The sequence below is a fragment of the Anguilla rostrata genome, chromosome 2, assembly GCF_018555375.3.
Source record: "Anguilla rostrata isolate EN2019 chromosome 2, ASM1855537v3, whole genome shotgun sequence".
NCBI lineage: Eukaryota > Metazoa > Chordata > Actinopteri > Anguilliformes > Anguillidae > Anguilla > Anguilla rostrata.
Genome location: NC_057934.1, coordinates 39,317,709 through 39,439,365, shown reverse-complemented (window position 1 = coordinate 39,439,365; position 121,657 = coordinate 39,317,709). Strand labels below are relative to the sequence as shown.

The window sequence follows — 121,657 nt, the reverse complement described above, 5'->3', positions numbered from 1 at the left end:
CTGGGCATTAGGTTCCACTCATACAAAGGTGTAGTGTAATTCCTAGTGGAAAATGGTTCAAAAGAACAGAAAAAGAAAATGGGTAAAATAAGGGGGAACCCCCTAATCATGATTAAAACCACATCACTTTAATGCTATGTTCAGACAGCAGCTAGAAGTGGCCCAGTTCCATTTTGTTCCGAATATTTGCCTCAGCTTCATTGGTTAAGAGCAGTGTGAACAGCCAAAAAAACATGGAGTCACATTTTTGCTGTTCCAGTTTGTGCTACATTTGTATGTGGGAATAAATCAGAGACATAGCCATGCAACTTCCATGTGACTGGTGTTTACACTAAAATCTGAATTGAAATCTAAATAAGCCTGTGCATGCTTTTAGTATACTGGTACATACCAGTTGACTGGGGTATGCCTTTGATCAGAGACACAACTTAGGCTACAGAAAGGCATTCCCCACCCAACTAGAGGTATTTTGGCAAACATAGTCTGAACATTGCCTACATGATGTCCAACTGTATTAAATGACTTTCAGCATTTGAACAGTATTTGGGTACATCAAGTTTTTCTCTGCAGAAAAAGAGAGACAAAAGGCTAGTCAAGCTTTAGTAGGCTCTGGTTTGGATCAACCCCCCTTCCTCACATCTCTTTACTATTTCTTTTTATGTTTCATTTATACAAAGATCTAGTTAAATGAAAAATGCTGTACCACTGTGACTAAGCTACATCAGTACTGTTGTACCACTGTAGACAAACATGGTATTTGTGTGCATGGCTTTCAATAGGGAATTATGTACACACTATGTGTGCTGGTCTGATTCCAGAGTGTTTGACCTCCCCTCTGTCTGCCCCACTCCTTCTCAATCTCCATGTTCTGGTCACTTGACAGATATGCATTCCATCTTCCACTGATGAAAGGCCCAATTCTGGCTCAGAAGGAAAAGAAAGGAAATAAGAGAGTGCATTCAAAAGGGCAGAGTGTGAACAGCAAATAACAAACAGAAAAGCAATCCAGAGTGTTTATTTAATTTGTTTAATTTTGAGAACTGTGACTCTTTCATTTTGTTCTAATTGAAAGGCAAAACACAAAGGAAGAGTATGCATTGTTGAAAGAAGGGGTAGAGAGCAGTTAGTTCAGTTCTTTCTGTAGGCATATACTGACTAGCCACTACGGCACATAAACACTCATCAAGAAAAACTTTGTTTGTGAATTCACTACAGAGGATATACTATGGATAAAAATGGTTTCAAATGATTATAGCAGTTTTTATTGTTTTCAAGTCGCTCACCAATGAATAAAGAGCATTTGGGTTGTAAATACTTTATAGTTCAAACTACAATTACTTTGCCTAGTTACTATTTAACCATTTAAACCAAATCAGTGAGGCATTATCATTCATGTGTGGAGAGTGACAGAACATGAACAAAGCAGGGAAAGGTGTGAGCACCTCCCCCCTCCCCCACATAGTTTAGTCTAAATAATTTATATTCAAACTGGAGTATGATCAAGCGCTTGTTATAATACAATGCTGAATATAGCCCTGGCAGACAGAAATATTTAGAATGGTCAAAATGAACGTTCATTCAATATTCACAGTCTGTGTCCCCATGCTTCTTGCTGTGTAATAAAGAGATAACGTGGAGTACAAACAGAGTGAGATGGTCTGTTTGTAGGCTGTACATATTGCTTGGAACCTGTTCTCTCTTTTTGTTGTTTCCGGTGTTTGTTAATGACTGTGAGTCTATGGGTCTTAACCCCTCCCTCTCTCCCATACCCCATATATACCGGTGCAAGACTAAGGGAAGATAAGAGCTTAGTCCTGAACAAATCAGTTGCCATGAAGTTTAAAGTCCCTTTCTGTTTTGGCCTCCTGATTGTAATAAAACTTGGTGAGTATTATGTTATTGTTCTTTTAGCAATGATCACAAACCAAACTTCATTGAGAAGCAGCAAAGAACTGACAGGGTTTGTCATGTATGGGACATTATTTGATTGCAAAATGGCAGAACCCCATGAACTAATTGAATTAATTTTTAATTGTAGTTTGCGGGCTTAACTTATTTAATGTGGAAATGTTTGGCATATGGCATAATAATGAGGTATGTATTGTAAGTGTCTGAGTTATGATTTAATTATTAACTTATTGAATTATGGTCATAATATTAAAGAAAACATCTATTCTGCTGACACAAAAGTTATACTGTGCCGTTTATTAAATAGTCAGAGGTACATTAGGTACATTATTCAGGTACATTATTATGAAATATACAGAACAATATAACTTTACTGTACAACTTCAGTTGCTATATTAGAAGCGTGTGAGTGCAGTACGACAAAATGATAATGACAGATTATTGTAATTATTTAAATGTTCATCATTTTCTAGTTTTGTATGTGTATGAGATATTAGTTGATTATCTGTTATAATATATGATGTCATTTTTTTCCAGCTTTGTGTTTTACATATGACCAGAAAAAAACATATGTGGCCTGTGCATATGGGGCATATACCATATATAGTAAAAATGAAATGGTAATTATTCCATGTGAAAAATATGGAGATTATCTGTAGGGGGCTTGAGTCGAATGTCTGGATTTGGTATTGGAGGACATCATTGAGTATTTACAGGATTTTTTTTAGGTTTGGAGGTATATAACTGGGTCAGGATTCCAGGGTAGTTGTGTTTTTGGGTGATTCCAGTGTCCTGGGAAGAGTACAGTGAGGGGCCTTTGACTCTGTGACTCACGCATTGCACAATGTCGGGTTATTTCCTATATAGACAGTATTTTCTCTCTCTCTCTCTCTCTCTCTCTCTCTCTCTCTCTCTCTCTCTCTCTCTAAGTCTGTCTCCAGATGAACTGTTAAGCTTCTATTGTTTCACTGGTTCTTTAGTGACCTCTTTCTCACCCATTCCTCTCTCATTACTTCTCTCCCTCATCTATCACTGTGATTAATAGCAGCAATATAAACACTTCACTCTGTAATCAGTGCCTTTATACAAAGCAGCAAATATTTATTGTACTAGTTATTGATTAAGCCAGCCAAATAAGATCTAAAGTTTCCTTTATAGTTTTACATTCTCTTCAGATCCAAATATTTACACAGTAAAATGTTGCAACTGACATGTGCAAGACTGATTTCCTGTCAGTCGTGAAGGTGTGAGGACACTTTGTATCATGAAAAGGTGTGAACTTTCTCCTCCTTTATCTTACTAAATGTATTCATTTTCTTGTTCAGCTTCCTCTCTGTGACAGTTGTACCATATACTCTTGTTCAGTAAGAAATTTTCTTAGAAGCAGTAAAAATCTTTCAGTAAGGGTGCATGTAATGGACTTCAGGTGACTGGTTCTGGGTATAGCAGATGAGTTTGGTTGTTCAGGATATGGTTGCCAGCTATAGAATTTTATATAGAAGGCTTTTTGGTGACATTCTGGGAATTTCACCACTTTCTGCATCTTGTTTTTGATTACAATGTACAAAACCAGCAGATGATTGTGAAAGTTAAAGCACATAAAAGGACTATTGTCGATACCAAAGCAATTTAGCTTCCTCCAAAAGAAAAGTATTTTCTGCACCTTTTTCGCTACCTTTCTCCCATTGTAGTTATTCATCTCTGCTCTCTCACTGTCAGTCTCCCCAACAGTTTGGACCAAGCTCCACTCCTCAAGACTTCTGCCCTGCTCTGCCTCTCTTCCTCTGGAAGGGAATGAAGGAGAGCAGAAAATAAACGCTTCCTTGCTGGAGGTCAGCTGGCTCCACAATGGATTACTTATAGCCATTATAGCTGGGACCAATGTCACCCACATCGAGCAAGGTTTCAGTTTGGATCAGAGTGCATTTGCCAATGGGAACTTCTCACTGACCATTCATAATGCTTCACTCAGCCACCAGGGGAAGTATGAGTGCAGCATTGCCTACAACAACAGTGAGGTCTACTCCAACAACATAACAATCAACATTACAGGTAGGTACTGATAGGGTGGAGAGAGATGGTTGTTGTCCAGTTTTAGACTGGAACACTGGAGGATAGATGAAATACCCATAGCTGAGGTGCCTTTTCTGTGTGGGGAGTATGGGGGTGTTGTATCATATATTGGAACTGAGTGTGCTTTGGATTTGAAAATGAGATAAAGGTATCTGATCTCATTATTCACAAAGATGTTCTTTTACAGTTACCATGTCACAGAATTCTCAAGCAGTGGAAACCCTCCGATCTTGACCCAGAGAGCAGTGTTTGAATAAGATAAACACTGATGGATAAAGACTAAGAGCTTTGTGAATGATGACTCAGAAGTTATCAGAATGTTGACCTATTTATGACAACGCTGTTAAAATACTATACAGAAACCATTTATCATTCACTGATTATGTAATTTCAGCTGAAAACTCAATGTTTACTTCCTACAGTTATACTGTTGTAATAATAACAATGACAATAATGATTATTGTTGCTATAATAAAAAATAAAATAATAATAATAATTATTATTATTATTATTATTATTATTATTATTATTAATAACAATAGTTAATCTCTCTCTTTCTCTGTCTCTGCCAGCCCCACCCTCCCTTACAATCCTGTCCACAAGGGTGGTTCTCCAAAGGGAAAGTGTGATCAAATGTTTGGCTCAGGGCTTCGCTCCCCCCCTGATCCACTTCTCCTGGATGAAAGGTGGAGAAGTGGTGCAGCCTCCCAGTCCGTTCACAGCAGTTAACCTCACCAGCGAGGGCTACTTCTGGGCTGTGAGCAGTCTGACTCTCACTCCCACTGCCAAGGATAAATATGTGAACTTCAGCTGTGCGGTGAGCCATGCAGCCCTGCAGAAGCCTCTGGCCATGGAGTTTCCACTCAACATCACCCGTGAGAGCCTTTAAGCACTCATCATCCTTCTCTTCCTGTTCTTTCTCTCTTATCTTTCTCGCCTTTTTACGATTTTCCCTATCTTCCTTATTGCCTGCCTTGCTGTAATGAAAGTACATCAGCTGCTGAAACTATTGCTGTAAAATAGAAAAGAACGTGCACACCATCATGAAAATCTTTGTCATTTTAAGATGCCAGAATTTCTGCTACTATTACATTTTTGCTGTTTGTCTGTGAGGACAATCAATACTTTTTTTAACTTTGGGGAATTCACACTTGTCTGTAATGAGAATGCAATAGGAAATGTTTCTCTAGCTTATATTAGTTGCAGTCAACCTACTGGTGAAAAATGTATTGATTGGTTTTATTGACTTCAAATAACAAGTTAAGGCAACTTAACAAGTTTGTGGGAAAAGAAATTCTAAGTTCATCGAAATTAAAGTTCAAACATTCTTCATGGTGTTTCTATTGTCTAACAGAACGGATATTGGAGACAGCCAATGTTTTTTACTTACATTTCTTTAAAATAACTCAATGCAATTTTATTTTGACTTAAGTTAAATTGACTTAATTAACTGCTGAGGCTTAATCAAGTTCTTAATCAAGTTACGGTCAAGTTGCAGTTATCAAAATGCATTTTACTTATGTTAATTCAACATCTGTGAATTGTCTTTTGTTTAAGGGCCACACAATGCTGTGGATGGTGCATGATTGAGATTTGATCTTATCTCTGATTTAGGCCTGGACTCAAGTCCCACTGGCTTAAAAGAAGTGTTCAAAATTTGGTTTTGACATTTGAGGGCCTCACTCTGAAATATCAGACTTCAAATAAATTCAAATGATAAAGTTGACATAACTTAATGTTTTATCAATACCTCGTAACTAAATTCCAGATATATTTTGAGTTGAATCAGATTTATACTAAGACTGAATAACCTATAAAACTTTGTGTAGGTTTAAGGCCATTAAACTTACATCTGTGTGTTGAAACAGTTTCACAGTTTTGGATGTTTTTTGATGTTTCAAAATGCTGTAAATAATTCTCACCTTTGTATGTGTGCCAACAGCGTTTTAAAAGGTGTATCGTTTTCCTCCCAAGAAACATGCAAGATGAGATTCATATGTTGACTCTCTTTTTGTCTCTCTCCCTCTCAGAACTCCCCATTGTCACTCTCTCCACAATCCCCGCAGACTCACCCTCCTCCCCTCTCACTCTCTCCTGTGACATTGAAGAATTTTACCCAGAGGACATCACTGTCCAATGGCTCCAGAATGGCTCCGTTTTGCCTGACCCTCCTTTAGTCCTGCCCAGCCCAGGAGGCACCTTCAGAACCAGACATTTTCGCACGCTGAACAAAGAGGAGAGGGAGAGGGCTGGGGAGGTCCAGTGTGTGGTATGGCAGCCTTTTGTTCCTGAACCAGTCTCCGCAACTGTGGATCTCTTCCTTACCAATGGTATGAGCTGTCTGAAGGCTAAGATATACTTAGTTCAGATTTTTGATTGCTTACTTTTTTTTTGTTTCGTACCACATTATGTGTGTTTGTATGAAATTCCCCATGCTCCCAATAGAAGAGCATAATGACCAGAAAAGATACTAACACCTCTCCTCCATCACTCCCCGCCTGTTTCAGACGAGGCCACAGTACTGACAAAGTCAGCCAAGGCCTCCGTTGCCCTCATGATCATCTCTCTGGTTTTGGTTTTCTTGCTGTGTTTTGGGTTTTCCTGGAGGAAGAGGGATGGTGAGTGTTGCCCCCCTCAACACACAGAAGTACATAGCATAGAGAATTGTTTCTTTTGTTGTGCCATCTGTTTATATGGATTTTTGCTTTTTGGTACTTCCATAAAACTTACTTTAGTAATCATTCCTGAAACAAAGCTGCCATAATGCCTATTCAATAAAATCCAGATATTTGGCTAAAACCTCATGTATTTACTCCCTGTATATTCAACAGGCTGTAACCAGGAGTTTATCAATGTATTCTCTCAGTGTTAATAGAGCCCATTAACGCTCTCTCTCTCTCCCCCCCCCACCCCCTTCTCCTTCTCCTTGTCCAGAAAAGCAAAAGTCCCTCAGTGTGTCTGGAATAATACTGCCCCCTCGGGTAATTGTTGGTCAGAAGGGCAGGGTCACTGTGAGTGTGGAGGGCAGGAGGGTAGACAGAGTGCAAACTACCTGGTTCCTCAATGACAAGCTCATTTTAGACACCTCCCAAACAGGTATAGTGCCATAACAACATTCATATGTACATTATAGCATGCATTATCTTTAGTTACTACCATATTCTTGCAAACTCAATGATTGTCAGTATAATTGCTGATAGTACCATTCTGTTGTTGTAATTTCATTATTACATTATGGATCTTTTTCTGGTCCATATTCACATGTAAACTCTTCTCTCATTTTCTTGCATTAGTTACAGAGAAAGGTCCTCTGCTACCCCAAGGTGGAGAAGTTGGATATTACAAGCTTCACACACAACGCCCTCTACTCTCAGGAAATGGCAGCACTCAACAGCTACTTTCCTCCCTATCGTTCATCCCTCACATTTCTATCCACAAGGGGGCAGTGTTCAAATGCCAGGTCTCCTATATGGGCAAAGACAAAGTGGTGGTGGAGAGAGTGTCAGACAGGTTCACACTGTTGGGTAAAGGAAAGCTACATTAATCTTTTATTTTACTTTTTCACATTTTATCTTGATAATTTTCACATATTGAATCTTGTCTTTATAAAATCTCTCTTTTATCCAAGTTGGTTATGATGAGATAATATTTTATTAATCCCCACAAGGAAATTGATTTCATGTGGAGATAAATAAAACAGCATACAATCAAAACAGCATATGTCTTTCTATCATGGGTTAGTTCAATTTCATTTTCTTGTGCCTCGGTTTACTATCAGCCTTTCCATATGAACACAATCTCTCCTTTTCCAGCTGCTCCTGAAGTATCTGAGATTCAACTCACAGAGCCAGCTAATAGTGCAGGTATTATTGCGCATTCTCTTCTTTTCCTCAACATTTAACAACAGATGATTAGTTGCATTGCAGAGCCGAGCTTCAGAGACATTTAGCAGTGAAATATAAATTCAGCTCTGCAAATTTTTATTCTGACTGGGATGTTTATATAGCAAAGGCCACTGTGTGAGCCTAACACGGTTACACTCTACTCTAGTGCACTGCGTCTGCATGTGTATGACCTCCAACCTCCCTGCCATCTCCAGGCATCGTCACTCTCACAGTCCAAGCTTCCGGGTTTCACCCTGACATCATCACCTTCCGCTGGTTTTGTCAGGGTGGAGAACTCAGCCCTGTGGCGCCCCCAGCACCCCTCGCTGCCCCTCGACCTGACGCCCAGGGGTTCTTCTCAGCCATCAGCCAGTGCAAGCTGCCCCGCGCTGAGCTCGAGAGAGGGGAGACCAAAGTGTGGGTGACAGTGCATCACATGGCCCTCAAACAGCCAATCACACGAGAAACCAGAGGTAAGGAAAATAGAGAGAGACCATAAATGGCACATGAAGAATGTGAGGAAGAAAGATGCGTCATTGTCATGTGTTCACATTTGTTCTCCGTAGGATTCATAAAGAGGCCTCATGTGTCAGACATCATATCGTGCCCTGCTGCGTCCACCCACTCCCCTAAAAATCCCCTGATCCTTGGCTGTGAAGTGACAGGATTCTACCCACCTGACATCTCAGTTTCTTGGTGGAGAATAACAGAGGAACAGAATGAGGAGCTTGTAGAATGTGGAGACATTTGGGGCCCGCTGCTGACTAGTTCCAGCACATATCGTGCAACTGCTACTCTGAGGGAGGAAAGGAGTGAGAAAAGGGGAAGTGAAAAGACGAGGATTGTCTGCAGAGTGATGCACTGTTCCCTGCAAGAACCAATTGAGAGACAGTGGCAAAGCAACCAATCAGGTACACTTTCTCTGACTTTGGTAAAGTGCTATAAGGACCCATTAGTTAGTGCTGAACTCAGAGAATGCTTAAAATTCAGAAACCAACCTCTTGTCCTGAATGAATTCAAGCTATAGGTCAAACGGATGGATAAAATGTATGCCAATAAAAAGAAACATTAAACTGAATGTTAGTCAATAATCACTGCAATATATATCATGAGTGTTCTTGATTATCTTATTTAACCAGTAGCCACCTCCCATTCTGCCTCTCCATCTGTCTACTTCCTTAGATGCCCCCTCCATCCCCTCATCTCTGTCTGTACAGTGGAAGAAGGGGGGGATTGGAGTGTTTTCTCTCATTTTATTGGGGGGCCATCCCAAAGCCAAACTGTTGTGGGCAGCAGGAGGGGCCACTCTTTCCCCTCTTGTCTCCACGGAGATTGAGGTTGAAGGGGAAGATGGGACCCCGGAGCTGAAGAGCGTGTGCACCATACAGAGATCCACAGGAAGAGGGGGACAGACTGACAGACACATCCACAGCCAGCGGAATGGGCATACACACAGTGAGTGCCCCTTTCTGTTGAGCATGCTGATGTCTGCCATGTTTGTCCTACTGCTACTTATGTTCAAGCACAGATAAATGTACTGTGACCTTTGGGTTTTTTATTTACTCACTCAAAGTATGGGCAGGAGCATGCTTGCCTGCGTGTGTGTTTCTGCTGATCAACTGCATGCTTAAAATAGACAAGTAGCACAAGTCAGACATTATACATCTGGCTGGTGGTGGAAATTAGGATTAGCTCTCACATAATATGCAATAATCCCCACACCCTTTGAGTTACAAACTGAGTTCTCCATCCATTATATCACAATCCCAAACTGAGTTATCCATCAATTGTATTACAATCCCAAACTGAGTTCTCCATCCATTGTATCACACTCCCAAACTGAGTTCTCCATCCATTATATCACAATCCCAAATTGAGTTCTCCACGCATTGTATCACATGCCCAAACTGAGTTCTCCATCCATTGTATCACACTCCCAAACTGAGTTCTTCATCCATTATATCACACTCCCACTCCCACATTGTTCTAAAAAATATTTGTTTTTGGTAGTGACGGAGGAAAATTGTGGGGTAGATGCCATAGACATCATTGATGAAAAAGGCGATGGAGAGATTAAGGTGGAGCCAAAACGCCCTGGAACACCAGCAGTAAAAAGAGCAAGGAGGAGAGACGGAGCGGATGAAGAGAGGGAGGAAGAAAAAGACAAAGGAAAAGGGAGTGACCTTCCCTGGACAAACACAGTAAATATCAGAAGGGAGGATAAAGGAGTGGAAGGTGAACGTCTAAGAGTGACTGTGGAAATCACTCACCCAGCCTTTACTCTGCCTATATATCGAACGTGGATAGGTAATGCATTCCTCAACATCATACAGAAAATTGCATTCTTGCACTGTTGCACAAGTATAAGTGAATTGTGTATGTATCCCTGTTTTGTGTCCATATATGCACATCTCTAACCTAGAGGTATTTTCTTTCAGAACCTCAGGAAGAATCATGATTTTACACCAGCAAGTACTTTTTGAAAATTGAAAATCTCTTCACCGTCACTGCATCCCCTGCTGTTCACCTGGACGTGATCAAATCAAATTTTCCACTTGAAGTTGGCTAGGCATTTGTAGACATGTATTTATTTATTTATCGACATTCTTATTTTCCAGAAATAAACTAAAATCTTAAGGTGAAGATATAATAAAGCTGTGATATATAAGTGTGATTCTGGAATAATATATTTTTCTTTTTTTACACACACACATATACATATATATATATATATATATATATATATATATATATATATATCATACTCAGCTCATATCTATTTTTCGAAACTTTTTCCACATTAAAGATATTACATTTTCCATACAGCGTGGTTTTGGTATTTTTGTTGTTGTTGACTGGAAAAATAAGTGTTTGATTAGAGTGGTATCTCTTTTATACTCTTGCGCACGTGTAAAAAACACGTGTAAAAAAAGCAAGTCCTTCAAAGTGAGCCGCTTTAACATAGGTGATGAATATGGCCTTCTTTATAATGTCCTTAAAGTTCCTCAACTCTGGGGTTCGGAAACAATGGATCTTTGTATCATCGTCTTCCAGCACCCCCCTTGCCTTAGCTGTATCTCCAGAGCCCCTCTGAAGTTGCCAGGCAGAGCTGATCTGACCACCTCAACTACTCTATTATGAGACAGCCGAGACGCCCGAATGCCTGTCACCCCTTGAAGGGCTTCTGCTGATCTCCACCCCTCCCTGTCTCTTAGGTGGGCCAGTTTTATGCAACTTTTTTTCACCATACAGGCTTGCACACTTGCTAAGTGTATTATGATGGCTTGGATCAGTCGATTATAGAACAGTGGTTCTTCCAAGATCCATTCCCCTGGCTGTGAGATGTTCCATTTCACACTGAAGACCCGTTGCCAAGCTCGCAGCATGGAATGGTAATGAGAAGTGAGGCCTGTTAGCTCAATCCCCAGAAGGTCCAGTACAAAAAGCTGCTGGTTGTACTGCAGGTTCTCTACCTTCCGCAGGAGAGCGCATGCAATCATGGTCCAAGTCAGGTTCACTCAGTAGAGAAATCTCGGTGCTGGGTGCTCGAAAAGCAGAAATCCGGCTCCTCACATCCCCCAAGCCCTGCCCTCTTTCCTGAACCGGCAAATACAAGACCGGCACATGCATCCAATGCTGCCCTGTCCAGAAAAATCTACCAGCCTCTTCTGAATTTGATAAATTAGATCATCAGGTGGCTCCAAGACTGTGAGTCTATGCCACAACATTGAGGCAGCCACGTTGTTTGTAACCAAGACCCTTCCCCTGCAGGAGAGCTGTGGTAACAACCATTTCCATTTAGACAACTTGTCAACCACCTTCTCCAGCACACCCTTCCTTTTCCTCTGTTTAAAATTCTCTTTGCTTAAAAAGATGCCCAGAAAGAGAGAGTGAGAAAGAAAGAAAGAATGAGAGAGAATACTGTCAATGCAGTGAGTGACTGTATGTGTGTTTGTAAGTGTAAGGTTTGTTGGTGACATTGTCTGTAGCTCTATGCAGTGTGTCTAAAATAATTATTTTCTCATGCAAATGATCTCTTCCCTCTTACTGAGGTATGTAGGAAGCAGAAATGTGCTTGTATTTTCTCACAAAACACAGCACACATTTTCACTGCATAGCCTGTAGCTATACATGCTTACTTTAAGCCTAGGATGAGTTTGCTCTGCCCACTGAAGTCTCATTTTGTTTGCAGCCACAGTCACTCATGTACCCGTGTCAGGATGTTCTGGTCAACACTTGTCTCTACTAAGAAATACAAACAAAAACGGCATATATATATATATATTATATATATATATATATATATATTATATATATATATATATATATATATATTATATATATATATAAAAATAAGTGCTGATTGTTGGTTTCTCAGTTGGTTAATGGTTGTGAGTCAGTACTAGCATCCTGTGTTAAACTCTCAAGAGAGGGAGCAATCACTAAGGTTAAAGAGACAGAAAGATCTCTACCGGTTTTTATGGAGCTTCAACTATATACAGTGGGCTTCTGAAAAAGAGGGGAGGGGGCACTTAATTCGGTATGGCTTTGATCACGAAACAAACATTTTGCTAATTGATTTTACAGTAGAGTAAACTACATTTAAATATTTTCCACATCAATTTCACTTTAAGCTTGTTGGTAATGTTTAGTTTTTAGATAGCTAGTTGCAGAAGTAATTATGAGGAAGTTGAGACAGTGAAATTTCCGGTAAATGGAAGTTGGAACGTGATGAAACTCTCATACGAGGCATCTAGACATAACATGCACGCACAATGCCGTAAGCACATACCCTACAACAACAAAAGAGTCGGTTTTAAAATTGCTACTTTTGTAAACGTATAGATTGATTTCAGATGTTTTACACATATTCATCCTTCAGTCGTAGACTACTACCGTTGAATTAACAAGTGTAGCCTCTCTGCAATATCGACCCTCCTACCGAGCACTGTCCGCCTCTTCCTTATATAATTAAAACCGGACACTTCGAAACCAGGAAATGAGTACTTCATGGTTTGATTAAGGATGCATCGAGGTTTAAATAATGTTCTGACATACAGGCGCACAGGAAAATGTTAACTGTTTTGAGATTCAAACGCGCAGATGCTCGCGTGGTCCTATAATTTAACCATAGGGCTGGCTGACGAATGAACAACATTTAGTTGTTTCAGTAACCAATATTTGTCTTTCTTGCCATTGTCGGTGTTCTCTCAATGTCTAAAGACAGTTCCTTATATCGTTCCGTTCTGTATCCTGGATATTGTTGTAGAAGTTTTGTGCCTGTGGATGTTTGTAACGGTAGCTACTAATCGTGACACAAACACTGCTCAAGCTTGTCATGGACCCACCGCCCAGTCCTCTAGCCCGCGTTCGGCAGGTGTTTTGGGCAGTTCTGGTGAGTGTTTTTTTTTTGTTCATCTTGAATTTTTGAAGTATTTTAATTTAATCGTAAGTAGCTGTGTACTGTTTTCTGTATTGTTTTTAGAAACCCAGACAAGCTATGAATTCCCATCCAATTGTTTTAGACTGTTCAGTCCACTTTAAATGGTTTAGTCTGAGCACCTTATACTGTAAGTCTGTAGGCTACTGTACTTGCTGTTCCCTGGAATCCGCTTGAGTGCCTGCAGTATAATCTTTCCATGTTCTCATGTGTTGATCTTTCTTTAGTTCAAAAGAGCATTAGTGACGGTACGTAGTAGCTAAAAGCAAGCTGTTGGCATTGTGGAGAACTCGCGTTATTACTGCTTGTATCCTCGTTTGACATCCATGTCAGTGGCGTTATATTGATTGGCAGACTGCTGGATATTATTTTCAGTATCGTGCTTTTGAAAAATCCACAGTCCCGGAATTTTCCCCACTTAGTAAGTCCGTTGGATCATTCTTCCACCAATTAAATAAGTCATTTTTTATTGAATAATTATTCTAAAATAGTTCTGGGAAATTTTAGCGCAAGAAGAAACCATTGTAAATCATTTTGTGAGAGCTATGAACAATGTGCAGTGAGCAATGAACAATAGCCTATACTATTATTTCATGTTCGGTCAACTTATACTAATTTGAAAAGTGATAAATGTACTATACATTTTTTACTGTAGCACAAATGCAGCTAGCCCCATATCACACTGTGACATGTAAATGTGGCTTATATATGTATCGTTTTAAAGCATAACAGTAAATTGCATGAAGATATTTCTAACCATCCTGAGAATTTTCCAATACATTTTAAATAGAAAAACATTGGCATCAACAATCACTCTCACAAAAAAAGTTACCTGAACAAGTCTAAAAAACTATTACCAAATATCAAATAGTGTTTTTAACTCAGATGTTTTATAATGTTGTTCTTGAAGATTTCATGCTCACTAGCTGTTCCATGTAACTTCCTTCATTTGTCAGTTTGTTTTTTATGTAGATGGTGTGGCCCCTGGTGTTGAAAATGTATAATACAGCAAAGCTGAGGTGTGTGGGTACCAAAGGGACACAAAAAACTGTCTGGACCAATCACAAACATACACTATAACTGAAAAATATATTTCAAAATACAGAATGTGAACTATCACTTTAAACAGTGCTGTGTCAAAAGAGAATTAAATGGCGTTGATTCAGGAGAAATAAATGATTTTAACTGTGATGCACAAATACTATTGCTGAAAACAAAATAATTTACTTTCAGTAGTTTGCACCATGAATAGGTACTTGCAGATTTAAAAACATTTTTCTCTAAGTGGCTTGTCTCTTCCTCCTCCCTCCCCCCTCCTCACCATTACTACCACCATCACCACCATCACCAAACAGAACTATGTGACAGCAGCTGTGCAACAATACCTAACACCAGAGCCTGTAACAGGAAATGGTGATACGCTCACGGGACAGGAAGCCACAGTCTCTGTGACCACTGAGACACAGAAATGGACAGAGGATGACAAACATGAAAGAGCAAATAATGAAGCAAAGAAAAAGATGAGAGAAGACAGAAAGAATGTAGCAGATGCTTGTGACAGTGGGTGTGAACATGCAACAACTCAGGAACAGTGCATGATTTCCATTGCCACAGAGACCAACAGGAAAACTGATCAGTATGTAGTTAAGGACATAAAGGTTAGAGTGACAGAGAATGTAATTGAGAGACGAGAAATTGTAGGAAATGAACCAACAACCCATATAGAAAAGGAAGCCAAAGATTCTCAGTTTACTGATGAGAGAGAGATGGAAAGATATGGCACTATTTCAAAACATGTTGTGCAGACTGTACATATGTCTGGACCAAGTTATTTTGAAGAAAGAGGAAGAAGGGGGCAGGGAAACACAAATGAGGACTATTATCAGGACAAGAGTGACGGGGAACAAAAGCCAACACGACGAGAAGAAAAAACAAAGGACAAAGAGAGTGGGAAGCTGTTTAGTGATGGAGAGGAGCAGACTGAAACCAACAATAGAGATAGAGGAAGAGAGGAACATCGTGCAGGCCTCGTAAAGACAGGTGAAATGAAGATCATTAGAGGAGCAGAAGAGGAAAATGAAGATCTGAGAGAACTAATGGAAGAAGTCGTGCAAATAATGGTGGAGGATGATGAAATGGACATAAAAACAAAGGATCTAAGAAGCAAGGAAGGAACCAAGCAGAAAATGCAGCCTAAGGGTGATGGTGAGGATAGAGGAAAAGAATTCAAATTGCAACTTGTGAGTGGAGCAATTGGAGTTGGAGATGAGAATATAAAAACTGTGGAGATAGGAAGACAAGGAGGTGTAAAAGAAGCACATGCCATAAAAGAGAAACCAAAGGAAAAAACTGAAATGGTAACAAGTTTAACTGTCTCTGGAAAAGGAGAATTGGACAACAAAGATATAGGAAGTGACAGAGACATCATGAACTCAGGAGGGGGAAAAGACAAAGAAAGATATGAAGAAAAAGAAGGCACACGAAAGTTATTAATTGAAGAACAGTATGGAGCAGTTTCAGGGACAGAGGAAGGAAAGAAGGATGATGTAGAAGAGTTGGCATCAGCCGTGGAGAGTGGTGGAACAGAGATAACACATGTAGAAAGGGGAGAAGAGAAAACACATGCATGTGATATAAAAGGAGATAAGAGCACAGGGTCTCAGAAAGCAGGGCAAATAGCGAAGGCTTTCAATACAAGAGGTGAAGAGTCCGGCACAGAGAGGGAAAGGGGAGCGGAAAATTTAAAAGTTAAAAAAACAAGAACAGAGTTTGAAGGGATGGAAAGAGAAGGATCTCAACAGAAAACAGATGATGACATAAAGAATGAATCTGAATGCAAAGGGAGAAAATTGGAAACAAACTGGGATGAAGTGGGAACTATTTTGATTGAGGTGGCAGAAACAGGGGACGAAGTAAACAAAGCACCAGTACAGGAAGAGAGAATGGAACTGACAGGTGCACCTACAGGAGGTGAAGAAAGTGAGAAGTATGAAAGTGAAACAGAAATTGATACAGGAGTAAAGACTGAAAACTATGTAGATGGATGGAAAGATGTACCCACAAAAGAACAGAAAATGCACAAATCAGAAAGAGGACAAAATGGGAATGGTGCAGTGGGGAGACAAATAGAGATGACCAATGTGGATGGAGACTTCAAAAAAAATGAGCTGTGCCAGACAGAGGTCGCAGTGGGAAACAAAGAAAATGAAATGGAAAGCATCGGACTGAGAAACATAGAGACTGAAAACAGAGAACTCAAGGAAATAGCAGAAGAATGTGGGGTGGTTGCAGAAGAAGAAGAAAGCAAAAATTCAATGGCCAAAGGACAGGAAGAAGAAACCAAAACAATGATAGAAGAAAAGCAAGAGCATGAAAGACATCTCATTAAAGAAAATAAAGAAGAACCATTAGTGGGCCAGAGAGACATAGGACATCATTTAGACCCAGCAGTAGAGATAGAGGCTGGTGCAGTGGATGAAGAGGGAGATGATGAGGGAAAAAATGATGCAGAAGAAGAGAGCCTGATTATAAAAGAAAAAATAGAATGGGAGCATACAAAAGAAGTTGGAAAGTCTGGATATACTGAGGAAATGGAAGCCAATAAGTGGGGTATCGAGGAAAAAGGAGAGGGCATACCTGTTGGAAGAAATGACAAAGAAGTGAGACCAGAACCTATGGTGCCAGTACCTGTAGAAAGAAATGACAAAGGTGTGCTGAGTGAAGAATCCCATTCAGGTGTGGAAAGAGACATTTTTACAAAGGAAACTGAGACAGATACTGATGCAGATGAGAAAGACGTAGGGATACTCAGTACAGGTGAAGATGAGAGAATCACAGATATGGGAAGAAATGAGAACAACTTCAGAGATACAATAGTGGAGAACAAAGAAGAACAAAGAGAAGGTGAAGCGTGCAGTGAGGACAAAGACATGGAAAGTGTTGAGATGAGGAAAACTGAGACTGAAGAAAAAGACATAAACAAAGAAAAAGATATAAAAGATGATGAAGGGATAAGTGTGGAGGAACAAAGACAAGAGGGACAGTTTTCTGAAATAATGACAGAAGGAAAACAGAGAGACATGGGAAATGATTTTGACTCAACAGGAGAGACAGAGACTGGAGCAGTGGATGAAGAGGTAGATGATGAGGTGGGGAAAGAGGGAGAAGAGTGCATGATTTTAAAAGAAGGAACAGGAGGGAAGAATACAAAAGAATTTGGAGAGTCTGAATATAGTGGGGAAATAGAAGCTGATGTGTGGGGTACTGAGGAGAAAAGAGATGAAAAAGAAGTGAGACCAGAACCTATGGTGCCAGTACCTGTAGAAAGAAATGACAAAGGTGTGCTGAGTGAAGAATCCCATTCAGGTGTGGAAAGAGACATTTTTACAAAGGAAACTGAGACAGATACTGATGCAGATGAGAAAGACGTAGGGATACTCAGTACAGGTGAAGATGAGAGAATCACAGATATGGGAAGAAATGAGAACAACTTAAGAGAAATGATAGTGGAGAACAAAGAAGAAGAGCAAAGAGAAGGTGAAGTATGCGGTGAGGACAAAGACATGGAAAGTGTTGAGATGAGGAAAACTGAGACTGAAGAGAAAGACATAAACAAAGAAAAAGATATAAAAGATGATGAAGGGATAAGTGTGGAGGAACAAAGACAAGAGGGACAGTTTTCTGAAATAATGACAGAAGGAAAACAGAGAGACATGGGAAATGATTTTGACTCAACAGGAGAGACAGAGACTGGAGAAGTGGATGAAGAGGTAGATGATGAGGTGGGGAAAGAGGGAGAAGAAGAGTGCATGATTTTAAAAGAAGGAACAGGACGGAAGAATACAAAAGAATTTGGAGAGTCTGAATATAGTGGGGAAATAGAAGCTGATGTGTGGGGTACTGAGGAGAAAAGAGATGAAAAAGAAGTGAGACCAGAACCTATGGTGCCAGTACCTGTAGAAAGAAATGACAAAGGTGTGCTGAGTGAAGAATCCCATTCAGGTGTGGAAAGAGACATTTTTACAAAGGAAACTGAGACAGATACTGATGCAGATGAGAAAGACGTAGGGATACTCAGTACAGGTGAAGATGAGAGAATCACAGATATGGGAAGAAATGATAGCAACTTAAGAGAAATGATAGTGGAGAACAAAGAAGAAGAGCAAAGAGAAGGTGAAGTATGCGGTGAGGACAAAGACATGAACAGTGTTGAAGAGAAAGACATATACAAAAGTGCAGGAGAGATAGAGAGGGAAAAATCAGTAGCTGAAACAGGGAATATAGAAACAGTTTGGCAGGAAGTAGAAATTAGAGAAGAAATGGAAGACGAAAAGGACATAAAAGCACCAGTTGAAGAAGTATGTCACAAAGGATCTCTGGAACAACTTGTATTGGAAGAGGGGGATGAACTTATAAGAGAAGAGTGGAAAGAAGACATTCAAAGAGAGAAAAGAGGGGGGAGTAGCAATGGAGTACAAATAAATGTAATACTTGATGGAGACAAACAAGAAAGAAAAGATGATGAAGAGATGCGTGTGGAGGCACAGGGACAATTTTCAGAATTAATAACAGAAAGAAAACAGGAAATCAGGAAAGATTTAGACCCAACAGTAGAGATAGAGGGTGGAGCAGTGGATGAAGAGGAAGATGCTAAAGAAGAAAAAGAGAAAGAAGAAGAGGGCATGATTTTAAAAGAAGAAACAGGGGAGAAGAAAACAAAAGAATTTGGAGAGTCTGCATATAGTGGGGAAATGGAAGCCAGTGTGTGGGGTACTGAGGAGAAAGGAGATGAAATAGAAGGGAGACCAGATGAGGTGAGAAAGGTTCTCATAGGCAATAGAGAAATCCATGATACTTTTGGTATTGAAGTAGCTGGAGATAGCGAAAAGGCAGAACTGACGGGACAGGAAGTAGAGTCGAAGGAACCTGAAAGGAACAGTGAGGTAGTGAAATCCACTGAAATACAGTGGGAGAAATTTGATGACAGAGAAACAGAGGAAAAAACAACAACAAGGCTGGATAACAAAGAGACTGAGGGACTAAATGTTGAAGAAGAAAATGATGAAATGAAGAAAACTATTGATAACTGGACAGAGGTTAGTACAAATTCATTTTTATATGACTATTAAAATAAGAACATTGAATTAGCATGTGTCTTAAAGTTTATTAAATGATTACTTAATGAAAGTCATTCCTTACTAATTTGTAACGATTTAAAAAATTTTGAAAAGTCCCATCAGGTAGCTATATCTTTTTCACAGCGTCATACACCTTCGCTGGATTTTACTGCCCAAAAGTCCCGAATTGCTCTGAAGAACGCCCACTCTCGCCCACCCAGGAACCCTCGCTCACTACTCAACACCCCATCCCTGCTTCCCACCCCATCAGAACTGCAGCAGCCTGAGAAACTTAACGTAGTTCCAATGGTGGTAAAGCAAGGAGGTCCCGTAATATCAGGATTCAAACTGCCAGGTGTGTAATGCTGGTTCATATTAATTACACCAATTCGGAAGTCAGAAGAGCTTTGTGTTTTTGCTGCCTTTCACAATCTTGCAGTTACTCTTTGATGTAACTGGGCTCAAAACAAGAGTGACTTTTGTACTCATTTAAATCATACATACCATTCTTCTTGAAAGTCATCAACAGCTATGTTTAACCAGCAGATCTACAGCCATGTTTAACCAGAAGTTAGGTGACACAACGCTGGCTTGTGAAGTACTGCATCTTGCTTCATTTTTACTGGGGCTAGGAGGCAGGAGGCAGGAGGACTGTGACTGAAAACAAATTTTAATTCTCCACCTGCTCTTAGCTCTAAAAAAATGCATTGCTTCTTGGGATTCATTTCTCTTGAGAGTTTGTCTTGACTGACCTGCATCATATGAGCAAATTTTGTCCAGGATTGAAGATGGATGTCTCAACACATTTTAAGTTGTAAATATTTGTTTAAAAAAAACAAAAAAAAAACCTTTTTACCGTATTGTCAATAGAGAGACTAATTTAGCATAAAAAAGATTTTAAAGGACAAGTTTTGGCAGCATATGCCCTTCAGACAGACACCATATAACTTGTTAGATGTTCTCCTGCTCTTATTGAACAGGTATGGGTGGGGGATTTCCTGCACTGAAGAGGACACACAGAGGAGTAAGGGAGGGAGAAGGAGTCACTGCAGAGGTAGACTGACCTCATCAATTTATACTATGGATTAACACAGAGCTCTTACTACTGATACTGTAATCACTTGTTTGATAAAGCTGTTTTTGAAGCTAATTTCGTAATTGGATTTTCTGAATTATCTGGAAAAAGTGGCTTTGACATGATCATTACAATACCTTCATTTTACGACAAGGCTAATATGAGAAACCAACATAGTCACAGTCTGTGGAGTGGACCTGTTCTAGTGTGTGTATCCAAAGAACTCACAGGCCCCTGATGCCACCAAGACGCTGAAGAGTGACAGAGAAGAGGTGGTTGGAGGCAAAGTAGTGGGAATGGGAGTTATTGGAGTGAAATTGCCTGGTAGGTATCAACTGGAAGATTCCTTTATCATTGCAACTTTGTTGGACTGTTAATTAAGGCTCTTATTTTTATTGTGCAGGTTTTACGGGAGAGTTTCCTGGACTGAGAAAGACGGAAAGAGGAGCGAAAGTGAGAGAGGTAAGAGAAATCAAACAGGCCTCTGATCACAGATTTCAGGCTGAAAAAAAGGCTGCATTAGGTCATTAAAATATTGAACTGGCTTTAATTGTGCAGCAGACACCAGAGAAGAATCCACCCTCTCAAAATAACAGCACAGAGAGAAGTGACAGGACAGGAACAGACAGCATCACAGGTGTTAAACAAATGGGTAAGAGATATTAATGATAATCTTCCGTGCTTTATTTAGTTTTTTGACCTCATTGTTGTCATAGCCAGGAAGTTATAATCTATTCTAAATAAAACTGTCTGGAATCCTTTTGTAAGCTATAATAAGTGAGCTGTGTGGTTATGGATAGAGTGGTCATATACCAATGTTGCTGTGCAGGTTTTGGCTCTGGATTTACTTTACTGAGAAAAACAGAGAGGGGAGTGAGGATAAGAGAAGGAGAAGATACACAGCACAGTACACAGGTACTGGTACAAATACACACTGCACTTGTGTTCATTTTTATCAGCATTCTGCATATGAGTCATTGTGGCTATGAGCTCATGATAATTATGGACTGTTTATTTTGTTCAACAGAATTCAGAAGTAGAAGTGAATATACCTGGAGTTGATCATCAGGAAACACTTCCCAAAGCCAAACCCAAATGGACACCACCAGGGAAACCTGGGTAAAAACACGTGCAAACTGGCTGAAATATGGAGATACTATTTATATTGAAGTTTTTCCCAAATTCAGCCACGACATAAGCACATATTAGTATTGCATAAGAAAACATGTATAAACGGCAGAAATAAAATGTCATTATAGAGACCGTGAAAATTCAGATTAAACATATACATTCTGAAACTAAGGTGGCATAGCTCAACATACAAAAACCACTGCTTTCTTTTATTCTTTTAAATGTTGTCCTGCACTTAAATTTTCAGGATTGAATCCTACATAAATATTGACTTTTTCTCTTTGCAGGATTGGAATAGATAACCCTTCAATGATATCAGAACTCAAGAACAAGCTGAGGAAGACAGAATAAGGCTGAAGAGTAAAATAATCTGAGGATGGTTTTTCTTTTAACGTTTCTTACTTGTACGTACACCCCCTGATACCTGAGAGTGTTTACTATTTTTTCAGATCCCTGAATGATAAACAGTGTAAAACGGAAGACTTCAAACAATCAATTTAGCTTTAGTCCTTTTGAATGCTACTATTCCAACTGTCCATTTTACGTTTGAACCCACAATGCTTTCTTTTTTCTCATAACTTTTTTAACAATTATTTTTTAAACACTGAATTTTTGCCTTGTGTTTCTGTACGTCATTTTTTAAACTGAGACATATTTTATTTCATGTTTATTTCAGTCCTTATTTTAATTTTATTTATGTTGAACCCACAATGTTTTCTTTTTTCTCATAAATTTTAAAATATTTTTTAAACACTGAATTTTTGCCTTGTGTTTCTGTACTTTTTGAGGCATATTTTATTTAATGTTTATTTCAATCCTTATTTTTATTTCAACATAAATATGAATGTAAAAACATTAGCATTTAACGTGTTTTTTACAATATACCTGTATGCATGTTTTCATAATCTGCGACTTAATTTTGAATAAATTTCTTCTGTGCACTCTATATCAGTCTGCATAAAACACAAACACCATTGTGACATTACTAAGATAACTCTGCACAGTGGTGACCTCATATTTACAACGTATATCTTGCTTATGTAGCCTGATTTGGAAGTACAGTGCAGTTGGTTGCATTGTAGCCAATATAAAATAAAATTTGTTTGTACGATCCCAAGAATGTAATCACTTTTTTACAAAGTAACTGACAAAATAATTCATCTGTTTTGGTTTTGATGTAGGGCTGGCAGTTGCACTCTGCAGAATACACATTCAGGTCCTAGGTGCAATATATTATTTATTTGCATAAATTTATTTGGTGTGCACACAATTATACTTTGAGTAGAGAACTACTCTTATTGTACAATCTAAGAAAATAGTTCACTGTCTCTACTAAACAATAAGGTTACAATTTGCATTGAGGTTTTTGAGTGATTTCTACTTTGGGTATTAGGTAAATTCTACAAGCCTATCATTGTCAGACTAACACAGCTAGATGAAGTATGGGAGAGCCAACATAAATGTAATGCTTGATAAATGTAATGCAGCCAATAACTTAATGTACAGTGTAGCTACCATAGCCATTCCAGGTCTGTATATGGGCAATTAAGTCCCCTACCACCTCCCAAAGGAACAGAGAAATGTGATTACCTTTGCAGGGAATATTTCCAAAAATTGTTTTTGAGCAAGCTAAGTAAAAAACTGTTCCAGAAGTAATTTTCGAGTATATACCTTTATTTTTATTTACAATTAATCAAATCAAACATCGTTTAAAAAACCTATCTGTCTTTGAAAAGTTAATATGGTTCTTGAAGTGTATTCCAGCAGGCATTGGATGTAACATGACAAAAAATATGTGATGTCACATCTGAGTGTAGACACTGCTAGCATAACTAGTTAGCTAGCTTGTCAATTAAATTGTTAATCTTAATTTATAATGCATAATGTCATGAGAATCCTCAGACAGTATGAAGAGGAATGAAGAGAGTGAACAAACATCCACGTTTAGCTAACTTTACTAGATTTATTAGCTCCTCGCCTCCTGCCCAAAACAAGAACTTGTTTCTTGCTGCAATATTATCACGTGGGTCTGTCCAGTCTTTCAACAGAGGACATACAACATAAACAATATCATTATCTTTACCACTTGTGCCATTGTCTTGTATCAATTTGATCTTGAGCCACCTATGTTGTTAATCATTGCATTTTTAGTAATTGCAATTACCGTTAGTGCTAAACAGATTAGTGTAGTGGAACAAACTGTTTGTTCTATTTGAAGTCTTTGTGGTTTTGTTTCTATGCATGTCTTCACACTTCTCCACACAGTTAGGACCCAAACGATTTCACCTGTTAGCCTATAATTGAGTTAGTTAAAAAAATATACATATAACCTAACCTCTTTCTAATTTTGCACATTTACTGAGAATAAAAGCATTGACCTGGACTGATTAAATGCCCAGGGATGTGAAAATTGAACATTTAGCCTTTATAGTGCATACAGTTTAGTCTTTGACATAATGGCCTTAAGATGGCAAATCTTCCCTCAATAAATATTAGAAGTGTCTCAAAAAGTAGCAGCGTGTTACAACTCAGAGGTCGCAATAATGGTTGGAATGAAAAACAACAGGGTCTCCAGGAGCGAATTGGGAACATCTGTTCTAGTGTTTACAAAGAACAACTGGCAACTGACGCAGCACAAACCGTAAATTAGAACATAACATCAACAAACATGGCCTCGTTTCTGCTTTAAATAATAATAGTAATAATAAATAAATAAATAAAATAAAATAAAAAGGCAGATAGTATGACGTAGCCTATCGTCTTTAGACGTTTTAAGACCTTTGTCCTCGTTGGCCTTCCCTGGGGGCTCAGAGGTCTGACGTAACGCAGAGCAAAACATGCACACATAACCATCCCTGTCACAGTCTGTTATTCAAACTGACGTTAAAAACGTTTTAAACGTTTCTATCCGGACACATTACTCTCTTAAACGGTACTGGATCCACTGAATTCCGATACCGCTTTCCAACCGATAATTTTGCTAACAAAAAGCTCTGCTGAAAATGTTATTTACGTCACAGCTGGCCTGTCGGTTTTTCAAAGCTACCGTTTGCCGGCAAATAAATTTAAACAAGTAGTCTAGCTACTAGAATAACTTAAGAAATTACAAATGAGAACAGCAACAATAACAGCAAAGATATTTACAGCGATATATACAAGTAGTGTACAAAACAAAAAACGTGTAACAGCAAACCGCTTAGCTACTCGTGTGAAAGGTCGCTGTAAATACCACCCTGTGTGTGACGCATCGCTAAACACTTAGCCGTTAGCAATTTGCTCTCTAAAATAATGATAATGATGATAAAAAAAATCATTATTTTCATATACAAACAAATGTCAAAAACATATGTTGAAGGAATCAGGAGAGTGTCATTCATTTATCCCATAGGCAGTTTATTTTTTCCGGAAGTCGCGAAAATTGTAACGAAATCGAAGTGTCGGAGTGACGACACGACTTCTGAGATCCATTATGCACAGAGTACCGGAAACTGTAGTTTTAGTGTGGTCTGGTATGTGAGATGAAACCTGGATGAAACGAGGGGGCGCTACAGTTCGTTGGCTAGTCGATTCAGCGGAACAGTGAACAGGACGCAAGAAACGTCGCTATCTGGTTACAGTCACCTCATTTTATTACAATTTGATTTGGATTACTGCGACCTTTGGGTAATTATGACTATCGGTATTTCAAAATTGTTGAACAGCGCATCCAGTGAATTTTACCTTTTAGCAACGTAGTGATCGCTAGGAACTAACTTGGGTAGCTAGCTAGCCATGGGCCTTTCCACATAATTTAGCTAGCCAGCTAACATCTACCTCCATTGGGTAGACTAATGTTAGTTTGTGTCACTATGTGTAGTTAATCTAACTAGCTAATAGAAGATAATACGTGATAATACGCTTCCCTGATTACGTGATATTTTATCTATACCTTTGTGATATAGTTACGAACAGCTGACAGAAGGTACTATTAAAGATGTTTTGCCTTGTCGACGAAAGTCGGTTTCTGACTGTCTTTGAACAGTTTTTACAAACGCAATTCCTCACATCTGCTTGCTAGCGTGAGCATTTTATTGGAGCACCCGGCCCTTTTCGATTGGGTAATAGTATTTGGTGTGTCTGGTGGTTATATGACGAAGTAAGGCTACGGTTTATTTCGTTCAGTGTTCTAGCCTAGTGGATTTCATATGGTTCGTTACATTGTCTACATCTACGCAAAAAGCCGGGTTGGACGCGCGGAGCTAACGATGCTAGCTTGCTGTTAGTGCTACGTCGAAAATTCTAACGTTAGCTCGTTAATATAATTACTGGTCAGACACATTACCCCGTTGCATTTTATGGAGTTATATTACCTATCATAGCTAACTTGGCAGCTTTGTTCTTGACATGGAACGTTTATTTTCCTAGGTAACTGGTTAAAGGGTACCCTTGGATTATGCGTCCCGCAATTGAGGCGGATTGCCGTCGGACTAGCCAAGGCTGGGCCTAAATGGCTACCCTGTGAATTGCTGCGCAGCAGTACTTAGTGTTTAGTTTTGCGCTCGCAAGTTTGACAACGTTAACGTTAGTGAGTTAGCACAGTCGTTAGTCGTCAACAGTTTGGTTGTGTTCCGTAGATGCTTTAGTTCGCTAGGTAGCGTTGTACAAACTGCCCATTATCAGGATGACTGCTAACTGTAGTGTTTCTTGATCCAATGGATTAACGGTGGTTTTAATGGAATTAAAAACATTAATTCTTGATAGAATAGTCTATTGTCTATCGAAAGATTATACTGGGTAGTGTGAGTGTTGGCTCCTACTTGGTTACGTTCCTGCATTCCATAATTGCCACTTGCTAACAAAACTATTGAACCATTCTTTTTATGATGCTGAATTATTTCCATCATTACTTAATCTAAATACATGACACTCAATTGTAAGACGCACGAACAGTTAATTTATGTTTTAACTGATGATATAGTCTAACAATAAACAATGGTAAATGTGTATTAAATTATGTCTTTAAAATGTCTTCTCTCTGTACAGGTTAGCCCTGCCACAGTGAGCCATCAATCGTCTTCTCCCGTTGTCTGTTCAGAATACCCATTTCTTGGTGGAAGTGAGAGCGTGTTGGTGTGTGTTTGTATATATATGTGTGTGTGAGTGTGTACACGCGTGCATATGCATTTGCTGGTGAGAAGGTGCTTGTCCGTGTGAATTGTTGAAACGGAAGTGTGTGAGGTACTGTCTGTCTGTCAGTGACTATGGGTGACATAAGTGACCTGGACAGACAGATCGACCAGTTGAGGAGGTGTGAACTTATTAAGGAGAATGAGGTCAAAGCTCTGTGTGCCAAAGCCAGGTAATGCAAAAAAAAAAAAAAAAAAAAATTTCATTGTGACATTAAGACTTAACTCTTTAAGACAGTAACATGTAATGGAAGTAGACTATAATTATGTAATCTGGTGCGTCCGTGAAGTTTGATCACAAACTTTGTGCCTGTAGATTTTTATTTAAATTGTATTTGTCTTCATATGTATACATGTTAGGAAATCTCCAGTTATCGAATTGCACCAAAATGAACTTGGGGTCGTACATGAACATGCAACGATTCCATTGTTCATATTGTATTCCTCTTTGATCTATTACTATGATGCATTGTATGTGCATGTTTAATACTATCAATTGATTAGTTTCTTTCCATTTGTAATAAATGAATGCGTTATATATATTTTTGTAGCATCTTACCAACTTCATGCTGTCTTGTATTGAGTTATGTGATGAGCAATCTGATGTTTGTTTTTTCTAGGGAGATTTTGGTAGAAGAGAGCAATGTTCAGAGGGTGGATTCCCCAGTCACTGTGAGTAACAACTGAATTAATCTTTGCTGAATTTCTGTTTCCCAAATAAAAAGCAACATGACTTTTTGCCTCTTGTATTTCAGGTGTGTGGTGATATCCATGGGCAGTTTTATGACCTCAAGGAATTGTTCAGAGTAAGCCTTAGTGTCCATCTCCCAATTAAGTTTACTTGTAATCATTGTCTTTTGCCCGATGAGTTAAAACAAGTGATTCCCACACATGTTAGAGCTGAAGTGTGTTCTAAGATAAGTGTGCTATAACTTAGAATATAGCAACATGTAGACAATAAAATAAGCTTTGCATACATTGAAAAATACCTTCTTGGTTGTGCAGCTCTGAATTAATTTGTGGAATCAACAAAGCTGTTCATTCAGTGACAAACATTGTCAAGAAGACAGACCAAATGTGGCTGCCTTAATAATCACTTTTTGCTGAACAGTTTTTCATGAAAGCATTTCAAGCTTTCATACAGATTTTATACATACATTTATTCATTTATTTTAGTGTCAGTCTTTAAATAGTGTACATTATTAATGTTTCAACATGAAATATACACATAACTGTGTTAGCTCCTGCATCAGTTACAGGCTGTTGAATATAGCAGGGTAAGTTCTCTCTAAATTACAATTGCACCTAAGATTGGCTTCTGTTTTACCCTATTGTAGTTCTGTTTCAAATCACACTTACAAAGCAGCCTTGTTATCAAGAACACTCACATTCCTGTCTTGAGTGAACGCACAATTCAAATGTGCCAATGATACTTGCAGGTAGGTGGTGATGTTCCTGAGACAAATTACCTCTTCATGGGCGACTTTGTGGATAGAGGATTCTACAGTGTGGAGACCTTCCTGTTGCTGCTTGCACTCAAGGTACCTTTACAAAGGCATCCGCTTAGTGCTGTGTGTGTATACAATAGGTCTGAAAATGCCAACATGAATTCACAGCTGTCGACTCTGTAAAATAATTACCCAAAAAATGTATGTTGTGCCAAAAGCTTAAACTGTTTCTCTTGCGGGTTACCATGTAGTATAATGGTTAGGGAACTGGACTTGGTGTAGGGAGAGAGGTGTAATTCCCAGGTTGGACACCGCCAGTGTATCCTTGAATAAGTAGTTACCCTAAATGTCTTTAGTATATATCCAGCTGTGTAAATGCATACTATGCAAAAATTCAAAAGCTGTGCAAGTTGCTCTGGAAAAGAGTATCTGCTGAATGTCTGTAATGTTATGTGATGTCTCAGCATGAGGTTTTTTAGAGCTTCTGTCGAATGCTTTTCTGGAGGTGTTTTGTGCGAACATGTCAGGCATGTTCTATGGAATAATTGCTGTCTGCTTCTTAGTGGGAGATGACCAAAATATGATTCACTGGGTATATATTGTACATTTCAGTACAACACATCCAGAAGAGAATAGTTGAAAATGTATTTGCTTCTCCTTATTGTTTTTGGCCTTGTGACTTCTGTGTAAAAGCTGATCTTGGACTAGTACTTTCCTCCGAACCATGTGTTAATTCAACTTTCAGAAAGATGACGCCACCATCTACTGCGGGTGACTAATCGCAAACTCCCTTAAATGTGAACAAACTTTTTGATACTCTAGTTTGTTGCTCCATGAGTACAGGCTGTCAGGGGCTAGTATACTCGAAGTGCCATAACATAACAGGCACCTTCAGGTTTGTTTTTTGTCATAAAATATCTCTTTCAATTTGCAGGTGCGTTATCCTGACAGAATCACACTGATCAGAGGGAACCATGAGTCTCGGCAAATCACACAGGTTTACGGCTTTTATGATGAGTGCCTGAGGAAGTATGGCTCTGTGACTGTGTGGAGATACTGCACCGAGATCTTTGATTACCTGTCCCTCTCAGCTATCATTGATGGGAAGGTTTGTGTCTCTGGCTCTTTCTTCATTTTCTCTCACACACACACACACATACACTCTGCCCCCCCCCCCATCATTATAGTTTATGGTGAAAATGAGATCCTTTTTCCACAGATATTCTGTGTGCATGGCGGACTATCTCCCTCAATCCAAACTCTGGACCAGATCAGAACTATCGACAGGAAGCAGGAGGTTCCACATGACGGCCCCATGTGTGATCTACTGTGGTCTGATCCAGAGGGTGAGTCCCAACTCCTGTGTAGCAAAAACACGTTTAATTGTTTGCGTGTGCCGATCTTTGTCCTTCTATGGCTGATGCAGCTTCTTTTCATTTGTGTCAGCCTGTACCTTTCTCTCTCTCTCTTTCAGACACAACAGGATGGGGTGTGAGTCCCAGGGGTGCAGGGTACCTATTTGGCAGTGACGTTGTGGCCCAATTCAATGCAGCTAATGACATTGACATGATCTGTAGAGCCCATCAGCTTGTCATGGAAGGCTACAAGTGGCATTTCAATGAAACTGTACTGACTGTGTGGTCAGCACCAAACTACTGCTATAGGTACTACTGCCCACTCTGTGCTGCTTCAACCTTTTATTTGTACTTGTTGCTTTTTTTCCTCTGCGTATGTTTTAATAACTTAACCTCTTTCTCAGGTGTGGAAATGTGGCAGCAATATTGGAGCTGGATGAACACCTGCAGAAAGAGTTCATCATATTTGAAGCAGCCCCACAAGAAACCAGAGGAATCCCCTCCAAAAAGCCAGTGGCTGATTACTTCCTGTGATGACTGCTCGGAGGGAAAACGATCACGACACCCATAACCTTGGTCACATTCTCTCCCATCTTCATTTCTCAAACTTTTTTTCCAGCTTCTCCTGTGCCATCCTAGTCTATATTCTCTTTTCTATTTCCCTTGAAAACATGTAGTGTCCCTTCTGGTCTCTCTCTCTCATTCACATGCCTTGTATTGTCCTCCGACTTGTGCACAGCATTGCTCTCAGCTGCTGTTGCAATGCCATCCACACTGGCAGTATGAGCCTTGGTATACACTCCTCCAATACCCTGCAGCCTCAGTCTTTTTAAAGGAGTGCCCTCTTTATTAAGGAGTGGTGTGTGTTGTGAAGAAGGCGAACATGAGATTTAAGACTCCCACAGTTAAGTGACAGCTGAGGGCCTTGTGAGGTAGGAGGCCATTTTACACTTGCATTATGATTTTATTAGACTTTTTTCTAACACTGTTTCTTTTATATCTTTCATTTTTATTTGTGGCAAAGAAAATGAGTCTCAGTTTGGTCAAGCTTTCATTTCTGTCTTTGCCATTTGACAGAAACTGGTATTAGTGAATCAGTCAGAGTAGTAGTTACCAGATGAACGCTACAGAGGACAGAACCACAATACTGATAATTACCTCTGGCCTTTGTTAGTGAATTTTAGGTAAGAAAACTAGTTGAAATGGGAACAGTGCACCAAACTGAAACATTTTTTGTTGATTTTCTCCTCTGACCAATCTGTAGGATTTGTTGTTGCCTTTTGTTATTGATCTGTGAAAATAAAACTACTTTTTTGTATTTTTGTAGTGATTTACTGTACAAACCAATTATTTTGCATGTACTGTATAAACACAGATGAGAATTAGGGATGTCATATTGGCCAAGTGTATATATACTATTCAACTAACTCTTAAGTCATGTTGGAACTTGATTTTTATTTGGAATTGTAAACTATTTCTAATGTTGATTAAATTATAGCAGTTAAGTGATAACTGGTAAGTTTAATGCAAAGTTTTAGTGGCCATTTAAATGTATTCATATTGGCATCCTCAAATGCTAATTTGGTAGAAATTGTATTTCCAAGTTCCATGTGCTTTCTTTTTACATTGCCCATTTAAAGCGGTGTAGCAGAATGCCATTTTCTCCCCACATACTCTATGTATGTCCTGCATTATTTTGTATCGTGTTATTCCCTGGTGAATTCGAAGCTATTTTGGAACTCCTTTCAAGGTGAGCTAGATGGAAGCATATACTTGACTCTCAAATGAAAGGAACATCTGCTAGATGAAGAAAAGCAACTGCATTAACTAATGTCGGAAAACATGCATGAACTTGCTTAACAAATGTCTTGACACGAGACTAGCAATGGTGATATGAGGAACAAAAAGACTGCCATGCAGGCGTGTATCCAAATTGAATGACAATGCAGTAATGGGACTTCTGAAAGGGCCTCAATATGGGATTTAAAAAATCCCCCTTTTTAAATTCTTTGCTCATTTATGTGAAAGAAAACTGATGCAGTTATAGAGGTGACTGTAGACAGAAATCTGATACTTTTCATGATGCAGTTGTTTATTTTCCATTAAACATTCTCAATGGCAAACCCATCCATTGTAAACCAAGGTATTAAACAGCTTAATTCAGCCAGTGATTAAAATTTTCACTTTTTGTTAAAAATGTTCAAAGGATGAATTCTGTTCAAGGACAATAATAAAGATCAGAATTTAGTAATGTGAACGCAATAGCATTTGTGTACAGGTATTCATAAAGCAAAAGACCAATAAATGGTCATCCTGTATCTGAACTTCATTTTGAAAGTGATGCCTTCTGTGTTCCGTATAAATGAATACTAACATGATGGATAAATTAAAGCTTTTCAATCGAAGGGTTTGGTTGAGGGAACCACAGACACTTCATAGTACAGTAATAATTGATAGTGTCAACATGACCAAAAATTATAACGGCAATAGTTATCAAAATAAGAAAAACTATTGGAATGACACTGGTTAAAATTCCAATAATTTGGCAGCGAAGTGATTGGTTAAAAACACAGACTGAAAAACCAAGGTACGCATTCACACACAAGTACATCCATACACAGACACATTCGTGTACAAGGATAGTAACTTCCTGTCTTGGGTATGACAACTTCCTCTTTGGAAGGGTTTGGTGGTGTTCCAACACTTTGATAAGATGCAGAATGAAATGTTGTCGGTGCATATGGGAGGTAAAATTAATTGTTGATCAAACTTATTGTTCCACTCTGTCCATTTAGTCTTCTCCTGCTTTCATCCCTCTGACAGAACCCTCATTGCGCATCTAACGGGGGAAAGAGAAGTGTTAGATCCACTTTTGTACTGACAAAACAAAGAAATGCATCTAAACCCTTAAACAGTACAACATACTGCCAACAAAGAATAATGCAACGACAGCAGGTTGCCTGAACAACATACAAATGCCAAGACTAATTGGATTACACACCTTGTCCAGCTCCCTCTGTGTCTCTTCTTCCATTCTCCGAATGTCATCCATGGACAGATCAACCCAGCTGTCCAGCCAACAAAACAGCTGCCTGTGGAAGTTCGTGAATAGCCTCTTCTCCTGCTACTCAAACGGGAGGGGGGTAAGCACAGGGACAACACAATAAGGAGAGACAGGTGGGGAGTTAACTAGAGCCTGAAACTAACACCACACAGGGATAGATGAGAATTCAGAAATTTCATTAATATTAAGAAATCAGCCCCCCTCCCCCTTCTTAAAAAAACAAACCTGGTAACAGTCAGAAAATAGCAACATTTTGGGATATGCTTAGTAACCTTGAGCCTAGATAAAGTAATTGTTTTTTAAAAAACACAAAAACCTTTCAGTCCAAAAAACAAAATTGTGGATTTGACGAACTACTAAACCTCAGCAACTGGGTCCAAACCAGCCTATTCCAACAGTTCAACCTATATGACCAAATACAAGCTTGACATTTTTTTTTTCCTAAAATAGTTTTCTTTACTTGGATAAACAAATTACTCTCTAAAACAGCTGTTGCTGTAAGGAACATTTTTAAAAAATAAGAATGGGATAAAATTTTTTGTCTTGACATGCACTATGTATATGCAGAATTTTACTAGAATATGCAGTTTCCCTCTTCCGTATTTATTTTAATTGGACATGTGAACTTTACTTCCAATTAAAGCAATGCATATTTAACCTTAACCTACATAGATAGTTCAATGCTTGGGTGGACTGTCTTCTAAAACCAGAAAAATGGTGTCACGTTCTTTTGAGTAATACATGCATTTCATTCATATGCCCTCAATAAAGACATGTAAGGTTTCAGTGAATTTTCCCAGAACATTTGTATGTGCAATTTCAAAAATCAAAGGACTTGAAAGTGCTCAACTCAAGAATATTCACTAATAATTGGGTGCTCGATCCCACAAACTATAAATGAAAGAGAAAAACGGACAGCACTCACGAGAATACTATAATCTGTTATTTATTGCATCCATGTATGAGGGCACGACGTGCACGACGTACGCAAACGCAAATGGCGATGCCAGGCCCAGGCACTGCAAACAAGAGGAGTTCTTATGTCCCTGTGGAGCTAATAAACCCGACACCTCAAGGAGGTGATCCAGGACAGTTGTAACAGTCTGAGGGGAACAAATACAATCTTAGGCTGAAACATTTGTGCATATTGTCCCATCATACATGGATGCAATAAAACAATAGTTTACATATATATATATATATATATATATATATATATATATATATATATATATATATATACAATTTTCAGAGGATTGCTTAATTTTACCAAACCTTCTACTGTTGGAACACAAAGTAATTCTCTACCCACGTGTGCAATTTTTTTGTTGTAAAGAGAAAAATAAAGCTATAAGTTCAGCCAACTAGTGCCCCAATAGCTTAATGTTCACAAAACCGCTTCATGATTTTCCACTGTAATTTTATGAACTTCAAGAAAACAATCAAGATTATGAAAGAACCAGAACGTTTCGGCTACATTAGTAGGTTTTTCATAGAAAGAATATTGGATGCAATTCCACCATGACTAATTGCATCCAATACCCTTTCTATGAAAGAAAAGCATTTTAATTGCATGTTTGAATCAACTTTTTAATATGCGAATTGTAATGTGATACCACCTGCGTGTCAATCTTTGTTCAAGCATTAAAAAAGAATATATATTTTGTATTGCTCACGACACTTTAACAAGACAATGATTTTACATTTTTCTAAAAACATGCAACATTTTAAATGAGTCTGTGCTGAGCAATGACAGACTTTCTGAATACAACCCCATCAAATGCATTTCATATACACACGGACACATGTTTACCATTTATTACCTTGTGAATGAACTTTTCCACTCTCCCCTGCAGACCCCACCAGCGGAAATGAACAGTGACCAGTTTATAGGCTGTCATGTAGGGGCATTTACTGTTATGGAGCTTCTTCTAGAGTGAGAAAATTAGAGGGTAGTAGTGAAGAAGGAACAGGTCACTACTAGGTCAAAACAGGGAGAGAAGGTTCCTTGACAATATCATTGACCGCAAACGTACACAAGTACACATTACACTGGCACAGGGAGAGACCTACCTTCCAGCCGGGTCCCAGTGGTCCTCTACCCGTTTTCTCAGAGTGGAACACTGCAGGATCTTCCTCTACCTTGTAGTCCTGTGAGTGATTGGGAAAGTATACAAATTCCATACAAACACCACTGAAATTCACATTCCTGTCTGAACTGCATCATACCACTGGCATATCCGATCACTGGATTTTCAGAAAGTCAGCACATATTATTTTAGGTTTTTTTTATAGCGCAAGGAAGCCCCCCCACCCTAAAAAGTAAATAATCAGGAAATATTAAGAATGAACACCATATTCCCAAAAACACCAAAAGATGTTTTATTAAAGCTGTGCTTTATCGTCTGAACCTTACATATCACAGGGTCTCCACTAATCAATGAACTCACAGCATCATCGACTTGAGACCGGTCTGCAATGTCTATTGGCACGACCTCCGTCTCCTCCCACTCTTCTGGGGGCAAACCATGTGGCTGTAATTAACAGAAACAGAGTTAAGTACTGCATCTGCTGTGTTCAGCACCATTGTGACTGTAGCCCTGTAGAGAGAAGTGAACTGCTGCACAGAGAAGCGGAGAGCACTTGTCGTGCTGGCACTCACATTGTCAGAGGTTCCCAAGTCAGGTTTGTGCCAGGTTTCAATCTTAATGAAAAAGTCATCCTTCATGTATTCATTCTGTAAAAAAAAAAGAGAAGACCATCCACTATGTTGCCTGAAGTATTCATAAGAATTACACAGAAATACAAATGCATAAGCAAGTCCTCACAACCTTGAGTGTGTGACCATCCGGCACACTTGAGTTCAGCAATAAATTGATAATAAGCAAATGGCAAATACAATTAGAAACTAATTATGAGGTGTTCATTAGTGCAAAACAATGAAAGAATGCTGTCTCAGTTAAGTGCGGAGGAAGCGAAACATAGGCACACAAACATCATCAAAATGCATTTCCATCGATGACAGAGAAAACAACCCTACTGGTTAATTGAATTCCAATTTATGTTGCACATTTTGCAACTTCACATAAACCGCACGACAAATATTACAACAGATCCGCATTTAGTGAAACAAAACACAAAATACGAGTCTGAGTCTAATCATGAGCAAGAGAATTCAACTGCACCATTGGTCCATGCAAATCTTCCTCTAGAAAAAAAAAAACAGATCACCCAAAATTCTGTCTAATTTTTAGCAAAAGTGACAAACAAGAAAATAACTTAAGCCGCTTTTCCACCGCATGATACCGGATCAACTCGACTCGACTCTACTCGACTTGGTACCTGGCACTTTTTTGGTATCACCTCCGTCAAGGTTCCAAGCGAGCTGAGGAAATACCAAAAGGTGACGTGAAAACCCTGCAGACCACTGATTGGTCAGAGCAACGCGTTTCATGCGGCGTTGCTAACAACGATCAGCTACATTGACAGAGGTACTATCTGCAGTGGAAAACGAAGTAGCCTACCTGGTACCAAAAGAGCAGAAAGAGTCGAATCAAGTTGAGCCGGTACCATGCGGTGGAAAAGCAGCTTTACACAGAACAAATCATCATGGCTGTTCTCTACTGATTAGACTGTCTCCAAAGCCATGCAATTATGAAGAAAAACTTGGTATTCTGCTGCAGAGTATCATTTGAAATACATTTGACTGTCTCTGCTACAACTATTTGAATGACTGTTCGTGACATGTGGTTTGAAATAGAGGCTTTAGACCCCTTAGGAGCACAAGACTGAAACACATGCTAGAGAACAACCCAAGATTTTCTCTGTGCCCAATTAAGGCATTGCAGCACAAACACACTCACCGTCACAACTGTGTAGTCCTCAATCAGAGTGCAACCACGGGGAAGGGCAGTTAAAAAAATGAGAGAAGTTACTATGATGCAATATGTTCAGACAGCATGTTTAAAAGAGGCTACTGGTAGATCAACTTTTAAAAGCGTGAAAGCTGCAATCACATTTTACATTTCCCATAGCAAAGACCCAGTTAACAGACATACAATTGTTCCCTCTTCAACCTTCCAATTTTACAAACTTCCAATTTGATAAACTAATGATAATTCAAGAGCAGCTAATTATTCTGCGAAACAAGCTGATTTAGCTAGAAAAGTAAGAAGTGGGTCCAAACAAATGCCTTTGCATGGGAAGACAAAGATGCATATTACCTGAAATTAACACGTTGTTGCATGTTGTGGAGTACAGTAAACAAAAACTGAGAAAGGACAAAAATAGTCTGTCAAAGTATGACAGTACTGGAATCTATATTAGGTGGGTTTTGTTCAAATTGTATGTAAAACAATGTTAAAATACTGTTAATATTTAAGTTAGAATGAACGGTTGATTTAAGGGCACAGTGTGGAAGTGGTATGGTGTTGTTTACATGACAAATAATGGAACACTTAAAATAGAAGCACAAGCATTTGTGCCACTGGGAACAGGCAGACTCAGAGACACAAAGAGCACACTGTGATGCATCACTATACTGACTTGTGCGACAGTAAGGATAGGCATTCCAAGCCTTCTCGTGGAAAACCAAGGCACCTTCTGGGGCAAACATCTGGATAAAACTGGGGACTTTACTGTAACAGAGTGAGATGAAAGGGGCAAATGTCATTAACAATGTGCTTCAGTTAATTAATAGCTGGAGACTAAACTCTCGCTTCCTTAGTCTCCAGCGATTAGAAGTAATAACAGCTATAAATAATTATTTATAATATTATAAATATTATTTGTAATTTTGGGAGACTAAACTCTTGCTCCATGGAGATGGGAGCTCTTCTATGATGCAAACAATTCACAGTAAGATCAGTAGTGAGCCATTTCACAAATTGTAGGTCTAAAACTATATTACTCCAAATGTCCATCAGATAATTGGCCCTTTCTGCAAAAGTACTACCACCCCCTGGCCATTCCTGTTAAAAAAAGACACATCCAAAATTAAATCTAGACCACAATATTTCAAATACCATGAATATATCTGACTCACAGAACAACAAAAAAATTCAGCTTGGCTTTACTGGGTGCATGGGTATTCAACCTTATACTCCTCCTTACATGAGAAACAGCACCTCACCTAGTAAACTTTGACCTTTAAACCCTCAGACTGCTGTCCTAACACAGCTCGCACCTCACAAATGTGCCATATGGCATTTCTGAAGAAGTTCAGCCATATGAGAGTGCATGTGTGTGTGCGTGCACATCCAAGACCAGTCTGACCTGTGTATGTGGTAGATTTTGTGGGTGTACTGGCCCTTCTCCCCTTCCTTCTCGTACGGCTCATTTCGGAGCACCTCGATCCCCTCTCCACCTCCAGTATTGTTCTTACTGGCCTCAGCCACAGAAAACAACTGGCCGACCTGGTACTTGGGGACAGAGAGGTGGCAATCTGGTCATTTTGGTACAACAAAATAAATCAATTTGTATACATGGTTACAAAATGAGAATAAGTAACGCCCTTTTTCCATTGCCTGAGATAAAAAGTTTCATCATGGTAGCTAACTTAGCTGACTACTGAAGATAACGGAGTTCAAGAATCTGTTTCTAGCACTGATTTGACACAAACAGACATTGAACACTGAGATAAGTTACCGTACTATCTGATTGTACATATCTAGTTAAATTTACTTACCTCTTCTACAGAACATGGCAACACCACTTGGCTATTGGGGAGAAAGAAAAATTATTTTTGTGTAAACGAACCAGTGAGCTTTACATAAACTTAAAACAAGTCCAAACGGGCAGTACCTAGCCGACAGTGAATGAGATTAATGGCGAAAAAACATAATCACTACTAGCTTTCGCTAGCCGCCCGGTATTCGTCTAAAACTTTAGTTAGCTAGCGAACTAGCCAGTTAATGCAATTGGCTAGCGACACGTTAAAATCTGGGAAAGCGCAACCAACTAGCTAGCATCAAAGCTCAGCTCTAATTCAACAGTAGTATGTCTTATATACAGAAGCTACTAGCTAGCTACCCAGCATTAGTCTAATGTTATTCACAACCGCCCCAAATGGACAGCATAGATACTGTAGCTAAGGTAGCCAGGTAGCTAGCTAGCTAGCTAGCTTATTAACACGCCTTGCAGACGAAATGACAGGCTTAAATTTGCAATATCATTTTTCTGAATCTTAATTGTATTTGACATATCTCTATTTTCATTAATACTAAAAAATCCACAGAAAATGCATTTAAATTATTACTCACTATTCCTTAATAAGTACCATTCCGTCCAACACTCCGAACAGGACGCGAGCACGACATACACAGCGGAATCACTTCTCCGGAAATGTGAGCAAGCGTTGCTAAATAGAAAGCCAGCCTTTTGGTTACAAAAAGCGGCCATGTTGTGAAGGTGAAACCTGTCAGTCATCGTGGTACAAGTTCAACGAACCAATAGAAAGCTTTCTTTAATTTTACCGACTAATCACAGAGAAGTATAGCGCGAAGCCCTTCCTATGAAGGAAAACACGTTGTGTGGCGTCTTCACGGAGCTGACTCAGTAGAAGATTGTTTGCATTTAGGCGAGGCAGTAAGTGTTTTCTTTCAGCCACAGTCGAATGCGTTTTGTTTTCCTGAAGTTGCGAGTGACTTATTGAAACCTTATGTTCTAGGGGCAATAACACACTTGCATCGTAGCGAATTGCAATGAGGTTAATAACCAGTCCGTATCCGCATGTCGGATAGTCTGGTTTCATTTTTGTTATGGGCAGCAGCAGTAGCTTGCTACGAATATCTACTTGTAGCGGTGGCTTGAATGTGGTGTCAGTTCTGGCTGACTTATATAATGGTTTAGTCTGTTATGAGTCAGTTCTCCATGTCTTTAGATAATTCTCCGTCTGTAAGTCTAGAGTGTATTGATATTACAGAATTACTGGGCTTTTTGAAAAAACTTTCCTCCTTTTGTAGGAACCCAAACATGACCAGCTGAAATGAAATTTATTTTCATGTCCCTGCAGGTATATCTAAACCAATGCTTCCTGGATGGGTGAAAGCATCTCTGAGACCATTTACACTGCCCTTTAAATTGGCTTGCTTTAGCACTTGCTCATTCTCTTTCTATAAACATCATCTGACATTATCTCACTCCGTTTTGTCCCCTCAGAAGACCCTTGGATCTTACATTTCTTCCCCATCAGTTTATGCTAATTTTTACACTTCATTCCACATTCTTGCAACATCATCCACTAGTTTTATCTTTTCCCAGTCATTTTGCAAAAAATTGTTTTTTCCCACTCCTCTTTCTTATTCTCTCTCCCAGTCACCTTCTCTGTTCCAGTCCAGTCACTCCTGTAAACCCATGGATTTATCAGAAGTCTTAGAGGTGCTTGAGAATTTGGCTCCCCTGCCATTGGCAGAGCCATGGGACAATGTAGGACTCTTGGTGGAGCCAAGCAAAGTCCATCCTGTTAAAACGGTCTTACTGACTAATGATTTGACAGTACCTGTTATGGACGAAGCTGAGGCCATGAATTGTGACCTCATTGTCTCCTATCACCCACCATTGTTTCGGCCAATCAAGCGATTAGTTCAAAGGGACTGGAAGCAGCAGTTGGCTATCAGGGCAGTCAAAGCAGGAATTGCAATTTACTCTCCCCATACTGCCCTAGACTGTGTGAGAGGTGGGGTCAATGACTGGCTGATTGGCGGAGTAGGTAAGTAGATAAAATTCATGTTTTTAAGAAAAGAGGGGAGGGTGTTTGGTAAGCTGTGTGGTAGGGTTAGAGTTGGGGTTAGGCTGAAGAAGTATGTAAAAGGATGGACATTAAAAGTTTTACTAGCTAGGAAACAACTAAATTGTGCACAGTTGAAAATGGGGGGACTCAACACAAAAAAAACTGTTTCAGTAAAATGGTAAAACATAGCCTATATGCATGAAAACATCATGAAATAAAAACTGATTCTGTGCTTTTGTCTCATATTCATCTTTTTATCTGAAATCCATTTAGCATAAATAAAAAATTCCATTCTACTGTTAAAATACTTTTCGAGGACAACTACAATATAGCTGATTACCTGTATTGTTTATACAGCCTTTTTTGCTCAACTTTATTAGAGTTATGATGTGGATGATTTTGAAAAGCATGTCTGCATCTGACCATGTAACTGCAGCCTCCTTGGAGAACACATGCTTGTTATCAATGTCCCAAACTGAGAGGAGTGATTAGCACGAACACAATTTAGAATTCCAAATTTGCAGGAAAAAATGGGGGGGAAAATCAGGAACAAAAATATGGAAATCTGAAGGTGTGTTATATTTATGTATTAATTTTGCCATGCTTAATTGACTTGTCTCTTTCAGGCAGTGGCAGTGTGTCAGTGTTAAGTCAGGCTGCCAGTAGCACTCCCCTAACTCACAAACTGGAATTCACTGTGAGGAATCATGAGGAATTGAAAATGATTTTGGCTGAACTAATGGATACAACAGGGAAGTTAGAGTACACTACCACAAGGTACTGTACCATATTGCTGTATGTATGTATTCTGAGTGTCTGTTGGTTCTGTGTTAACCCTTTGTGTTTGGCTTGGCTTGGTCTGTTTTAGTGTCTGTCCTGCAACTAACCTCTCTGCCACCCCTCTCCAACTTTCTGACCATTACATTGTTTCCTTCTCCAAGCCCCTCTATGCTGACCACTCTAACCTGGTCTCACCCAACTTTATGTTCAGTCTCTCTCCTCTTCCTTCCTCTTTTCCTCTGTTCTCTCCTCACTCCATCCTCCTGACTCTCCTTTCTCTTTCCACCAACTCTGTCACTTCCATATTTCTATCTTGCATCTCATCTTCCTTTGATCTTTATGTCTTTCGTCCTCTAGACCTGCCCGTCTGTCCCCACCTGCTCCTTGGCTGTCAGAATCCTGATGAAATGAGCATTCAAGGCTTTGGACTGCTGAGAGAGGGTGGCACAAAAGTTGCTTGTTAGCTCACCTCTCCCACTTTCAGTCTCTCCTCTACATCCATCTCTGCTGCTAAATCAACCTTTTACCTCTCCCAAATTCACTGTTTTGCTTATAACCTCCTGAAACTCCTTGTCATCTTCTTGTCTCTCCTTAGTCCCTGTCTACCTACTCCTGTCTCTTCTCTTTGTTTCCTACTTTTAGAAGGTTGATGACATCCAAGGCTCCTTTCCCAAGCCTGTTCACAAACCATCCGTGTTCGAACCTCTCTGACTGGCTTAATGTCTTTCTCCTGTTTCCCCCTAAAACTTGCCTCCACAAGTTAGCCTACCACTTGCCCTCTCGGCCCAATCCTATCCTGCCTCCTCCAGGCTATTGCTGCAGACCTGCTCCCTTTCCTCACAACCATCAACTCCTTCCTGACATCTGGCTGCATACCAACTGCCTTCAAATCAGCTAGTTATTCTTCTTCTCAAGAAACCTTCCCTCTACCTGTGGACTTTCAAAAACTACAGACCTTCTTTTTCTTTTTAAGTACTTGAATGCGTTGTTTCTAAACAACTTTTACAGTTTCTCTCTCTGAAGAGCCTGTTGGCCCCCAACTAGTCAGGCTTCAAGCCTGTCCACTCTTCTGAGATTGTGCTCCTTGCTGTCACTACAGCCCTTCTTACCACTAGAGCTGCCACTCTCGCCTTGATCCTCATCCTCCAAGACCTGTCTGTCTTTGCCACGAACCCTCTCTCCTGGGGTTCCACAGGGCTTTGTCCTCTCCTGGGCTCTGTGCTCTTCTTCCTCTCTTCTTTCTCTACACCGGATTGTTTGGCTCAGTCCAACCTCCCCAAAATTTCCCTTGTCACCCGCCACCTGCGTACCCTCCACTGGCTTCTGGTGGCTGCCCATGTCAAATTCATTACTCTTGTGTTGGCGTACAAGCAGGGGCAGTTTTAGTGGTTTGGAGGCCCCAGGTAAAGACCAGTGTGAGGCCCTTCTCCATTTTGCTTAACGCAATCATAGCTAGTGAACAAAAACTATTTGGAGGCAGCTCTTTTCAGTTAACAAAGCCACAGAAGTAAAGGACAGACCCAAATGAGAATTCTAACTGAAGAACTTCAAATAACCTTCAGTCAGTTAGAAGAAGACAATATGGCAAGAAAAAGATTATAAGTATATAATCTTTAATTCTTTCAAGACAAAAGTATAGTACATGCTTTTTGATAAAGCATTTGAACATCCACTATTCTCTTGGGGTAAAAGTCCTGGTCCGAGCGGGTGTCTGGTTTGTGGTGGGCTGCTGCTGTCTGTCGGTGTCACCTCTGACACTTTCCTCCCACACTGTAGCTGGTTCACCGCAACCAGCAGAGGCAGTAACGCTAGAAGTTGTAGTAGGTGCGGTGGGTGCACAACAGGCTGAGGCAGCAGTAAGGCTGCTAATGTTAGCTAGCTCAGCTTCTTCAACTAACGTTACACCTGTTGTAACGTCAGCTAGAGTGAGAGCACCTATTATCAAACAACTTCGTTCGACAGACAGGAAAACGTAAACTGATTTGCAACTATATATGAAAAAATAGGCGAAATATCGGTAACAACCTGCACCTAGTTACGTAAGAAAAATGTCCTCGTTATCCTCCAGTGGTTTTTTTTTTTTTTTTTAAAAAGTACTTTCGCAATTTTTTTAATGTGCCGGCAAATAACTCAGAGGTGGTCCAGCGCTAGCTTTTGGTTGCTCAAGTTACTGCTAGCCAAGCAGCGAAGTGTGCCCTCCAGATGCGAACCATGCACCATAAATGAGTCCATAGTCTTCCTGGTCTTTTTGTGGAATTGAAGAATGGCAGAGTAAAATTACGGCAGTCTGAAAAAGCTAAAGGGACGATTACTAGAATTAACCTGTTATTTTACCCTGACAAAAAGTGCGGAAGGTGATTTCCAGTTTGCTTTTACTGTATCACCAATGTGAATTACGCAGAACTACCGCATACCTCACATAACTGTATCAAACGTATTGAGTCGATTACAACGGGCTAACAAAGAAAATCCGGAAGAAAATATTCAGCAACCGAATTAATCCGTTTGAATGTTTTGGTACATAATATGCTGTCCCAGCACGAATGCTTAGCATTTCATAAAACGAATACTAAAGCAAAGAAAGAACAGAAGAGCACACGTTATAATTCCAAGACGTTGGCAGGCTATAACCAAAACTAGCCTACTGCGCCGCATAACATACAAGTTTGATTTGAAGTTATGAAAATAAATCGGTTTGCGGCTGCAGATTTTTAAACATGGCGGTTGACATAAAACACTGCAAGTAGTCAACCAATCAGAAATTTTCAGCGCTTGCGCCCCACCCCAAAGGTTCCGGTACTTTTGGAAAGTACTACCCCCTGAGCAGGAACTTTTTTGGGGGTAAAATAAAGCCCCCGGAACTAAATCTAGACCCTAGTTCCTGCGGCCGAAACGCACGGAGTTCCTGAAAAGGTTCCTAGTTCCGGGGTAAAGTTCCTGCGGTGAAAACGCGGCTTAAGGGGACGTGTATCGACCACCCCATATAAATGAATGGAACTTAAATTTGCTAGCATACTGTATGTGTCCTGTCTTGCGTATTTGAGGTTAATATGAGAAAGGGTGGTCGCTATCAGCATGTCTAGGAATCCGTACATATTCACTGTTGTAACTCAAATCGCAGGACACAAAATAGCTGTTAGGAAAGCAGTTTGAAATTATGAAGCAACGTCTGCGCCATTGGATTTAATGGGTCGCGATGAGATAATTACGTTGCTTGTCTTAAAGTTGATATATTAAATAAGGCTGTATTAATATAACTAAATGTATATGTATGAAGATGGTTTTTTTACATTTAGACAATTTATTATGTGTATTTTTACAGGTCTTACATTTAAATAGGTAACAATGTCCAGTTCTCTCTAAATACAAAGTAAATACACTAGCGTTTAGGGTGGTCGATAATAGGTCCTCTCACTCACTTGTTGCTCCTCCGTCGTGGAGTCTCTGGTTGTTTTATTAAAGAATTTAGTCAGTTTAGGAAAACTTTCCTTAAACTGGGCATCTTCCTCTTCCTCTTCTCAAATCCACTTTGAAAACGCTTCATGGTAACAAAAGCCGCGTTTCCACCGCAGGAACTATACCCCGGAACTAGGAACCTTTTGAGGAACTCAGTGCGTTTCCACCGCAGGAACTAGGGTCTAAATTTAGTTCTGGGGGCTTTGTTTTACCCCCCAAAACGTTCCTGCTCGGGGGGTAGTACTTTCCGAAAGTACAGGAACCTTTTGGGTGGAGCTTGCAGCGCTGAACATTTCTGATTGGTCGAGTACTCGTAGCGTTTGTGTTGTATTTATTTTCCGCCATTACCCGCCATGTTTGAAAATATGCAGCGCAAACCAATTTATTTTCATAATAACTTCAAATCAAACTTGTATGTTATGCGGCGCAGTAGCCTACTTTTGGTTATAACCTGTCAACGTCTTGGAATTATAACGTGTGCTCTTCTGTTCTTTTCTTGCTTTAGTATTCGTTTTATAAAATGCTAAGCATTCGTGCTGGGACAGCATATTACGTAGGCTACCAAAACATTCAAACGAATTAATTCGGTTGCTGAATATTTTCTTCCGGATTTTCTTTGTTCGCCCGTTGTAATTGACTCAAAACGTTTGATACAGTTATGTGAGGTATGCGGTAGTTCTGCACGATTAACATTGGTGATACAGTACAAGCAAACTGGAAATCACCTTCCGCACTTTTTATCCGGGTAAAATAACAGGTTAATTCTAGTAATCTTCCCTTTAGCTTTTTCAGACTGCCGTAATTTTACTCAATTTTACTGCCATTTTTCAATTCCACGAAAAGACCAGGAAGACTATGGACTCATTTATGGTGCATGGTTCGCATCTGGAGGGCACACGTCGCTGCTCGGCTAGCAGTAACTTCGAAGGAAAGCAAACGGTGGCTGTACCACTACTATTTACATTTTCACGCAAGTCCGAGTTTTCGTTCTATTCTTGTCATTTTGCGATTAGCCTATATGGAATTGACGACGAGAAAGTAATAAAACAGCTAATTGTTTACAACGTGTGCATGTTTTCTGCTGTTAATGAATGTGTTTGAGAGGATATATGAAAATCAATAAATACAAAAGTAACCATATATAGTCATTGTTGGTAACCCGTTGTATATAAGTGGAATAAACCCCTCCGGGCTGTCCCGGTTAATAAATAATGTAGGCTACTTCGGTGGTAGTATGGGGTTACAGAAGAACTCATATGACAGATGGACCGACGACAACGTCAGTGGGCTAATTTACCTAATCTTCGCGGTACTTTAGACCCCGGTGGAAACGCAGACAACCATTGGCTGAAGGAACCTTTTAGTTCCTGGTAAAGTAGTTCCTTCGGTGGTAATTTCGGTGGAAAACGCGGCTAAAGTGACTCTGCCTCTGATGGTAGCTCGATTTTCTGCGTCATTGATTAGGCGCAAATGCGGGAAGGTCAAGGTGGAATAGTCCATTAAATGTGAAATGTGGGTGATAATAAATATTGGCAAATAGATATTTAATTGGATAGGCCCACATTTACATGTAGATATATTTATTTTTATTTTTATTACAGATTATCATTTGTTTGGAGTGACAAGAAAGGAAAAATGTTTTATAAATTAAAAAAAAAAAAAAAAAGGAAACACAAATTCACGAGGCTCCAAGCAATTGCCTACCTATGACCTATGGTAAAACCGCCTGTGGGTACAAGGCTGTTATAGGAACTGCACCTCCATTCCTTCAGGCCATGCTCTAGCCCTAAACCTCCAAGCCATGCTCTGTTGTCACTGGGCACTTAGCTCTCCCCTCCCTGCGAAAGCCTGGTCATCGCCCATCTTGACCTCAACCTTTTTGCCCTATTGGTGGAACAATCTGCCTTCCTCAGTCAGGACAGCAGAGTCCCTCCCTACCTTCCGGCATTACCTGAACACGCGCCTGTTCAGAAAATACCTCCCCCTTCTCTATCCTGATTCCCATTCCTCTCTTCCACATCTTCTATCTATCCTATATTTAATTAGAATAAACCTAAACCTCTCTACCTTTCCTTTCATGTTAACATATACATACATAATTCTATTGACACAGTATTACCTATAGCCGGTGTGTTTTGGCCTGACCAGTACACTCTCATTAACTGCTACATGGAATGTTGGTAAATCTATGCCTTTTTGTGCACTAATTGTACGTCGCTGTGGATAAGAGTGTCAGCTAAATGCCTAAAATATAAATGTGCGTTCCATCCTGTCCGCAGATCTGATGGCGATGGGTACAATGTAAGCCTCATCTGTCCAGACTCCATCCTGACTGCTGCTGTCCAAACTCTGTCACAACATGCTACTTCTAAGGAATCTCTCCGCATTCTGCAACTTACCAAGGTAGCTTACCAAGTTGAAGCCTAGCACCTTTAAAATTAATCTTAATGTTTGCTTGTGTTTTTGAGGCAGGTGTGTTTTTTCCGTACATCCCCATGTCCGTGCCCTATAACTGCTTTACTTCTCTATCAGCCTTTATGTTTTCTCTTTTCTGGTTTAGCTGCCTCTCCCTGGTTGTGGTCAGGGGCGAAGGAGCATTTTGGATGAACCCATCTCTATAGCTACAGCCGTGCAACGAATCAAGTCACACTTGGGCCTGAGCCACGTGAGACTGGCTCTTGGTGCCCAGCATACACTTGGTAAGAGAGATTCCAGAAGTAGCCAAACACTGTTTGACTGGCCCATATGTAGTCCACACAAGGAATATTGATTTGTCCCAAAAGCTCCATGTGTCATTAACCCTTTTTACACATGCAGCTTTACCCTGAACTGGTAAGGAACTTTAACATTTGAGGTAATGTGTGAATGAGAGCCAGCATTTTGAAAAAGTAGCCCTGGCAATTTTCTGGCTCCAGAATTAACAGTAACATTAACAGAAATTTTCCTGTTTAGCTTCAGGGGCACAAATCCACAATGATGATGAAGATGAAGCACACAAAACTAAACTTGTTTCATTAAGACATTCATCCACCTATGTTGTTTCATACAATACTAGTTACACAGTACAGTAGTCTCAATCATACATCCAAGCCATATAGTTATACAAAAGTTTCTAAAGTTTCTGTGGGTGTATGTGTATATTAAACTGTCGCAGGATGTTATTAGCTGTTATTATTCACATTTTTCTTCACTAGCAAGCTAGTTATCTTATCTGGCTTATAAGCCAACGCTAACAAACTTGTTTGAATAGGTCTTGGTCATGCGCTTATCATACTTCCACTGTTAGCTCTTTTCAAATATGTGCCAGCAGTTGGTATGGGGTTAAAAACACATGCATGCATAAATATGTATGTTAATGCGTCTAACAGTACTGGTACTGTGATTTATTTAGAGTCTGCAGTCAACACAGTGGCAGTGTGTGCTGGATCTGGAGGGTCAGTTCTGAATGCGGTGAAAGCTGATCTCTACATCACAGGTAGTGTGAGTCAGCAGTTTTGCGTGTGCAAATAAAATTTGGCCGTAAACATTTTTTCCCTCAAACTAAATTGTTTTCATTCTCAAAGTTGTGATTTTATTACATTGTGTTAATTTCAATGGGTTTTTATTGTGTTTTGTTTTCTCAGGGGAAATGTCACATCATGAGGTCCTGGATGCTGTGGCTGCTGGTACTAGTGTTATCCTGAGCGACCATAGCAACAGTGAGCGAGGTTTCCTCTCTGTGCTGAAAGAAAGGTTGTCAGTGCGTCTCTCTGACTCCATCTCCATCAAGCTGTCCCAAAGAGACAGGGACCCTCTGGAGATACTCTGAATCCATAAGGAATGTCACTGTTGATTAGACGGTCTGACGGTTACATTCTCACACAAATTTATCTTAAACCTGTTGGGACGAAGCAGTAAAACGTATTTTCAGTTGTGTAAATCAACATAGACCAGTTAAGTAGAAATATCTTTGCTATTAAGTATATAGATATGGACCTGTATTCCCAGCTGTTAAATAAAATGTTCCTTGCTCCCTCCTCCACACACATACCTATTTTTTTTGAGAAATAGGACTTGAACGCAACTCTGAAGTACTTGACATCAAGGAGTTTAATCACTATAAATAAATATCAATTTTCCCCCCCAATCTGTGATAACTGATGTTCAGGAAAAAATTTATATATAAAATAATTTGCATGGGATGGTTATAACGAGTGCAGGAAATACTGGAATATCTCCCTACTATCACACTGTTACCTGATGGCTGAGCTAGTAGTTGTGTTGCACTTGGCAGTTGCTGCTGGAAGTGGTGTTGGTGAACCAGTAGGTGGCAGTGTCTACAAGGCTCTGTCTGGATTAAGATGCCTCGTGCTTTGATGTAAACCGCAGGTTTTCAAACTTCGTCCTGCAGACCCACTATGTATGCCGGTTTTCCTTCATATCCTAATTGCAACCAAAGAGTAGTGAGCTGTCAGTTCTTAATTAAACACTTCATTTCTTCAGAAGGCTGAATCACTCTCTTAAGGTAATTTGCTGTCAAAAACTGTTATATATACCATGGAGAATAAATATTACATACTCACTTCCCAGGACTTTTAATCCACGAGTACATGTACTGCAGTCCTTTCATTTCTAATTTTTTGTATGAAAACCAAATTCTTTAAATAAGATTGATTTATTACAAACTGACAGGTGAAGCCATTGGGGTTTCAATTGCTGAGTTTGGTCACCTGGTCACTGAAACTAATTGTAAAAAACAGTTTACTGACAGAGCAAATAGCTGAGACAAACCTGCATTATATTGGAATAAGTGAAAGTGTAGAACTGTTAGAACTTAAAACATATTTTCAGCCAATTGAATTGTTCAAGATATTGGCTGTGACAAAAACTAGTTTATACAGTGGATCCCCAGGTCTTGTGAGATATTAAACCTCTGCCCTAACTCATCCTCTTAGTTAAGATCTTATGGCAGTTGTCACAAAGAATAGGGGTTCCTCGGTGTCCTGTAAAGATTCTTAAGTTCTCTCAAACCCACCACCTAATCATCTCCCAGTTTAACTGGCTTTTACAAACCATCCCACTCCACTTCAGCTGGTATGCAGTGAGTGTTTCTGCACAAATGTCTTCTCCACATTGGTGGAGGTTGAGGGCTGCTTGCCCCCCTTTCACTGTAAAGTGCTTTGAGATTCTATGGGAAGAAAGATGCCTTACGTGAAGTGGCTTATATGCATTTTATAACATCAGCCTTGAGGACCAGATTGTCACACAGCTCCTGGATTAAAATTTTTTAATTACTGTTATTGAATCTGTGCTGTTAGTAAAGAGGTACAGGCAGAGGGTGTTGGTATCAAGTTCACCAAGCAGTGAACTGACCGCTACAGTGTAATCAGAACTTACTTTCAGATCATTAAAATCAAGAATTCAGAATAAAAATGTAAAAACCTGACATTAATTGCCAATGCAATACTTACATATTGTTAAAGATTGTCAAATGTACAGCATATTAAAGTACACAAACATCAGCACATTTTCAACAAGGCTTTATTTACCAAATTGACTTTTCCCCACAAATATAAAGCACTTAAAATTATTAACCACATTTAATTGTTTTTGGCAATATACCTTACACAAGGTGAAGCAGAAGTTATTTGCACACAAAAAAGAACACACAACAAAAGAAGCAGCAAACTACACACGAGCCAAACCCAGTATCCTTCAACTTAAGTGATAAAAAATTGTTTGACAAGAGTACAGAAATTTCATATGGTATAAACAATGTGACATAATGAAATCACCCTGACAAGCCACATTTTGTGACATTTGGGCAAACTGCCAACCAGTGAGTTTCAACGGCATAAGCAATGAAAAACAATTGGCGTAATAATACCAATACATATTATACAGTGTGAAGACACACAAACCATTCATACATACACCTGGAAGGGGGGAGCTCCATAAGAGGGGTCTTAAAATGCTTGAAAGCACTGATAAATTGCCATTCAAGCCAAATAAACCTGGCTACTGGGGCAATTTAAGAAACAGCATTTCACAAGGACTGAACCATCTTCCATTGCCCAACCTAATGTGATCAGTCACAAATATTGCACTTAATACCCAAACAAACATTCCACCTGAAACTTTTCTACATTCTCTTACATTGCACATATGGTAATAAAATATAATTCATAGTGGTCATAGCAACACGTCATCACAACACAAAAAATTTAAATCAGTCACCATCAACCACTCAAATCCCCTCCACCCCCACACGTTAATCAAAATTTAAAATAATACAAAATCAATCATGGAGTACTACATAATTAAAATATTCAACAACAAAAAAACATGAAAATTTAATATTTTTACTAAAAACATGGAATTAAACAACCTGGATGCGACAATTAAAAAAAAATGTTTTCTTTCATATTTCTAGGAATTCGAAATTCATGAAAACTACGAAGATCAAATGTGAACTCACTGAAATGTTGGTATGGGAGTTTATATTTTAAAATAATCTTATGAAAACATTCAAAACATACTGTGCTCATTCCACACATAATGCTAGGATGTCTTCGTAAATAATTAAATGCATGCCACTGTTTTAACTATTCAGCAGGCCATTCAGAAACTATTAACATGAGATGAGTCGGTGTGAGACACAGCACTCGGTAAACACTGACAATGGCAGTGGTGCAAGCATCAGTCATGAAAGACCAGCCATAACAAAGTTTCTAAAGCAAAAGTTACAATTCTGGACAGAATCGGTGAGAATGAAAGTGACTTGGTGACAGAGAGGCTGTGTTCTTAATTGGACACAGAATAAATGGACAGAAACATAGACTCTGCTCAGTCCCATCCATTATCCTTGATCATGTGAGAGAGCTCGATGATGAACTTCCCCTCCTTGTACTTCTGACTGGACTCAAATGCTTGCTCCTGAACAGCAGAACAGGGTTTCACACAGTAAACACATATAAACTGAACTAAGACCTCATGGCAAGTGCGTACTACTTAACCCCTAGTAAACCATACCAGTAACATACAATGATTATAATCTATTTAATACTATAATATATTCAAGCAGTCTTACATATTTCCAGCCCAGTGTGGTGTGACAGCTCTCACAGTAGATATCTGCCACAGCATGCAGGCCTGTCAGAAGCAATCTTTCCTCAGCTGGACCACACCCCACATTCACCCTGTGAAGGCCACATATATGGAGATTAATCACAGCCAAAAGAAAACTGGAATAATGCAAGACCGATTTACAGAACATTTCATTATATCGAACTAACACGCAGCACAACACGGTCAGTTTGCGTGTGCTGATAAATTAGAATGAATACTCACACAGAGTTGAAAAGGTAGGCCCGTCCCTGGCTTCCCTGGAAAGACTGAAACACATTACCATCAGCATCATCATCAACAAACTTTATATTACACACGGAGAAGCCTCCAAACAATGATGGGACATGGGAAATAAAGTAACTGAAAGAATTTCAAAACCATAGAACAAGTTCACATTAGTACAAAACTTTCCCATCTGAAAAACTTTCACCTCATGGGCCTCAAAAGAGACTGACTGAATCACACTGTATATGCTTTACTTTGTACAACTACACTGCTATTTGAGCAGGAAATAACATTACTAACGTGAACAGTGCAAAGGTATCTTGCCGAACGGAACACACTATAAACCCCAATGCTGCCAGCAGTGTTCACCTTGGAGATGAGGTCATCGTGGTTGGCCAGGTGAGCGCGGCAGTGTACACAGCTGTACCTGCGATGACAGAAGTCCAGGTATGCCTGAAAAGTCTTGGCCTTGGTCAGTTTCACCATGTCTGAAAGCTGAAGAGCACAAAATATATGAAGAGCATACACACACAATAAAAGTTTAAATACGCTATTTAATACCAACACTGTACAGTATTCTAATTGCCAAAGGGTTAATAAAATATCGAATACGGAAACTATTGTAACATGAGCTACAGAACAAAAACGTAGTATTAAGGTAACTGTGTCGAAGTGGGAAGGGCAGCAGTAAACCTGAGAAGGCGGAGACTACCTTCTTGGATCGTGCAACGTTAGGCCCGGGGTGCACCACTCCATCTTGGAGGGTAGGGCTGCATGCTGGTTTTTGATCCGACCAATTAGACTACCTTAGTTTCAGTTTTGACAACAACAAAAACTACGCAAGCAGCACAGTAAAAGCTTTAGGGTACACTTAATGTCTGTGGTTGTATCTGCTGCTGATACAAATGTCAGATCAATATATGATTGAGCTAGACTCTAATTAAATAAAGCAGAAGTTGGCACAAGATCCTGAAACGGATCGGCCCTTGTTGTGCACCCCTGCGTTAATAACAAAAGCTAGCTAGCTAACTTGAGATGCAGTGTACACACGGAAACGTCGCACAAAATAGCATGACAGTTCACAGCCTCCACCACACAGGGAGAGAAAAAACAAAGAGTTAGCACGGTTATGAACACAAAAGTTAGCTATTTTTTGTACAAAATAAAAAAACCTGCGCAAAATAGCAACGAATATTAGCTAGACTAGTAGGGGACTATTAGCGCGAACTTGTATCACTTCGGCTGAAGATATCGATACCATAGCTCAGTTAGTCTACAGATACACAAATAAAGCTGGCGTAGCTATCAATAGTAAAAATAATAAAAAAAACACATGCGTGTTATCTTTATCGTACGTTGCAGCCGTTTCCTTATAAAACTTACCTTGAATCCGCCTTGGCTTGCTTCCTTTAGCTAGTCTAGCCGGTGAGTTGTATGCCTCCGTTAACACCTAGCTAGTATGGAAGTTAACGTTAACTCGCTAATGCAAATAATACTTGCTAATCACACGAGTTTAGTTAACTTAGCAAGCTAATGCAATGACTGTTTAATAAAAACTTCAATTTAGAAATCTAATCCAACGTCGCAGAATAAAATCAGACCACAGATAGTCTATTATAGCCGAATAATAGCTATAAACTTGCGAACCTTGGTAGGTATACTAATCTAAGTTAGCTGGTGCAAAGTTACGGAAATAGCTAAATGTTTTCCCAATGAAGTCGGCTAATTACTTCAGGTAAGAAAAGCAAAATGAGGACAAGGGAAGTTTGGCCCTTTTAAAATACATGAAATAAAGTTACAAATCGAACAGTTAGCTACTCTGGAACTTCAGATGAAAGTATTTCAGGAGGTTTGTTTACACCACGAACTCAGCCAAAAGCCTACGTCACTACTGCAATAACAAACCCTGTGCTGACCAATCAGGATTTAGAGAGACCAGCTGGAGAAAATGTAGGTCAGTCAATCAATCAGATCCAGAGCTCTCAGTTTGATTCGGCTAACTGTCTGATTAGTTTCCTGGGTCCGTGCTACCCAAAGGGCGTCCACGGGGTATTGATACACATTGTTTAGGATTAGCTGATCTTAGGATTTTCGTATCTAAAAACGTCGTGAGGAAGGTTGCCTACTAAATAAACGATAGAATGTTAACATGTTCATTTAAGTGGCATTAAGTATGCACGTGTCAGCTCAACACGAGGGATGCTATGACGATGTCATATCAAGAGATCAGTGGCACACTTCTCTGTGTGTTCTGTATACTTTCGTGTTATTTTCAGAGTAAAAAATAACCAGGTTTTGAGTTTAACAGCAGTAGAAAACTGCGTAAATTGAATTCTTTCAGCCTGAAATTTGATGACTTAAAAAGTTAAACATTTCCCTTGTGTACTGCATGATACAATTAAGCAATTAGCATCCTATCATGCACTGTGGCATGTATAAAAATGCTACGCAGGCCCAGTTGACCTTGACTTTTGGGTCAAGATGGCAAAAGGAAAAGATCCAAGTGACTTTGAAAGAGGGTTCATTATTGGGGCATGGATTGCATAAGCATCCATCAAAAAGATTGCTCATCTGGCTAGTGTTTCAATAGTAACAGTGACTGAAGTGACATTGCATTTATATCAATAGGAAAGTAAATAGGGTCGGAAATTGTGCGAAAGTTGAAAGTGCACACTGAACTGTGATGCTCATGTGTTAGTGTGATATGTAAGGAAAAACAGAAGAGCAACTCTTCCTCAGGTGACTGGGGATGTCAATGCAGGACATGATCAGACTGTCAGCAAGATCAGTGTTGAAAATTACGTGGAGGTATATTATAGTAGGGTTGCAGTACACAAAGCCCTCATTACAATGACAAATTAACATTTGAGAGTTCAGTTGTGCCATAGGCACTGGTCTACAGAGATGGGGAAAAAAGTGATATGGTCAAATGAGTCATCCTTCACCATATTCTCAACAAGTGGGCGAGTGCATGCGTGGCGTACACCAAGAGAACGGTACAGGCCTGAATGCTCGACCCCTACAGTGAAGTAGGCCGGTGGCTCTGTTATGCTGTGGGGGCATTTTCCTGGCATGGGTTTGGTCCACTTGTTCCCTTCGAGGGAAGGCTCACTGCAAATCAGTACAAAGTTATTCCAAGTAATCACCTTTATCCTATGATGAAACATTTCTATACTGATGGGAGTGGTCTCTTCCAGGATGACACCCCTATCTACAGGGCACAAGGGGTCACTGAATAGTTTGATGAGTATGAAAATGATGTGAATCATATGCTGTGGCCTTTGCAATCCCCAAATCTCAACCCAGTTGAACATCTATGGGAGATTTTGGACCAACATGTTAGATGGTGCTCTCCACCATCATCATCAAATCACCAAATGAGAGAATATCTTTTGGAAGAATGGTGTTCCATCCCTCCAGTACAAGAGTTCCAGGGACTTGTACAATCTATGCCAAGGCAACTTGAAGCTAGTGGCTCGTGGTGGCCCAACACCTTACTAAGACACTTTATGTTGGTTTATTATTATGTCACCCATCTGTGTATGTGTGTATGTATCTTTTTTTTTTTTAAGAAAAAAGAGTGCTACACCATCAGGGTACAAAGATCATCTTTTCTCTTTTTTAACCCTGCAGTTATGGAATCAGAAGTCATAATCAAAGTTAAGTGTCACATCTATTACAGCAAAACAAAACATATTATGTGTTTTATCATAAAAAAAACATGATTTATGGTTATAATTCAATAAAGTTATCATGGGGGTCTGGAGGGGGTGGGTCATTTCTAAGACAACATAAAGTTAAAGGAAATAATGAAATCTGTTGTATGTCTGCAAAAATTACCCATCATTTGTAAATACCATCCTTTAAATAATTATACACTGGAAACTCACTTACCCACTTTATTTTATTTATTTCACCTTTATTTCATCAGGCAAGCCATTAAGAACAAATTCTTATTTACAATGGCAGCCTGACAAGCGACATGTCATGCCACATTGCATGTTACCTTAGGTTCATATGCTGAATAGCTAAAGTAAAATATTTCTTAATAGTCATTTTAAAGAGTATTGTGTATCTAAGCTCCAAGCTTTTTGGTTGGTTCAGATAGGATTCTATACATCTGTCATATAACAACTATACTGTAATGATGTTTTACCAGATAACAACTGAGGTTTAATCAAAGGGTCAAAGGTCAGTAATCACTAACTATGACATATTTAATAAAAGCCTTTATTTGTATATTCTTTTCACACATTTGATTTGCAGCCAAAAATATTTCCCATTGTCATTAAACAAGCATTTCTACAAGGCAATAGACATAATAAATTATCACATACAAAAATAGCAGTGTGTTCGATATAATTTTAAGAATATGTGCATTAAATAAGAATTACAGAGTAAATTGTGTGGTGAACAGAGCTGGAAAGTCCAGGGGTTAGAAAGTAAAAATAAAATAAAAATAAAAGAAAAAAAAAGAAAACAAAGAAAGTAAATGTTCTCCCTAGAATTTTGTTTCAATCACCTGGATTTGCTAATTACTGCAATTCTTCAGCCAGGAGATTACTGCAATTCTTCAGCCAGGTACTAATTAGTGAAATCAGCTGGCTGAGTTCACAGGTAGAAGAAACACATGACAGGAGTTTTCATTTCTGAACCTGGATTTTCCACCTCCGGTGGTGAAAATGAGAAACTAGGTAAATAGAGGTCCCCACTCTGCTGTCTTGTTTCTGTGGTTGCAAACATACATAACATTTCTCAATATTGGTCTGTTTCTGGCTCGAAGAAATGTCTTTCTACTAGCTACTAAGATGAGCAGTTTGTGGGTGTGTGCGAAGGTAGTTTGACAAAAGGCTAGGATAGTCAGTCATAACTCCTGTAGCTCCCACTGCAAATGCTGCCTCTATATCCTTTTCCTCATTGCAGACAAAGAGTTGCACCTGAGGGAGGAGACAAGAGAGATCTTATTAAATTGCTCATTCCAATGAAGGAGGCTGCATAATGTTTTTATCCCCATTTTTTTGTTTTTGTTCCAATTTTAAATTCTAAATTGAATTCAAAGCCCTGTCCATCACTGCAGCATCCACATGCACAGTTGACAGATCGCAGGCTAGTGAACCAGAAGAAGACTACTAGTGGAACATGATGGGTATATCCCCACTAGCTGAAACCCTAGGTGATGCTGTGGCCAATCATGTGGTTTCTTATGGGGATGTCATACAAAGTCAGCACTGGCATAGTCAGAGTTCAGCATTAGAATATTAGGTGGATCACTACACTGAAAACAGTGTTTCACAGGATAAACACCCGATAGACAATTTTTGTAAAACGTTTAAGACAGTAGATTTTTAGCTATTTGTTTTTCCATATACAATAGATGCAATCTGAGTGGTCATTACAGCATTTTGACAGCTGGTGTCGTGCTCAGTCTGTCTGTTGTCAATATTTGCAGATACTAGCAATCCTTTACTTACAGAGTTAATGCATTATGTCTATCAGTGGCTACTTAATATGAATTATGTATCCAATAGGGGCATGATGAACATGTATTTTGGCCAGGGGCAATCACACTGGTCAAATCCTCACCTGTGTCTGTGTGCATCTCTACAATTACAATAATTCTCAGGAGAAGCCAAAACTTACACAAACAAAAAAACTTATACTAGATTGATTTTTATGCAGTATAAAATAACATTACATTCACCATGGTCACTGAATACTGAATAATGAAACAAAAGTTATGGGAAAGAACATGAGTTTTACCTGAATTCCTCTCATAGCTAAGTGTTTGATCAGTGCTTTCCGCATTATTAGTCTGAAACAAGAAAATTATTATTGTCAAGCTAACAATTTAACAGTAATATTTGTTATTATTAAGGATTACGATTGAAATTGTAATTATGCTCACTTTTCAATTAGAGAGATGACCATTCTGTTCTTTAGAATAGGAGACTCAGGAATATACCTCCTAAAAGAGATTAATATGGGTGGTTGTGGGTATAAGGACAATGACAAATTCAAAACTTAGTCTTTTGACAGCAGATGATAGCGCATACAAGCAGAAACATTGTATAAGCAGAATGTGGGTGAACACTGCCAAGGCAAGTCTCAGCTGGTCATCTGAATGTCTAAGAGGCAATCTGCAGTCAGACAGGTAGCAGGTGCATGTGCCTCAGTGAAGCACCGTGTAGCATTGTGCTCACCTGTTCATGATCTGGGGTAGGTACGACTGCAGGAGGCACTCTCCCAGAGGTACAAAAGGCAATAGGCCACTGTAGTACAGCAGGAGCAACTGCAGGCCTCTACTTACAGTGAACATGTAAGGCATGGATGGGTTCTATCCAGAGAGTGACACAGAGAGAAGCTTTTCAATATAATCATGCAATGTTATATAGGTAATCAGAGTTCAGACTCACAGCATGAAACAGAAAGAGACATGTCCAATAATATCTTCCAAGTCTGCATCACACAGTACATTGTCTCCAGAAGCACACCAGGTTAGGTACCATACTCAAGATACTCAGGATTTCAACCTCCATGAACTGATTGTAAGATCATTTTTATAACCATTTTTTTTTCATAATCATTTTTAAGCTACACTGGCACCCCACAGCATAGACAAACAAACAGAGCAATACTATGGACTAACAGTCAACCATACATTCCAGTGCAAACTCACAGTACAAATAAGATGTTCAGTAGCATACTCACCAAAACTAGCAGCAATGCAAAGTACATACATTTTTTCATTGTTTATTTCAAACAAGACCAGACATACAAGACACAGATACAAGTCATTACAGCAGATCGACATAAGAAGCGTGACATACAGAGAACAGCACAAAGCCATATGAAGCCACACACCTCTCTCCGACATTTCTTCATGATGTGAGATTTTTCACTTGCCCACACAGTGATATCTTCTCTGTCATACTGTTTTACAAGTGAGGATACCTATGGATGAGATAAACAGAGTTATTGCAGTGCAAAGACCAACCGAGAGGACTCTGCTGAGCACTGCTCACTACAATACTGAAAAAATATTGCACATTAATTCGAGAATACTGTAATAACATTTGAAAATGAACCAATACAATGTTCTTAGTAATCCCGCATTACAAAAGAAAAAGATTATATTTTCTTCAATATTTTTTTTTGGCTTGTCAAAATCATTTAAAAACTGAACAGCAATTTATGAAATTCACTGAATGTATTTCTTTGACAGGATTCAGTGCTGATCTCTCTGTACCTTCTTTATAAGCAAAGTGTTGTCCTCTTTGATCTCAATGTTGACAGGCATTTTTGCAAATTTCTTGAAGAGGTCCTCAAGTAAAATAAATTTTCTGTCTTCTCCCGTGCTATACTTGCCTATGGGACAAAGGTGATGACATTTTAGAACAGGATATGCAGCCTGACAGTCCACTTTGAATAGTGCAGTATGTTCAACATTGTACAAAGGAATGACATGTTAACAGAGCACTAGCTGGCCATTTGCATATCTAGAGTTCACTTGGAACCTGTGTTACCACAAAAAGAAAAAAAGCTCACCGGCATAAAATGTGACCTCCAGCCGTTCTTTATAAAGAGGCAAGTCCTGAAACATACAGTAATATTACATGTTTTTGCCAAACTATTAGAAATGAATGTTGCAACCATTTCATGAAAAACAATAACACTTATAAACACAGGAGACATGAACACAAAGAATGACTAAGAAACCTATCAATGAATAACGTTTACAACAAAATGCACAACCTTAACATGGTCAGACAGCTCATATAACCTCAGCCACTCCTCTTTTGTTGGCGGAACTGATTTTAAATTACTAATAATACAAATGGATAATGCCACTACTCAAAATGATATTATTAATGATAAATTGAGTTCATAAATTGAGTGAATGTCACTTTATTGACACAAATTAAATGAACTTGTACTTGTACTGACCGCTAGATTCAAAGATGAAATTGTGACATCATGTCCAGTTTGTCGAAGCAAGTTCTCATCGTGCGATACAACCACATGGCCATCACGAGTCAAGTGACAGTCCAGCTCCAACATATCTGTACCTTCATTCACTGCACTACAATTAAGGAGAGAGATCAGGTTAATCCTCTTGTCCTTCACAACTGGAAGAAAAGAGTCAATACATTTTACTCACTGTGTGAATGCTTCCATTGTGCTTTCGATCCTCTCTCCGGCTCCTTGATATAAAACAATTACAAAGTTACTTAACCTGTAGATAGTTGGACAATGTTGGAAAATATGTCATGACCCAGCTGGGACGGAGGACAAACAGAAAATACATAATGCGGGAACATCATGGATTCCGTGCTTCAAATAAGCAAGTCATACATTTTTTTGATTTCTACATTTTTCTGTCAGTGATCACAAATCACCTGTTACCTCAATATTTCTTACCCCCTCTATGTGAGATGTGGGTGGAGTGGAAAGCTGATCTTTTCTTCTTATGTAGGATATGAGGGTTCTTCAACAGGTAGAGGGAGAAGAGGGCATAGCCTCCCAATGCTGGGATGATATAGTACAAGTAACTGGCCATTGTGCCACCCCAAAAAAGAGCTAAATCCATCTTCTCACCAGAAAAAATATGTACTAAAAATACTTTTCAGTTACTATTTAAAACAATTTTTAAAAAATTAATAATATATACTAGTAAAGTTTAAAAAAAGCTGCACAATTGTTTTTCTACAATATAAGGTCCCCTTTGTTCAGATTTCAAATGAATCAATATTGACTTGAATTTCCCATGCCTTTAGTAAACATACTCTTTCAGTTATTGCTTCTAAAGTAGTTCTTGTCGCACAAGAAACGTTATCTCTGCCTCTCCTCTCCTCCGTCTTTTCAGTACAGACTGAAAAAAAATGCTGAACAAATTTTCAAGTTGAAGAGAAAAAAACGTGCTCCACAGGTATGCAAACTCCCCAGGTATTGTTCTTCCTCGGTCAGTCTCAGGTTTCTTCCAAGCACCAGATGTTATCAGCCCTGACCTCTGCTCTTTTAGCTCTGTACAGTGATACTGCTGTTGTACTGAAGTATGTGTACTATACCGTATCAACACAATTCCTCATAAAGTGTCCTGTCATCTGTTTAGTGTCCAGCAAGGTTATGCCCTATATACTCTAATGCTGCTGTATCGGTTTGAGTATCCCTCCTCCTTCTGACGTAGACTTCCCCTCCGAGTCATTTTCTTGTCTTCTGCTGTTGTGAAACAGAATAAGCATGACTGCATGTGGTCAGATATTACCATAAAAGTTAAAAAGCAAAGTCCCTACTATAACAACAATTACTCCACTTCTAATTCTGCATTTTACCTTTACAGCTGTAAGATTGTATATCGTATTCTTCCATTTGTCTTGTTAGAGTGAACAATTATGAATGAAACGCATCTCTAAACAAACACATCTTTAAAAAAAATTTTTACGTGAGACTGAGCATGAGAATGTGGATATTAGAGCCAGATCCAGTTCCCTGTGATGAGGTTAGAACAAGTGACTGTCACAGTGTCACAGGAATGCATAAACAAAACACTGCACTTCCTTGTGTGTAGTTAAATATTCCCTGTAATTATGCTGTGGCGCAAGGAGTGCCTGTAAGATTAATGATTAAATAAATATTTTCAGGCAGGTTTTGAAAAATGTTAGTGGAATGTATATATGAGTGGTGTCAGACTTCTCAGTGTTTAACAAAGGTTTGTCGATGATGGGTGAGGTCAGTCTGCAGTGCAGCTAAACACTGATATGCACTGTGTAATGGTAGAGAGAGGGTTGAGTAAACAGAAGAGAAGGGAAATGGCAATAATTGTGCATAAAAATATGCACTAACATGTTCATGAAAACTGAAGAGACCATAGAGGACGACAATAATACTCACTGAGTTAATGGGTTGAGGTACCCACACCCACAGCAAGGTGACACACAGGGAAGGGCTATTCAGATAGCAACCCAGGACCCACATGCATGCAAGTCTGCCATGGCCAAATAGGTGGTCCATTGACCACTGAGAAAACTAAATATTTCAATATGCATGAACATGTATGTTCAGATTAGTGTCATAAATCACACTGGTGCCATGGATAAATGTAATCACCTGAACTTTCTCCTGTTATCATGGACTCACATTCCTGATATTATCTTTTTAATTGATTTATTTAAATTAGTTGATTTATTGATTGCAGATTTAAAACATAATTTATTTCTGTATTGTTTTACAAGCAAAAAGGTAGTGATGATTCTTAATTGTGAGCTCTTGTTTGTTATGCAAATTCATATTCAGGTGAAAACTTTTAAAACAATACAAAAATAAATTATAATTTAAGTCTGCTATCAATAGAAATTAAGGGCGGGGCGCTCCTGTTTGAGCGACTCGCGGTTTGAGGCTCAGTGTTATCGTGTTTTTATCGTGCATCGTGTTTTAATCATGTTTTTATTTATCTGTTATTTGTTTTATCTGTTTTGAATTGTTAATATTTTTAATGTAATGTTATGTGAGCCTTTCATGGGTGTATGTTTTTATGTTGTTTGTGAGCCCCTAACCTAAGACAATTTTCTAACACTATGTGATAATAAAGTTTTTTTAATCTTGAATATTGAATCTTGAAAACTTAATATCAGGAACATCAGTCCAGGTCAACAGAAGAAAGTTCAGGAGGTCCAAATAGTTTAAAATTGATGGAGGCAGAGAAATGGATTCCTATTTACAGAACAATATATGCAACCTTTTATCCGCCAGCATCAATTTTAAACAATTTGGACCTCATAAAATGTAAGCAGAATAGCACTGACATACAGAATAATGGTATTATTGACTCTGAGGAAACAGCATTGGGAATAGAATGCATTTCATTACATCATGCATTACATGCTGTCTAGGATGGAAAGACCCCACAGATTTCCAAGAAGTCACTCCAAGGCAGTGTGATGTTTAGCCAGACCACTAAACCTCAGTCTTCCTCTATATATGTTAATGCCCTGTGGTGTCCACTCAGTGTGTGTGATCTGTGTGAACTTCCACTTATGTTTCCTCTTGAAATTTCACAAGCACAAAAATGTCTTGAATGAGAAAAATCTCAATCAACCTGTGACTTGTGGGAACAAACAGTGACCTAACCAGACACACAACTTATGACACAGACTAACTGGGACCCGCAAAGACGTTTTGTCCATCATGTTACAGAGGATTGATGATGTTGTCATGAGTTTGGACACACTCTGGACACGCAGGTACAGACAGAATTACACGTTGTCTTCAATATGTTCAAAATGGTAGTTTGATTTTTGTTGAATTATCAAAAGTAGACCTGAAACCTGCAGGCATTCCACCAATATTGAGAGGTCAGCTGCTCCTCACTCAGCTCCTAAATGGGAACTCTCAGTACAATGAGACAGAGCATCAATTAATTCTTATTTTTACCAACAGTGCAGGCATTGCTGGTCCTGCCAATGAGACCAGTAAAATCCTACAAATGAAAACCATCCCTCCCCTGGGCAACAGCCATTTGATGTGCCACCTTAGGGCACCACCAGTCACAGAAGAGGCTGGCACAGTCAGAATTCAATACAAAATTTGTAAGGATTTGTAAAGCTACTCCTGTTTTGAGAAATGTGTGTTCATACAGCAAGGATGATCAATTAAACTTTAATATTGCCTAGTATATTGTGAGTAAAAATGTAAGCTGCATTTAAAAGAAAAAACAGTTGCAGCTCAACACTGTTTACACAACTCTCGCTCAAACATTACAGAGTGATAAACAGTGTTTAGCCTCACTGCGGACTGTGATCACACCCATGTTTATAATATTTTATAGGTAGAATTGTAACATAACAGCAGATTACTTTCAATGACTGTAATAAAGACAAACTAATTTCACAATAACAGGAATTTTTATTAATATTTCTATAATTATTTGTTGCATTGTTTTAATTCATAATACCCATTTTCAGTTTAGACCTTTATAATATCAATCTTTGAGCATATGATATGCCTTACAGTTACTCTTAAATAATTCATTTTAATATTAAAAAACAAAATACAGATTATCCTGAAACAGGACTTAGTTTTACACCCAAATGAAAAAAGAAAGATATGAGAAATAATACCAGACAAATTAAATAACAAAATGTATAACTTCAGCTCCATTTCTGTTTTAAAAAAAGCATTCAAAATCTTACCAATATAACAACAATAATATGAATCATATTAACAACAGCAATAAATACAATAAGATTTCTTATAAATTTGTTGATTTATGGGTCCTGTATACGATGTTTAAATGCAATTCAAATTAGTCCTGTTCATTCATAATGATTTTACACCTGTCAAAGAAACCTCAGTAGTAGTAGTTATATATTTAGCTATAATTTACCTGTCCATGGAACATGCATTTATCCAGCCGCTATATGAAAGAGATGACAGTGCAGAATCTGGTTCTGTCAGGTGAACCTGTGTGGCCAACGCTCACCATCAGGAGTGCTTTAAGCATATCAAGTGCCACAACCTTCCAATAACAGTCCATTTTGTTACAATAAATACAGGATCTTAAATTCCTGCTTTGGATAAAATAAAAGCTTGTATCTAAAAGGGAACAGGATTTCCTCTAAAAGGCATTTTCACTTCAACAGAGCTGCAGTGGCATTGAGCTACTGAGAAGTTAACAGTGACACTGCTGTTGCTGGTTCTTTAGATTAAAGAGTTGTTCATTCAGTGATTTAATCTAGAAACTAACAAGGATAAAAAATACAATTCATTTTTATAGGCAGGTGTCACACCAAGATATCCGTCTAAAGTAGGCAATCCTAATTATAAGGCATAGGCCTTATGTGAGCCCTTTCAGAATCAAGACGGAGACAATAAAATGCAGTGATGGACAACGTATCTACAAATGGAGGATTGCAATCGTGTGTATATAGGCAGCTGCATATGAAACTGAAAAGTCAGGGAAACATAGTGTAGCGCCCCACAGGGCTGAAGATGGACAGACAGCGCACTGTAGATGCTTCAACAGGAGATGGAAGAAATGGATGGGTGGAGGTGTACAAAGGAATGACTGGTAGATAAGGGAAAGCACAGCTCAAAGCAAAGAGGTGATGCCATGCAGCGTATAGGAAACAGGTCAGGGGTAATTTAGCACGCAGGTCCCCAATTAAAGTCATAGGAAGAGCCAACTTGCCATATTTTCCCCATTAAGTATACCGTCCAAAACAATCTCACAAACGGAGCAAGACACTGAAGAAAGGACAATAGTGAACTGTGGAAATTCACTTAACCACTGGCGTCAACCACTGTTATCATAATCAAAAGCCATACATCTTCATTACCAGGAATCATAAATCTCAACTTCTGAACAAAGCCCTAGAGATCACAAAATATATTTACAGCAAAAGGCTGAACACAATTACAAGTGCTGAAGAGAGCAAGGGAGAGAGGGAATGTGGAGATACCAAAAGCCAAAAGAGGATGGTGAATCCAATATGCACAAACATTACATTTGATTTCTCTGAAAAGTAAAGTACTCAATACTCTGAACAGAAATGCCATGATCCACAGAAGCCACTTCACTGGTAATTGTTCATAATATACAAAATTGCCACAAGCAAAATGAATGACGCCATATACAGAAATCCATACCCATCCCTCGCACTCCCTCTCTCCTGAACTATAAAAGGAGACTGAGGGGTGACATAGCAAGATGAGAAATATAGTGAGCTATGGGGTACAGCATTAATAATGTCAAATTTAGTGGAAAGGAGAAGTGAAAAGCAAGGAAATGGAGGTTTGTGAATGAGGGATGGAATGCGTAACGAGTCCCCTCAATTAAAATACAGATAAGTAAACTGTTGTGTATTTAAAGCTGACAAATACGAGCCCCAAAATTAAGACATGGCTTCCATCATCCATGTATAAATGTGTTTTTTTGTACATCTCAGTGTTTTTGTATACAGTACACTTCGCTTTCTTAAGGTTGCTTCTAACCTGCGTGTTACTTTGTCAACTCTTCACATCTGAAATATAAAAGAAACAAAAAGTTACATCAAATAATCATCATACAACATTTCACATTTAAGACGAGTCCAAGAATAATGAATAAAATATTTTTTTAATGGTTATATGATATGTATAAAAAGTGCTGTTATATCTATGTGGTAAAGTGTTATTTCTACAAACCAAAATGTATTAAAACACCCTTTAATAAAAGCTGAGATTCTGAACTTTAATCATATAAAAATTGTTTGATTACAAACCTAAAATTATGAAGTACGGAGTTAAATCAAGAAAAAATACGTGTTTGTCCCAAATATTATGGTGTCCACTGTACTTACAGAGCCATAATAATACATGTAAGGTGAGCTCCATAATATCTGGAACAATTTTAGATTCATAATCTGTCTATTTGTTTCTGTTTTATGCTGATATGTTGCTTTATTTCAGTTTATTTTTTGGTTTGTTTTGTTAAACTGCTATTTCGGGCAGAATAAGGGTAATGTTTGTATTAAGTGTAGGTACAATAAGCTCAGGCTTCAGCCTATACCTTTTTATCTGGCAGAGAATATTTTTTGATTTTGATTACTGATACAATGACTTGGTATTATTTATCAACTTTCTCATAAATGCATGGTAAAATTGTTAAGACCAAAAAAAAATAAAACTAAACTAATCAAACAATTCACATGTTGGTAAAGTGCACATTCTGCTATTATTTAAGGGTATTTTTAATAACTTTCCTTTTACCATGTAGGTGCAGGTCCAAGAGACCATGTAGTATTGATTCAATGCTTTTTATTGCCTTCTTCTATTGCGAGTCTGTCATTGGCGTTTTGTCAACCTTTGCTGGGATCCAAACCAGATTGCTTTCAGGACTCTAGAGTGCTCCCCTTTTTAGGTGCATTTGCTTTTGATGTGGAATGACTGGAAACATTATTTAGGCGCACATCTACTAATTGGGATGCATTAGTGTGCTCCTAAATTTGTCAACTTATCTGAAAAATGTTAGAATCCTGGTGTTTTGGACATTTTTTTCCATCTCTGTTACTTTTTGGAAAAAGTGTCTGTGAAAGGACGGAGTGTGGCACAGTGGGTAAGGAACTGCGCTTGTAACCGAAAGGTCGCAGGTTCGATTCCCGGGTAAGGACACTGCCGTTGTACCCTTGAGCAAGGTACTTAACCTGCATTGCTTCAGTATATATCCAGCTGTATAAATGGATACAATGTAAAGTGCTATGTAAAAAGTTGTGTAAGTCGCTCTGGATAAGAGCGTCTGCTAAATGCCTGTAATGTAATGTAATGTAATGAAAGCCACCTAAAAGTATCAGTTTTTTTATTACCTAAGACCCTGTATGAAATACATTTTGAGAATATTATACTTGCTTTGAAAAGAATGATCCTTAATGATCCTTATTTAATTTCATATAATTAGACAAAGCACAGTGTACAATGTCAGCAAAGTTTTATTAAACTTTTTATTAAACTTTTGCAAGATTATTTATTAGAATTTTATTTACTGGATTTTATTTCTAAATAAATTATTTCCAAACAATAAACATTTAACTTTTTCCTTTGTTTTTTATATAGTCCAATTAAAATATACATTTTATTTCATTTCATCAATACACATATTATTTTAGGTGCCAAACAGCTGGATGCTGTTTGGCAACTAAAATTGCAATAACTCAATTTTTTTTTCATTTCAAGATTCAGCAAGCTCATATTTCGAATATCTGACAACCCAGATTGTGTGTACTCTGCATGTGCAAGTTCTTAAATTATGCTTCGTGCTCCTCCTCACCTCTTTCCATCCCATAATTTCTCAGGATCCCTGGTAATTAGCCTGGAAGTGTGCTGTCTCTTCATAAATGAGTTCCTTCAGCACCTCTTTGGGCAGGTCGTCCAGCTCCATGTCAAATGTGAAGGGCTCTTCTGCAACTGGCTGTGTACACACAGAGTTAACACACGGTGCTAAGTGATAGTAACAGTGACTCCAAAAAAAAAAAAAACAACAGACAGGGTTAGATACACGTGGCATATCAGTTTGTTAATGATACAATTGCCCTGTTTCAGGTAAAGCTCCGTGTTAAATGGGCCAGTGTAGATAAGTGCAGTGATATGATTCATTATGAAAAAGCTAACGCCATTTTTATATAGAAGAAGAAGAAAAAATTATTGCCCCAAGGCTTGTACCAATGATGGTGTCTTAGTATTGATATCAGTTTAAGGTGCAGAGGTATAGGTGTACCTCAGTAGATAAACCTTCAGCAAGTGATAAGGCAAAATAAAACAAGCAGGTGCAAGTAAGCCTCAGTAATAGGTATGCCTTGCCCAGTAGTAGGTAGGCCAGAGCAATCCCTCCTTTTCCCTTTACATGCAATCTCTTGGGTTTGTCATCTCCCCTCCAGGCTTCTCATGCCATTTCTGTTTGGACAATAGCTTTTCCTCTCTTGCCCGCCATCTGACACAGAGGTCTCTTGTCCTTCAGGCAAGCTGACATGACTCCTCACTTGCTGGATGGCAGTCTGCCGTTTCAAGATCAACCAGGCTAAGGCTGAGGTCCACTGCAAGACCTCTCCCTCAATCTAGACACTGCAAGAGAACTCACTCAGAGCTCTTCTACAGCATGAAATCGTAGACCATCCTGTAAAATCAAAGTTTGCACAATGATAAATGCAATGTGGTTACGCTAGTGTTTATGTGCTAGTACAAGTTTATGGAGGTTCCAAACGTGCATGGACAGAGTGCATTCATAATTGGCCCATACCTTGAGGGCTTTCGCACATTCTTTTGGCACAGAACTGCCAAACACCATAAAAAGTCTTCCTGTGTCATCAAGGCATGTCCAGTAATTCGGTTACAAAACAGTGGGGCTTCACACAAAATGTTTATTTGTCAATGTGAACAAAACAGCTGTCATTTCCAACATGGAGCACTGACTAATCTCTCTGTGTGCAAGAACAATATGAACATGCCCACACAGCAAAAAAAGACCATGTAATTAAAATTAAAAAAGGTCTGCTGCCAGTCTGAAAGCTTAACTAAAAAGTAATAATGCATTTAATATTTTTTCAAAAATCATATTTAATTTACTTTCTTAAATTGCCTACTAGTACTTAATTTAATCCAAAACATTTTAAGAATTTGAAATCTGTTTCTTTGATCCACGTGATGATTGGAAGAGTTTCAAATTTCAAACAGGCTACACTGATTGATCGATTGATTAGTTCCATTGCCAAGCTGCACAGTCACTGCACGCAGAACAAAATGAGTGGGCCTGAGCAAACCAGTAAATGTACTTGGACAGCTTCCTTGCGGTCTGTTCAGCTAAAAGAGAAAAGGAAGGCTATGCACAATTAAGAAAAAATGCAAACCAAGTTTCTATCTGAAATAGGATAATATTAAAATTGACTCCACCAGCTCACCAAAAAAAAAGTAAATGTCTGTAGAAAAAAAATGTTAGGAACCATTGGGCTGATAGATTGGACATCATGCGCTGATGGTAGCATTGGGCACTGGGCAGAGGCAGGCTACGACACTCGCTCATCTCAGGTAAGATAATGTGCATAGATTGCATAAAAACAGCTTGGGCCCTCTTGGGTCCTCTCGAGTAAGTCAGTTTCAGTCACAATTACCCAAGACCCATGGCTATTACTTCAGTTCAAACCCGTACCTGATAAGATGACTCAGAGCTGTGGACCAGAACCCACTCGGGTCTTACCTTGAGTTTTTTCGGGTCCACATAGACCCGTGAAGACCTCTTATGTGAATGCGCTAATGTTTCTCCTGTATTGTAAGTTGTTCTGGATAAGAATGTCCGCTAAATGACTGTAGCATAAGGTAATCGAATACCTCATCAGTGGGATCATAGTACTGCTCCAGGTATGGGTGGGCCAAAGCCTCCTCCACAGTGATGCGTGTGTTGGGGTTGAAGGTCAACATGCGATCCAATAAATCTAGAGCTGAGAGAGGACAAGGAGACAGAAAATGATGAGCACATGGTTCAATGTACTCAATAGAGTTTGTGCATTCATTAGATTGCACAAATTGTTCAATCTGTGCAAACCAGAATGAATACTGTTCCGTGTTTAGTGACCTCTGCTAGCATTGAAGGGGAAATTACCCTGCCAGTGAGCCTCTGGAGTGGTTAACAGTGCTGTGTGCACATGTGAGCAAGCAACTAGATTGTTTGCGTGTTTTTAAAACAATTAATGGTCTACAACGTAGCATTATATGTGAATGCACATACAAAAATAACTGTATATGAGCATTGTGCATACCTTTACTGTCAGCCTTAGGAAAGAGCTTGTTCCAGGGGATCTTGGGTTTCTGGGGCAGGGACTGCAGGTAGCTCTTGGCTTTCTTATTGATGATGCATTTCAGGTCATCCTCAGAGGGGGAGCCGAGGGTGCCTGAGAAGGGGCAGAATCACGTTTCACACCATTACAGCTCATCAGAATGACATCGAAAGGAAAAGTAATAATTAGTTGCTCATAAATGCTCTAACCCAGTATATGGTTCAACTGGTCCAGGTAGTGCTTCCCTGGGAAGATGGGCCTGTTGGAGAGCATCTCAGCCAGAATGCAACCCACTGACCAGATATCGATAGACTTGGTGTAGCCCTGAAATAACCATGCAACACAGCTCAACCGCACAACATGGCTCAGTAGGGACATGCTCAGTACTAGAACAAACCTATTCAGTGAAGTAAATACAAGAATACAGAAATGTACAAACCTAGTAAAGACAACACATTATAGATATAATAATAATACATTATTATATAATATGGCACAGAGGCAGTATAGGCACAACAAAAGATAAAAGTATGTCTGTGGGAGTTATGTTGCATAACAATACAATAAGACAAGGACATATTTATTTGAAATGGGTTTAAAAGTGTTTTAAAAAATCAAGTGTAAGGTAATTTCGCCATGTCAATGACCATTTCTAGACTGCGTACTGCACACAAGAATGTACACTGCTCTTGCTTTGGATGAATTAACCAACCATGTGTGTTTTGTTCAGTTCACCATCTGCAAACCAAGTAGTGATGGGGGAGTGAGGTTTCACATGCAGCATAATTAGAGGAGTTGATGGACCTCTCAATTATTGAGTTGTTCAAACCACTGAAAATATGTTTCTCTACACAGGAAAACACAATGACTGGTTCAGTTCGGTCACTCGTAGCACATGGTAATATCAACCATTTTTTGGTTTAATGACGCCTCATTCTCCCATCACTATCAGGCAGCTCTCTCAATGAGTAGGACAGGATTTAACCAGCATATCCCACACATGAACTTAGTAAAGGAAAGAAAAACTTAATTAAACTACAACCCAATAAAATCAGCTACAGTCCAAATATTTTACACTCCTCTTTCCTCTCTATTTTGTTGTCACCTTTTCTTACAAAAATATAAATAGTATTTCAGATAAGCAGATAGGTTTGTTTACGAAAAGAATGTGCAGCCATTTTCTTGACTCATCTAGGAACCATCCAGAAAAAAAATTCATGTTGGTCATGCCAAGCTATTGTACACGTACTGTGCCATAGGGGGTTACATAGAACCTTAAGACTACAGCGACACTCAGGTAAAGCTCTAAAGAGGCTAATGCAAACAGGATACACTATAGACAACCTAATAAAAGCACTCGTACCTTGGAGTTCAGCATGATTTCAGGGGCACGGTACCAGCGTGTGGCCACATACTCTGTCAAGAAACCTGTGTGATCGTGCTCTGGGTCAGCTATGCGCGCCAGCCCAAAATCACAGATCTAACAAGAGGAGGGAAATGCTAAAATACACGGATACAAGGACTGACAATGATAAAGACAGTGTATGGCTCCATAAATTACACCTATGCACTACACTGCACTAGCACACAATATCAATGAGCAAGGTTGTAGATGCATCGCTATGTGGATGTGAGCCTTAATATTATGAGATTTTCTCACTTTTGTTATCCAAAGACTGCTGCCAAATACTAATATCCTGTGAAATAAAGCAGCGCTTTATTTCCTGTCTATAAAGGAAATAAAGTGCTACTTTATGATTAGATTGATTTGTACCTTTTAGCATTGCCAACTTTTTAGTTATTTCAATGAAAAAAAAACAAGAAGAATAAAGCATAATAAATTCATCACATCAAAAGTTTGTATTAATGTGCAATACAACCTAAACATGAATGGCACATTGTAATCAACAGTAGCAACCTGTCTCTCGCATTTACCATTGTGCATAGGAAGTGTGCCTTTAATATTGATATTAGACTGTGTGTATAAGGGCTCCTTAGTGAGCTTTGTCTGCATGCTAATGCAGGTGGACCTCACCTTGAGGTCACAGGTGGTGTTGATGAGGAGATTGGAGGGCTTGAGATCTCTGTGGAGCACGTTGGCAGAGTGGATATACTTGAGGCCTCTCAGGATCTGATAGAGGAAGTAGCAGATGTGGTCATTGCTCAGCTGCTGAGTCTTCAGCAGTTTGTATAGGTCTGTCTCCATCAGATCCTGTACAATATAGCTGTGAGAGATCCAAGGGTCAAGGGTCACAACTTTACACACAATTCCCATGATCACAGTCATGGGAGTCATTCACTCAGCATTAAGATGACTGTACATGCACATCATACTGTAGGTCTTTTTTAACATCGTAGCATAGTCAAATGTAATCAATATACTTAAAGGCATGTTAGGAACTGCTGTGCACTCACAAAAACAGTCAGATGTTCTAGAAAAGTCTCAAACCATACACAATACAAAAAAATGCAGAGTCCTTGAATTACACATGACCAATATTGTATTTCAGAAAAGCAAATATATTTATCATATCTGAAAGACAGAGCTCGCTGCTTACTAATGAACATGCAGAATAAGCCCCCCACATTGGTGTAAAGCCATTTGGCAGCTATGATCTGTCTGTTCATACACATGCATACTGATCACACTAGGAAAAGACATTGGTTCTGGTAATTAACAGCCTGCTATTACTGCTTGCCTCTGAAAGATGATCTTAATGTTATTAGGCAAATTTACACTCTACTTAATTAGGCGCAGAATTAGGCTGTGCAACACTGCAGTTTGTCATGATTAACAAGAGCAAAGATGCTTGTGATCAATAACACTGGACATCTGTATCGCCCTCACATTACAAAGATGTAGACTGATGTGGCCACCAGGCTAATGGAATTGTGAGGGATACAACTTTTTGTCCTTAACTTTCTACTGTCTGTAACAGGACAGAGATTTTTTTTGTCTGTTATTATGGTCCACTAACATAATTTATTATGATCCACAGTCCCAAAGCACACTCATACTGCTGCCTCAAACCAGGCCTGAGATCTGGAACCAAATAACATTAAGTTCAATTTGAAAGCACCAGTTCATTCCAGTCCAATACTCTTCAGAGATTCTTACTCATAGAATACTCTTCAGACAACTATAAAAAAATAATAACCAGCCACATTATGTAGCCAAGGAACATATTATGTAACTGTGCACACATTTCTTTGGCAGTTTCTGTTGTTTCTTTTCTTAAGCCATCTCGGTAACACTGCTCTCATGGCCAATAACATCATGTCTGTGTATGGCCCAGCTAACAATCTACAGCTCCTTTGATTTTTAATGTAGAATAAACTACATCCCCCAGCAGTAAGTATGAGACTGAGACTGTGATGTTCCTTAGCCACACCCAGAACCTCTTTCCAAAGGATACACATCCCTCATGTTATCGATGTGCCGGGCCCTCAGGATGTCGTTTATGCCAATGATGTTCTCATGGCGGAACCGCAGCAAGATCTTGATCTCCCTCAGCGTGCGCTGGCAGTAAGTCTGGTGCTCAAACGGGCTGATCTTTTTGATGGCCACACGCAGCTTGTTCACATTGTCATAGGCTGAGCTGGGAGAGGAGAGGGAGCATGCACAATTAAACTGGGCATTAGATTATACAGATTATTATGCAGAAGGGCATGCGGGGTCAGGAGTGATCAGTTCAAGTCATGGAACTGACACAGATGAGAAGGTGAATACTAAGTTTAACTGTTATCAGGTGCCTTCTCCATGTTCTGTCAAAGAACATGACTCAAATGCAAGCCTGCTTGAGCTACCATGACTTACACATGGATGTGAAAGACTTAAATTATGTCTGCTGGCTGTTATATAAAGACACAATCCCTCTGATGTTCATTGAAAACATGGATAAATATAAGTAGCCTAACACAGGTTCAATTATTACAAATCAGGAGTACTGTGTTCTACCAGACATCCTTTCTTCAGTTCAAGAAAGAAAGGTTTCAACTTTCAACCCCTCAGCTGCCAAACTAGGGTATTATGACTCAAATAGGCTACATACTTTCTACGTTACCGCATGTGGGACTTGACAGTGTATGCACCTAACGTGTGTACAAAGTCTGCAAATTTTCGTTTAAAATGCCTGCTATTGTAAATGGCTAAACTGCAGAAATCACTATATGTAAGTAGCGTCAATAATTTGTCAATCAATGAATGTATTCATTGTTTGTCATTCGTTGTTTACCGTAGTGACTAGTTAGCTAGCTAGTTAACATCCGATAGGCATTATCACCTGTGACAGCTGACTGTCAGGATTGCTACAGATCAGTGGTAACCAACCCCGTTCCTGGAGATCAACCGTCCTGTAGGTTTTCACTCCAACCCTAACAAAGCACACCTCATTCAACAGCTAAAGGTCTGCATTGAGTTGCAAATTAGTTGAGTCAGGTGTGAAAAATTGGGGTTGAAACGAAAACCTACAAGATATAGATATCCAGGAACAGTGTTGAATACCACTGCGTATGCTCTGGTTGAATTAAAAGGGCTGCGCTATTCTGCTCCAACTACCGAATACTAAAGCCTGGCAGCTGCAGTGTAAATTCGTAGGCTACTACGACTAGCACTGTCCGTAAGATTGTAAGCTTTTACTTTCAAGCAGTTCACACTAAACAAACCATCTATTAGTATTAATATGCAAGTCACAACTGTAATAAATTACCTTCAATAACATAATAGTATTTTAAATAACGTACAAAATTACGCTACTGTGGCTAGTTCTTCTGCTATAGAACACATCTACCAATAAGCAAATTGCAATCGTCAATCGTTTACTGCAGCGAATGAAATATAACCGCAATCTCACCAGACCATTCCGTAAGCCCCTTCCCCGATGTACAGTAGGTCGGTATAGCGGGGGCCAACGTCAAAATTTTGACCCTTCACCGATTCCAGGCCAGGCTTGGATCCTGCAGCCTGAGTAGCTCCCCCCGGCGCTGCAACACCTCCAGCCCCGGCGACATTACTACTAGAGTCTGGTGCTACGATTGCTGTTTCTCTGCTGTTTGAATCCGCCATCGTTCCGTGGTGATTATGTCACTGCTCAGGAATTAAAGACTTGGAGGGTTTTGTCGTTTGCTCAATTTTTTTAGATGGGCTTTTAGCAGAGCTATTTTTCCTCGGTTTCCCCCCGTCAGATGCAGTACAGTCTGTCAAGGCCCCGTTGAGTAGCCTATGTGTGTTAGTGAATTTCCGTGCCTGGAACGCGCTCCTGCGCCTCTCCGTTCCTAAAGTGTCCGCATGATCAATCGCAACAGTTATTGCAACCTCTGCGCAGATACACTAATCTATATAGTAAATGAATAGACGTAGGCCATATAGCCTACTGATCAAACTCAACTACAAGCCAATCCTTACATGAATTAGAAAGAAACTGCAGCAAGTAGCCTACTGCGAAGTATTCTATTGAAAAAACGGAGCGTTTTGAGGCGTTAGGTTGTCTAGATAGTAAGCAGAATCCGAGCGTACCTATTGATCTTTATAAAATGTACATAGCCCCCCCACCCTAATAAATAAATACATGTGTAATTGCAAGCTTGCACGTGGATGAACATGCCCAATTTTTGTAGGACAGTGCGATGTTACACAAACACACGGAACAGTTTAATTAATCTAACTAAATTATTTGAAAGCTACTTCCTGAATGAAATTTCTCTCTCAGAGTTTATTTAAAATGCTACACATAAATATGACTATATGTCATAATTAAGGCTGGGTGTTTGACACGGAAAATATTGGCAGTTGCTGAAAGTCACAGAAAACCTTTTTTTTTTAAGTGGCAGAAATCACGGAATGTTAAAAAACAAGTTTATATATATAAAACAGATTCGATTTATTGTGTGCTTTTCATTGTATAAACAATATCAAAGTGCTACATGAGTGAATTTTTAAAAATGATAAAAACAAAGTATCTGTGGCAATGAAACATCTTAGCACAGTAAATAACAGTTTTCATGAACCGCTTCCCTAAAAACATGAGTTTTCAGTCCAGACTAAAACCTGCACAGAGTCTGTGGGGCCCTCAGATGGTCAGGGACGATGTTCCACAGACGGGGGGTGGCTGAGTAGAAAGCCCGCTCCCCTCATAGAGGGGAGCTTATGCCTGGGGGTGTAAAGTCACTAACTGTTATTGGACCGGTAATAGAAGGGATTTTGTGGTGTAAGCAGATCCTTCAGATATGAAGGTGCACTGCTGTGGATACACTCGAAAGTGAGAAGAACAGTTTTAAATTAAATCTGACAGGATATGGGGAGCCAGTGTAGGGCAGACAGAATGGGTGTGAAGTGTTGGTGTTTCAGCACTCTCATCAGGATCATGGTAGTGCTGTTCTGAATGTACTGGAGACTGTGGAGGCTGTGGAATCCCAAAGAAGAGCGCACTGCAGTAGTCTAGCTTTGAGGAGACAAAAGCATGCACAAGCTTCTCAGCATCTGAGTGTTAGGGTGGGTTGAAGTTTGGAAATACTTTTGACGTGACAGAGCGATGTGTTGTAAAGATGGTTAATGTGGGATTATGTTTTATGTTGATGGTTAATGTGGGATTCAAAAGATAGGGGAAAATCAAACTTCACACCCAGGTTGGTGACTGAGGTGGAGAGCGGGATAATTTGACTTGCAATGGTAAGATGGGAGTGTGCCGGACTGGATGAGGGGTGCTAATGGGAAGAGCCTCAGTTTTGCTGCCACTGAGTTGTGAGAATTTTTTCTTTATGTCTTCATCCACACCTTTGGCTCCTTGAGGCAGATGTTGAGGTGGGTGCAACAAACAAAGGGGATTGGGGCAGTACATGTATAAAGCTGAATTAAATTCCATGCCACCCGATGACATGACTAAGGGGAAGCATGTACAAGGTGAACAAACACAGACAAATCCTTGTGGGACAGCGCAGGTGACGGGATGTAAACAGGATTTAGACTCCCCCAGAGCGACATACTCCATTCTGTCAAATATGTATATAAATAAGTATGAATGGAACCAGCTCAGAGCTGGAGATAAGGGGCGTAGTCTGTGGTTTTAAAAACAGTCAATGAAGCTGTTACATTGCTCCTCTGTTGCCTTGATGGGCAAATTGGATTGAGGTCAGACAGTTTATTGTGGCAAACAGGTGCTTTGCATTTCCATAATTTTTACTGATAAGGTTGGAATAGAACATTAAATGAACCTCCTACAGTGCATTGGAACAAGCCCTCTGGTGATCGCAATAGGCCAGCTTGTGGACAGGGAGTTTAGAGCTTCTGTAAAAAAAAACTCAAGTATGCACCTAGCGAATTTCATTTTTCTCAATTCAGGAGTGAACCAAGGGGTAGAGAGAGAAAAACCAACCCACCAGGTTTTGATAGGTGCATGGAGGTTGAATATATCACTCAAGGGTTTGTTGTAAAACTCCACTAATTCAGATGTTGATTGTCAGATTGGAACAACTGACGAGGGCAGGAATCTTGCTCTCAATACATTCCAGAATGTGTATACACATTTTGTCACACTTTGTTTTTCCAAGCATTTGGCAATATGGCTAAAATGATTACAGTAGGTCTAGACGCATCACATTGTAGGCTACGTTAAGGTTGACAATTACCATCCAAAACTACACAGAAAGTATTAAAAAGGGAGGAAATTGTGGGAATAGAAAATAACAAGGAAAGTCACAGAATTCGTGCCATCCGCAACTTCCATGACAAACACCCAGCCAGTCATAGTAGAAAAGCTGGAAACACTCAGAAACACTGACTGCTTTGAATTTTTGCAATATTACTGCATATATTGAATGAACCACCACTAACAATATTGCACTGTTTAGAAATGGAATGAATCCTGTCTCTCAGTGTTAATGTAAAACTATGCAATGAAAATGCACTATAAACATGCTCGTTCTCAGTGTCAGTGCAGTAATATACACTATCTTCTGAATGAAAAGCCACTCTTAGTGTTCATTTCATAATTAACTTCATAAATGCTGAATGAACCATCAATTTTTACAGTTATGTAGTTATGCATTAATTATAAGCATGGAGCACAGGGCACACAATGAATGAAGCCTCACTTTCAGCATCAATATCTCTGAGTATAAATACTGAAAAATCCTCACTTTCAGTTGTGATATAATACTATGTAATACAAATACTGAATCAACCCCCAGTCTCAATATTAGTGTAATAATGTGCTGTGTACATGCTTTAGTTTCTTAGGTTCAGTTGAGTAACATGCCCTAGACATTTAATGAATCCTGACTTTCAGTGTTAATATACACAGTACCTTCAGAAAGTATTCACCCCCATCCTGTGGGGCAACTCTCAGTGTTGTAGCTGGCTTCCTGGTCACTTCTATGACAATGGCCCTTCTCATCTGGATACTCAGTTTGGCAGGATGGCCTGATATTGGTAGTGTCTGGTTTGTGTCACATTTTTTCCATTTTGTTTAAAATGGACTTAAGACTGCTCCTCTTTTTATAATATTTATAATCAGCTTTATGCCTGCTAGTAACATCATCTCAAAATTCCACAACAGTTCCTTAATCTTGACAGGGTTACAGAGCTGATTTACTGTTTCAATTGTTAGACTTCACAAAACTGGTGATATTTTCTGCATTCATGTAACCAAACACTTGTGGATTCAAAATCAATATCAGAGAATTACAACATATTTCATGTGATCTCTCAAGAAAATGGAACACACCTGGCCCAATTGAGGTGTTAATACAAAGGGGTTGAATACACATCAATGTAGTAATTTTCAGGTCTTATTTTAATACAATTAAAGAATTAAGTTATGAGAACAGTTCATTTCATTTTGACACTCTATGTAGTTACCTATGTAGGAGGAGACAAAATCCAATTTAAATATATTTTCATTTGTCTTTGCAACACAGAAAATTTAGAAAATAATCAATTGAGGGTGAAAACTTTCTGAAGACACTGTGATGGTATGGAGCAGGGCCGGCCCTAAGCAAATTTGGTGTGCTGCTGGATTCTGTCGAGCAGGGGGAGGGTGGGGAGGGTCGCTTGGTAAAATCCGTTTTACATTACATTGTTATGAAATGTTCTGTTGCCATTCCATTTAAAATTTATACCGCACGTTCCGCGATAAGGGATGAATAACGTTATTACAAAAATAAAGTTATTTACCTTATATAAACATTAGATCGTGTGGCCCCCCTAGCGGTTGTGGCCCTAAACAAACGCATAGACCGTTTATGCCACGGGCCGGCCCTGCTATGGGAGCATGCACACTCAGGGAAGCTTCATTCTCAGTTGTAGTGTAGTAACATGCCATTTAACTCACTGAATGAATCCTCACTCTCAGTGTTAATGTAATAATGCTGAGCGCTACTACTGAATGAACTCTCCACACCTGTCACCTCATAAACGCATTAATGGAACTGTCACCCTCTCACTCTCATCATTGTGGCCATTATAATTTCTCTCGTGTCCTCCCTCCCTCTGTGACAGGCAGGGGGTTCTCACCTCCATTTCCTCTCTCCGCCAAATTCCTTCTTTCAAGGTCTTTCATCCCTGCCCAAATGGGCTAGAAAAACAACCACTGCAACTACCACACAGTATTTTTCTGTCTGACTCATTTTCTGTCTGACTAGGATGTGTGTAAGAAACCTGTCTTTTTATTCCTTTAAATGTTGAAGAAAGTTGCAATATTTATATTTCAGCCTTTCAGTCTGTGTGAACTACTTATTAATATTTCAAAAAGTCTATTTTAAAATTATGATCATAAGATGAAAACTGCTACCTATATATTATCTTTGGCTCTGCTAAAATCTAAAACTTTGTGTCATTTTTCTAATTTCTGATCAATTTTGTCTTAAGTCATCAAAAATACATTCTCAATAAATACAGTTAAATAAAGATATATACAAATAAATACATATTTTGAGATCATACCATATAGTGAAGTTTTATTCTTATCTGCTGGAATGATGGAAACGTAATAAGAATTTTTTTTTTCATGATATAAAAAATGACCCTCAAAAAGAGACATATGCATATTTGGAGATGGTTTACCAACATGGTAATCATAATGAAGCATGAAAATATTTTAAATTTTAAATCACAATAGTCATCATCCTTTAAATATTATGACAAAAATAAATATGAATATCTTTCTAGCATCACAGCATGAATCTCATATTAACTTTCAGTGATACTGGATAGTTATTGTCTATGCTCTTGTATCCCTCATTGACTGTTTATGTAAGAGCAAACTGCTACCATCACACCCTTCCACCTGCATACTGGTGCATACCTCCTACTGGGATAGAATGAGAGGGAGGGACACAGACAGAGGAATGGGACTCATTTAGACCTCATTAAATGGAATGCATCATGCATACCTCTGTAAAACACAGATGCTTTATAACAATTATTAACCTGTTGGCTTAATTTCTATTCCTCTACTGATCTCAACGTTCTATGTATGTACCAAGTGCTGGATGCATCATGCTACTCTTAACAACAGCACAAGATGCGTTTATACAGCCAATTTATTAATCACGTTTGTGCTATAGAAGTTTCCTATCTCCCTTCTGATCTCAACATTCTGTTTATCAAGTCTGTGAGATTATGTCTGTTTAGGCAGCAAGGAGAAAGAGAGGGGAGACAGCCAATGTGCAGATAAATGCAGAGATGAAGTGAGAAGGTGTTGCCATTTGGTCAATGTGTGAAGTCGCACACACCTATTTAAGACAGGGGGACTGAGACAAATTGGGGCAGTGGGCAGACAAGAAAGAAAAGAACTCAAGGTTAATAATTTGATACTGGAAGATAGAAACATAGGACCAAGCGAACAAACTGACAGAAGAGACACTTGATAAGAAGCAGAAAATTGAAAGGGAAAGAACAAGACATTGAGGAATAGACTGCAAAGAAGAAGAGCAATGTTGGGTGTGGAAATGTACCAGAGCTTGGCTCTGGGACCTCAGAGGCTAACAGACTGTTGCTATAGAGGTATGTCAAACAGAGAAATAGAAAAAAATTAAAATAACATAATTAGCGATTATGTGCATAATTAAATGTTCAGCGGCTTGATTTTGTAAAAGTGTGTAAATCTTTCATATTTTTGTTGTAAAAATGTCACTGCGTTAGACCCTACTTGGAATGTGCTGTGTTCCATATTATGTTAAATTAGAGTGCAGGAAAATGCCTGAAAAGTGCAGAAAAAAATAAATGTAGGAATTCAGAAGTAGAGAATATAACTTGTTTTCCAAGCAATTCTCCTGAAAAACTTCAAGATAACAGTCAACGATAGCATCTATATTATCTACTATAATTAAATGCTAATGTGTGTTTCAGAACGGGAAACCCCAGTCCACCGGCCACTGTTTCCTACCACATGCGACTTGGCCGCCAGAGTGCCCCCCCGGCTAGTGGCCCCGCCCCTTTCCAGTGAGGACACAGGAAAAGCACAAGGCAATGTTACAATGGAGCTGGAAAATGCATCACTATGGAAACAATTCAGCAGTGTGGGGACAGAAATGATCATTACAAAGACTGGCCGGTAAATTCATTAATCATATAACTAACCAGTTTAAATGTTCATCAGTTATTTTAATATCCTTTTAATTGTTAACAGGTAACTTTTTCAGAGCATTTAAGGTGAAGATAAAGAAGTTGTGTCAGTTCCAAAGTTGTGTCAGGGAAGGAATATATTCTGTATTAACCCCTCTCTCAGCATCCATGTACTCTTTATAATAATAAGTAGTTTTCTTCTTGTCAGTGCACTGCATTAAACTCTCCCTCTCTCTCTCTCTCTCTCTCTCTCTCCCTTGCTGATTCTCTCTCAGGCGAATGTTTCCCCAGCTCAGAGTGAAACTGTCTGGATTGAATCCCTCTTTGCGCTACATTCTCTTGCTGGAAGTGGTCCCGGCCGACGCGTCACGCTACCGTTTCCAGGGCAATAGCTGGCAGGCCGTGGGTGGAGCGGAGGCCAGGCTTCCTGACCGTGTGTTCATACACCCAGACTCGCCTGCCACAGGGGCACATTGGCAGGGCCGGGTCATCTCCTTCCATCATGCTAAACTGACCAACAACACACTGGACACACGTGGACATGTGAGTAAATTATAATGAGGTTGACAGATTAATGCATCTACCCTTTCTCTCTGGATCTTTAACGGGTTGCACAGGCTCTCCTTATTTATAGTGTTACTTTAGGATGCATTATTTATTCTGTATAAATGTGCATATATATGAGTGTGTTTAGTCAGTCTGTGCCTGATCACACTCTGTGCCTGGTGGGAATGCCACAATGTGTCCAACATCTAATCACATTTCAGTACAGTCCCGTCATGCCTCTCTCTCCCTCTTTTTCTGTTCCTTAGATCATCCTCCACTCTCTCCATCGCTACCAGCCTCGTCTACACGTGATTGAAGCGAGGGATGTGCTGATGTGGGGAGGAGGACGATACTCTTTTGTCTTTCCTGAGACGCAGTTCCTCACTGTCACAGCCTATCAGAACAGTAAGGTACAGTGCAAGATTTTAGGAGAAAGCCTGGCATGTTTTTCATTTTTCATCCATTCAGTGTAAGCCCTTAACAAACACTGAATATGACTTCTCAAATCTAACATTTAAGTACTGAGTCTGGGGTATTTCAGGACTGTATTCAAGTGTTTGAGATGTACAATTCAGATTTTTTCAGTTAAGGTCATACTTTTCATATGTCTTACTCAGTGTTGTATTGATTCTGTTGTTTGATTAGATCACTGAGCTGAAGATCCAATCCAATCCTTTTGCCAAAGGATTCAGAGAGAATGGCATGAACAGCAAGAGGTAATGTAACTACTCCTAAAACTACCTGACCAAACATAGATATACATATTTGAAGAATTGCAGATATTATTTTTGAGGACTCTGCACTTATTCCCAATTTTGGTGTTCTTACACAAAGGATTGATCATGCCTATAACTGTGTTTTCAGCTTTTATATGTAAGTGGTGCTCTCTTACTGAAGTCACCTGCGGAAATATAATATAAACGAAAATGCTGTGCCAGATATGGAGATGCATTCCACACTCACTCTATACAGAAATTTCAATCAACCTGTTGTCTTTAGTCCATATTATTGACTTGAATTTTCCCATACGTATGCTTCTCTCTCATATAGGCAAAGGGACGCTAGAATTAAGCGTAAATTGAACAGTCAATCAACACAGCAGACTGAGTTACTGGATATTGGTAAGTTTGAAAGGGCCCTTTCGTTTTTTTCTCAGTCAGTTTAATGTCTTCACAAATATCTTTCTATAAAATATTCCTTTCTGTCTTTCAGTTTTTGTTAAGAAATAGGAAATCGATAGATCAATTAGATGTTTTGTGTAGTGTATGCTGTGCTAACTCTTTACCTGTTTTCTCTTGCAGTGTCCTGTGATCCATGTGATTCAACTGAACTGATTTCCCAGTCCACCGCAGACCTCCAGGACCTTTCTCTACCTACCCTCCCGATCTCCAGTGCTGTTTGTAGCTACAGCCCAGATACCCCCACCTTCCAGCAGGCTCCTGTCTCAGAAGAGTCCCTGGGTCTTGGCCAGGCCTTCATATCACCACAGATCTCAGAGATTACAACACCCACCGAAGATACATCAACAATTTCAGACAATGATAATAATGAGCAACTAATTGTTGAGTGAGTGATATTCAATCGGTTTTCACACGATGCTTTGACTAATTACGTTTTAACAGACTAACCTCCTTTCACCTTGAAATGTAAATATTTTAGGAAAGATTTTTAGAGGGTAGTTTATACTGAAAACAGAACAAGCAAAAATGCATTTAATGTCATTCAACAGCACGACATTATTCAAGAGTTAAGACAAATAAAAAAATAAAAACACACTATCATTAAATATTAATAACAGCATCGCAACTGAAATTTTAACAACTTTCAAGTCACTTTTAAATTATAATAATTTGTATATTTCTCCATTTTTCTCTTGACAGCTCAACCCAAATGATTCTACCGACATATTCCTCAGAATTTTCTGATCCCCCTCTCAATTCATCTTCTTTTTCTTCTCCTCCTCCCCAGCCTACATCTTCCTATCCATCTGTTTCTACTACAGCATCTCTCTATGCACCTCTTCCTTCATCATCTTCCCCCTCTGAACCACTCCCTACCTCTTCCTCTGTGTACGAATCCCTGCCTCCCTCTTCCTATCCCTCACTTCTTCAACCTTCCCCTCCTCTCCCTTCTACAGCTTCTCCCTCACATCCACCTACTGATTCCATGCTAGCGTACCACCCATTGCCTTCTGTCCAGCTACCCCCACCTACTACCTACCCACCTCTCCCTACATCTAACTGTCCACAAGATCTCCTTAGTCCCCATACCCCATCAAATTCATCCTATCCATCTCAACCTCCCTCTTCATATCAATCTCTCCATCATTCTGCATCAAACAATACCTCACCCTCTCTCATTAATCCAAATCCCCTACCTTCTACATCCACCTATGCCCCTTCCTCTCTCCCTAATCCAAATCACCCACCTTCTACATCCACCTATGCCCCTTCCTCTCTCCCTAATCCAAATCCCCCACCTTCTACATCCACCTATGCCCCTTCCTCTCTCCCTAATCCAAATCCCCCACCTTCTACATCCACCTATGCCCCTTCTTCTCTCCCTAATCCAAATCCCTCACCTTCTACATCCACCTATGCCCCTTCCTCTCTCCCTAATCATAATCTACCAATTTCTACATCCACATATATCCCACCTTCTCTCCATAATCCAAATCCTCCAATATCTACATCCACCCATTCTCCTCCCACCCTCCCTAATCCAAATCCCCCACCTCCTATGTCCACCCATATTCCACCCTTTATCCATAATCCAAATCCTCCAATTTCTACATCCAGCCATATCCCACCCACTTTACATAATCCAAATTTCCTACCTTCTACATCCACCTATACTCCTCCTCCTCCTTTTCCTAACCCAACACTCATACCATGTACTTCTAGCCATGCTTCTCAATCTGTTCTCACTCAAACTCTGCCATCCTCCACCTTTCCTTCCTTAGCCTCTACCACCTCAGTGCATGTCCCTCCTTCAATCCAAAATTCCTCATTTTCCTCCTCTTGCTATTCAATACCCTCATCTACACCTTCCTTTACATCGCTCCCACCCTCTAATTCTTCCCACACCACATCCTCTCTTTCTAATCACCCTCTACCCCCAACCGGCTATTCTCATTTCCCCTCATCCACACCAGGTTCCTACCCTCCTGTCCCTCCCACTGAAATTGGGTCATTTTCACAGTTCAACACCACCTCCCCCTATCTTTCAGAGATGGTACTCCATCCTCCTCTCATGCAAACCCTGGAGCCCTCTCTCCCCTCATGTCTCCCTCCCTCTTCTCCTGCTCAAGCTGCTCTTTACTCCTCCTTCCCCACCTACCCCCTCAGACTGTGCCAGGATCCCCGGTCCTCCTTCGCCATTCCATTCAGGCACATCTACGGGCAGCATCGGCATGGACACGTTCACGGCCAGGGGCCCTACCTGGAGATGGGGGCGAGGAGTGTCTTTTAAAGTAGAACGGAGAGAATTGCATGTGATTAGTACGTGTGATCACCTAGGCGCACATGGTTGATACCACTCAAAAGGTCATTAATGCCTCTTACAAAGTAATATTTGCTCCAGGATGACAAAGTACTGTATTCTGAATGCAAACTGTTGTGATGATACACTGTATGAAATATTTCTATTGTAATTCAAAGGTTTAGTGAAAGCAGGAGTACAGTAGTTTACCTAAAATAAACTATATAAACCTATAGGTTCTAAGGAAGAACAATTTAGTTTGCTGACTGAATGTTTATTTGACTATGCTCTTGTTGATGTAGAAGACAAGCAGTTGTTGAAATGTAAATGTGAATGTGTCCGTTAATTACTTTTTATCATTTTATCATTTTTTTTGTTTTGTTTATAAAGTAATAAATAAAGTGTGTTTTATATGATTTTACCTGTTTGTGACATTATTTCCAAAATAATTGTACTTGTGGTGGTACATTAACTTTAGGCAAATAAATGTTGTCAATCCAAATTAAAAGTAAAGTACAATTCTGAATATGCACTAATAATTTTTTTAATGATAGAACTAAATTCTAGATAGAATTACATGTTGAGATGTACATATTGTTGAATAAATGTACTGTATAAAATCACATATAATGTAAGTGCCATTTCCACAGGTTCTCCAAATCCTATTAGGTTATTAGGTTTAAACATTGTATTTCTGGATTCTGGATTATATTTTTCTGGTTGGAAAATGTTTTTATTTTTTTTTCATAAAGGAAAAACCTTTCTATAGACATCTGGAAATCTATTAAGAAAATCTTCAACAGAAAGAACACATTGAAATGCTCTGCATATTACCTTTTTCTATAATTTTATTTCGTCATTTTTTCTTTGTGTGTAGAAAATACTACGGAAAACATTTAGGATATTCTTATTTAAAAATAATTTAAAATGTGAAATTTTAAATGTCAGTGTACATTAGACATTTCACATGCATTGCTTCTTCATGTTCTTCTCTTCAGTACCCCACACACAACCATCAGTGAGCTAAGGCTAGCAATCCCTGCAGATAATTACCATTATATACCGTTAGATACAGCAGTACATACATACACATTACTACCCCATCTCTGAACCCACAAGAAGAACAAAATCAGCTGTCTATGAGGAAAAATGCAGTGAACATTTGAAAATCAGTGAAAAGCAATCAGAAATTAGCACTCCAAAACAGCAAATGTAATGACAAGAGCAAAGAAGGCAAAAAGTGGTACTAGATGTAATACACATTTTAGTGTTACAGTTCCATGTAACCCTATAATATACCATAACTTTTTTATATTTTTGGCTAATCATGTGCTTGTGTGTGTGTTCCAACTTCTAGTTCCAATTTTCATTTGCTTCTGCAGGATAGTTTACGCTTGCTTCCTGGTTTTATTACTGAAAGCTGAGAACACTGTCAGTGCTGCTGCTGCTGCTGTGTAAACTTGCCATGCAAGGCTCAAATGGTTCACCCAGTGCAGCGGCTGTTTGGCTCACTGGTTAAAGGTTGATTGCTAATGGCTGACCAAATTTCTGAATGAAGACAGACTCAGAGGAAGAGCTCCTGGCTAAATCCCATATGTGAGGCCTTTGCTTAGTGAATTGGCAGATTTTCTTGACCACCAGTTTTCTGGCCAGTCTGTACCAGCTTCAACTCAGATATGCGACTTTTTTCAGTCCCTCGCTTTGCAGTGATTAGACTTACACACCTTCATATGTTTACACTCAACACTACCAAATATAGAGCACTTCTTACTTAAACAGTGGTTGACCTGAACTTATTTTAAAATTAACATTTAGGAGCTGTCATGAGTTAAATCAGTCATAATAAAATGCTTACATTTTCCATATTCATTAACCTTTTTATCTGTGCAGGGGGAAAAGCAGACACTGAGAACTAAGCTGAAAAAGGTATGGAAACTCACAATTTTCTCAATTTATATTGTTTTTTCAATAAGACCCTTTTAATCGCAGTCTCAGTCTTATTTTTACATTGTCTGCCCACTCTAATGTGTCTGAAATTGTCTTTTAGTATGTATATTCTGTGACACCGGTCCATCTAAAGAAAATAAAGAGAAAAAATAAAAAACACATTTGTTCTCAGTTTAGTGCTGAGAAGCATTGTTGGAGTGGGAGAGGGATGGTAATTAGTAACAAGGTGATAATGACCCTTCTTGCACTCCCCCTCTTTCCATTTGGTTTCAAACATTCTTAAGAGAAGACAGAATGGGTTGGAAAACTGTGACTTCTTCTGAAAAGAAAAAATGCAATACATCTGTTTGAGATTACAATTCATGAATGCAAACATGAATCTGTGAATTCTTTAGTAATATGTTTTAACTTTTGTTGTGTTTTATTTACCAGATGAGCAATAAAACAGAAATAATTATATATATTCCTCTTAAGTTCTAAAACAAAGGCAAATGAAAAATTGTTTCCAAAAAAAAGTTAAATTCTCATTTGACAGTTTATTGAATTAAAAATACTAATGATACGTAAATCATCCTTCCAACCCAACTCTTATCCCTGTACATTGCCTTCAATCCCATGATTATAATATAATTTATCTGAACTTTCCCTGTCTTTAATTCGGCACTTTACGAGATTTCTTCCATGCTCACGCTGACTTCCAGCTCTCTGATGCTGATTTGTCCTATTCGGACAGCCCCTGTCTCTCCACCTTTCCCTGCACTCCTCCCTCTATCTGCCTCCAGTCAGTCTCAGTCTCCTCCTCAGCTCCTGTCTCAGGAGGTCACGCTCCTTGCGGATGCCCTGCAGCACGGTGCGGTTTTCCTGGGCGCGGCGCACCAGGTAGGGCAGCGTGTCGTCCACTGAGCCATAAGGCATAGACTTGTATATCAAGTAACCCTGCTGGGCTGAGACAGAGAAGGACGGAGAGGAGAGGGAGAGGGGGAAGCAAAATGGGAGAAGAGTGGTGGGGAGGGGAAAGCGGACAGATTATAATATTGACTATATACGATACATTTGCACTACCGCTGACAGTGGTGTCTTACCCAGTGTAAGAGAGACATGGTCACACATCCCCAGCAACTGTCCAAAACACACTGAGCCAGCTTGCTTGTCTATGCCCAACTCTGCCATCCTGACACAGAAAAGAAATATACTCACATACAGTCACAAGACAACAACATAACAATATTGTAACAGTATAAGAGAGGGTTAAAACAGTTATGTGTACTGACAGCATGGACAACACAATACAGTATTATATACACATCATACCGTGAAACTGCATGTCTGACTGACTCCTCATTGTGCGTTGCCACAATGAGTCGAAAACGCTGGGGATGCTGGGATATCAGGTCCAATAAGATGTCCAGAGAGCCGTTATAACTGCAATCACACAATGCCGCATGTACAAAAAAAACAAAGAACATACAGAACATATTACCACTCATGAAAACAGACACATGCCAGTCCTTATGCATGTGCACACGTACACATATTCTCCAATCTCCCCACCCAGTTTCCCCTCAGCCACCTGTCATTGGTGTGCTCCCATGACTGTTGAATGGGATCTGGCCTACTCTCTTGATTGGCCAGTTTCCTCTCTTTGTCCATGTAAGCCCCTCGCACAAGTTTCACCCCCAGACAGAAGGACTGATTGACAGACTGATTGATCGCATCAAGCAAGCAAGATGTTGATTCCTAAACAAGGGTGGTTAAACATCAATACACAAGAGTACGCACACATCATTACCAACACAGACACAGACAAATATGGCAGTTCAGAGAAATGAGATATTGGAAATATTGCTGGTTATATAAAACAGATGAACACGAGATAGTGGAAATATTGTTGGGTCTATAAAAAAGACAAGCAACAAAACGTTAATCAAAGCAAAGGATGAGTACAATGTTACGGGACCAAGAAAGGAAGAGGGGAAAAACCAGTGGAGAGATGCACAACCTTCAAGTAGCACTGATAGGTGTTCCAGATCCAGGCTTCCTTCTGATTGAACTTCTTCATCATTGCCATGGTTATGAGGGCGAGGGCAGGGTTCATGTAGGTGTATTCTGCATCAACCAAAACCCGTACCTTCATGACACTTGCCTGGAGGGGATATACAGAAAGTAGTTTAACAACAAGAACATGAGCATATGAAACTATTATCTAACATGTCAGGGATGGATGAAAACCATCTCTGTCCAAGTGCCTCAGACATTTGTGGAATGTCTTTTTTTAAGTTGTCACAGTACTGAGCTGTGGCTTTTTTGGCATTTAATTGTAAAAGCCTGTGATAAATTCAAACACATTAGTGATATAATTCATCAATGTATTGTGTGAACCTGTATGTTAATAATATGTTATTTATGCATTTACATAATCATGTGTGTAAATCTTTTTGTTAATTTCTATATTATGTAATATCATAATGTATAAGGGTAGACAATCTTCAGGAAGCTTCTAATTTTTTATCATTTCTAGTAAAAAATGTTATCATACTTAACATAACACTTGCTTGCTATATTACACTATATAAGAAGTATTGTAATGAAGAATATTCATCATATTTGATTTGTGGTTCATGGTTTATTTGGCAAGGGTGCTAGAATATGAATTATTCCACATAAACCCACACATTTGGGCAAGAAAAATTATTTTATAATAATTATATATTATGCCAAATGTATTATTTATTTCAGTTAAAATTAATCACAGTCTGGTATCTTGGCTAATTGCATTTACATGTAAAAGGCGAAGGATGTGTGGGTACTTTGTGTGTCTTATGAGAGAGTCACTATTGGCATGCAAGTCTGTCCAAGTTGCAAATTAGCAATAAATGCTATTTCTGTTCCTACCTCTCCCACTTTGTTCAGTCTCTGGAGGCCACAGAGAAAGTGCGTATTTTCACTCTCTGTTAAACCGGAGAAGTTGATAAGCTGGGAGAGAGAGAGATTGAAATACATCATTGGAATGACTGCACTGGACACAATAGACAAGCACAGAGAGGAAGAATATACTCATTTCTGATTAAAAAATGGTTTACCTCTCCATCCATGGCGCTGACCAGAAGATCTAGATCATACTGTTCTTCTGACAGAAGGGATGTCAGTTTGACCTGAGTCAGAATAAACAATCAATATGAAACAACCAATTTACTCAACAATAATATAATTCAGTCAGATCGGTTTTCATTACAGTATCAGTGACTATGAGGAAGGAAAACAGGATTAACACAAACATTAAAAATAAATAAATAAATAAATTAAAATAATAACATAGCATCACTCACACAAAGCTCTGGGCTTAGTAGTGCAGTTATCTTCAGTTGCATCATGGGATCTGTAGTCAAAGCATTGCTACTGGATAATCGCACACATTCTAACATGGCCTCAAGGTTGTCATTGTAGCGACGCTCCCTGTTAATGTCATGATGAAAATAATGCTATCATACTTCTGATATGAGCATTTGGGAATTAAAATGAATAAATTGTTTTGAATATCATTTGTTGATCAATGAAAGACATTGTGTTTTATAAACGGTGATATGGTGATCAAACCCTGTGCTTTCTCCAAGGTCCTCCTCAATAGGCACAGCCAGCATAGGGCGCAGTCCCAATGAGCTCATTTTCTCCATGGCAACAGCAATCTCCCCTTCAGTCTCCCCAGCAACAAACTGGGCATAGACTGTGGGCCGGAGAATCAGCGAGAAACCTCTCTTACCCAGGAGAGAGCGAGCAAGAGACATAAGCTGAAAGAGAGAGAGAGCGAGAGAGAGAGACAGAGAGAGAGAGAACCATAACATAATACCCCGAACCACCATGTTTCATCGAGGGGGGCTTTGGATCTTGGGCAGTTCCTTTTGGCCTCCACACTTTGCTCTTGCTATCACTATGATACAAGTAAATCTTCTTTATTCCTTTTTCTTAGGAGTTAACAGGAAATTGTTGTTTTTTGCCAAATCTAAAAATATCATGACCGTTTAAGGTCTGGTCACCTTGAATGCCAGACCTGAAGGTTCTTACCCATCCAAAATTTTCTGTTTATGAGATTTAGGCACATAGTACAATAACCCACAGTAACCGGAATTGTCTAAATTTGTATCTGTATCCAGAAAAATGAAACAATGAAAATCTGTTTTATATAACTATGCTTTGGCTCGAAATGTATAAAAATGTGCTATGTACAAACGATTTTTGGAACAAATCCCATTGTCCTATCTGAGAGCAGCTGCTTTTCTTCCCTTGAGATCTTAATAAAGAGAAAAGTTTGTTTCATTGCTCTCTGCCTTGTGGAAATCTTTTATTGAGGGATATAGTTTAGTGTAATTTCCATGACATCAGTCCACAGATTTTTCCAGAACTCTGTAGGTTATTTTAGGTACTTGTATGCAAACTGTAACCTGCCCATCCAAAAAATATGCCTTTGCCCTATACATTATAGAGATCACTGTATATATAAACACATGTTGCATCAATGATGGTCAATGGAGGTCCACAAAGCTCCTCCTTTTTGTTTTTTTTCCTTTCTGGGACCTCTGAGATGCACCAGTCACCTTCCTCACACAGACACTTTTGTCTCAGCAATTCCTGATTAACAAATTAAGCGTTGTGAACAATATATAAATTTCATATGGACAATATGAAAAATCAGACAATGTGCAATTAGTCACTGACATTGCACTGTAACAGCAGTGGAAGCTCCCCTCCCTTCCCATCTCTCACTCACCTTTCCACTGTTGTTGACCAGGATAGGGAATGAGCAGAATTTGAACACTCCCAAAGCTCGAACCAGCTCTCGAAGGCTCTTCACATGGAAGGCACTGGAATCCTCAAAGCTCAGGGCTGCTGGGCGGGCACTGCCACCCGGGAAAGGGCAAACTGCAAGGCGCTTTCCATTTAGTGTTCTGGGAGCAGCTGTTCCCAGGAGACGGACTGACAGTAAGTGATGGAATGATGGGCGAATAAGAAGTGACCTCACAGATGCCATGTATACTATCTAAGACTGAATTGATGGTAAACTGTGTCTGTTGGTACTTTTAATAGTTCCCTATATTGTAAACTATGGGTCACTTATTCCACCTTTTGTAATTGTCTTGAGTCCTCGGTAGCTTTTTCAGCTTGCTACATTATATGTTACACATACGTTTATGTAATATACAGCAAACCGTTTCACACACACTGCAGCAATGTCAGTCTCAGTGTCTCCCAATGCTCTGAATGGCCTGTTAATATTCCTGGTGGGAAGATTCACGAGTGATGACAACCACATCAGAATGATACCATGATCGAGAAATAGATTGAGGAAATATAGAGAGGGAGAGAGACAAAAACACAAAGAAGCAAACACTGACAATCAGACTCAATTGGACAGATAACCAGAGACAGACATAAAATGAAGCCTACTTTCATAAAATTATGAAAATTTTGTTCCCTATTCATATGCACACAAAAATATTTGTCATGCAAATAGAGCATATTTATTCTACATTTGAATTAGTAATAGTAATACTTACAAAATTTTAACTGAGGCAATCCTTACGGTGGGTCCAAAAAGAGTGGCGCCAGTGAATGAATTATGGAAAGACAAACCAGAAGAATAAAGAGGAGGAGCACCCAGAGGTCATACGTTATTTTTTTGGGCAATGCGTTAGTTAATGAGTGACTTTCAAACTTGAATTTTGAGTCACTGTTCATTGACACACGAACATCTGCATCTAGGTTGTCTGTATATATGTTATGATAATTTTGATGATATTTCAGTATCAGTGTTCACATAAATGGCAATTGTTAGTCAATCTGTATATACAGCAGGTGTCATGTCAACTTATCTGGTTTCAACTTCGGTTTTGTTTCATTCATATTTGAAATGACTACCTGAATGACCGCAAGAATTTAGGCAAAATTATCCTGGATCATTTTTCAATCTTGTTAATAATTTTTAATGTCAAAACTGTTCGCCATTTTCAGCCTCACTTTTATTTGTTTCAGACTGTCCTAATTGTTGTCCCTCCCCACTTCTCAGCATCTAGGTCTGACTCGAGCTTCTCTCCCTCTCTGTCTCAAATCCCTTCAAACAGCCAGGAAAAACAAGAAACTAAAGGAACTTAGGAAAGAGACTGATAACAAGGGAAATTCACAGATGTAAATATGGCCAGCGGACCAGTGAGTGAAATAGCCAGGTGTTAAACAGATGGGGTGAGTGACTGGGACTTTGTCCTCAACGTTAAACCATGTCTGTAACGTTAAGGGAACAATTTCTGCAACAGCAAAATGTTAGCTTTACTGTCAACATGGACTGAACTGAACCAGAGTACACACACAACCTTCCTCTCTCTAATAGTTAAACAGTGAGCTGCGGACAGACTCTCTTGGAGTTACAATAACAACTTCCTCTTGGTATACTTCATGCAACTGAACATATCACAAAGTAACTTCTTAAATCATTTGAATATAGCCCACACAGTCTTGTTTTTCAATACATTTAATGGTAAATGAGCCAAATATGCAAAAATGTAAGTTGTTGTATCCTGAAATACAAAAATTTTAACTCTTATTCTTTAAAGTTTTCCTCAGTCTACACCTACCACGATTTTCAAAACTAAAAGCATACTATAAACACCCGTGTGCTTTCAAATGAATATGTTGTGTGAATTCTTTCAAATGTTTAGTGAGATTTGCTTTAAAGGTGCAGTATGACACCTTTACCACTAAAGTACCATGCTACAGCTGTTGCTAACAGAGAATGAGAATCAGCATCTCAGGTTGTGTTTATGGCCTCAAAATTTGTATTTTAAATCAAATATTTTATGACCAAAATGACATCACTATGTGACATTTAAGCATTTAACAGATACTCTGATATAGAACGACTTCCAGAGTTTTTACATTTAATAATTCATATAGCTGGATATTAACTGAAGCAATTCAGGTTTAGTGCCTTGCTCAAAGGTACAATAGCAGTAGTGCACTAGCAATTTGACCTACAACTTTTGAGTTGTAAAGCCAGTTCCCCAACAGTTATGCTATACTGCCACCAACAAATTTAACGGCACGACCGGAGCTGCTTAAGTCTTGCTGGTGTTCATATTTGGTAGCACCATTACAATGGCAGATGGTGCAAGCAAGTGACCTGCTCCAGTTGGCCCACTGAAATCATTAGCATCTGAGGCCAAGAGAAATATGAATATGTCAACAGCAAACCAAAGTAATAAAAGCCAATTAGAGAGAGCATGTTCCAAGACAAGTCAACTTTGGTGAATTCATTAACTAACATGGCCATAGTTGTGTTTGAAAATGGCAGGTAGGCCCTTTGGCTACCATAGCTATCAGATATATCTATGGTTTTGAAAGAGGAGTGGTTGATGGGGCACATTTGGCAAGACTAAGATTATTGAGGTTTCATGAAAAACAGTGATGTTGGCATGGAAGTTTGAGGGCATGAACTTGGGGCAACTGTGGTTGAAAGCACATACTCCCGGACCATGATGTCCATGCAACAAGTCTGAGATACAAGGCTAAACAGATGTTCAAACAAATTGGATGACTGCTCATATTCATTTAGGGAAATGAATGACTTCAAGATAAACAATACTGCATGAGACGAAAATGAATCGCCTACCATTGGTCACCAAAAATTCCAAAAGGGGTCATTTGTTTATCAAGTAAAAGTAAACATAAACAGAACTTCAGAGTCTCAGCTAGTACTTTCACCAACACCATACTGAAAAGGTTGGGGTTTAACAGCATGCATTTAGTTCAGCAACAGAAGTCGCCCTTACTCAGTTGTTATACCTGTACAAAAATGTATGTTTTGCTAATTTCTTGTAAAATTTAATGTTGATAAACAAGGGGATGACGCAAAATCTGCAGAAGGGTTGCAAATGTCAGACCCAACAGTAACTACACACTGCACTCTTGGGGTTTATTTACAATTCATTACAATTATATTTGTTGCCCACTGGAGTTACCAGACTGTCGGCACTGGCATGGTCCAGATTTGATTCAAGACAGTGGGGCTCATCCATACTCGAACCAAATGAGCCACCCAGTAGCCTCCAAATGTAGTGACATTTAAAAATATAAACATGCATGCACTTTTAACTTTACTTCATATTATTAATTTGAACAGAATGGCATATGCTTAGCACAGTTGCTAATACACATCCGGTTATTCGCAAATTCCAGCTTGTTTTTTCCCCCTCTAAAGTCGTATGAAAAAATCTGAAGTCACAGGTCACGGTTTTGGGCTGGTTTGGAAACTTAATATGCAACTAGGTTTTTTTTCTTCACATTTCTGGCTACTATTGTTCAACAACACAAGCTGGCTAACTAAGCTATTCTGCCCCCCACCCCCTCCCCGGTCCGCAATCACAAAGATCAAAAACAATTTCCACATGCACGGAGCAGGTAAAGCTTTCTCCTTTTCTGCTTATTGTGTAATAATTATATTATATGAATGAAATCAGAAACTGTGCTGCGTTGTTAGCGATGCAGCACTCATAATGTTACCAATGCTAACACGCAGCAAAGCTGTCATGGCCACTTGTCAGAAAGATTAGAATTTATTTTTGGACTGTTGCAGTTACAAAGACAGAACTCATGTTAGACTACTACTTTCTTTGTGCACTTACTCAGCTGACGTGGAGGGGAGGTGGGGAGAGGGCTAACCAATAAATGTTAAATGTGACACGCAGACAATTTGTCACATCTGTTTAGGATATGTAAAATACTTAATATGAATTACTTAATATTTACTTAATTTAATATATGCAATGGACTATTATTGTGCGAGAGGTTACAGACCCCTGCCAACCTCCCTTCCCCATAGACTACCACCACAAATCATTTACAGACCTGTGGGAAACACTGAATGACACTCAGGACAGTCCCATGTTGCAAACACACATGCAAGAAACGGCAATCTGATAAATTGAATGAATAATCTTTATTTTTTATGGTTCAAAGTCATGGGGTAGATTTCACCTCTAGCTTTTCTTATTGGTACAGTCTGCCAACACATCTGTGTAAAAGTACTGTCAAGATATAGTCTATATTCTTGCTTACACAACTGCCGGATGTCTATCTTTAAATGAACTATTCGGCCAAACTCGGGAAAAAAGAAACAACTTGTATTTAACTATGGATATTTAAAGGGTATGTATGTTAACATTCATTAACATGTCCATATCTCTGAATGATATGAATCGGGACTGAGTTTTCTGCCTTGCTTTACCAGCTCAAGTGTCATCTCAATGCAAGTAAATGAAAAAGAAAACCATGATGTTTAGAAGTGGATTCTGTGCTATACGCTAACTGTATACAGTCAGATATGCAGCATCGTTTTAAACTGTGGATAGCACTGAACAAGCAATTGAGAAATGGACCATGAACTGTGTTTTGGTGCAAACGGGCCTAATGTGAGGGAGGGGTTCTGCCGGATCAGTACGAGCTCTGGTTCTGGTTCCGGTAGCCGCCTCGCTGGTAGCCCTGCTTCTGCTGGTATCCACCCTTCTGATCTGAAAGGGAAAGACAGGGCGTGCGTCAGAACGGCACACGCACAACCGGCAGCCTACTCGACACAACGCTACATTAACACCACCACAGAGACAGAACAGTGTTTAGTCACAATGAGTTAAGTGACAGACAGAAAGAAAAAGAAATTTACTGGTGTACTTCAAGGGAGGAAGAGAGCAAAAGTGAGAGGAGGGGAAAACCAAAACAACATCTTTATAAGAAAGGGCACTCCTGCTGGTTGCACAGGCACAGTGGGGAATCCGCAGCACACTGTGACCACAGCATATACAACAGCTTTAAAACAGAAAAAAGAAAGAAAAAAAAACAATAAAGCGGTGAATTAATAAGTTAATTGTTTCATAAGCACCTCGTTGGTAACCTTGCTTCTGCTGGTAACCCCCTCTCTGTTCTGAAACCGCACAGTGAAAACAGTTTAGAGACAGCCGATGGCCGCGCATAAGCGTGTATACACACACACACGCCCACCCACACACCCGCGCGCGCGCACACACACACACACACACACACACACACACAGACCCACCTGCGCACAAACAAACGCACGCACACACACCAACTGCCAGATGACCAATGATACAATGAACTACACAATCAACTCTGCACAATTATGGCGTTTGCAGCACACCTGACACACATTAAAGGAACATGCAGGTGTCCAGCCAGAGATGCCTCAATGCTTGTATGCTTGGACAGGTCATCCCAACTGATTTCCACTGTTTACACCAAGGGATCGTTTTGTCACTTTTCAGTGTATTGCAGGAAGCCTTCAAAATCTTTTGCAGGCCTTCTTACCTCTCTGATATCCCTGCTTCTGTTGGTATCCACCCTTCTGGTCTGTAAGAGATGAAAACCAGTATCCCGATTAGAAAGCATGACACATTGATGACATATCAGCATTTTCAATGACAGAATATTGACTGTTCTAAAAACGGAAATATTAACACCCACTAAATCCATAGTACAACAGCAGGCAGGGTTGCACGGTATACCGGTACTGGAATAGTATGAAATACAGAACTTGAAAACCGTAATATACCAGCATTTTGAAAATTCCAATATTTTTTTGCACGTCATATTTGTGAAGTGACACTTGTAGAAAGCATTGTGTGAAGATCTGCCACTGCAGTAGTTACCCCTGTTGAAGTAGCCCCCATAGATGCCCTGCTTGAGGTCAAACACCCTCTCGTTGTTCTCCACCAGGCCGCCCAGCTTCTCAGCCAGCTGCAGGGCCATGTTCTGCAGGGAGGTGGGCTCCGTGCGGTGCATCACCACTGTCTGTGTGGGCTGATCCAGAGATGCCTACAGGAGGGCAGGGGCGACAACCAATCAGAGGTCAGAAAGCATTACAGCACCGCACTGATCACATGTGCACCTATACTCCTCAAGGGAGGCCAATAGGCAGTTTACCATGGCCTCAAATGTCATGCAATCTTGCCAATGATGACCTTGCAAAAGGTGAATGAACACACAGGAAGCCAGTGAATGCCAACAGCTGGAATCCCCACAAAACTTGCTTACCATGAGCTCTTCGTTAATGATCATCTTGCTGATGATGCTGTGGACTGTGGGCAACTCAAGCTCAAACATCTCTGAGAGGGTCTCCATGCTAAAGAAGAGAGAGACACTTAGAAGGGCTCAGAACACACACACTCACTGGGCAACACAAACCTAGTCCTGTGAGAGAGTGCCTAGTGGGCCCTTCAGTAAAAGCTTTCTGAACAATTCCAGGCATGGAGTATAATAAGTTCACCATTCTCAGCGTAAAGGAGACTGAATACCTGATGGAGTCGTAGACACTGCTGTAGGTGAACAGGTAGGTGCGCAGAGACTCTTCCTGGATCTTCCTGCAATCAAAAAAGCACCCAAACAGAATCGCAATGGTGAGAAACAAAAATCACACTTGCATTCAGGTGCCAGGAGATAATGATGATTAAAATAAGACTCATAAACCCGATCCTATGTGCTTTGTGAACGTGAACTCCGTGGCTGACGGACCCCACCTGACGAGCATCTCGCGGACCCTCTGCGTCTCGGGGAACAGGTCCCACACCTTGCTGTTCATCTTCTCATTGATGATGAAGGAGTGGCAGGTGCGCCAGTCGCCCATCTTCATGGCCTTGCTAGCGGCCACCACGTGCTCACGCATGCTCTCGGGAGGCCCTGAGGTCAACCCAGAGGAGAGAGCTCACATTCTGCACTCGACTGATTTCCACAGAATTACAGGGAGGCACCACTGACTGCTGGACCATGTAAATAATACTTTTCCGGATGGAATAAAACTATTTCAGGACCTCGCATTGTCAAACCACATGCTGTATTTGTTGATGCAAAAAACTTAAATATTTCAAACAAACCATAAAACATATTTACATCAAAAAGAATATTGCCCATGTGTCTATTCCTGCCTCAGTAATAGTGGTACAACCCCCCCCCCCCCACAAAAAACGGTAAACTAATCCCAATGCTCTGTATAGTGCTGCAATGCATTGGGCACTCGGTGACCCCAAAAGCTGCTACACTGGAGGAGCCAGTCACAAGTCAGGAAGAATGAAGAATGGGGGTTGATAGTTACCCAACAGGGGCTGCCTCTCTCCAACCCTGAGCTGGTGGTGGAACTGCTTGCTGATCATCCTGCGTCGGGCGTCAAACTCGTGCGCCGCCATGTAGGGGATCTCCAGCAGCATGGCGGACACCAGGTAAACGCACTCCAGGAGCTCCAGGTTAATGTGCATGTGGAATGGCACCTAAGGACCAAAGAGGCTCAATACCAACCAGGACACCGACATTCAGAAGCTATACTGATATGGACTGAAAGCAGCTAAACTGAAATGGTCTATGCTATTCTACTGGGTCCTCCTCCCAATTTATGGTTGAACAAGCTCCTTTCAGACACTGCCTCCAGCAAAACCGAATGACATTACATTTATTTGGCAGATGCTTTTATCCAAAGCGACGTACAATAAGTGCATACTGAAGGTCATTTGAACAACTACAAAACACAGGTCCAACCAGGTACAATGCTCATTTTGTAACAGTTATGATTGGACAGTTAGCGGTGAAATATTCAGTGCTGGCCCTGCAAGTTCTCTGTGGCCGTTACCTGCCGTCTCTTCTCGATCTTCTCCTGCTCGGCGTTCCTCTCCTGCATGTTCCTCATCAGCAGGCCCTGGCCCAGCAGCTCCTTGGCGCGGCCGCTGGACTGGATGTCCAGCAGGGCGTTGTGGGCGTCCTTGATCATGCCCTGCCTGAAGGCGCAGATGCCCAGCTGCACCATGGTGCGGTTGTACAGGATCTGTGGGGGGGGCCAGAAAGCGTCACGGGTGGGCTCGACTGAAGCGTGGGTTTGGCATTAGTTTCACCCGAAACCCGAACGCACCGAACATTCATGCTAACATTCCGCTGTAGGCCGGGTGTGTACCTGCACAGGGGGGTCGGCGTGCTGGATGGTGTCCTGGAGGTGGCTCATGAGCATGAGGTCCCGGGCCTGGTACCAGCGGCTGTGCAGGGCGTGGTGGTAGATGTGGCACAGGATGGCGCAGGTGCGGATGCGGTCGGTGCGATCCTTGGCGTAGATGAACTTGCAGAGGCGGTCCATCACCACGGCGCTGTCCTCGCCCTCGCTCTCCTCCTGGTCCTGCTCAGACTGAGGAGGGGGAAATAGCGATGGTTAATACTCACCCAGCTGAAGACTGTATCCCAGCTAATACAAAATGGAATCACAATGTTACTGGAATGTTCTGTCAATGTTTTAACATTGCCACTGCATGGCGGCAACATTGTGGGAATGTTTTGTGCTAGCTGGGAGGTGATCCCTGCCTCAGTTCAGACAAAATAAACGCATCGAAACAGGGAGGACGTGAAAGCACTCGTTTCCTCTCATGTTTTACCTACGTGTGCCCCTTTCAGGTGTTCACCTAGAGAAGCATCCCTGGACCTTTGCCCTTACCTTGGACTCCCCCTGCAGCCCCAGGCTCCGGCGGTGGGCCTTGTAGTCGAACTTGTAGTAGGTGTGCATGATCCTGCGCAGGTAGACGCGGCAGATCTCCTCCGTGCTGCCCTTGTTCTCCAGGTACTGCAGCAGCCGGTCGATGATCCCGCACACGTGGCCCTCGTCCTTCAGGTTGTCCACGTACTCTGCGGGACGGAGCGGGAGAGAGAGACGCGTCAAGCCTCAGAGGGCAGCAGACGGACGGGGAGGCGTGACGGCGCGGTGTCATGTCAGAACGCGCGTGATGGGGACAGGAAGCGGGACGTAGACGAGTATGGGGATCAGGTGTCCGTCAGCGGGCGGCTCACCTTGCGAGTGGGGATCCGTGTTCTGCATGATTTTGGTGAACTCCTCGTCCATCCTTTCAACCAGAGTCAGAATACACCCTCGAACCCTGAATGGCTGAATAAAGCAGAAAAATATTACTACGCCAAGCAGATGAGCACTCTCTATAACACAGTAGAAGCTGCCAGATACAAATGGAAATTGTTCAGTATTGAGGTTTGAAAACTGATGTCAAAACACACCAGATACAAAAATGTGAACACTGGCTGTGATTGTTATGATATAATAGCATTCCAATATTTCTACTTTTATTTTGCAGCTGTAGTTTAATAACCACTAATGAAAACAGTAGTAATCTGGATCTCAGATCTCTTTTCATATCTTGTTTAGTTGACCTACCAGTCCATAACTAATTTTCACATCCCTGAGGTTGTAGTGTACATCAAAATATTCATACCTGGTCAGATACGGCCAAGTTTTCACTATCCTCTGCAATATTTTCTCCAATGAAAATGTTGCTGTTGTCAAACAAGATGTCCAGCAGTTCATCAATACATTCCAGGCACTTCTTCCACATATCAGCCTGGAAAAGCCAAAGAGAGAATAAGGTTTATACAGCCCACACAAGACTGGACACAGGAGAGTTGGAACCATTGAGAAAGGCCAGATGGGGGTTTGCACGAACAGGCAAGATTCATAACACCAACAATGACAGTGCAACGGTATCATTCAATAGATTGCTTTGACATCTTTGTTCACCTCCAGCCTCTCAACTCCCACAAATATCCAAAAGACTGCTTATTTATGGATGTATTGTCATAAATAAATGCATAAAACACTACAAAGACTAGACAAGTCTGACCTTCATGAACGCAGCTAGGTTGGGGTTGTAGTCATAAAGCGAGGCGACGATGTTGAATTTAATCTTGACCAGGATGCCCTCTCCCAGGTTGTTCTCCATGGAGATGGCAGCCAGGGCGTGGAGAAGCTCAATCTGGGCAGCTCTGAAGCACAGGGGTACAGTGAACAGTCAGGGTGCGGGGATAAGTCTTAATGCAGGTCGTGTTCAAGACTCAAAACGTTTGCTCTGCCACAGTAGAGGGGTACGGTTCCAAACGACATCAGAACACAGCCACCTTTACATGTTGACTGCGGAGGGGGCCATTGCAACAGCGGTGCGGGTACTTGTGGCACAGGTTTCACGAGGGGGTTTTAAAGCCGGCGGATTTTGGGATGCTCATTCTACCTGTCAGTCCCCTTCTTGCCACGAGCCTGCAGGATCTCGTTGAGCTTCTTCACAACGACAGCAGTGTTGATTTCTGTACCCTTAGCAAACATCTTGGGCTTTTCCTGAGAGTGAAAAGGAGGAGGCAGAGAACAGGAACTGGCTTACTGCGCAGAAAATTACATGGGACATGGTAAATGGTAAATGGACTGCATTTATATAGCGCTTTTATCCAAAGCGCTTTACAATTGATGCCTCTCATTCGCCAGAGCAGTTAGGGGTTAGGGGTTAGGTGTCTTGCTCAAGGACACTTTGACACGCCCAGGGCGGGGTTTGAACCGGCAACCCTCCGACTGCCAGACAATCGGTCTTACCTCCTGAGCTATGTCGCCCCCTACATGGGACATGGGACATCAAGTTAACACTCTACAAGTAAGGGCCCTCCAGCCCCGGAGTGCTTGTTCTATAGAGCTTCCAGCAGTTACTCATTCATAATAAATGGCCCCGTTTTGCTCATGCATTCAGAACGAAGATCCCCGGATGCAAGATGAAAATCATCCAGGGTACGGGATACTCCGATACCTTTTACTTTCTTCACCCTTTACCTTGACAAGGGGCACCCCTCCTTTGACCTTCTCCCAGCCTCCCTCTTCTCCCTCAGCCCCCTCTTCCTCTTCGGCCTCCAGACGCTCCAGCTTCCTGTGCCTCTTCTTCCTTTCCTCTTTCTTCTTCTCGCTCGTGTGCCGTTCGCCGTCCTGTGTCCTGCGAAAAACAGGTCGACGCAGTTCATACAAAGAGACACCGAAACTGCCCGGCCACTACAGTATCCAAACAGCACATCGCTCCACAGCAGGGGATGGATCCACATATTCAAATACCTGAAATTATCTTCAACCCTAAAAACTGAATTCAATTCACTGTTGGCATTTATTTATTTTACAGTGCCATAAGAGTGAATAAATGGCTGTGAATAAATTAAAACAGACTGTTTGCTAATTATATCGCTGGTCTGAAGTCCACCCAGAGCTCAATTTAAGTAAAAGGTGTGTGAAATGGGGCACAGTTAGCCCTGAGCCACTCTTGTGAGGGAATATGGATTTAACTAACAAAGAGCAGACTGAAACCACTTAAAGGAAGGGAAGGAAGATGAGTACCAAATTAATAAAAATATACAAATGGCCAGGGAGACTATAAAATATACAAAAGGGACTAACTTCTTGAGGAAGACTACGGCCAGAGAAGCACTCTTCCCTTCATCGTCTTCACTCTCGCTGCCGCTGTCAACAGTGTCTGCGCCCCAGTCTTCGTCGTCCTCGTCATCGTCACTTTCTGACTCTTCATCCTGAGAGAAACACACAAACCTTCAAATTGTTTTACTGGCATGGTGAATAAACATACATGCAGACAAACCTCTGTTCTAAAAGAAGCTAAATACAAGTACAACATTCACCTAACATGAATGCCAATCAAAGAAGCACTGCACCATTGTCTCTCATAGTGAACATTAAGGAAATGTATCCATTTTTGTATAGAAGTCAAATACATATTGTAATTAAATTTATAATCCAGGTTGCATCAGCATAAACAAACTTGCTTACCGCTGCCCCCTTCAGGAACTTGCTAGCATCTACAGGTGGCTCACTGGTAGGCTTCTTTTTCAAGAAGCTCTTCACAGACACTCCACCCTCCTCTCCCTCTTCTCCCTCTCCCTCACTCTCTGAAGAGGAGCCTAAAGGAAGAGTGTGCAGGAGAAACACAGGCCACAAGCAAGATGTGGTTGAATAAAATACAGTAGAAAGTGGAAGAAAACGGGAGGTATTTGCAATATTTACAGCTGTAATTAGGTAAAAGCACATCACTTGTCACCACACAGCTTTGACAGTGAAACCTACTCAATATATTTATTAAAGCCTTGTCACTAGAAATGAATGTCACATGACACAGCTTTGATTCTCCTCACCAGATTCCCCTTCATCCTTCTCTTCCTCCTCATCTGCAGACTGCTCTGGGTTCTGTGGGCAGGAGACAGTTCTTATTGAGAAATAACATTACATTGCATTTATTTGGCAGACGCTTTTACCCAACGCGACATACAATAAATGCATATCGAAAGTCATTAGAACAATGACAAAACAGAGGTCCAGTCAGAGACAATACTTATTTTGTAGTAGTTATTCATAGCTATGAATACATTAAGTCCAGTTCACATAGTAAACATTACTCTGACCTAACTTAGGCTAAGTCATACGAGGAGGCATGACAAGCTACTACAACAACAAGATAATAATACAAAGTACAATATGAGTGCTGGATGGAGGTTCGTGTAACATGAAAGTGACACATGAGGTACATGTGTAACGTGAAAGTGCTACAGGAACAAAGTAGAGGGATTTAAGTGATGAAAATGTTCCCAGATTGGGAGTGTCACACAGAGTAAGAAATGCACATTACTGTGAATGTACAATAGTGTTGGACACAATGTGGTATCACAGAGGTCTAATGAACCCCTCCATTATGGTCTCAGGGCAATCTGCAAAATTGTAACGGGCAACAACACAAACACACAGCTGCAATGGAGAGTGTTAAATGATACATGGACTCATTCAGGCAACTAACCTCCTTGTAACTGGCGATTTCAGTCTCGTAGTCACGGTTATATTTGCGAATCTTCTGTCGAAGGGTACTGAGGGCCTTGGCATTGTTCTTGTTCATCTTCTTCTTCCCCTCTTTATCCTCCCACAGCTGAAAGAGAAAAGTCAGTTAGTCTTGCAGGAGTATATCTCAACGTTCAACAACAAACCCAGTTCTCAGTGAAGTAAAAAGAAATAAATAGCTGTAACGAAGGTAATATACCTGATTGAGGTAGTCCTCCAAGTCAGCCAGAAGGCGGATGTAGAACGGAGGCACTCCCTCCTTGTCTACTATAGTCTTACTCTTGAGGAAGGCTCGACAAAGCTGCTCAAACTCTTCCAGACACTTCGCCATGTCCCGGATCTTCATGGCATTCCTGATGGTCTTGATAAGGTTTGTCAACTCCTCAAACCTGGAAACATCCAGTGACCATATTACACATGGACAGGGTGACCCTTTCAAGCAAAAACAGGTGGAGTACAGCACCGAGACTCACCTTTTGTCCTTGGCACTGCGCACCACCCTCTTGGTGTCCTCTTCATCGTCGCTGAGCAACAGAGATCTGACAAAGAATCAGAACTTGGTTACATAAGTGAGAAAGCTGGAGTGGGAGAAACAGACAGGGATGTGAGAAAAGACAAATGCCACTGACTGTTTAGTGAAGGTAGTCCCAGTTGCTTTGGGAGTTATCTCATCCCCTGAGGATGACTCCTCAGTCTCACTGTCAGAACCAGTCGCAAAGAAACGAGACATCGCTGTTCAGCTAGCGCTGTGAAGAAATAGACATAAAAATAGATTTTTTGTGGTTTGCACAGGTGTAGAGCCTAATCATTTTAAAACGCTCCCTCCTCTGGTACAATTTCCTTTGAATAACATAGCAATGCTTCAACTTCAGTTGTCCTACACAGTCAATAACTACTACTGCAATTCAGTATCAATTAAATCCAAATAATTTGCAGAAAAAGCATCTTGGCAGGCAAACTTCAAAGAAACATTCCGTAATTTTAAGCAAATCTTAATGTGCTATCGCATTGCAATCTACGGGGCTTTTACAGTACGGTCTCGTCTGTAAATCCAAGTTCAGCTTGGACTACAGATGCAATGAGAAATAACTCGCTTCAACTCTATTTACCGCGAGATCACCACGCTAGTATGATGTATTACATGTGCAGACACTCTCCAATGCTATTTGGCTATTCAGAGGAACGGACTATTGCATCGATACAGCAAAAATGGCGACCGATTTGGAAAACCACTTAACATTTAACAGTAAGTTAGCTAGACAAGATCATAAACGGTGCTCAAGCTGACTAGATAAACCATCTAATTAAGCACACCCTAGCTAATAATGGCACGATTGGCTAAACAGCGTTCGCCCGTCATCTGCTAAATTCTCTATATCGAGCAATTACTAGCGCTAGCTAGATAGCTAGACAGCTAATATTTTAAGGCGCATTTACCTAGCTAATTAAATAAATGGAAATCATTTTTGATATTCTTATGGAAGTATCCACGATTTTTTAAGTGGAACCCGCCCTTAAGTTTGACATTACATCCGTTATAGCTAGCTATGGTTAGGCCTAGAAAATTTCCTATTAGCCATCAGTTTAACCAGGACAGATGGCCAGACATAGAACGTCGCGCCTAAAATCTACAACAGACAAAAATACAGATACACATTTACACGTCAATTGATACATAAATCTCACCTTTCTACTCGCAGAAGTTATCAGGCCTAATGTATAATAGCGTAGTATTATTTAAAATCCACCTTTGCGTTTCACTAGCACTGCTGACGGCGTGCACCTCCCGTGTTAGCGGTTCCGCTAGAAAAGGAACCGGAAGTATAACAGATTTTGGATGCATTGTTGAAGTTGTAGTTCTTCACATTACTACCAGGTTGAATTAGTGTTTTGGACGTTTCCTAAACTTGCCAAATTGTGTAAAACCAGTGTTGGAAAGCATGGTACTGCCCACTAAATTTTCAGTATTGATTTCATTTTGGAATTATGAAGCAAACATGTCTAGATTTCATGAAATCTAGTCTTCTTGGTTAGTTTTCATTGTGTGATTTCTGTTGTTCTTTTTTTCAACAACAAAGAAAAGTACTGAAATACAAAATGTTTCCTTAAGGCTTTACCTCATAGACATTACGTGTTGGACCCGTCTTGACTCTTCTGACAGTTTTGTGCTGCCAGATAATTTCTCTTTTAGACCGCAAGATTGTTGCTTTGCAACTATGTACGTTTCTGCAACACAAAACACCGTTCTCTAAATGTTAAAAAAACATTTCACGTATAGTTTGGTGACAGCAGTTTTGACCTGCAGAAAGAGCTCATGTTGTGTGGTTGAATATATGGACAAGTTTGAATTGAACTCAATATTTTTAGGGTAATTGATGGCTTGAAGGGAGTAATTCAATGAACTGTCAGCATTTTCACAGTTCCCTCAGTTAACAGGCAGTCTATGCAACAGAGGTCAGGGCCATCTCACTGAATTGTTAAATGGTGATACAAGGCATCTGCCTGGGATTGGGCGTTAGGGTGAAATTAAAAGTGGCTCACCTGTGGATGGAGGGAATGGCAGCGGAAAGTGAATTCCGTTTTGTTTGTACAGAGCAGATTTTGTGTAGGAAAGCTCACAAACATCTGACAGAAATGTAGCCTAACATTTCACTTAAAATTAAGAATCATTTTAACCAATTTTAACGTTTTCAATCAAATGGATTGCAGATAATGCAGCCTTACATTCCATAATATTTCAAAGCCACCACGTGGAGAAAGTGGCTTTACTCAGTAGTGTAGAACCACCATCATGTTTTGTTTGGATTTGTTCATTTCTAATCTATTCAGAAACCAATGGAGGTCTTTTATGTGTGGGCACAGTTAATGCTTAATTAAATCAAAATACAATCTAATTAAACTCTACTTTAAAATAACACAGAAACGTAGTTACTAGGTACAATATTTCTCAAGGACATATTCAATGGCTATTCCAACGTTTGGAAATGGTCAAGTGATATTAGCTATTTTTTCTGTATACTTAAGGCATTTGGATTTGAAATCAGAAAATGAATATGAGACAAAAGTACAGACAATCCACTTCTATTTTATGGTATTTACCTGGGTATTTGCTTCACCATTTTCAGAAACAGCTATTTTTTGTGTTGAGTCCCCGCATTTTCAGCTGTGTAAAAGTAAGTTTAAAAATGACTGTCAGGTGTTAACTATTGCACTGGTGCTTCCTTTTGCATGGATTGTTCACACATACTGTAATAGAACAGTGATTGTCTGGTCTTGGTTTTAGCCTTTATTTTCTTCTGCTGAGATTATATTTGGAGTGAGAAGGCATACACCATCAGTGAGTGAAAAGTTTTGAATATTGGGTGATTAGACAAAGGGATATTGTAGTATCAACAGACACAAAGCCTGGATTAACAGAATAGTACATTAACACTAGAAGGAGTGGTGAGGAAGAGGATGCAGTAGTGACAGATGAAATTGGATTACTGAAAGAGAAGCTTGGATATGGATCAGGATGGAGTCAGAGGGCCAACATCATTGCATCACCTCACTTCAGGATAAATACATTTAGCAGCTAATATGAATTACAGCAGCTTTAGACACATTCAGTAAAGCACCAAAAGGGTATAGTGTGGGTTCACAAGTTGTTTCCGCAATTCCAGTTGTTCTTGTGGTATATTAACCTTCCAATCATTTTGTGGTCTATATGACCCACACGTCTAGTGTAACTGACTAATGACCAGTAGGTGGGGCTACAGGCTCTGACAATGCACAGAAAAAATAGTACTGTATCAAGTTGTATCCGGCAAAAAATCCCTGCAAAAAGCTGAAATGGTACAGTATCAGCTCGTTTAAGCAGAGAATAACATACAAGTGTGACCATTTTTAGGCATGAACTCAAAACATAGGGGTGTACTGTTCGTTTACTGTGCATCTACTCTACCTGCTTAACAATAGGTGGTGCTACAGGTTCCAACAATGCACAGGTAAAATACTACTGTATCAGGCTGTGTTCAGCACACAAAAAAACTGTGGGTATGACAAGTTGCATGCAACAAAGTCTAACATCCTTTATAGGCTGTGGTATTTCATCAGGTCATATTGACCCAGAACAAAACCTTAACAACAAAAATGGCAGTAAAATGTTTGGAAGGTTAAGAATAGCACCATCCTTTTAATGTCTTTTAAGTAAAAAGGGAGGGTGGAATGAGTGTAACATTCAGGGGTAGCTAGTATTGCTATTAGTTTCACTCATAGTACTGTGTCTGGTGAGAGAGGCCATTATTTGGAGCCCTTTAATGGCGTAATGAATTGTCGGTAGATTACTGGTCCAACAGATGTTTAGTAAATTGCTTGGGTTCAGCAGATGTCTACTTTTGTTAATTTTGTTATAAGCTCTTGGCTCAAGCTGTCCTGGTGTATCAAGCCCATCTGCAGTATTGATGCAGCGTAGAGTTGGTGTGACTCTACACTGATTTGTTCTCTTACTCTTATTGCATGTTATTGATCTCAGTCGGGGAATGGCATAGTGTGAGAAATACTAGTGTTTGGATCATCATTACTCTGATGGTATTTCACTTTCAGAAGAAAAGCTAGGTTGATTCATATGTAATGTATATTTGAATTGAACAAGGGTACCAATACATTTCATACAATTCTCTGTGTTACAATATGAATTACTGGTGATGTTCCAGCCCAAATGAATTCCTTATCTTTCATACTCCTATAATGTCAAAGCCTTCATCACATTTCTTTGGTAAAAATCAGGAACATGCTTTTTCTGGAGATTTGTCATTTCTGCTATGTGGCTTATGTGAATGTATTCAAAGTTCTGGGCCTTAAAGTGTTTATACTATAGTTGTCCATGACAGCCCCAATTTGAATGAGAGTGAAATACATTTTTTTTTAATTCAGGAAAACTAAGAAATTAAAACATATCCCCATCAGAGGAATACAATGGAATTGACTGAGGTTATATCCAATATCCAGTGACATAATCTATTATGTCATTGAAGTGGCATATCTCATTGACATCTGCAGTGGCATCCAAACACAATTGTACCCTTGATAAAGATGATTGTAAGAACCTGTATAAATTAAACAACACTGGTAATGAGCTTTATTGTATTCTCAAAATAATGGTGATATTACTGTATATTATTTGACACAAGTTTATGGGTTTAATAATAAAAAAAAACTTACTAATCGTTTTATTTCTTAAAATATGCTGTGCACCATCTAGCAGCAATGATAACACTACTATTTATTCTTTTTTGTTGTGTTTTATGAGATTGTTGATTGTATTAGGGGGAAGTTTAACTGCACAGAATTGTTCAAAATCCTTCAGATCTGTTGATCTGCACTTGTGGACTGTCCTCTTCAATTCAAAGCACAAATGTTTGATCAGTTCAAGTCTAGAAACTATGGTGGCCATTAAAAAAATAGTCTTTGTATGTCTTGGTTGCTTTTGAGGTATGCTTGGGGTCTAGTTCACAGCCAAGTTTTAACTTCCATAACTGGTATGTTAAAAAATAGGTTATCTCTCCCAAACATGGCAGCATAATATGTTTTGATCATACATTATAGCTCATTAACTGTGTTGTTTATTTTATACAGCCTTTTTAACATTTTTGTCAAGGGTGCCAATCATTTTTGAGGCCCCAGTATATCCACTGAAAGTATAACCACTGAAGTAATCTTTGTTTTCATTAAACAAATGCTCTAGCGATTTAGTGATGATGCCATGGTTGTTTTCTTTTCTTTTTTTGGCATAAATGTCCTTCTCATTGCAAGGTCCAGTCAGTACCTTTGTGTGTATTAATGTCCCTGTGCTCTTTCATCCTCCGTCTGTCTGGTTTCAGCCATTGAAGGGATTATTGGAGATTATTATGAGAATTCTCTCATTTATTTAGTTTCTCAGTAACCTGCAGTTTAAACACCAGAATTTACTTCATTGTGGTTTTTTGCTAAATAAATGTATTATTTTCACTGGAAACAAATGAATAAATCCTGTGATGGAAACTTCTGTCTCTCTTTCTGACTTAAAAATATGCTGATTTTTAGACAGGTAGAAACTGTACAATTTTTCAAAGTATTTCTTATATGGGAAAATGATTCCACTGACTTACACTTTTAGTTATTCAGTTTATTGTTCTGGACAATACAACATGTAAATTACCCAATAATCGTAACTGAATGTTGAGCAATGACCAGAGTTTGTATTGAGTTATTGTATTGAGTTAACATTTTTCACATAATGTAAAAGTATATTTGTATATTTGTATGTATGTATATATTGTAATTATCATTAATATAACTTTATAACTTGTGTTGCGAGAAATACTGAACGTAGAGCAGTGCTATAATTGTACAGATTAGTTAGGAGGCAACATGCCATAGTGTGGCATGAGAACATTAAATTAAACTGGCAACGTTCTCACTCTCTCTCTCTCTCTCTCTCTCTCTCTCTCTCTCTCTCTCTCCCTCCCTCCCTCTCTCTCTATCACCCTCTCTCTATCTCTCTCTCTTCTCAAAAGAGATTTTTTTCACCATCTGTTCAACCAAAACTCCTATTATGAGGATTATAGAGATTGCATTGCTTCCCATGGAAATACGGATTAGTTTACAAAAAGTAGGTTTTTGTTTACCAGGGATTTGCTCAATTTATTTCATTCACAAATCACTCACGTCAGTGCATGTATCCTCCTTTTTATGTCAGGTGTTGATCCAATCTTCTGTAAAGCTCTTCAATATTGTATTATCTAAATGAACACTAGCTTAAGGTAGTAGCTACAAAGTTACAGAATTTCTTCCCACATTCCCACATCCAGTCGTTTTATTTGTAGCGGTTTCCAATCTCCCATCGCTAGATGTACTGTATACTCTATTGACTTACTCCCTAAGTGTCAGTGTTTCTGCACTCTAATGTACAGCCAAAATCTCCATACACATTAATTATTACCAGACTTCAAAAAAAGAAAAACAAATGATTGTCCTCATATGTATCTTCACTTTATTTATCATCAATTTTAATGTAAAGTTTGAGTTGTATACACATGCATGTGTGCACAAATCAATACTGTACAAACGTGGTATTCAAAAATGTATTTGTGAGTGCTAAACTAAGAGTAAGAAAAGATAAAGCAACACTGACAGAGAGAAATATTATAGAGACAAAGGCAAATAGTTTGGGAAATAGGAAGGATAAACTACAGAACTAAAAGGTTTACATGTATTTTTTAATGGGAACAGAAAGCATTATGAACAGCAATGATCTTCTGTCACATTTTCCAGTGAGTGCTTCTCTTCAATGAGCTCTCCTCTTTCCTTCTTTCACTGGCGTGACATCATCTTAACAAATTCTTTAGGAGAGATCACAGTGGAACATACATATTAAAAACATGTTACTCATGACATAATGTGAGATTTAATTTAATGTAATGTAATCAGCTTTTTTTCCTCCAGTTCAGTTCTCACCCTCAAAGTCCACAGTCCCGTCGCCATTGTTATCTGCTTCTCTGACCACAGCATCGACCTCTTTCTGGCTCATGTGCCCGCCCATCAGTTTTTTCATGGCAGAACGCAGTTCATCTGCGGTGATCTCCCCGTCTCCATCCGTGTCAAACTGAAAGTTGGAGTAAAACTGGGTGAGAGTGAACTATACCTCACCAGGTTGGAGGGAAATATTCTAGTACAACAAAATAGTCTCCCTGAATGATAGTTCCATAGATCCAGACTCAGTGGTTTCTCTCCACGATCTAGTTTCTGGAGAAGGGACAGCTGCTGTCTCAAGCCGCGTTTCCACCAAAATTACCCGGAACTTTCAGTCCCAGGAACTACTTTACCAGGAACTAAAAGGTTCCTTCAGCCAATGGTTGTCTGCGTTTCCACCGAGGTCTAAAGTACCGCGAAGATTAGGCAAATTAGCCCACTGACGTTGTCGTCGGTCCATCTGTCATATGATTTCTTTTGTAACCCCATATTACCACCGAAGTAGCCTACGTTATTTTCTAATAACCGGGACAGCCCGGAGGGGTTTATTCCACTTATATACAACGGATTACCAACAATGACTATATATGGTTACTTTTGTATTTATTGATTTTCATATATCCTCTCAAACACATTCATTAACAGCAGAAAACATGCACACGTTGTAAACAATTTGCTGTTTTATTACTTTCTCGTCGTCAATTCCATATAGGCTAATCGCAAAATGACAAGAATAGAACGAAAACTCGGACTTGCGTGAAAATGTAAATTAGTAGTGGTACAGCCACGGTTTGCTTTCCTTCGAAGTTACTGCTAGCCGAGCAGCGAAGTGTGCCCTCCAGATGCGAACCATGCACCATAAACGAGTCCATAGTCTTCCTGGTCTTTTCGTGCAATTGAAAAATGGCAGTAAAATTGAGTAAAATTACGGCAGTCTGAAAAAGCTAAAGGGAAGATTACTAGAATTAACCTGTTATTTTACCCGGATAAAAAGTGCGGAAGGTGATTTCCAGTTTGCTTGTACTGTATCACCAATGTTAATTATGCAGAACTACCGCATACCTCACATAACTGTATCAAACGTTTTGAGTCAATTACAACGGGCTAACAAAGAAAATCCGGAAGAAAATATTCAGCAACCGAATTAATCCGTTTGAATGTTTTGGTAGCCTACGTAATATGCTGTCCCAGCACGAATGCTTAGCATTTTATAAAAGGAATACTAAAGCAAGAAAAGAACAGAAGAGCACACGTTATAATTCCAAGACGTTGACAGGCTATAACCAAAAGTAGCCTACTGCGCCGCATAACATACAAGTTTGATTTGAAGTTATTATGAAAATAAATTGGTTTGCCGCTGCATATTTTCAAACATGGCGGGTAATGGCGGAAAATAAATACAACACAAATGCTACGAGTACTCGACCAATCAGAAATGTTCAGCGCTGCAAGCTCCACCCAAAAGGTTCCTGTACTTTCGGAAAGTACTACCCCCCGAGCAGGAACGTTTTGGGGGGTAAAACAAAGCCCCCAGAACTAAATTTAGACCCTAGTTCCTGCGGTGGAAACGCACTGAGTTCCTCAAAAGGTTCCTAGTTCCGGGGTATAGTTCCTGCGGTGGAAACGCGGCTTCAGTAACTTTTACTAGCTCTCACCTCTCTGAAGGCTTCTTTCAGCTCTTTCATTCCAATCATCCCAGCAGTCTCTGCCAAGAGCTTCGGGGCCATCAGCGCCATAAAGTTCTCAAAGTCCACTCTGCCCCCCACTGAGAGATGACGAGAGGAAGATGGGAAGGTGAATATATAGACGAAGAGAGTGACAAGGACAGAGAAGGACAATTCATGTTGCATTCCTATGCTTTGTAACGGCCTTATACCATAATGAACATTGCCTCTATTTCCTGATCTTACTTACTGTTTAAGTTTTTGTTTTCTTATGGTTGCCTCGCTAATGTATCTATGGTTGCTCTATATCGATTTCTTGGCGCCTGGTAATCAGAATGTGTGAGCATACCGTATTGTTTTAAACCCTTCTTTATGGGTGTCTTCTACTGAAAAAAACACTGACTAACAGTGAGTGCATTTAATTTCTTTGATTGTGCAGCTAGGACCAGTCTAAATAGATCTGTTGTTAATAAGGTGACATATATGACCACAACAGAACCGCAATATAGCAAATGGTTTTGTACAACTATTTCTTTAGTTAATCTGGCTCTTAAAGAGATCTGTAAGTGAGTGAGTGCAATCTCTTAATGAGATTAAAGAAAAATCTAAGCACATTGAAACTCAAATTGCTACCTTTTAGGCCTGTTTCTGCTGACTACATCTGAGTGATATTAAGTACAGTTGAACCTGATGTAGCATTCTCTAAATTATTTTATAATATTCTATTATAATATTAAGGAGTTAGACAAAGGGGCATATTTTAACACAAATGCTAGAGAAAACAAGTGGAATAAAAACATAGTTTGCATAAGAGGTTGAAGATAGTGGGGCACTGACAAGGAGATCTACTCTTCAGAAAACCAATGTAGAAAATTTAAAAATGTTTAAATGCTGATTATTAAATGCTGATTAATTGTGTTACTTATCCATTATTAAATTAAGTAATATTATGTTAAGCTAGTGAGAATAGTCTATTTAAAAATAAGACTATCATTATGTAAGAAAAAGGATGAAAAAATATAAATATATGATTTAATTTCATATTACTTTCAAAGAACCTCCATTCTGAATGCGTTGTATCCAGGAGCTTCCACTGTAGTGTGTAATACATATCATGTAGCCTGCGTGTCACATCCTGTCTGTATGCAGTTGCTTACATACACATGCATATGACCAAGTTACCTGGTCACATTGTACTGTTTTGGCCTTAAATTACAAACATTCCTGTATTAAAAATTATATACAGCAGATGGTACACAGTAGCTTATGTTACTGTTTGTTAAGCTTAAAAAAACTCTGTAGTATGTAACTGTAGTATTTTGAGTAGTTTGTTTTGAAATACTCTGTGTCACATGGTTGTAGACAGCGCAAGACTCACGGTTCATGTTGATGTTCTGACTCAGCTCGATCAGCTCCATCTCAGTAGGCATGTACCCCATGGTCCTCATCAGGTTTCCCAGGTCTTTGCAGCTGATCAGTCCATCCTTGTCCTTGTCAAATTCATCAAAGGCCCCCCTGAGCTCTGTGAGGTCAACAGACAAAAGATTGGTGAAGTACCGGTGGAAAGGAGAACAAACAGTAAAAATACATACTACAAGACACAACAAACTACTCAAAATACATTAAATAACAATTTGCTCACTACACTGCAGCTACATGGGGTATTGGGGCAGGGACGGCGGAAATGACAGAAATCATGCATTGATTGATTGTGCGCATTAATATGAAGAGCAAATACACTGATTATTTGAATTCTCAAGAAAAAAAAAACAGAGAAATTCGATTTTAAGGGTTGAGTTTTACCTTCTATTTCATCATCTGCCAGTTCTCTTGCCTGCAACAAAGTTTTCAGCAGTCAATTCAACATTTTAAGTCGTTAATACCTTCAGCAAAATATGCAAGTTCAGAATGCTTTCATAAATGGATTTGGACTCACTACACTAAACTTGTATGGCTATCTATGGGCATCAATGGAAAACTTACAAAAGATATGGAACTTCTAAAGTTTTTCTTTATATATCCAAACAATACTCCACAGAAACATCAGGGGCACAGAAGCATTGATGGATTAATATTTCTGTCTTCATCCCATATTATCTTCCTCATATCATATTTCAGTCAAATATGCTTAATTAAAAGATTATTTTATTAAACCGCTGAAAGGTCAGTTGTTTGGATTAGAGTGCAGATGGAGATTAAGAGGGTGGAATACAGCAAATATACTAACAGGCTGGTAAATAGATTATGTAATACTGTAAATATGAAAAACAGCAGGTACACAACGACAGTTCATTGCACATGATACAAATGAGAGCAATATCTCAAATATGTACAGTACACATGCATGTTAAACATTGTATGCAAATATAGTCTTGTGAAAAATATATAGGGTATGACTGAACACACAAGCATGTAAACCATTTGCCATTTAAGTGCTTGTTATTCAGTTTCAGTAATTGAAATACTTATGTCATCTACCCGTTTTCATGGCATAATTTCATATTTTAAAACATAATACATTAGAATCATTGCATTCTTGTAGCTGAGACATCCACACAGCCAAAGTTGTTGAGACACACTGCACAAAGACAAGAAAACATACAGATGGTAAAGTATTCTGAAGACACAACAGTCACATGCAATAAAACATTAGGCAGGACAGCTCAGATACAGACTTACAGTGTTCTTCCTTCCCCTCAGGAAGATGCAGGCTGCTCCATAGCTCATGATGAACAGAGTGAGGCTGCGTGTGTTTATAGTTCTGTGCTTTCCTCCGCGCTGTGCCTGTCTGTGCTGCACTGTGATCTATTTAATTGTCAGTGTCTATGCTTATTTACCAAGTCACATGCATCTGTGTCTGCTGTCTGAGTCCCTCTCGGTTCAGCTTGAGTTCAACTACCTCTCTCTCCCTCTTGCTCTCTGAAAGACAGAATATACAAAGTAGAAGATTATTGGAAGAATATTTAATTGTTGTGGTTGCTTTTTTAAACGTTGTTCATATTTATTTGGGTTTTATTGAATAAAATTGATTATTTTCTCAGTAATCTGATGGTCATTATCCTTAAGTAATTTGATGATATGTTATTATATTACTTTAAGGAGTACAGTCTAAATATAGTGCCCCCTTCTTCGCTATCTTTGATGCAGTTTATTGAATGGCTCTCCTAACACAGTCATCACATATGTCCTTTAGTACACTAATTAGTAGACCAATAAAGATTTGAGTCTGCCCAAGCAATACGCCTGGGCAGTAAATGCTCTGCTCATAGAATCTAAAATCCATGTTTCACCCACTTATTATCCATACAGTTTATTGAAAAAAGCAGCAAATGCTAACCAGGGCTGCACAACCCTGCTCCTGGAGAGTTACCGTCCTGTAAGTTTTCACTCCAGCCCTAACAAAGCACACTTCATCCAACAGCTAGGGATCTTGTTGAGCTCTTAATTAGTCAGGTGCGCCAAATTAAGGTTGAAATGAAAACCTACAAGACAGCTCCAACTTTCATCCATCCCACAATGAAACATTACATTTTAAGCAAAGAAGGATTATTTACAAGCATTGAATTGATGTTCTGTCTTGGTAATTATTAATAAGTAATAATGAGTATTATTAAGCAATTATTTTTGTTATTTTTTATTTTATTGTTGTATTGTTATAGTATTGATATATGCAGTATTATGATTTATTTATTAATTTATTTATTTATTGTTTGGATACCTGATTTGGGGACTATGATTATTGTGGACAACTACCTGTTTACGCACAATTTTAAAAAATAATTTTAAAAAATTAAATAAATTTGTACCAATATAAACATAAATATGCACTTGTTAAAGGTGGTAATATTTATGAAAAGAAAATAATCTGGTGTAAGTAAGTACCTGTTTGCACATCACTGAAAAAAATTTATGTCAGACCTTCTGATACATACTGGTATTTTATCAAAGCATTTCATTTCTCGATAGTGACATCTGTTGGCTGCAGAACGTGCCTGCAGAGCATCACCAGGGAAGATATTCAGCATCTTGTGATGTCTATGGGTCAAAGACTTCAGTCATCAAACGCAAAGGATTTGCAACCAAGTACTAAATATATTTCAGATTATGTTTATTTGTCCAATTACTTTTGCTCCCCTAAAATGGGGGGACTATGTATAAAAAGGGGTGTAACACCTACACAGATTTCCTGATATAGATATAAATACCCTCAAATTAAAGGTGCCAGTCTGCATGTTAGCTTCATATTCATAGTTTTATTTTAAATGCAATATGCAGGAGTACAGGAGTAAATTTTGCCAAAACAGCAAAAATTGTGTCACTGTCCTAATATTTTTGCATTTAACTGTATAGTCCTTAATGAGGAATTCACACATACAAAATCTTTGCAAGGCTCAGAATGTGGATTACTTAGGGTATAATAGTATCATGGCGGGATATTTACCCAAACACAGCAGTTTAATTGACCCAGAGACAAAAGTTTATACACTTTTGTCAACCTTTGGACTTTGGTCTCTCAGTTATGTAAATTTATGATAATGCCCCTCAAATCACAAATCTGTTTGCATAAGAGATTTAATTCAAGGCTTTAGATAGAAGGGCATTAATACAGATTTTGTTATTAATTTTGTTATTGTACAGCAACTCTAGGGTTGCATAAGAACTGTGAGAGAGGGAAAGGGTGAAGTGGTGATAAAGTAGGGTTAAGAGTCAGCAGATGGGTAGCAGGAAATAGAGCACAGATGGATAATAGGAAATTTGAAGAAGGGATAAAAAAGGGGCAAGAGTGAGCAATGTGGATAAAGAGAGAATGCAAAGAAATTACATTAAACATCAAGATATGACTGACAGAAAAACAACAATATTATCCACAGACAAAACAGACAGAAAAACTTCAAAGTACTTCTCTTTGTGAAAGAGCCTGAAGGAAAGTACAGGTCATTGTTGATGGAAGTATTCTACATCTAAAGGGCAAAAACTGAATGAGTAAAAGCTGGATGCGTTATCTAGAGGGCTGGAAATCTAGGTTAGGAGACATTTTGACATAAACAGACTAGGTTTACCCCAATATAGCTTTTTCTGGTTGGAATTTCTGGGTGAATTAGAGAGCACAAATGTTTATTTGTAAAGAGGATCGTTTGAAGTAAAAAAACATTGTTCAGTTAGCCAATTAAAAATACAAATGACCAAGAGCAAGTTGCAGTAGCAGTAACAGTAACAGTAACAGTTCGAAGCTATGTATTTTAAGCACAATGAGCAGTATGAACAATTACTTTTTCCAGTTTACCATTATTCCTCTACCATGTGAATTTAATCCCAAGCATTTAGATAAACATTCCTAGCACTTATAATTGTCCACTTCCCAGGATGTCCCTTGAACATTATCTTTAAACCAAAAGAACATTACAGGAATAGGCTTTGGATATTATTTAGTTTTGTTCTTCAAGTTAAATAGAAATTTGAATGGAGGATAGTCTTTATTGTTAATTTTTGAAATGTTAGCAATGGTAAACAGATTTTGCCCTTCCAAGATTTTTCATTCAGAACATGTGTCAATAGATTTTTCATAGTGTTACCTCACAACCTGAAGTCTTCTACAAAATTTTTACGTTACAATGTTTTCTTAGATGGGTAGTGAGCGAAGATTTTTAAAACTTCCATCACATGTTTTCCAGATGACAACACATATGCATTCAGTGACATTAATTGAGTTATTAACAATATTTGTTAGCCAGAATTAAACCTGAATGCTAAAACTAACTTTAGAAATCCACGAAAACAAGTTTACTGCATTGTCAGTTATATGATTTGTTCTTTCATACTTATTAGACCATAATCTTTATGTTTGTGGAACCAAAGTTATGACGTTGAAATTATAACTCAACCAGGTATTGAATTCCAGTGATGAACCTGGAAGCCCCAAAATTAGTAATGTGCTCTACGCTGGTAGGTAGAGAGGGTGCAAACAGCAGACCAGGCAGACTAGAAAATTGCAATGAGCTGCACCAGAATTGCAGTCCACTGCTCGATCTTGACTGACACTTCGCCAACAGTGACTCCTCCTCCTCCTCCCACTTTGGAGCAAGGTGAATCAGGAAATTACCAAAAGGCTCAGGCGTGCCAAAAACCATGATGAAAATACCACTTTTCTAGTACAACGACTTCCTACATGCCATGCACCAGCCAGAAGAAAGAGCCCAAAGTCTTATTTTAACAACTGAACCAATCACATCCAAAAATAGGTTACATGTTTTTTGTAATTTTCCACAACCCAGCCTCCTATTTTCCAAGCATTTGTAGAAAACTATTCGCCTTTTATTCCAATGTTGAAAAGAAGAGATTGTGAGCACCTTGGCATAGTCATGAAGTAGGCAGAGCAATATTCCAGCTTTAAAGCTTGTTCTCCCATCCCCATGATAATGCAGGGCTTAACGGATTACACCATCACCACTGTTGTCAATGTAGTTTTATCTTGGTGGCTGAATGAACTTCATTTTTCCAGGATATGTTCTGCTATTTCCAGAGATTTCAAAGATAATACAGTTTCTTTGCAATGGACCAGTGCACAGAGGGTCCAGAGACGACAATAATGTGGCCCTGTACTGATAAATTGATTTTTGTAGTCAAACTGATGTAATACTTCAGTTCAGTTCATCAGCAGTTAAACTGCACGTATCTCTGACATACAAAGAGACAAACAGCAAGGCATAATTCACTTGGTTCCTTTCCCTTTTGTTTTAATAGCATACATACACACATACATAATACATGCATACATACATACTGTACATACATACACACAAGCATACATACATATACATACTGTACATACATACATACGTTTGGGAACCCTTGATCAAATTACATGTCTTATAGATTTTCTAAAGAAGTTAACAAAACCTCTGAAGGAAAAAAACTTCAACACAGTGGTTCTCAACTCGGTCCAGAAAGGGCCGGTGTGGGTGCAGGCTTTTGTTCCAACCAAGCAGTTACATGCCTGA

General features: G+C 39.4%; 12 protein-coding genes across 23 annotated transcripts; 5 read left to right on the top strand and 7 right to left on the bottom strand.

The window, feature by feature from the left end:
- Positions 1 to 1,817: 1,817 nt before the first annotated feature.
- Positions 1,818 to 10,640, top strand: si:ch211-180a12.2 (uncharacterized). Its single transcript, XM_064324555.1, has 13 exons — positions 1,818 to 1,884; positions 3,628 to 3,960; positions 4,554 to 4,856; positions 6,012 to 6,311; positions 6,489 to 6,599; positions 6,916 to 7,077; positions 7,275 to 7,505; positions 7,794 to 7,844; positions 8,081 to 8,338; positions 8,432 to 8,776; positions 9,048 to 9,320; positions 9,876 to 10,172; positions 10,304 to 10,640. Exons 1-13 carry the CDS (start codon positions 1,833 to 1,835, stop codon positions 10,321 to 10,323), a joined length of 2,736 nt encoding a protein of 911 aa, XP_064180625.1. The 5' UTR covers positions 1,818 to 1,832; the 3' UTR covers positions 10,324 to 10,640.
- A 2,217-nt stretch (positions 10,641 to 12,857) lies between these two features.
- si:ch211-136m16.8 (trichohyalin) lies at positions 12,858 to 23,709 on the top strand. 4 transcript variants are annotated; one of them, XR_010328612.1, is made up of 11 exons: positions 12,858 to 13,260; positions 14,661 to 19,400; positions 19,566 to 19,776; positions 20,402 to 20,475; positions 20,703 to 20,820; positions 20,900 to 20,958; positions 21,055 to 21,148; positions 21,326 to 21,411; positions 21,524 to 21,615; positions 21,915 to 22,522; positions 23,035 to 23,709. XR_010328612.1 is itself a non-coding variant. In XM_064324525.1 (10 exons), exons 1-10 carry the CDS (start codon positions 13,204 to 13,206, stop codon positions 21,976 to 21,978), a joined length of 5,592 nt encoding a protein of 1,863 aa, XP_064180595.1. In that variant the 5' UTR covers positions 12,858 to 13,203; the 3' UTR covers positions 21,979 to 22,738. The 4 variants fall into 4 exon arrangements, 3 of the variants coding, with proteins under 3 accessions (XP_064180595.1, XP_064180594.1, XP_064180596.1); XM_064324525.1 differs by lacking the exon at positions 23,035 to 23,709 and having other exon boundaries at positions 21,058 to 21,148; positions 21,915 to 22,738; XM_064324524.1 differs by lacking the exon at positions 23,035 to 23,709 and having other exon boundaries at positions 21,915 to 22,738.
- Positions 23,710 to 25,128: 1,419 nt separating this feature from the next.
- ppp4cb (protein phosphatase 4, catalytic subunit b) lies at positions 25,129 to 30,913 on the top strand. Of its 2 annotated transcripts, none has more exons than XM_064324652.1 (9): positions 25,129 to 25,290; positions 26,650 to 26,965; positions 27,413 to 27,464; positions 27,548 to 27,598; positions 28,232 to 28,333; positions 29,175 to 29,348; positions 29,460 to 29,586; positions 29,715 to 29,904; positions 30,000 to 30,913. In XM_064324652.1, exons 2-9 carry the CDS (start codon positions 26,868 to 26,870, stop codon positions 30,127 to 30,129), a joined length of 924 nt encoding a protein of 307 aa, XP_064180722.1. In that variant the 5' UTR covers positions 25,129 to 25,290; positions 26,650 to 26,867; the 3' UTR covers positions 30,130 to 30,913. The 2 variants fall into 2 exon arrangements, with proteins under 2 accessions (XP_064180722.1, XP_064180723.1); XM_064324653.1 differs by lacking the exon at positions 25,129 to 25,290 and adding an exon at positions 25,691 to 25,884.
- Positions 30,914 to 31,666: 753 nt separating this feature from the next.
- On the bottom strand, positions 31,667 to 39,053 carry LOC135249238 (phosphatidylinositol transfer protein beta isoform-like). Of its 2 annotated transcripts, none has more exons than XM_064324666.1 (11): positions 38,920 to 39,053; positions 38,346 to 38,376; positions 37,934 to 38,079; positions 37,205 to 37,296; positions 36,523 to 36,530; positions 35,322 to 35,396; positions 35,110 to 35,193; positions 34,733 to 34,810; positions 34,483 to 34,590; positions 32,597 to 32,719; positions 31,667 to 32,434 (listed from the first exon to the last, which is right to left on the bottom strand). In XM_064324666.1, the coding sequence occupies exons 1-11, from the start codon at positions 38,937 to 38,939 to the stop codon at positions 32,387 to 32,389; spliced, it is 813 nt and encodes a 270-aa protein (XP_064180736.1). In that variant the 5' UTR covers positions 38,940 to 39,053; the 3' UTR covers positions 31,667 to 32,386. The 2 variants fall into 2 exon arrangements, with proteins under 2 accessions (XP_064180736.1, XP_064180735.1); XM_064324665.1 differs by having other exon boundaries at positions 36,523 to 36,540; positions 38,920 to 39,045.
- Positions 39,054 to 39,098: 45 nt separating this feature from the next.
- Positions 39,099 to 48,645, top strand: nif3l1 (NIF3 NGG1 interacting factor 3-like 1 (S. cerevisiae)). Of its 2 annotated transcripts, none has more exons than XM_064324594.1 (7): positions 39,099 to 39,244; positions 39,672 to 40,367; positions 41,015 to 41,165; positions 46,904 to 47,027; positions 47,185 to 47,323; positions 48,016 to 48,099; positions 48,248 to 48,645. In XM_064324594.1, the coding sequence occupies exons 2-7, from the start codon at positions 39,686 to 39,688 to the stop codon at positions 48,430 to 48,432; spliced, it is 1,365 nt and encodes a 454-aa protein (XP_064180664.1). In that variant the 5' UTR covers positions 39,099 to 39,244; positions 39,672 to 39,685; the 3' UTR covers positions 48,433 to 48,645. The 2 variants fall into 2 exon arrangements, with proteins under 2 accessions (XP_064180664.1, XP_064180665.1); XM_064324595.1 differs by having other exon boundaries at positions 39,116 to 39,244; positions 39,974 to 40,367.
- A 1,482-nt stretch (positions 48,646 to 50,127) lies between these two features.
- Positions 50,128 to 53,865, bottom strand: LOC135249245 (protein yippee-like 3). Of its 2 annotated transcripts, XM_064324680.1 has the most exons (6): positions 53,340 to 53,865; positions 52,669 to 52,733; positions 52,326 to 52,451; positions 51,954 to 51,997; positions 51,694 to 51,802; positions 50,128 to 51,539 (listed from the first exon to the last, which is right to left on the bottom strand). In XM_064324680.1, the coding sequence occupies exons 3-6, from the start codon at positions 52,440 to 52,442 to the stop codon at positions 51,450 to 51,452; spliced, it is 360 nt and encodes a 119-aa protein (XP_064180750.1). In that variant the 5' UTR covers positions 52,443 to 52,451; positions 52,669 to 52,733; positions 53,340 to 53,865; the 3' UTR covers positions 50,128 to 51,449. The 2 variants fall into 2 exon arrangements, with proteins under 2 accessions (XP_064180750.1, XP_064180749.1); XM_064324679.1 differs by lacking the exon at positions 52,669 to 52,733 and having other exon boundaries at positions 53,340 to 53,860.
- Positions 53,866 to 55,853: 1,988 nt separating this feature from the next.
- Positions 55,854 to 61,491, bottom strand: gdpd3b (glycerophosphodiester phosphodiesterase domain containing 3b). The gene is made up of 11 exons (XM_064324644.1): positions 61,286 to 61,491; positions 60,375 to 61,172; positions 60,115 to 60,157; positions 59,901 to 60,036; positions 59,502 to 59,547; positions 59,203 to 59,321; positions 58,818 to 58,907; positions 58,157 to 58,290; positions 57,862 to 57,921; positions 57,717 to 57,768; positions 55,854 to 56,893 (listed from the first exon to the last, which is right to left on the bottom strand). The coding sequence occupies exons 2-11, from the start codon at positions 60,541 to 60,543 to the stop codon at positions 56,753 to 56,755; spliced, it is 990 nt and encodes a 329-aa protein (XP_064180714.1). The 5' UTR covers positions 60,544 to 61,172; positions 61,286 to 61,491; the 3' UTR covers positions 55,854 to 56,752.
- Positions 61,492 to 63,834: 2,343 nt separating this feature from the next.
- On the bottom strand, positions 63,835 to 75,716 carry LOC135249216 (mitogen-activated protein kinase 1-like). Of its 3 annotated transcripts, none has more exons than XM_064324612.1 (9): positions 75,103 to 75,713; positions 73,666 to 73,848; positions 72,285 to 72,474; positions 71,613 to 71,729; positions 70,459 to 70,573; positions 70,232 to 70,363; positions 69,804 to 69,913; positions 67,753 to 67,893; positions 63,835 to 65,971 (listed from the first exon to the last, which is right to left on the bottom strand). In XM_064324612.1, exons 1-8 carry the CDS (start codon positions 75,312 to 75,314, stop codon positions 67,774 to 67,776), a joined length of 1,179 nt encoding a protein of 392 aa, XP_064180682.1. In that variant the 5' UTR covers positions 75,315 to 75,713; the 3' UTR covers positions 63,835 to 65,971; positions 67,753 to 67,773. The 3 variants fall into 3 exon arrangements, 2 of the variants coding, with proteins under 2 accessions (XP_064180682.1, XP_064180683.1); XR_010328616.1 differs by lacking the exon at positions 63,835 to 65,971 and adding an exon at positions 68,326 to 68,595 and having other exon boundaries at positions 75,103 to 75,716; XM_064324613.1 differs by lacking the exons at positions 63,835 to 65,971; positions 67,753 to 67,893 and adding an exon at positions 67,900 to 68,595 and having other exon boundaries at positions 75,103 to 75,716.
- tbx6 (T-box transcription factor 6) lies at positions 74,745 to 86,251 on the top strand. Of its 2 annotated transcripts, none has more exons than XM_064324558.1 (8): positions 74,745 to 74,868; positions 81,594 to 81,798; positions 82,085 to 82,352; positions 82,622 to 82,765; positions 83,001 to 83,071; positions 83,406 to 83,476; positions 83,657 to 83,921; positions 84,236 to 86,251. In XM_064324558.1, the coding sequence occupies exons 2-8, from the start codon at positions 81,722 to 81,724 to the stop codon at positions 85,824 to 85,826; spliced, it is 2,487 nt and encodes an 828-aa protein (XP_064180628.1). In that variant the 5' UTR covers positions 74,745 to 74,868; positions 81,594 to 81,721; the 3' UTR covers positions 85,827 to 86,251. The 2 variants fall into 2 exon arrangements, with proteins under 2 accessions (XP_064180628.1, XP_064180627.1); XM_064324557.1 differs by lacking the exon at positions 74,745 to 74,868 and adding an exon at positions 81,052 to 81,248.
- Positions 86,252 to 86,665: 414 nt separating this feature from the next.
- Positions 86,666 to 93,439, bottom strand: prodh2 (proline dehydrogenase 2). The gene is made up of 11 exons (XM_064324586.1): positions 93,332 to 93,439; positions 92,545 to 93,052; positions 91,377 to 91,567; positions 91,109 to 91,235; positions 90,863 to 90,934; positions 90,675 to 90,755; positions 89,782 to 89,925; positions 89,353 to 89,519; positions 89,094 to 89,204; positions 88,865 to 88,953; positions 86,666 to 88,726 (listed from the first exon to the last, which is right to left on the bottom strand). Exons 2-11 carry the CDS (start codon positions 92,803 to 92,805, stop codon positions 88,551 to 88,553), a joined length of 1,419 nt encoding a protein of 472 aa, XP_064180656.1. The 5' UTR covers positions 92,806 to 93,052; positions 93,332 to 93,439; the 3' UTR covers positions 86,666 to 88,550.
- A 3,304-nt stretch (positions 93,440 to 96,743) lies between these two features.
- On the bottom strand, positions 96,744 to 107,333 carry eif3c (eukaryotic translation initiation factor 3, subunit C). 2 transcript variants are annotated; one of them, XM_064324552.1, is made up of 24 exons: positions 107,191 to 107,333; positions 106,134 to 106,250; positions 105,978 to 106,043; positions 105,704 to 105,893; positions 105,467 to 105,592; positions 104,811 to 104,862; positions 104,449 to 104,579; positions 104,065 to 104,192; positions 103,456 to 103,612; positions 102,872 to 102,975; positions 102,488 to 102,629; positions 102,083 to 102,208; positions 101,649 to 101,742; positions 101,299 to 101,486; positions 100,771 to 100,995; positions 100,453 to 100,644; positions 99,925 to 100,096; positions 99,353 to 99,512; positions 99,131 to 99,196; positions 98,871 to 98,958; positions 98,486 to 98,651; positions 98,145 to 98,186; positions 97,699 to 97,740; positions 96,744 to 97,333 (listed from the first exon to the last, which is right to left on the bottom strand). In XM_064324552.1, exons 2-24 carry the CDS (start codon positions 106,232 to 106,234, stop codon positions 97,257 to 97,259), a joined length of 2,835 nt encoding a protein of 944 aa, XP_064180622.1. In that variant the 5' UTR covers positions 106,235 to 106,250; positions 107,191 to 107,333; the 3' UTR covers positions 96,744 to 97,256. The 2 variants fall into 2 exon arrangements, with proteins under 2 accessions (XP_064180622.1, XP_064180623.1); XM_064324553.1 differs by lacking the exon at positions 97,699 to 97,740.
- Positions 107,334 to 112,510: 5,177 nt separating this feature from the next.
- On the bottom strand, positions 112,511 to 117,486 carry cabp5a (calcium binding protein 5a). The gene is made up of 6 exons (XM_064324675.1): positions 117,339 to 117,486; positions 116,463 to 116,493; positions 116,038 to 116,181; positions 114,651 to 114,760; positions 112,981 to 113,128; positions 112,511 to 112,865 (listed from the first exon to the last, which is right to left on the bottom strand). Exons 1-6 carry the CDS (start codon positions 117,384 to 117,386, stop codon positions 112,837 to 112,839), a joined length of 510 nt encoding a protein of 169 aa, XP_064180745.1. The 5' UTR covers positions 117,387 to 117,486; the 3' UTR covers positions 112,511 to 112,836.
- Positions 117,487 to 121,657: the final 4,171 nt, after the last annotated feature.

Coding starts and splice junctions, on each gene's coding strand:
- tbx6 (XM_064324557.1), top strand. CDS start 81,179: ATGTTGGGTGTGGAAATGTACCAGAGCTTGGCTCTGGGACCTCAGAGG. Junction 81,249..81,593: donor AACAGACTGTTGCTATAGAG/GTATGTCAAACA, acceptor TGTGTGTTTCAG/AACGGGAAACCCCAGTCCAC. Junction 81,799..82,084: donor ATCATTACAAAGACTGGCCG/GTAAATTCATTA, acceptor ATTCTCTCTCAG/GCGAATGTTTCCCCAGCTCA.
- LOC135249245 (XM_064324680.1), bottom strand. CDS start 52,442: ATGGTGAAACTGACCAAGGCCAAGACTTTTCAGGCATACCTGGACTTC. Junction 51,998..52,325: donor ACGATGACCTCATCTCCAAG/GTGAACACTGCT, acceptor AATGTGTTTCAG/TCTTTCCAGGGAAGCCAGGG. Junction 51,540..51,693: donor CCACACTGGGCTGGAAATAT/GTAAGACTGCTT, acceptor TCTGCTGTTCAG/GAGCAAGCATTTGAGTCCAG.
- gdpd3b (XM_064324644.1), bottom strand. CDS start 60,543: ATGGATTTAGCTCTTTTTTGGGGTGGCACAATGGCCAGTTACTTGTAC. Junction 60,158..60,374: donor CCACATCTCACATAGAGGGG/GTAAGAAATATT, acceptor TTTTATATCAAG/GAGCCGGAGAGAGGATCGAA. Junction 59,548..59,900: donor TTTCATCTTTGAATCTAGCG/GTCAGTACAAGT, acceptor TGTATGTTTCAG/GACTTGCCTCTTTATAAAGA.
- cabp5a (XM_064324675.1), bottom strand. CDS start 117,386: ATGAGCTATGGAGCAGCCTGCATCTTCCTGAGGGGAAGGAAGAACACT. Junction 116,494..117,338: donor TGAGGGGAAGGAAGAACACT/GTAAGTCTGTAT, acceptor ACTTTGTTGCAG/GCAAGAGAACTGGCAGATGA. Junction 114,761..116,037: donor TCAGAACATCAACATGAACC/GTGAGTCTTGCG, acceptor GTCATCTCTCAG/TGGGGGGCAGAGTGGACTTT.
- prodh2 (XM_064324586.1), bottom strand. CDS start 92,805: ATGGCATCTGTGAGGTCACTTCTTATTCGCCCATCATTCCATCACTTA. Junction 90,935..91,108: donor TACTAAGCCCAGAGCTTTGT/GTGAGTGATGCT, acceptor ATTCTGACTCAG/GTCAAACTGACATCCCTTCT. Junction 89,926..90,674: donor GACTGAACAAAGTGGGAGAG/GTAGGAACAGAA, acceptor TATCCCCTCCAG/GCAAGTGTCATGAAGGTACG.
- nif3l1 (XM_064324594.1), top strand. CDS start 39,686: ATGCTTCCTGGATGGGTGAAAGCATCTCTGAGACCATTTACACTGCCC. Junction 47,028..47,184: donor GCATTCTGCAACTTACCAAG/GTAGCTTACCAA, acceptor TTTCTGGTTTAG/CTGCCTCTCCCTGGTTGTGG. Junction 48,100..48,247: donor AGCTGATCTCTACATCACAG/GTAGTGTGAGTC, acceptor TTGTTTTCTCAG/GGGAAATGTCACATCATGAG.
- si:ch211-180a12.2 (XM_064324555.1), top strand. CDS start 1,833: ATGAAGTTTAAAGTCCCTTTCTGTTTTGGCCTCCTGATTGTAATAAAA. Junction 4,857..6,011: donor GTTTCCACTCAACATCACCC/GTGAGAGCCTTT, acceptor TCTCCCTCTCAG/AACTCCCCATTGTCACTCTC. Junction 8,777..9,047: donor GTGGCAAAGCAACCAATCAG/GTACACTTTCTC, acceptor CTACTTCCTTAG/ATGCCCCCTCCATCCCCTCA.
- eif3c (XM_064324552.1), bottom strand. CDS start 106,234: ATGTCTCGTTTCTTTGCGACTGGTTCTGACAGTGAGACTGAGGAGTCA. Junction 104,863..105,466: donor AAATCGCCAGTTACAAGGAG/GTTAGTTGCCTG, acceptor TCCTGCCCACAG/AACCCAGAGCAGTCTGCAGA. Junction 100,996..101,298: donor GGCTGCAGGGGGAGTCCAAG/GTAAGGGCAAAG, acceptor CCCCCTCCTCAG/TCTGAGCAGGACCAGGAGGA.
- si:ch211-136m16.8 (XM_064324524.1), top strand. CDS start 13,204: ATGGACCCACCGCCCAGTCCTCTAGCCCGCGTTCGGCAGGTGTTTTGG. Junction 20,476..20,702: donor GAGAAGGAGTCACTGCAGAG/GTAGACTGACCT, acceptor GACCTGTTCTAG/TGTGTGTATCCAAAGAACTC. Junction 21,149..21,325: donor CACAGGTGTTAAACAAATGG/GTAAGAGATATT, acceptor GTTGCTGTGCAG/GTTTTGGCTCTGGATTTACT.
- LOC135249238 (XM_064324666.1), bottom strand. CDS start 38,939: ATGGTACTTATTAAGGAATA. Junction 35,194..35,321: donor ACTTGGGAACCTCTGACAAT/GTGAGTGCCAGC, acceptor TGTTAATTACAG/CCACATGGTTTGCCCCCAGA. Junction 32,435..32,596: donor CACAGAGGGAGCTGGACAAG/GTGTGTAATCCA, acceptor TTCCCCCGTTAG/ATGCGCAATGAGGGTTCTGT.
- LOC135249216 (XM_064324612.1), bottom strand. CDS start 75,314: ATGGCGGATTCAAACAGCAGAGAAACAGCAATCGTAGCACCAGACTCT. Junction 72,475..73,665: donor ATCGATAACATGAGGGATGT/GTATCCTTTGGA, acceptor GATCTCTCACAG/CTATATTGTACAGGATCTGA. Junction 70,574..71,612: donor AAATCATGCTGAACTCCAAG/GTACGAGTGCTT, acceptor TGGTTATTTCAG/GGCTACACCAAGTCTATCGA.
- ppp4cb (XM_064324652.1), top strand. CDS start 26,868: ATGGGTGACATAAGTGACCTGGACAGACAGATCGACCAGTTGAGGAGG. Junction 27,599..28,231: donor ACCTCAAGGAATTGTTCAGA/GTAAGCCTTAGT, acceptor TGATACTTGCAG/GTAGGTGGTGATGTTCCTGA. Junction 29,349..29,459: donor CAGCTATCATTGATGGGAAG/GTTTGTGTCTCT, acceptor CTTTTTCCACAG/ATATTCTGTGTGCATGGCGG.